At 32.8% G+C, this 140,013-nt stretch overlaps 2 protein-coding genes across 3 annotated transcripts; both read left to right on the top strand.

Moving 5' to 3' along the window:
- Positions 1-52,882: 52,882 nt before the first annotated feature.
- Positions 52,883-121,311, top strand: LOC131855614 (uncharacterized). Of its 2 annotated transcripts, none has more exons than XM_059206904.1 (15): positions 52,883-52,960; positions 54,578-54,686; positions 99,469-99,584; positions 103,049-103,189; positions 110,714-111,246; positions 111,682-111,913; positions 112,906-113,545; positions 114,653-114,829; positions 115,290-115,452; positions 116,338-116,453; positions 117,033-117,252; positions 117,766-117,886; positions 118,188-118,342; positions 118,653-118,797; positions 119,285-121,311. In XM_059206904.1, exons 1-15 carry the CDS (start codon positions 52,904-52,906, stop codon positions 119,474-119,476), a joined length of 3,117 nt encoding a protein of 1,038 aa, XP_059062887.1. In that variant the 5' UTR covers positions 52,883-52,903; the 3' UTR covers positions 119,477-121,311. The 2 variants fall into 2 exon arrangements, with proteins under 2 accessions (XP_059062887.1, XP_059062886.1); XM_059206903.1 differs by lacking the exons at positions 52,883-52,960; positions 54,578-54,686 and adding exons at positions 79,256-79,448; positions 89,451-90,304.
- Positions 121,312-122,735: 1,424 nt separating this feature from the next.
- Positions 122,736-138,003, top strand: LOC131855554 (uncharacterized). The gene is made up of 8 exons (XM_059206830.1): positions 122,736-122,898; positions 126,188-126,298; positions 127,007-127,173; positions 128,197-128,284; positions 131,186-131,287; positions 134,445-134,561; positions 136,832-137,001; positions 137,664-138,003. Exons 1-8 carry the CDS (start codon positions 122,811-122,813, stop codon positions 137,769-137,771), a joined length of 951 nt encoding a protein of 316 aa, XP_059062813.1. The 5' UTR covers positions 122,736-122,810; the 3' UTR covers positions 137,772-138,003.
- Positions 138,004-140,013: the final 2,010 nt, after the last annotated feature.

The following is a 140,013-nucleotide window of genomic DNA, read 5'->3' as shown; positions in this document are numbered from 1 at the left end:
AATCTACATCAGTACAGACCTTTTTAATAAAAGAAATATCCTTTTAAAAATTCAATACCGACATCAAATAATACAAACAGAAGTACAATATAATCAAGACGGTTACCTTTTTTGATGTCGGTTAATTAGTAAGAAAATTCCCTTTGTCTGCTCAAATTAGCACTTCCCGGAAAGAAGAAACAAGCTTGAAGGAATATAGCGAGCGAGCAAATTTAAATGGATTTGTAGCCTTTGAAAGCTTTGAATTTATTAGAAAAGCTCCGCAAGGGACCCGGAAGAGCGGGATATCTCTACAGCCAAGAATCGGTTCTTTTTTAAACTCAACCTTATCGGGAACACAATATTTCTCTTTAAATTACCTTTACAGGCTATAAGTGTTCTGAAGTTTAATAATATACCAAAAGATATATTGGAATTACTCTCAAATAAATTCAAAATATTATTATTATTATTATTAAATACTATTATTATTATTACTGAGCCTATTACTCACTAAACGATTACTTGGTTGACGAGCGTGCGTGGCAATAGTTGTTCATGCACGGGATTTTCATTTAATGTTAAACATAGACCTACATTCGTGTTTAATATATATTATTTAAATAAATTCAAGCAAAGTTCAGTAGCATCAATAGTCAATAAGTGTACGGATACCGTGAGTGCTGTGTGTCGCGAACTTTCGTTAAACAATCTAGTGACAGTAGATGAAGAAAAATCTGCTGTCACCTATCTACATTGACATCGCTGTTACTCCAGTCAGCTCGTGACCATGGCTAGTGCAACCTAGTCGAAACGTCGAGAGAGGTAAATTCCTTTATTTGCCGTAAAATTATTCGTGTTAAGACCCGGTTAATAATTTAAATAATATATAGAGACATCATTGCGACATATAAAGCCACCTCCATTTTTTTATTTGTAATATTTGTATTCCTGCATTTTTAATTTGTAAACTAAAATTTCTATTTATAAAATATATCTCAAGTATGCTATGTGTTTGTAATTGTTGAATAAAGCTATAATTGTTGAATAAAATCTATCTATCTACATACATAAGTATGTAGATAGATAGACCTGTACATTGTAAATAAATTGGCATTTAAACAATAATAATAAGTAATTCAATTAAGTTTCTAGCTAAACTGGACGGTACGGAAAATAATATAATATAAAGAATTTGACGTTCATAAGCGGCTAAAGGCCTTTGTTCAGCAGTGGACATCTTCCGGGCTGAGATGATGATGATGAAGCGGCTAAAATATCCTACATGAATAAATGAATTTGTAATTTAAATTTGAATTTTCTATGTGCTTAATTTATACGACGCCCTCGATGGTCTAGCGGTCTAGCACACCGCTTTACGTCCGATGGTCGCGGGTTCGATTCCTCGCACGGCACAAACATTTGTATTCACGAGTAATGATTGTTTGTATCGGTCTGGGTGTTTTCTATGTATAATATGTATGTATTAACGAAAAAAAAAATCTATGTATTTGTATCAGTTATCTAGTACCCATAACACAAGCTTTAGCTAGCTTAACTTGGGTCTAGATGGCGCTGTGTGAGTTGTCCTGAGATTATTATATTATTATTATTATACATGTAATAAAATTGTAACAACTCGTTGTGTTTGTAAATTGTAAATATTATAAAAACATGATGTAAAATCATGTTTATTTTTTAATTTGGGTTTGGCAACCATGTATTTATTATGAGTCTTATTAATATTATAAACGCGAAAGTTTGTGAGTATGGATGGATGGATGATTCTTTCACGCAAAAACTACTGAATGGATTTTAATGAAACTTTACAGTAATATACCTTGTACATCACAATAATACATGGTCATACATTTAACGAGGGTATAATCGCGGGCACAGCTAGTGATGTATAACTAGTTGACTTGCGCAACTTCGTTTGCATCACACTTACTTGACTTGATATTTTTGAGCTATATTTGTTCTCCTAATAATTTTTAATACTGACATTGTTTCGTTTCGTTTCGTTTAGTTTAGTTTAGTTTCGTTTCGTTTTGTTTCGTTTCTTTTCGTTTCGTTTCATTTCGATTCGTTTCGTTTCGTTTCGTTTTGTTTTGTTTCGTTTCGTTTCGTTTCGTTTCGTTTCGTTTCGTTTCGTTTCGTTTCATTTCATTTCATTTCATAATATACACGTTATATTACTTGTTAGGGTTCACATCGATATTGTCGAAAAATCTGATATTTTATATTAAAAGAAGGTAGTTTCATTATTACTCGGTATCGTTAAACTAGCTGCATATAACCCCCAATCATATCTTCTCTGTATAAAAGGGAGGGTTTTTGTAGGCCGCGGCATTCGGTCTTTGAGCACAGGATGTGCTGGTTGTATTTTAAATGCTAAAGTGAATTGTGTTAGAGACATAGTTAAATTAATGTTATATAGTTGTTATTTTATTATAATACATACTTTTACTAGTACATAGAGTTGATATATCTAACATACTGTACTGTATTTCTGTAAAAAAATGCGTGAAAGAGTAACAAACATCCTTCCATCCATCTATCCATCCACACTCATAAAATTTTGCGTTTATAATATTAGTAAGATTACAAAAAGGCGGATCTGAAGAATTCTTTTTACATTTGTAAATCTAGGTTCCGAGGAAGATTCTAGAATATTAAAAATCACGGTAGAGCTCAGTAGACGAGGTCTGGCTCTCGTGGGAAATCTTGTCCTATCATAATTCCTATTTATTATTTGGATTTGTAACTCTATTCATCATAATCTATCATTTTTAATTATTGTATGACTGTTGTAAAAGATTTCGGTGGATATTTTTATGGTTTAAATAATAGCAATCAAAAAAATTAAAAAAAAATATTAACTGCGGGAAGCCACAATGCATATTATTCGTGGAGCAATAAAGGCGAGGAAAAAAAATAAATAGAAAGAAATGATTAAAAAAAATTGCAACAAACGGCATGGACCTTCAGTCTATGGAAATAAGGGCGTTACTACGTAATAAAATAAAAATAAAATAATAACAATCAGGTCGAGTACTATTATTAAAACATAAAAATATCATAAATATTATCGTTCTTGATTTGTAAAATTAATTACAATAAAATATACATATATATCAAATAAGAGTCATTTTTGTTTGCAATTTGCAAACAAAATTTTGCAATTTAGGAGTATAGGGCTGATACCAATATTTAGATATCATTTTTTATATATACAGTATACACCGTGTTAGAAATCGAATCTGCGACTATGAAAAGTATAGCGGTGTGCTAAACCGCTAGGTCACCAAGGCCGTTAATATGTATATATATACATCAATCAATCACTATATGTCACTCAAATCAATGTGGCCTAAAACTCAGTGTAATGCTGGAAATACGAGTATTACCACAGATAATATAATCATTACATAGTATAAAACAAAGTCACTGTCGCTGTCTGTCTGTCACTAGGTATGTTTAAATCTTTAAAACTACGCAACAGATTTTGAAGCAGTTTTTTTCCATAGATAGAGTGATTCAAGAGGAAGGTTTATATGTATAATACATGTATACCCGTGTGAAGCCGGAATGGGTAGCTAGTGAAAAATAAATATAAATACAACTGTTAAAGAAACATTTTCCAATGAACCATAATCTTTCATACGATGATTTTGCCTGAATGTCTGCCATGAGAATGCAGATTCTGCACACCCGTGCGAATCCGGGGCGAGTAGCCAGGATTACATAAATGTTGATTTTTAGTTGTTGAGATTAGTCAATTGTATATTTTGCACAGATTATATACAAAACATTTGATTTCAATTATTTTTAATTGAATTAAAGCATTTGACTAAGCAGAGCCTCTTTGTTATCTAAATATAAAACGTCTAATTGACTTAATAGAAACCTAATGTCCCGCCCAGATTTTTCCTGAAAACGCCCGAGAAATAATTGAGTAGGGATTTATTTGGGCCAAGTAAAGCACTTAGCTTCCATTTATATTGAATATCAGGAACGTTTACACGTTTGTAGACCAACATAAGACATATTGTTAAAAATAACGCAGGATTTGTACGTACTATGTCATTATCTATTTTTTAAATAAAATTAAACCTTATTGGTTTGATAATGATGCACAAATTAATTATATCAAAGAATAGAATATCATTTATTCAAATAACCTTACATTGAACCACTTTTGAATAGTCATCACATTTTTTTTAATCTACCGCAATTTCGGAAAGCTGTCTCATCACAAGAAGAACTAGCAGGAAACTTGCGTGTTGCTCTTTTACTTTACATTTTTAAGTTGAAGTGTGTGAATATAAACTACCAATTAGCACTAATTATGATAAATTTGACATATCATAAGAGTCTGTAATAGACCTACATGAATAAAGATATTTTGAATTTGAATTTGAAATTCAATGAAATACTCAAATAGAGAAAATATTAAATATAATACAAAAAAATCATTTATTCAAAGGATATTTTAGCTAGGTACAAACATTATTATAATAAATACGATTGTTTGTATCGGTCAGGTTGTTTTCTATACATAATGTATTTATAAAAAAAATATCTATGTATATGTTTATATCAGTTGTCTAGTACCCATAACACAAGCTTTGCTTACTTTGGGACTAGATGGCGCTATGTGAATTGTTTAAGGATATTATTATTGCCATTAAGTGGAAAACCCACATCAATAATATATGTATAAAAATAAATAAATTTATATATGCTCTAAAATAAATAAGGAGTACTGTAAGTGAAGAGGCGGCTCCGACTGCTTACCATGGCTACGTGGGGTCAACTCTTAGATATAGGATCTTACTGTGGGGAAACTCGACATTGATAAACAAAGTCTTATTAACACAAAAAAAATGCATACGCGCTATATGTAGAGTAGGACCATTGCACGCATGTAGACCGTTATTAAAAAAAATGGGAGTGTTGATTGTTACTGCCATGTACATTTATGAAACAGGTATGTTTGTAAAAAAACATCCATATTTTTTATGACAAAATAAACGATAATAGCAAATAAACACAAAGAGACCCTACTAAACTAAAAATGGCACCGTGTAGAACTAACTTGCATAAAATTAACTCACACGTCAGCTCCATACAAATATATAATAAAATACCACAGGTAATTCTAGAGATGCCGTTAAATAGATTTAAAAAAGAATTACACCAATGGCTCGTTAAAAATGCTGTTACTCTTTGCGAGAATTGACCTGACATTTAATATTCTTATTTATAATGTAATTTAATTGTATAAGTAATTGTTATGAATTGTAATTTGCATGCCCCCTGAATATGAAGCGAACATTTGTGCTGTTGTTGTAAATGTTAAAACAAATAAATCTATCTATCTATATAAACCTGATGTTAATATAATTTACATTCTATTGCATTTTAAAGTATTTATTTCACAAGTACTAATATATATGATTTATCATATAATGATTTAATCCACACAATACATGTACTAAACAAAATCACTTGAAGAGTTTTATGTTTTTGATTCCTCATAGCAGAATCTTTAGAGCTCTCAGACAGATTATTCTCGTTAAAACATGAAAGGAAAGTAGGTACAATTTATTAAAATACAAATTGTATATATTTATTGTTTCTTACCTCTTAGCAATAATGGTCTGTTATTCACTAGCACTTAGTTCTGAGCTTCTAAAGATTTACAAATACTTTTCCCAATATTATAAATGTGAAAGTAACTCTGTCTGTCTGTCTCGCTTTCACGCCGAAAATACTGAACTGATTTATACGAAATTTAGTACACAGATTGTCTAGACCATGAGAAAGGACATAGGCTACTTTTGAGTGTCAAAAAAGGTTGTAAGGAGAGATGAAAGGTTATATGGAAATGTCATTATTTTTAAAGCTAAAAGCTTAAAACTTACTTTTCTGTTGATTAAATATTAATAAAGAAAAACAAATGTTGTAAGAGGTGAAAAAGGGAAATGACAGGTTGTACAGAAGTATCAGTATAACGCTAGAAGCTTGACTTATTTTTAGACGGTTGATCAAATATAAATATGACAAACTTTATAAAAATGATACCCTTAAGGCGTGAAATAAAATATTATCTATGCCAGAAGGAATATAAACAGTTTCAAAAGAGTTAGTGATTGCACTAATAAAAGCTTACGTAACAATAACAAACTGATTTTACCTAAATGTCGTTTACTAAAGTTAGCAATTCGTTTTATGGCAATTGCGTAAGGTTTTACAATAAATACCAGAGTATGTTATAAATCTGCCAGAAAAAAGATTTAAATGTCAAATAAAACAGTTCCTTTGCAAAAAAGCTTACTATAAAATTGAAGAATTCGTTAACGATAATAATGTTTTTATAGAAAAACTTTACAATATTATCTGATTTCATTAATAATGAGTGCGTAGCGACTTCTATGTTGATTATCGCATGTCTCTTACTTGTTATACTGTAATTATTTATATATAAAAAAAAAACATCTATTAAAAAGAGCAACACACAAGTTTATTGCTCATTCTTCTTGTGATGAATCTGCATTCCGAATGAGTGGTAGAATCAAAATATGACTATTTCTATAAAATAGGGGATGTAATTGAAAATTCGTCATTTTTAAAGCTAGAACGATGAAACTTTTTCTTTGGCTCGTTTGGGTCAATATTCCACACGAACGAAGTCGCGGGCACAGCTAGTTCCTTATAATGTTACCGAAGCAAACAGTGTACGCGAGTACATAAACAAAATGTATGTATCTTTGTACTTAATATTGATTGTGAAATATCTTTTGTGTGTAATACTATTGGGTAGTAGAAATATAAATAATCTTTATTCAATTCAACTTAATATAAGCATCACGTTATCAGCATCACGTTATCACGTCATCCCATGATCAAGTGTTACCATTCCAGTTGCTTTTCTGGTTTATAGGTCGGCTAGCAATGTCTTCATTACATAGTATAAAACAAAGTCGCTGTCGCTGTCTGTCTCTATGTATGCTTAAATCTTTAAAACTACGGAACGGATTTTGAAGCGTTTTTATTAATAGATAGAGTGATTCAAGAGGAAGGTTTATATATATAATACATGTATACCCGAGCGAAGCCGGGGCGAGTAGCTAGTACATAATAAAGTAGACATTTCATTAAAACCCAGTACTTGAAGGCTTCGTATTATTTTCTCTCATTATTATTATTATTATATCTCGGTGGTCTAGCGGTCTAGCACACCACTTTACGTCCGATGGTCCCGGATTCGATTGCTCGCACGGCGCAAACATTTGTACTCATGAGTATGATTGTTTATATCGGTCTAGGTGTTTTCTATGTATAATATATATGTATTTACGAAAAAACAATATCTATGTATTTGTATCAGTTATCGAGTACCCATAACACAAGCTTTAGCTAGCTTAACTTGGGTCTAGATGGCGCTGTGTGAATTGTCCTGAGATTATTATTATTATTAACTCTTTATTTTTTACCATATTTACATTTAAACATGTTCAAACAAGGACAAACATTAAATTTACATTTTAATTACTAAATATTATTATATTGTAATACTTAAGCCAAGTAATTTGGGGAATGTTCACCGAAGTCCAAATGTATTGCCATTGGTACACGGTAAAATAACACTTAGCGCTTACAGAATAAAGCGCAATTGTGTTGAACTCGATTAATATTTTCAGTCGTCGATTTCAGTGGAATTCATATCGGCCGTGACGTTACAATTTAACTTTTAATCCGTGTAAAGCTTCTTGTTATGGGATCATATTTCGAGCCCGCAGCAATATTAAATCGACAGTACTGTCTGTATGTTGTATGAACATGGTTTCGTGATTATCTTAGTAAATTATCTTGTAAAAAGCTTATCTATACATATTAATAAGTTTAATAAGTTTATTGTGCAAAAAAAAACAGTTACAAAAATGGACTTAGCTAAGGTTCTATATCTACTATATATACATATAACTTCACTTTTTATACTAATTTAAAATTTTTATGTAAACAAATCGATTGTATATTAAAAAGTATATATAAAAAAAAAGAAAGAATATAATTGGAGTGTCTGTGTGTAATATTGAAATAACCGTTTTTTACTACATTCATATGAATATAACTACGGTACATACACCAAAATAACATGTTTTACAATTTTTGTCTGTCTGTTTGTTCCGGCTAATCTCTGAAATGGATGGACCTATTTTGAGAGCGTATATTAAGGGTATTAGACAACTGATATAAATAATCTAAATTTCTCACCACACTCTCGTTTTTGGTTTCTATGGATATACCTGTCCACCTAACGTGACAATGTATACGTATATATAGACTGCGTTATATAAGTGAAGCCTACCCACTTAAAATATGTGTTTCTTTTATTCCAATAAGATACGAGTACAAACAAAAAGTTTAACAGGTACGAATTCGCAGAAAATTGTTTGATAAAATTAACAGAAACCTGCATAATAATTATAGGCTCTCGTACTATAAACACGTTTACGGAAACCGGGCCTAAAGTGACAATATTATTAAACTTAAGTGCCCAAATGGAAGTGCACATAACGCTGAACGCACACTGGACCCTGACAAACGCAATGCACCCGCAGCAATCTTCAATCCTTAGTTAGTGGCTCTTTCACCCTGTTACATATAGATTTATACATGTTTTTTATAACATTAAAATTAAATGTTTCATAAAGAATATTGATTTACATTTTAGTCATAACCATGAGTATTCCGTTATGAATATTATATTATTTTATGTAAAAAAATATATTATTATATAATCATTAATACAAAATGTTAAAGCCAACATTGTAGCCGTAGTTTCTGCTAATTGTGTTGAACAGGCGTTATAATTTTTATTATTTGTATACCTTCAAGTTAGTCGATATTATTATCTACTTTCACTACTGTTTCTAATTGTTCCACGGATAGTTAGTTGCTGTTCTTAATTTATTATTTGTTTAAAAGACAAAATTAAATGTACTGTTGAACTGTGCATCAGAGTTTGTTATTGACAAATTCCATTGTGTCCACTACGAGACACAAAATATTGACAATATCTTAGATTAATTATATGTAATATAAAATAATGTCATGAGTTCCTACTAAGACCTAAAAGTTGTACTAAGGATCGGAAACGAGAGGTAGACTATATAAAAATATCTGCGGTGGTACCTTGGTCTCACCTATCTCAGACTCCAGCTTTGTAATAGGTGTTTAGGTTATACAGTACAATGAAGTATAGTAGTAATCAGTTTAGTATCAGTGTAAACTTTACAGTAATATAGCTTAGACATCATAATAACATATAGGGTACAAATTTCATGCACAAATATAGCGTACAAATCGCAGATACAGCTAGTCAAGTATATTGATGATGACACACGCACTGGCCACTCTCAATAAAATAGCAGAAACAACGGATTTGTTTGTGTGTAGTCTGTGTGAATTCACAAAAACAACATTGTATGTTATATGTTATGTTAACGAATATGTATAATATAGAATTAGATATGTACACTATTGTATTGGGCTTAGGCCTGTAATAATAGTTGTGTAAGTAAATAAATAAATAAATAAATAAATAAATATTTGAAAGAAGATTATTTCTATTTCTGCAAAAGTTATGCGTTCCCATGGGTACTTTCACTGAATATGTAAGGTTAGCTGTAAGGCAACTAACCTTACAAATTCAGTTAATAGATATATTATAATATGTATAAAGAATAATACGACTCGTGAATAAATACGCGACGGCCCCTTTAATAACTTCGTGCGTTTTTAAAATTAATTTACCCATCCGCGTGTGATAGGGTTATGTGTGCGTGCACCCTAATAGTGAAACGCTTACAATTTCATTAAGGATCATTACCGTCCTCATTCCCAATGGACATTCAATGCCATTTGTATACTAACTGTAGCACAACCGGTTTGCTCGTATTTAAAACTAGCTGTACACCCGACTTCGTCCGCGAGGAGTTTACTTTATATTTCTAAATTAAAAGTAGCCTAAGTTACTCCTTGTCACATCAGTTACCTACCAATAAAAGTCCCGTCAAAATCGGTGCAGCCATTTCAGAGATTAGCCGCAACAGACAGACAGACAAAAATAGTAAAAAAAAATATTTTGGTGTATGTACCGTAAATATGCATGTAGTAAAAACGGTTATTTCAATATTACAAACAGACACTCCAATTTTATTTATATGTATAGATAATTACAAAATTAACTTCTAAATTATACCTACTTTTATAAAAATTAAAAAGGAAAGAGAATAATAATGACAGGACATCACCTTTTTGTATGATAATGCCGTGCTGCGACTTTGTCCGCCCCGATGGCATATATCAAAGGTTTGTTCTTAGTACATTTCTAGTAGGATAAAAATCTAGTCAAATTGACCAATGGATCTTCAATAGTCGCAGGTTCGAATATTTGTGAGGTACAAACATTAGTCATGAATACAAACATTTGTATTCATGAGTATGATTGTTTGTATCGATCTGGATGTTTTCTATGTATAATGTGTATTTACAAAAAATGTAATTATATCACTCATAACACAGGCTCTGCTTAGTTTGAGACTAGATGGCACTGTGTTATGTTTATTAGTGTTATTGTATTATATCATGCTCATGTTTGTACAAGAATCGAACTTGCGACTATTGGCAGTAAAACGGTGTACTAGACCACCGAGGCCGTTCTCCACCTTTTAATTTGATAACTTTTAATACTTAGAAATAATTATTACTTTAGTTCATGTAAAGAAAAATGACGATAAGCCGGTGATAATTGCTTTATATGTAGGTAAAGTGATACTGAATGATGATATGATAATGAGTAACTGTAAAGAAAATAAAAACTAAACTAAAAATATAATAATGAAAGAATTCGTCAAGATAAATCTTGATCCAGTAGAAAAAGCTTTAGGATTAAGAATAAAGAAAGTGAAAAGATTTTAGATAAATTTAATAATAATAATAACATAATAATTTAATAATAATTTCAAGACAATTCACACAGCGTTATCTAGACCCAAGTTAAGCTAGCTAAAGCTTGTATTATGGGTACTAGATAACTGATACATATATACATAGATATATTTTATGAATACAGATTTTTGTGCCGTGCGAGGAATCGAACCCGCGACCATCGGTCGTAAAGTCGTCTAATAACAATAATAATAATAGATGTATCAGTAACCTGAACTTGCCTCCTAATATATATTGCCAACTACAGAAGGCTGTAATCCTAAATACATGCCGCATAGTTAGAACATTTCTACAGACAGATTAGGCCGGTTTTATTGCATATTCACCTAAAATATAACTTTGTGCTGTACTTTGCTTAGGCCAGTACATACCAAAAATACCAGCGCAAGCCGAGGAAATAAATAATAAAAAAAATAATAATAATCTTAGAACAATTCACAAAGCCCCATCTAGATCCAAGTTAAGCTAGCTAAAGCTTCTGTTATGGGTACTAGACAACTGATGCAAATACATAGATTTTTTTTACTTAAATACATACATATTATACATAGAAAACACACAGATACAAACAATCATACTCATGAATATATAAATGCCGTGTGAGGAATCGAACCCGCGACCATCGGAAGTAAAGTGCTAAACCTCTACACCAAGACCGTCAGATATATACTTACTACATCTATGTACACTAACTCTTCGGTTCTACGATATCGATTTAACTAGTTCCAAAGACTTGTTCTAGTTGGCACCCGTTCCACCAATATCCCTAGTCTGCGAATCAAAACTTTACAACATCGTACGAGGGCCGACGAGAATCTTTCACAAAATTAAGGAGGTGCCATCTCTTTGTAGTTCTTTGTGCATACCCCCGCTCAGTGTTGCCAGTTCGCGAACTTACCACTTAATGTTGGTAAAGAGAACGTGCCCTGAAATTCGAAAGTAGGTTTTATCGCGAAGTTTTTTTTTTAATCTTACTACGTGTTCGTGTTATAGTGAGTTTTATAATACTATCTCTTTAATAGATATACCTAAAAGTATTCTATATTTAGAAACAGTTTTGACTTTAATCTTACATATGTATATTGATGACTGTTTTTTATGGATGACTAGCTGTGCTCGCGACTTCGTTCGCATGGAATTTAACGTTATCTATCTAAAATAAAAGTAGCGTAAGTTAATCTTTATTATATCAGCTACCTGCCAAAAAAAGTCTCGTCAAAATCGATTTAGCCATTTCAGAGATTAGCCGGATCAAACAAATAGACAGACAGACAGACAAATGTATGCATGTAGTAAAAAAACGGTTATTTCAATATTACAAACAGACACTTCAATCTTATTTATATGCATAGATAATGGAATGGTGGACCCGTCTGCGCTAACGGTTTACGCTGGCGGTGCACCAGTGGAGGATAAGATGAACATGAGGTCAGGTTCGTTAACCCATCGTGATAAATTCATCAAGAAATTATCACGATGGTTTTGACTACTTTACTAACAATCCCATTTCCCCCCATATTTGTGACTCTTAACACAAATAGGGCAGAACGCTGCATAAATTACTGTTAACATTATTATACTCTTGACTTGATTTTATTATTCTTATAAATGGCACAATGTGTACTTATCTGTATGTATATTAAATACACATAAGTACATAATCTTATCGAAATCAATGTAGCATTGATTAAATTCATATTTCTTCAAATTCAAGGAACCAGAGTACCATTCAGTCTAGATTAACAAGTGAACTAACTCGATTTATTAATTTATTTATTCTTTATTGCACTATTTTAAGGAAATGTACAATTAGTGAGCTTAATGCCATATGGCATTTCCTACCAGCTAACTATTAGCACAGATAAGATAATATTACATACTATTAGGTAAAAACAGAAGGCGGTTGAAGTGCAGTAATGGGAAAAGTACTTTTGGTATTTACCTAACTTAGGTAAATTTGTTAATATAACAATAATATTTATGTACTTTAATACTTACTAGGTAGAGACATACAAATATAATTGATTATAACTCAAAGAACTCTTTATTTAATATTATTTCCGTATTTACAATTATATAAGAAATTACGCGTTTCCATCTATTAACATTAAGAATTACAGTATTGGTGCCTTATTTTTTCAGAAATAGGTCAAAGGCATGATGCTCCTTATAATTTCTTCAATACAGTGATCTGGTGACCTACATTAATAAGTGATATTAATGACCTCTAATTTATTTATACGGATTGCTACAAACAGTAGGGGACTCAATAAACTCAGCAACCTGCCGTTGACGTGAATTATTTTTCAACAACACATTTTTTTTCCCAAAACACGGAGCCGTTCTTTCTTTACATTATTATATATTCCCTTTGGACTTATTTAAAAGAATTTGTAATCACCACGTTGATGTTTTCAAAATATTACATTTATAAGAAGACATTTTTTTCGTATCGAAATGCAATGAGCAAATTTATTTGAAGCCACTTTTGCTATTATTTTCCGCCAGGCGCTTAGATTATTGTCAATAATAAATTTAGAAACATCACTATTGATTAATACATATATCATTTATGTATATTTCATATTGTAATACGTATATATATATATTCTGCTACATCTATTATCACGACACGATATCACAAAAACTAATATATATCCCATCTGTTCCACGAACTTGTGTCTAATTGAATCCGTTGCGGCGAATAAAGCTCCCAGGAGTGGTTATAGATACGTATAATAAGTGCTAATACTACTGGGGTTGGTTGGCAAATATCGAGTTGTGTGTAATCGGATGTCACGTACACGCGTTATATGATGTTATAGTTTGGGTAAAGTACATACTATAGCATTTACTAAATAAGTAACACTAAATCTATACTCATAAACAGCTTGAACGCATTGTTCCCTGAAAAAATATATTTTTGTACATTTTATAACCCAATGCTTGAGGGTGAAGACGATTGTTAGTAATATGGATTAATAATACCATTACAAGCAATGTACCATATCGGGTTGACACGCGTTTTCTTTGGAAACTATCATGTTAACTTCTTGGTGAATTTGTCACGACAAGTTTACTGACCTGACCCCATGCTCATCTCATCCTCTATTGGTGCCCCGTCAGCGTATACCGTTAGCGCAGGCGGGTGTACCATTCTATTATCATCCATATTAAAAGAGAAGCCAGATGCTTGAGAATTGTTCCTGAAGCCATTTTGCTTTGATGATTTTATCGAAGTAAATTTAATAATAATAATAAACCCAGGACATTTCACACAACGCCATTAAGTCCCAAACTAAGCTGAGATAAGCTTAGATATAGGTAGACAAACATTTTTTTGATAAATACGTATATAATATACATAGAAAACAGCCAGATCAATACAAACAATCGTAATCATTAAAATACAATAAATTTTCATTTCATAATGCGTGGAATTGAACCCGCGAATAAAAATTAACATGAGGATAGATATCATAAAAAGCAGACAAAGTCGCAAGTAACAGCTAGTATGTTCTACAGTGAAATCCCAGCTGTGCCTTTTTATAAACTCTCCTCAATTCATAAAAGTATGTAATACTATAGAAATATCAGAGACGCGTTTTTATCTCCTGATATCGCAAATTTATAGTCACCGTTTGACGACCTCGTTCATAATGTCCATAGGGATATTTCCGAGGATGTTCGTTAGTGTGGTAACTTCATTACATGGTTTACTTATACTTATATAGTCTGTCTCTGGGTCACTTTACTTCAAACTTATCTACGAGTATATGTGGATGGCATAGCTGCGTTGAGGAATCGATGTTTTCATAATAAAACTAGCTAACTCTGCAAACGTTATTTTGACTTCTAAATTTAAATAGCTAATAAAAAATAATATGATAGATTGCTGATACAAGGTTGATAATTTAGGGTTGTATGTGTTCTTTAATACCTCATTATAAAAGAATAAAAAATAAATTCTGTCTAATAAAATTTAAAAAAAAATTAAGAGTAGACAAATCTTTTCACTTAGGAGTATGATAACTAGATAGTAGCCGTTTCTCAGACCTTCTGAACATACATATAAATTTCATAAAAATCAGCCGACCCGTTTCGGAAGAATTTGGATACTAACATGTGACACGAAAATTTTAGATATCAGATTTATACGATAAAATTAGTAAATCAGTTCGTGATTTTCGTGGAGCCAAATTGCCCAATAAAAACAAATAAATATTAACTATGTGGTTAATTTATAAGCGAAATGGGAGCGGAGGCGAAATCTCTGTACACCGTCGCGTCGAATCAAAGAATTCGGAGTTGAACAGTTTCCGTGACTTGTAACCCGGGTGTAGGTTTAAGTGACCGCTCGTTTTTCTCCCTGCACATCCAAATCTGGTAGCACCTGCTAGTGCAGCTTTAGATACACGTTCTAGTATAGAATGCACTGCAGTTCTAGACAGGCCGAGATCTTTTAGAGAGTCTCGTAGGGAGAGAGTTCTCTGGTATACCTTTCACTCCCACTTCGACTGCATATAAATTAACCAAAAAAACCATTTTTCATTCATCTATATATGTATATCAATTAACTCAAAGGTGACTGACGTAGTAATCTATCAACGCACAGCCCAAACCACTGGACGGATCGGGTTGAAATTTGCCGTGCAGGTAGATGTTATGACGTAGGCATCCGCTAAGAAAGTATTTTGATTAATTCTACCTCCAAGGGGATAAAATAGGGGATGAAAGTTTGTATGAAACTTTGTCAATTTTAAACCGATCGGGCTGAGACTTTGCATGCATAAAGCTACTATGACGTAGGCATCCCCTAAGAAAGGATCTTGATAAATTCCTGCCCTAAGAGGATAAATTAACGCGAGCGAAGCCGCGGGCAAAAGCTAGTTCGTTTATAAGTTCGTAATATTCATTTGTTTTTATTGCATTGTCTTTAGGTATATTTGTTTCCCATGGTACAATGAGCTCTACCAGTATTTTTTACCGGATGATAACGTAGTGGTGGTAAATTCACCAGGAATTTATCATGATGGTTACCAGGTGGAACCACCTGGAGGATAACCTGATATGGTACATTGCCAGCAATGGGGTCAACAGTCCACCATACTCATAACCCCCTTCCCCCCTCTATACCAGTATTAAACATTTAGTTTTTTAAAACATCTATCCAAAAGAGCAATTCACAAGTTCCTTGCTCATTCTTCTTGTGATGAATCTGCGTTTCGAATGAGTGGTAGAATAAAAAATATGACTTTTCAAAAGTACTTGTATTGAGTTCATTTTAAAAAAGATTATTTCTATTTCTATTTAGAATATGAGAATATGTGAGTGAGGAAATATTTTCCGTAAATTCCCACGGGAACGTGTAACTGGTATAGTATAACAGGTAACGAAATGAAATATTGGCCGGACGTCTCGTACCACTAACCGAAGGTTTGTTAATGGTTCTAGGTACTTACTTCAATCAGATTCATAAATAATGTTATATTTACATGCAACCGAAACAATGCGCGCCTGCGCTGTTTCCGGTGAAACCGGTCGATTTCCGTTCAATCTGATCTGTATATTATATTATTTTTATTAAAGGATACGAAATAGCTGCATAATTATAATTATTTATCATGACCTCGATGGTCTAGCGGTTCGGCACACCGCTTAACTTCTAATGGTCGTGGGTTAGATTCTTCGCACGATGCAAACATTTAATTTTGTATGATAGTTTGTATCAGTCTGAGTGTTTTCTATGTATATTTATAAATAATATATCTAATTATTTTTATCAGGCTCTGCGTAGTATGGGACTTAGATGGCGATGTTTGAAATAAAAAAAAATCATCAAAATATGTTTATTCATGTAGGTCTATTACAGACTTTTATGATATGTCAAGTCTACCGTCAGTTTGGAGTGCTTCCGAGCTAAGAAGAACTGACAAGAAAATCATCTCTTCTTTGTTTCAGATGAGCTGTGAGAATAGAGTGACCACCAGCATATACTATTGCAATTTTATCAAATTAATATATAATAATAATAATCTCAGGACAATTCACACAGCGCCATCGAGACCCAAGTTAAGCTAGCTAAAGCTTGTGTAAATACATACATATTATACATAGAAAATACCCAGACCGATACAAACAATTATACTCATGAATACAATTGTTTGTGCCGTGCTAGGAATCGAACCCGCGACCACCGCTAGACCACCGAGGTCGTCATATATAGGTATGTAATAGTAGGAAATAGTCTAATCAGTGTCCGTAACTTGAACAGACCAGTCCCCACTGTGTACAAGCTACACTCGGTTACGATTATTATTACTTACATTATTATCACCTACACTTGCTCTTACTAACCAAGTTCAACTAGCACCTGTTTCAAATTGTAGAATATTCTTTTTGAGACGTAACTTTCACCACTAACTTAAAACCCTCAATAAATTCCTCCCCTACCTGCCACCTCCTTCCATACTCCTAGAAACAAAAGCACAGTTGTATTCTGGCATAAAAACACACATTTAAAATATTCTCCATAAGTTGTCTCCATGCTGATTTTAGCTTACGCAACTTCATTTGTACTATAATTGAATACTAACATTCAAATTATTTCATTTCTGTTCGAGCTGTGACGTCATGAAATGGTAATTTTAAGTTTTAACACACATTCTCAAGTAACTGATCTAAGAAACAATTGTGGAATTCAAAAAGAAGGGTTTCATTATTTGAAGAGGAATATTTATAACGCATTTTCATAATAAACACAAACTAATTATAACAGTACACTAGCTGCGCTCGCGGTTTCACCTATGTGAAATGTATAACTTATATATTCTAATGTATAAGCTATATTACTGTAAAATTTCATCACAATGCATCAGCAACATCATTATCTGCTTCTACCTTATCCCATTCATTTGTGGTCGGTATAATATGTTTTTCTCTTCAATTTATCCCTATTATCACCTCGTTTTTACTCCCTTTCTTACGATATCACCTTTCACAAAGTTTCATTAAAATATGTTCAGTAGTTTTTGCGTGACAGAGTAAAAACATCCATCCAATCACCTATACATCAATAATAACGAACTTACGCGCTTATAATGTTAAGGTACATAACCTCTCTCAAGACCGATACTAACAATCATACTCCTGAATACAAAAATTTATACCCTACGAGGAATGGAATCCGCGACCGTAAGAAGTAAGGCAGTGTCTTAATCGCTAAATTTCATAAGAATCGTTCAAGCCGTATCGGAGGAGTTTTGTTACAAACACTGTGGCAGAATTATATATATTACTAACTGTTCCGGCAAACATTGTTTTGCCTTATAAATTAATAACGCTATAAAAAAATAGGGGTTGATGATAGAAGGGTGAAAATTTAGGATTGTATGTATTTTTGTATGTTGTATCATAAAAAAATAAAAAATAAAAATTTAGGGTTGGACTACCCCTAACATTTAGGGGGATGAAAAATAGATGTTGGCCGATTCTCAGACCTACTCAATACGCTCACAAAATTTCATTAGAATCGATCATGCCGTTTCGGAGGAGTATGGGAACGAAAACTGTGACACGAGAATTTTATATATAAGATTAACTGACCCAGCAAACGTTGTTTTGTCATATAAAATAATATCACTATTAATAAATAATTACGGTATCGCAAAAGGGTGTAAATTTGAAGTTGTATGTACTTTTCAAAGCTAAATCATAACTAAATAAAAAAAAATTGACAAAAGGAGACAAGAGGAGTATGAAAAATAAATATAGGTCGATTCTCAGACCTACTCGATATGCACAGTTTCATAAAAATCGGTAAAGCTGTGTCAGTTTTGGTACAAACACTGTGACACGAGAATTTTATATATTATCGTTTCAATTGAAACTGTTATTTGACGGTGGTGAGTGTTGAACTGTCCCGCCGTATGTTTTGATTAGAACTTTAAATTTATCAGTAAACAAACAAACCAACAAACAAACAAACTCTTCAGCTTTATATTATTAGTACAGTTTATATGATTTAAAACTGTTATTTGACGGTGGTGAGAGTTGAACTGTCCCGCCGCGCCGTATGATTTGATTAGAACCTTAAATTTATCAGTACCAAAAGTTTAATTCAACATCTTCGAAATTCTTATAACGACTGTTATCCAATAATGACCGGAACAAAAGTTTAATACCTTCCATAGTACAATCGTTTCGCCCACAACGGCTTTAACGATCTAAGTATTATGTTTATCTATACATATAAATAAAATTAGAGTGTCTGTTTGTAATATTGAAGTAACCGTTTTTTACTACATGCATATGAATATAAATACGGTACATACACCAAAATAACATTTTTTACAATTTTTGTCTGTCTGTCTGTCTTTTTCCGGCTAATCTCTGAAATGGCTGGACCGATTTTAATGGGACTTTTTTTGGCAGGTAGCTGATGTAATAAGGAGTAACTTAGGCTACTTTTATTTTAGAAAAATAAAGTTAAATTCCACGCGGACAAAGTCACAAGAACAGCTAGTATATAATAATATATTCAAATAACGTTATATTTTGACTCTAATATTCATTAACTGGCTACTACGTGAACTCCATTCCGCCTCAAAATCAAATATCTCAAAGGTTTTTTGAAGTTCAGGGCGAGTAGTTAGTCTTATATATAATTCTCGTGTCACAATGTTAGTTGCTCCTAACAAACTCCACCATACTCTACACCATGTATCTACTACTACCTCTATAACTACACCATACTCCTCCTTTTTTTCCGTTCCGTTCGACCATTTTTTATGAAATTTTATATGCATATTCAGTAGGTCTGAGAATCGGCTACTATCTATTTTTCAAACCCCTAAGTGATAAGGGATGTCCACACCTAATTTTGAATTTAGGACAACATTTTTATTTTTTATTCTTTTATAATACATTCTTCTACTATCAACCCTTATTTTTTACCAACGATTTTAATTTATATAGCGAAACAACTTTTGCGAGGTCAGCTAGTTGACTATAAATTTGACAGCTCAGTTTAGCACGCTTGCAATGGTCGTGGGTTCGATCCATCGCAGGGTATAAACATTTGTATCCATGAGTTGATTTTTGTATCGTTCAGGGCGAGTAGTTAGTATATATATAAAATTATTATATAACAATAATTAGTTGACAATCCTAACAAACTCCAGCGCCATCTACACCATGTATCTACTACTACCTCTATAACTAGACAACTGATACAAATACATAGTTTTTTTTTTAATACATATTATATTATACATAGAAAACACCTGTCACAAACAATCATACTATCTATTTTTCAAAACCCTAAGTGATAAGGGATGTCCACCCCTAATTTTGAATTTAGGACAACATTTTTATTTTTTATTCTTTTATAATATGACTTTAAAAATACATTCTTCTACTATCAACCCGTATTTTTGAATAGCGATTTTAATTTATATGGCGAAACAACGTTTGCTTAGCTTAGGACTAGATGACTATGTTTGACATGGTTTAGAGATGTTATGATTCGTATTCGATCCATAACAAAACTGGTATAAACATTTGATCCATGAGTATGATTGTTTTTAGTATCGGTCTTGCACACATTTTTTGCCAATACGAACATATAGTGATGTATATATTGTACAGTATTATTATAGAATGAAATAATAATCTCAAAATATACAGTATTGGAAAAATCTTCACTTAGACTAACTGCATCTTGAGGGTATATTGGAAACTCCAAAAAATGATTAAAATTTCATTAATAATATTTATTTTGACAACCTCGGTGGTCTAGCGGTCTAGCACACCGCTTTAAGACCGACGGTCGCGGGTTCGATTCCTCGCACGGCACAAACATTTGTATTCATGTGTTTGATTGTTTGTATCGGTCTGGGTGTTTTCTATGTACAATATGTATGTATTTAAAAAAAATCTATGTATTTGTATCAGTTATCTCGTACCCATAACACAAGCTAGCTTAACTTGGGTCTAGATGGCGCTGTGTGAATTGTCCTGAGATTATTATTATTATAGATTATTATTATTTTATAATTTTCATAAAGTGAACTTTGTATTTTCAAGAGTACGATTGTCTTTTGTTTTATCGTTTTTCTTTTTATTTTCTTTTGGCTCCGATTTTCTCTTCAATATTTATTACACCTCTGATTATATCGAAATTTTATTCTATAGATATAAATAACATTGGAGTGTCTGTTTGTAATATTGAAATAACTGTTGTTTACCACATGCATATGAATATAAATATGGTATATACACCAAAATAATATTTTTTACAATTTTTGTCTGTCTGTCTGACTGCTTTTTCCGGCTAATCTCTGAAATGCCTGGACCGATTTTGACGGGACTTTTATTGGCAGGTAGCTGATGTAATAAGAAGTAACTTAGGCTACTTTTATTTTAGAAAAATAAAGTTAAAATCCACGCGGACGAAGTCGCGGGTGAAGCTAGTAAAAATATTATTGGTGTTTTATAATTATTTTCAACGATTACATTCACGCACCTCCTTGAGAAACAAAAGTGAGCTAAGATGATCAGTTAGGTGATGATGTTTTATGTATCTAGAATTACAAAACAAACTAGGATTTCCTTTTTCATGTAACCGTTACCTATAAACATGAGAATAGTATCACGGCATCACGTTATCACCTGATGCCCGTTGTACTACGCATTTGTTGCCATTCTAAAGAACCGAGTAAATTAAAATACATTGGTAATCTATAATAACTGCCTTATTGAAATACAGCATAGAGTACAAATTGCTTTGTTGCTGAAATTAGTAAGAAAGAGAAACCCACGCAGGAGACTTTACACAAACTCTTTATTACTTTATGTATTTATATTATTTTGTTTAATTCCTCTAACATTAGCACGTATGAGACCACAAATATTCAGTGCAGAAACCTGACCATCGCTACTAGACCTAAGACGGGTCGGGCCTGGAAAGGATTGCCTCCGTTTAGAACCTGGAACCCGACCAGGAGGGGGTAAAAACAAGATAGCTCAGTTTTGAGATGAGGTTAAGTAGGGATACGTACCATGGCTAGCTTGCATAAGGTAGAAATAAGGAAAGACTCACAGTTGATGGCTGGGGCGATGTCTTGAAAGCTTGATTTCACTGGAACTGATGCAGAAGCTTGTCTTCCAAAGCTTGACCACACTTTTCACTGCCTAAGGGCTAGCCCAGCTCAAACTGTTATTAGATATTTAAATTAGTACACTGTTATTTAAATTGAAATACTGCCGCCATTACCGCATCTCGACGCAAAGAAGTTTTGTTGTGAATTAAAAGCGCCTGTGACGTATAGAGCCGCTATGAGTCGATGAGGGATAAAAGGTTTCTTGTATTGGCGCATAGATGGCACCGCTAGTTTAATATTCGGATACTTGGGAATAAGGAATGCAATCCACCATACCTACTCTAAATATCGACTTATTATTACATTGGTGATCAAATTCCGACAGTTATTGTGTGTACATTCATATTGCGACACGTGTTTCACCTCTAAACGAGGCATCATCGGACATTGAATAGAGCTCGGATATGGCTTGCAAGTCTAGTGTTGATCTATTGTTCAGCGACCAAACTGTTCCAGCGTTGATCAGGTCTGTACACTGAACATATATGGTCTTACATATGCTAATGGTAGCGGAATTCAACAAAATAATACAAATCCAGTAAGTAATGAAATGGACTTCCGCAAAATAACACCTTATTCAATAAAATATATACAAATCTAAATATATATAACTCAAAGGTGACTGACGTAGTGATCTGTGAACGCACAGCCCATACCACTAGATAGATCGGCCTGAAATTTGGCATGCAGGTAGATGTTATGACGTAGGCATGCGCTAAGAAAGGATGTTGAAAACTATTTTTATACCTTTTTTATTATCTATGTTTTTTTATAATATTATATTGTTTTTATATGAGATAAGTCAATTTAATACAAAAAATATTCTACAACTACAACGGTGCCGTTCTACTTTTTGCTCGTCATCTTGATCTCCATCCTTCACAAAGGATTTTGATTAATTCTACCCCAAGGGGATAAAATAGGGGATGAAAATTTGTATGAAACTTTGTCAATTGTAAACCGATCGGGCTGAGACTTTGCATGCATAAAGCTACTATCACGTAAGCATTCCCTAAGAAAGTATTTTGATAAATTCCACCCCTAAGGGGACAAATTAACGTGAGCGAAACCGCGGGCAAAAGCTAGTGTTATATAAAGATGATATAATATCACCTGATACTACTGAGTTTTTAAACATCAAAATTCGACATAGGTGCGCGCTATGTACTACATGTTTCATTTCATCGTAGGTGATTTAATATTAGGACTCCCATGGAATGTTAATGCACTATAGACACGTGTTCAACCGTTTTCAAACAGTCAATGGAGAAACGAAGCCACAATTTTGCGTTAGCTTTTCATTTCAAGTCAATGTACGTACAAAATTATGCGGCTGTAGACCACGAGGTATATCCGTGTACGAATTTTGGTAAAAACCCAAGCGTTATATAGACAATAGTATAATAATATTTATACGTGAAGCAAAACCTTTGTATTCTTTTTTATCATTAATTAATCATCTTAGAGGGGTGTTAATAATGGGGACTTTTAGGTTATTATTCTTGTGACGGATCGGATTAACATGTTACGCCGACTCCAAATTAAAGTGGATAAGGAAGAAGCAGGTGATGATTCTATCGGATTGTAACCGATCGCTGCACTATTTTGGTGTATATATGCTAAAAACACATAGATTTGAATAGTATAGACTTTAGTTGTGTAATGTAATTGTGGTATATCTAACATTTATTTTATTGATTTAATATTTTTTATACATAATTTAAAAAAGATAGCATTCTCTATATAAACTTGTATTAAAACAAACATTGCATCAATACGAGTAATTTTATTAATATCACATGCTTAGTTATGGACAAGTACTATAACTGTTATGTTATTACAAAAAGATAAATCTGGTTTAGCACTAGTAATAAACTATTGACTCTACCTACCTAGTATTCCTTATTACAAAACGAAGTTTATCTCTAATCCGTGATTCGTCTCTGGTTTATAGTTAGACCTGCGATGCCCCTAGTTTAACATTTATCACATCATATTGTATTGTAAGTTATTGGTTTTTAAAAAAAGCTTAACTAAATTATGTAATATATTAACTAAAAAATATTTAAGGCAATTTGTACAATTAGCTTTAAATATTTTTAGTTAATAATAATAAAAATATATAAAAGACGTCATTTGTTATTTTATTCACTCTTTTGACTTTGAAATACACCAAGTCACTATTTGAATCGATTCAATAAAAATATCTCGCCGTTCCTCCTCTCCGTAACTCCGTCCTTACTTGTAATTTAGAACTGATTTTTAGCCTAATAGTACGTTAATAAATATTACATATTAATGAAATAGTTATAATGAAGTCGTAGATAAATACAAATACAAATATTTTTTGTTTTTACTTTATACATTTATCTTTAAACTAATTTTATTTTTGTTCATTTCAGTTTTCTCGTAAAATGGTACGCAATTCTACGCTGACAGACATGAGTTACTGATTTCTGTATATTATCTATAGGGAATATATAATCCCATCAAAAACATAAATGTGAAATGATAGCCGAGTTTAATATTATGATATATACCTTGATTGTTGACTTCTACGACAAAAGAGATGAGATCTAAATGGGTGCCAAGTTCAATGGTCTGTCCTGAAATGTGTTTATAACAATATACAATATCATTTCTTCTTATAACTTAGGATAATATACTGTAGCCTAAGTTTAACTTAAACTAAACGTTCAAATCTCAGTTAATAACATAAAAAATACGAAATTAGACTATACTCCTAGTTATAAACACAGTATATTTTAGACAGAATCTAAATTATATAAACTATTGTTTACAGATAAATTCAATATTTGTGTATGCTAGTTATCGACACTGATGTGAAGGGGTCAACGTAAACACATGGTAATGATCGACGTTTTCATACAATATTACAAAACACTTTCCGTCCAGTACAAGATGAGATATTTCGCCAGGGATCAATGTCAATTGTTGGCTATCGACGTTTTCATAGAATTTTAGGTGTTCGTCCAGTATAAGTTGAAATAGAATCAATTAAAGTGAAAAATTGTAGTAAAATGATAACAATTTACCAGTTTCAGATTTTTTCCTTTATATTCACCTAATTACCTATCTGATTTTGAACTTCCTAGGTCATTTGGAAGTGGGTTATAATTTTGATCTATAGTTGATCAGTGATAAAAATGACGATTTTTGGACATTAATATCTAAATAACCGTTTGAGATATGTTTATGAAATTTGGAACACATATTTATCTCGCAAGTCTCAATATATATACCAAATTTGACAGGTTTGTGTGATCTAAGAGTTTTTGAGTTATGATTCAAAAGTGGCTCCAAATGGTTCGTGTAAAATTGACGGTTATGCTCGCCAAATTTAAAAACTTGATAAATCATCGGTTTTGACACGCTAATAAATGAACGACTTAACTGTAGTACTAAGTAGTCCTCTGTTAGATCTGGATTCAAATAATGTTAGGTTTATTCCAAATGTTAACATTAGGAATGGTTTAAACCTCGACCATTTAGACCATGTTTCGTACGAGTTTTAATAGATTTTTTGTAATAAGACCGCATGTGTTCAAAATTTCATATCCTTACCCGCGCAATTTTCGTAAAAAGGGCCTTCTGCCAGTTATTTAGTACCAGTACATGTTACGCTTAGTTTAATAAACTGATTTTACCTAATACCGTTTAACAATTTTTTTTTATACCACCTAGGTGGCAAACAAGCATACAGCCCATCTGATGGTAAACGGTTACCGTAGTCTATGAACGCCTGAAACACCAGGGGTGTCACATGCGCGTTGCCGACCCTTAAGAAACCTTAATATACCCTTCTTATATTCTATAGTAATTCGTTTATGGTAATTGCGTAAGGTTTTACAACAAACTCCAGAGACTGTTCTAAATTTGCCTGAAAAAATATTTAAATATTGTATAAAACACTTTGTCTCTAAAAACGCTTATTATTAAATTGAAGAGTTTGTAAATGATAATAATGTCTTTGTAGAAAAAATTAAAATTGATAGCACTGACAATATTATCTGATTGCAGTATAATGAGTGCGTAGCGGTTTCTATGTTGATTATCGATATGTAACGTTTACTCAAAAGAGCAACACACATTTCTTGCTCATTCTTCTTGTGTTGAATCTGAGTTTCGAATGAATAATAGAATAACAAAATAGAACTACTCAAAAGTGCTTGTATTGAGTTTATTTGAATAAACATTATTTCTATTGTATCCTTTGTGACTTAAGTGGCGCTGTACTGGTTATAATTAACATTAGCAGAATGACCATCCCTATAAGGTACAAAGTTTATCGTACAGCCGCAGTTAGGCTTAGAATTATATTCCGGTGCTGTCAGTCGTCTCGTGTATCAGACCTTGGTCAGATTTATGGCTCTCGAGCAAGTTTGGTAAACAAATGAGCCGTTTAATTATGACCTGTGGCATTCTGAACACGAAGTCACCACAACTATGTGCAGTGATTTATGTATGGCGAGCGTGGGTACGTTTGGGAGATAAGCTTATGAAGATTATTATATTCGATTACTGAAATTAGTAACGTACGTAATAATAATAATTCTATACAGTTCACGTCTTCTAGTCCCAAGCTGAGCAGAGTTAATGTTATGGGTACTAGACAATGGATATAAATAGGCAGATATTTGAATTTTAATTTGAATTCATCAAAATGCTTGTACCGTCCGAGGAATCGAACTCATGATCATCAGAAGTTAAAGCACTATGATAACTACTAGCCCACCTAGGGCCAGATATAGGAGAGTCTAGTTATCTCTCTCGATGACAGGTGTTCTAGTTGTTTAGCACTCGAACCCGCGATCATCAGATCGGTGTGCTAAACCGCTAGACCACAGAGGGCGAGATATAAGTGAGACTAGGCATCTCCCTTAATGATCTCTCGACGATGGATAGTCTAGCTGTTGGGAGAGTGCTAACTCTCCCATTTCGATGGTCATAGGTTAGATGCCGTTTAGTGCAAGTGTGTCCACCATACCTTCCTTCCTTGTAATCCTTATTTGCGATCTCGTTGGTCTAGCAGTTTCGCACATCGCGTTAATTATGTCGGTCACGGGTTCGTTTCTTGTACAATACAAATATTTATATTCAGATTTGTATTGGTTTCAGTGTAAACGTAGTTTTCGAGAATTATTTTATCTAATACTAGCTTCCGGCCCCGGCTTCGCACGGGTGTACATGTATTATATATATAAACCTTCCTCCAGAATAACTCTATTTATTAAAAAAACCGCTTCAAAATCCGTTGCGTAGTTTTAAAGATTTAAGCATACATAGGGACAGACAACGACAGCGACTTTATTTTATACTATGTAATGATGATTACTCCATAGCTATACTCCACGACATTGTAGATTCCATCTTACGCCATCCACCATCTTCTGTCTTTTCTCCTCTACCCAAGCGTCGTCTGGAAGAGATCGTTTAAGCGATAAGACCGCCTTTTGTACCTACATACTATGTATATTGTTTTGTTATGTTTTTTTTTTATATTTGTATTTTTTTTAAGGGTAAGTCAATAATTAACTATAAATAAAAAACAAAATTATATAGGAACACAACTACGTAATAAATATATGTATATACTTTCGAAGAATTTGTTTCAAATAATATTTAACATTAAGGCTTTAGTGAAGTAGGCGTATTTTGAAGATTACTTACATAAGCCGGCATTTCATAATCCTACTCCAAGTCGTTGAACCCGCCAGGTGTTTTCATGCTTGACCAACTGAGAGTGATTGATGAGATTGTAACTATTACAAGCTATTACAACAAGAAATGTATCCTTCCTATCAACTTGTATAATGGAACAGTCATAAACTTTAAAAATGAAAAGTATTTTTACATAAATGTAACAACATCGATCGACCCCAAATCAAAATTCAACGGGGATCGAAATTACGAGGGATGAGCCGAGGTTCGAACTCCTAGTGGTGCCTACTCAACTCGTATCCGTTAGGCAGGAGCTGGCCTTCAGCCGCTCCATAAGTCCTTCCGCGGGTTTGTAGTGCCATCTGCACTCGCCACCTAACGTTAGGTGAAACTGTAAAGGCCAGCTGCGGCTAACAGCATTAGAATAGTTAAAAAAAAATTGTTTATCTTCTATCTATATTTAAGTAAATTTGTGGTCTTTAAATTATATGTAATTTGTACATTTGTAAAGATTAGATCAGAGTTTGTACTCTGAGAGTAACATTAGATCAGATTGGAAACTCAAAGATAAGTTTCCAAATGTGATTACATATAATTTTATAACCAACTGTCATGAATGACAGTTCTTCTCAACTGGCATTCTGAACTCTGATGGTCTTGATTAAGTAGACTTCACTTTGATAGTGTCTGAGTGGTGCCCTTTTAAATAAATTATGGTTCACATGTTTTTGATTTTATGTGAATAAAACTACCTATAAACTACTAAACAGTGAAATCTCCACGATGGACAAACTAACGTGAATCCACGCTCATCATAACATTCTTCACTGATGGGACACCAACGGACAATATACCAGGATATACCGTTAGAGCTAATGATAGCATATTATCAGATCAATCACAAAAAAATAATGAACGCAAAATAACAAAATCAAGATGTACAATTACTTATTATTTATATGTTTTAATAAAATCGTAATTTTTATCAGACTGACTGAAGTATATGGGTTAGCTTGTTTAATGTTGATCTTAATATACAATTATAAAGGCGAAAGTTTGTGAGTATAGATGTTTGTTACTCTTTCAGCCAAAAACTACTGAACGTATTTTGATGGAAGTTTACAGTAATATAGCTTATGCATCAGAATAACATATAGGCTATATTTTTATTGAAATTTAACGCGAGTGAAACCGCGGGCTCAGCCAGTAACATGTATGTAAGAAAATAAATCAGTCAGTACGACTATTGTATCGTAACGCGAAAACTACAAATGTATCAAATATCAATACCACAATATTACCTATAAATATGGTAATTTATCACGTTATTGAAATCAACGACAAATCGAATCACCAAAACGCATCACGTACTGTACAGCAAACTGATAACTTAAAGTCATAGCTGAAGGTTGAGTTTTGCTTGTGAAATTGCTCATTCGAGGTGGTTGGGCCGTATCGTCATAGACGAGGATTCACGCTTCGCAATGCCGAAACATCCGCCGATCTAGGGTTGCCAATCAGGATTCTCATACGTGTACGAGATTTTAATCCTACAATACGAGACAACATCGCCCTCCTTACATGTGATAGGTTATTTCATAGTAAGTAGCCAGAGTCACTATATACAAGAACTGCGCTACTGGCAGCAAGTTTGGTAAACAAATGAGCCGTTTAATTATGACCTGTGGCATTCTGAACACGAAGTCACCACAGCTAGTGATTATGTAAATGTCCAGTGACGCCTGAAGAGGGTTATGTCTGGCCAAAATGTAAACACTCATTATATATAAAGGGATTCACGTTGATGGATATATCCCAAATATACTAAATTAAATATTAACAAATATGATTATAATAATGCTGATGACAGAGAGAAGAGAATGCGAATGTTGAGATGGATGTGTGGTGTAGGGTTCATTCCCGAATTCTCGGTTCGAGAATTCCCGGAAAATTCATGGGTTTTGTTCCCGGGAAATCAAGCTCGAGAAAAGTCGAGAACTCGAGAAATCATGTACCTATATAGAAATTAAATTGCCCTTTGTTTTCTTGCGTGGCGGCGCAATAATTTAAGATATTAACGTTTTTGTTTTCTTTCATGTTATTTTTTTATTTTGTAGAAACTATTTTTGTTTACATTGTTTTTTTTATCTAAATAAGCAGCCAAAAATGGTGCTATCATTATAAATATAAGTCTGAATAATTAGGTTCTAAAAAATTTAAATTGGCGTTTTGTAAGGGAACCTGAAGTATTTTTTTTTAAATATCTAATATATTTATATGTATTTTCAAAATATAATATACATATTTATTTAATCAAAGTATGTACCATTTCTATTTATGCACTTTTGCCTTTTGTTTTTGCACTTTGGACTGCCCCATCGGAGTTTAAATTTTTCCCTTGCAAGTAGTTACCGAATTTTGAAAAAAAATGGTAATCTGTTGGAGCAAGGTCCGAAGTACTGTCTGTTGTGCACTATGTGGTCAAGCGTTCTTGGCGATTGACCAGCTTCCATTGTTTAGCAGCTAGCTTCTCCATCATGTTGTAAATTGCTAACAATACACATCTGCCGTAATCGTCTAGCCAGATTTAAGAAAGCAAAAGTGAACAACACCGTAAATAGTCCACCAAACGTTCACAAAAAACATTTTTTTTTTTATACTACTATGGCCATATTTCGCTTGGGGCAGGATTTGGTTGGTTCGCCAGGGTTTAGCCATTGCAATGAGCGTTTCCGATTATCGTACAAGATCCACTTTCCACCACATATAGGAAATGATTTGATTTAAATATTCATTATTATGCCGGTTGATTAATGTAACGCAGCAGGCTACGCGCGTACGTCGATTTACTCCATTGAATTCATGAGGGACCCACTTTTCAAGCTTTTTTTTTTATAACACAGGTGACAAACGAGCATGCGGCTCACCTGATAATAAGTGATACCGCCCACGAGCACCCGCAACATCAGGGGAATTGCAAGTACGTTGTCGGCCTTTTAAAAAGGAATAAGCTCTTTTCTTGAAGGTTTCAATATCGTATCGGTTCGGAAATACCATTGCTGGAAGGTGATTCCACAATGTGGTTGTGCGAGGCAAAAAGTTTCTAGAAAACCGTACTGTGGAAGACCGCCATTCATCCAGATTATCAGGATGGTATTTCAGTTTCTGGCGGGTGGTACGGTGGTGAAACTCAGCAGCTGGTATTAATCCGAACAATTCCTCAGAACACTCCCCGTGATATATGCGGTAGAAAATGCACAGAGATGCAATATCTCGCCGCAAAGCCAATGGGTCGAGTCTGTCACATAGACGTTGATTACCAATGATTCTGGCTGCTCGGTTCTGAATGCGGTCAAATGGAAGTAGCTGGTAGTAGCTGGTGCCGGATCTGCGCCTTGTATAATTGCAAGCGATGGTCCGCCGTGAAATACCGTCTCACTCTACTAAGCACAAATTCTTTGAGGCTATTTTAGCCTTGTCCTCCAAATGACCGCAAAACTGAACGTCACTTGATATATCAACGCCAAGGACTCAATAATTTCGTCGGGACAGGATATTTGCGTCTCCGTAAGGAAGAGCAAAGCCGGCCTCGCCGACTCTAGATGGTGGTGAACGGCGTTGAGATTGGAATGAATTCCCCTAATGTTGCAAAAACTGACTATGAGCAAAGAAAACGCCGATGGAGATTTGCTCGGTTTCCTTCTGGCCAAATTGAGCGGAGAATTGCCCACCCCAGAATACGCAGGGCAGCCTGAGTGTGATATCTCATGTGGATTCTCCAGTAACATGGTTACTGGTACCACCCTGGGGTAAAAGCTTTTTCGTCTTCCCAATTTGCTAAAGGATTAAAACAGTTTTGTCACTAACACCGCAGCTTGCAGCTAACTCGGACGTGTTTGCGATGGATGGAGCCTTCAATTCTTCATTATTAACCTTGGCTTCCGGCCGCCCCCGGAGATTGCTTTGCAGGTCGAAATTTCCAGAACGAAAACGTTGTAACCAAAAATGCACGTGTTTTCTTTTGCGAGACCACTGCCATACACATCATTAATACTTCGAGCCGTTTAGCACCGTGTAGCACTGGTGCCACAGCGGAACTCGTACTCGTAAATAACGCGATATTAAGTTTTTTCATTTTGTATGCTGTGAGTGACCCAAAGTGAATAGCTGTATAAATTTGGAAATGAAATTCCTAACAAAGAGGAGATATTTGAGATCAAAGTGACCAGTACCACAAAACGCCAATTTCATATGTAAGGATCTAATATTATTTCTCTATTTAAAAAAATAATAATTTATACATATGTAATATTAATGTTTTTAAATATATACAAAAGTTTAATTTGATACTTTTATTTGAGAGGAAAACCACAGAATTTTTTGACGTTATTGGAACCAAATAATATGATATAAAACGTACGTAAATGTATATTTCTCGAATATACTAAATTAAATATTAACAAATATGATTATAATAATGCTGATGACAGAGAGAAGAGAATGCGAATGTTGATATGGATGTGTGGTGTAACAAGAATGGATAAGATAAAGAATGAATACATTATAGGAAGTATGAAAGTGGCGCCGGTGTCGGAGAGGTTGAAGAGTAATCGTCTGTCATGGTATGGGCATGTAATACGTAGGAATTAAGATAATATTTTAAGGAAGGTGTTACATATAATTGTCTTATAACAATTCATACGGGTAGAGAAAGACCGTAAAAGAGATGGATGGACTGTGTGAAAGATGATATGCTAAGAAAAGGTAGGGAGTAAATAACGAGATGATTGTGTCCTGGGATCAGTGGAAGACAAAAACATATTACGCCGACCCCAAAGTAATGGTAGGAATAAAATATATAAAAACATTTTTTCGAATTATCCTAATGCTGTTGGCCGCAACTGGTCTTTATAGCTTCGCCGAATGACGTGGTTGGGTACGAGTTGAGTAGATGTATATTAAATGATGAATTTTAGGTTGGCAACCCTGCGCCGCTCCATGGTGTTATTTTTTTCCTTTTTTTACCGTCCGGTATCTACTCTACATGTGTGCCTGCTATGCCGTGATTGCAGTAACAGTAAGCTAAGCTTTATGGTGAAGCGGGAGGGAATGGTCGATCCAGGATCGATGCCTATCGAGTGTAAAAAAAATTAAATTGTCATATAGGGACGCATATTCTGGATTTGGATTCTTAGATCTTGGATTGTGGATACCTTAAAGTATATATTTTATAATGTAACAGGTGGTAACTTCTATAAAACTAAAAAAACTAGATCATACTCATATTCATAGCGCGCTACTCATATCTAGCCACAAACTATGTACCAGTATCAGTGTCCAGTAATAGAGCTACATCAGAAAAATATATAGGCTAAATATTTCAAGCGGACAAAGCCGCGAGCAGCTAGTGATATTATAAACGCGAAAAATTGTGAATATGGATGCATGTTTGGTACTATTTCACGGAAAAACTGAACGGATTTTGATAAAACTTTACAGTATGGCTTATTAATCTGATTAACTCATAGGCTATAATTTAAAAAGGATATTATGTACATTGGGCGAAATATAACGATAAATGTCATGTAAGTCATGTAGACGATGTTGCGGAGGTCAACTAGTCAATCAATAAAAAGTGTTATATTAAATATTTACATCCCAATAGTAATAAAATGGAAAACATATATCAAATACGGAAAAAAAGTTATAACCTTCAAGGGCAAAATGGCGGACGTTACAATAGAGGCCTTAGATAATGTTTAGGGTAACTTAATTCCCTGGGGGACGCCCCTCACCTCAGTGATGAGGCTATATGATTACGCAAACTTTGGGCCGTTTCAGGGAAATTGTTCATGAACGCGAATCTAGAGTAGCTTTAGTGCAGGGATGCTAACAAACACAATCGTTGTATAACTATGAAATATTTATAATAGAATTAAATAATAGTATATTGTTATATGAGTGTGTAATGATGGTTATTAACGATAAGGAATTTCGGTCGTTCGTTATAGGGAGGAGTGTGTTAAATACGCACATATATCGTACTGTTAGTCACCTGAGTTCAGAGACCTTTTTAAAAATATTAATTTTTGACTAACGCTAAGATTACAATATTGAACTAATTGGATGCTTTAATTAAACACTAGTTAATAGGTCGGAATCCTGTATTGGACTGAATCATTGTAGTTATTACAATTATAAAAGTATAATGGTTATAAACAATCCTTTTGTCTGTTAGTATTATTATAGTACTGTGTTAACTGAAACCCTTTCTATACGGGGATATAAGTTTTTCAACACATTTGATTTTAAATAAACTCGACGACAAATCTGTGATGCACGCTGTTGCTTTCTCACCGTTTTACTTTTTTAAATCAGAGCGCTGCCTACTGGTACTGGTGGCCACGTGGCAGACAATGTGAAATTTAAAAAAAACTGCTGTTACAGAGTATTCATTCACTATTTGCGCTTATAACGCACAAGTGTTATATGACCTGCTTTATATATTAAAAACTGATGATATTAGATCCACTTTACGAGCAAGAGTGTTGTAAAATAATTTACCTGATCAACGTCGCAAACCAAATCAAAACAAAATATCTATGTATATGTAGGTCAATTACAGTTAAATCTGTAGCATAGTGTACCTCAGTAGTACCATACTAGCGTAGCTTGTTTCAGAAGGAAGAGATGAATTATGAATGACGCGTGCCATCTAGTCCCATCCGTAACAGAGATTGTGTGGGTACTAGACAAAAATATTAATACTTAGATTTTTTTGTAAATTCATGCGAGGAATCGAACTCGCGACCGTTCTGTGAATCGTCCAGGGATATTATTATTATTATTTATTCGTTCAGGGCTAAGAGATTTAAGGTTGGCAACCCTGCTTTAGTGTTTTGGCTAAAGCAATTATACCGGTAAACTTGGTCAGTTGAAGGACGACTTTGATAATTCGTTGAAGATAAACAGACAGCTGCTAACAGCTATTTATTCACTATTATTATGACAGCAAGTAGATTTATATTTTAGAAATTTCTTATCAAACTTAACAACGTATGTATAGTATTTTTTTATTGATGATAATTGAATGGTGGACCCGCCTGCGCTAACGGTTTTCGCTGTGTGGGGCACCAGTGGAGGATGATAAAATGAGCATCAAGTATCACTTAGCCCATATTGGCAAAAGGCAATTTATCACAATGGTTTCCAACACGAATTGTGTGTAAGTTAACCTGATATTGTACATTGATAGCAATATCGTACAAATTGTAGTAAACTCGTACCACTTAATCGAATATGTAACAGCTATAATAGTGGCTTTAATGTTATTGATTAATTCTCCTGTACCTCGTTGCGTAAAACTGGTACATCTCAAATTAATAACCAAACGAGAAGCACTGAATCACTGGCAAGAAATTCCAGGATTAACACATTCAAAAGCCCTGATATCAGGCTACTCGAACAAATACTCCAATAGACTACAACTATTGAGTAAAAACAACATATGCATAATGACTAGGGCTCTCACAGGACACTGCAAATTAAACAAGCATATGGAAAAACTAGGCCTATGCACGTCAAAAATCTGAAGATTCTGACGAACTGAAGAGGAAACGTCATCCTATGTGGTTGTAGCCCACTCATGCATAAACGAAATATCTTCTTTGGAAAGTTTACGCTCTTCCTCGAGGAGATAAAAACCATCGCTCCGGGGAATATCCTTCAATTCTTGTCCCTGACGGGTCTAGGTAGTTAACTTTGAAAAAGGGCGAGCACAATAGATCTATGTAGGTCGCAGTGCTACAGGTGCTACAAATATCTGAAAATACTCTGTCTTGTATGGATCAAAGGCTGGCCCGTTAAGGCGACGGATGAAAGACGACTGCATGCAACTGAAATGCGAATGTTGAGATGGATGTATGGTGTGATAAGAATGGATAAGATAAAGAATGAATACATTACAGGAAGTATGAAAGTGCGCCACTTTCATACTTCCTGTAATGTATTCATTCGGTGTCGGAGAGGCTGAAGAGTAATCGTCTATTGTGGTATGGACATGTAATGCGTAGGAATGAAGATAATATTTTAGGGAAGATGTTACATATGAATTTGGATGGTTCTAAGGGCAGAAGAAGGCCGAAAAAGAGATGGATGGACTGTGAGAAAGATGTTATGGTAAGAAAGGAAGTAAATAACGAGATGATTAATAAGGACGCCGACCACAAATAAATGGGATAAGGAAGAAGCAGATGATGATCTCCCGTAAACTCTCTGCTTTCAAAAAACAAATAACTAATAAACTGAGGCTAAATTATCACCTTTTGTAACTAACGTAATAATATTATAGTTATTATCTACAGTGAGTTCATCATAGAAAAAATATTTTTCCTTGTATTGTAAATTCAAAATAGTTTTAATAGAATTAGTAATGGTAGTTAATTAATAAGTAACGCATGATTTCTGTAACATACCTTAGTCAGCATAATATAATTATAGTGATCAGGGGTTAAAGTAGTGGGTGACACATTTGTTAAAAATTGTTAGAAAATAGCCTTAAACCACATGTACAATGTGTAACTGTTTGTTGACCTAAATGTAAAAAGAATGAGGTTAATTAGTCCACATTACTAATAACCTCTTATATATAGTACCCCCTATATATAGTATAAAAATGTAATAGTATTCTTACCCACAAAACAATCAGTAGAACTAGTAGTACAGAAATGAACAAAAAATTTTACGCCCGTGATGGTCTAGCGCTGAGGTTCCCAAAATTTTTTGTGTCGTAGCGTAGACCCCTTGCCATATTTTTCGGTTTTGGGTTCCCCCTATTCTTATCTGGTATTGATTTTTTGTAAATTTTTAATTGTAGTAAAGTTTAGTGTTAAAAACATAAAGTGAAAACAACAAGATGACCGCAGTCATAGACTCTTTGCAGTTTGTCATAGACCATTTGCAATTTGTCATAGACACTTTGGGAATCACTGGTCTAGCGGTTTAGCACACCGCCTAACTCTAATGGTAGCCGGTTCGATTTCTCATACGATACAAACATTTGTATTTATGAGTATGATTGTTCATGTTAATCAGAGTGTAATTCTGTGTATATCACATATTATTATGTATTTTTAAAAAGTATTTAAGTATTTATTTATTGTTTAGTACTCATAACACAAGCTTCGCTCAACATGGCACTAGATGTCGCTGTATGAATTGTCCAGGGCTATCATTATTATTATTACTAATAAAAATGTTGCAAAAACTGTAACAATTATTCTTTTTGAGGTCAGGCGTAATCGCGCAGGTCATTTTGTCACAAAATAATATACATAAAAGTATGTAACATTATGTTATCTGTGCTATAAGCAATAAACATCCTTATAAGTGTTTGGCATATGGCGCAGAATGGAGAGGGATGGCTTTTTTTGCGTCGGTCAATGTCCCGGTCATGCGGATGAAGCCGCGTGTAGAAGCCAATCTTACACACATGTTTTTACATTAACCGGCGGAAGTGTATCCGGAGAATGGAGTGACCTAAACTTTATATTCCCACCAACTTGTTGTCTTGTTGATACTTTCTTATAAGTAACATTGTTGCGTTTTTTGGATCTGTAACAAAAATTAAATTAAATATAACATCTATTTTGACTGCGTTGATGGTGTAGCGGTTACACACCGCCTTACTCGTGATATTATAAAAAAACTGTTATTTCAATATTACAAACAGACATCGCGTTTATAATATTAGCACAGATAACAAAATCTATACATATAAGTAAAATTAGTGTGTCTGTTTGTAATATTGAAAAAACAGTTTTTTACTACATTAACATTATAAACGCGAAAGTTTGTGAGTATGGATGAATGTATGTTGCTCTTTCATGCAAAAACTATTGAACGGACTTTGATGAAACTTTACAGTAATATAGCTTATACAACTGTAGTCTGCTTACCAAATCAGTCGTAGGAACATATAAAATATGACTATTGTAAACAAAAGTGCTTATATTAAGTTTATTTGAATAAAGATTAATGATTATTTCTATTTCTACCGTGTATCTAGAATATATGGATTAGATTACATATATTTGACCACAATCGTGGTTTTATTACATTAAAAAAAAGGTTATTTCATTACAAACAGATACTCCAATTTATTTATATGTATAGATAAAGATAGCTCAAAAACCTTACTAATTTCGACCTAATAGATTCGGTTGTTTATTATAGACCAAAAGAAACTTGCTTAACTTTATTACGTTCGTTGCTTATATTACATGTCTTGATTACGCATTTCTCTTGGTTATTTTTGCCGAGGAGCGTTCCTTCTACTTAGGATACTCTAACTTAATCCTCCAGGGAGTAGAATAACATTTCGTGCTTCACTAAGATCCCTTATATTGGTGAACCGAATGGTAACAGTCCAGCAATATACTGGTTAGTTAAGTGTCTTATAACTAGGGTTGCCATATCCGTATTATACGAATTACCATGTTTGAAATATATAATGATATTTGTAAAAAAATACGAAATAAAAATCCCGTAATCAGTTAAAAGTGTAATAGATGTATTGCGATGTAGTACATTTAACGATTGTTATTTTTTTGATAAACTAATATCTGAGTTTTTTGCTCTTAGTTTTCAAAATATCTTTATTCATGTATAAAATAATATTTATATAGAAAATCTAATAACAATGATATCGAGATGAGAAGAACTGACAAGAAACTGAACTCGTATTTTAATTAGTTTAATTTTATTTAGGTATATATAATATTTAAATTTGATATTGAGATTTTAATTTGATTTTGAAAAAAATTTGAATTTGAATTTGAAAATTTGAATTTGATCATACATCATCCGCCTAAAAACACTGACAGACAGAAAATTTATAGAGAATAATATCTCTCTAATAGTAGAGTGTTATGCTATATTATTATCTGTGGTTATGCTATGATGAAATTATTGACTTATTTTTGTCAATTTTACTATTTAGCGGTTTGTATTCACAAGAAATCTTACAAATGTATGCATAACATTTATTTAAAAGAGCTACTCGCAAGTGGTCTTGTGATGAGTCTACTTTCCGAATGAGTGGTACAAAAAAAACGTGGTAAAAAACGTACAAAAGTATTTATATTAAGTTTATTTGTATAATGATTATATATATTTCTTATTATAGAACCACGATTTCGTATCAACAATACATACATTCATACCTACGTAAAATTGTCTCATAACTAACATAAAAAATATAGTAAAGAAAATTTCCGTTTTTGAGGTCAAATAATAGTCTAATTATATAATTTTTAAACACAGAATAACGATTATATCTTCCTTTAAATAAACTAATCCGTATTTTTTTTAATTACATTACGAATTGGCAACCCTATTTCTACCATAGTGGGAGACTCCCATTTTTACTATCTTAACAATATTATGTACCACGCATTTAAAATAAGTAAGTAGATATTTATGTTTTTATCTGCATTTATCTGGCACTTAATTCTGTAATGCAAAAATTGTATCCTATTTTAAAGACATTGAATATTTATTTCAATATCTTTAACCTTTCATTTGCATTTGACTGATTTTGCAATCATAACAATCAATTTGGTGATTTCCTACATATATGTTGTATGACTATTCAAAAGATAAAGAATTTTCTATTCTATTTTACATTATTTACTACATGTACATATACATATAAAAATACTATATTCTTAGTTTGTATTTACATAACAAAAATAATGTGAAACTAATCTCAAGTATGCAATAATTCATAAATTTATATACATATAAAATACTATATTTTTAGTTTGTATTTATAAAAAAAAATTAATGTGAAACTAGTCACAAATATGCAATATTTCATAAATTTATATACTTATAAAATACTATATTCTTAGTTTGTATTTACAAAACAAAAATAATGTGAAACTAATCTCAAATATGAAATATTTTATAAATTTATATACATATAAAATACTGTATTCTTAGTTTGTATTTACAAAACAAAAATAATGTGAAACTAATCTCAAATATGCAATAATACATAAATTTATATACATATAAAAATACTATATTCTTAGTTTGTATTTACAAAAAAAAAAATTATGTGAAACTAATCTCAAATATGAAATATTTTATAAATTTATATACATATAAAATACTGTATTCTTAGTTTGTATTTACAAAACAAAAATAATGTGAAACTAATCTCAAGTATGCAATAATTCATAAATTTATATACATATACAAAATACTATATACTTAGATTTATATTTACAAAAAAAAATGAATGAGTAACTGAACTAAAATATGTAGTGTTTCATTGTTTAATCAATTTTCTGTGTTATTGAATGGATGTCTTACGACTATCTCAATTACCATTCAACGTGGTTGATGAAATGCTCGACTAATCGCTAGCTGTTTCCAATTCCAACCGTATCGAATTCGGGCAATTTACCGAAATGGATCGTAGGTGTTTAAACATAATTTATAGTCATTACGTGCAATGGTACTAAACTTTTAGTGAGGAATGTATTTATATCAATACCTTTTTAAATGTAGTACTCGTTGTCGGAGCACCAATGGAGGATGATAAGATCTGTCATTAATGTATTGTTTTTTAGCAAAGACAATGGTTGCCATTCGTATAAAAAAGTAAATTACGACCGACTGATATCATCATACAACCCCCCAATAAATAATCAAAAATAAGCAAAAAAACCACAAAACCTTACTTTAATACTTGAACGGCCCCTGAACCATTCTGATAGTAAGCAGTATAGGCTATTTATATAATATATTTAGGCTATACCAAAATACAGTAGCATACAAAATAACAGCGAGCTAGTTAGTTATTGGCACAGATAAAATAATATTTTATGGGGTTGGCAACCCTAATAACAAAACCCTTTAATTTGGATGAAGCTGATAATAAGCATAGTTTTTTTTAAATTTAGGATACGATGTAGGATTAGTTAGAATATATTATGTTATCTGTGGTTAGAACAACACTAATGAACCACAAAACCCTAGTTTGATCTGGATGAGACTGAAGTATCAGTAAAGTTCAAGTTTACGTAAGCAGTGTCAGTAAAGTTCCTTTAAAAATTTAGGATACCACATTACAGTAATTTGGGCCGGGTCATTGGGCTCCCTAAAATATGGTCGAGCGCAGTGATGGCTGGCTCATCCGTTATACTCGTGAACGGGTGCTGCTTGTAGGGACTGGTCTGCTCTAATCACTATGACTGATTTCCTCTTATTAATTGTTTAACCAGTTGGTTATATATTCAATATTTTTTCTATTTGAGTATTTAATTGAATTAGTGCTAATTGGTGGTTTGTATTCACACACTTAAACTTAAAAATGTAAAGTAATAATAAATTATTTAAAAGAGCAACACGCAAGTTTCTTGCTCGTTCTTCTTGTGATGAGACAGCTTTCCGAACGAGCGGTAGATTAAAAAAAATGTAATGACTATTCAAAAGTGCTTCAATGTAAGTTTATTTGAATAAATGATTTTCTATTCTATTCTATTCAAAATAATAATGTATACAAAATAACAATGACAGTGAACTAGTTAGTTTATTTATTTATTTAAAACTATTGATTTTGTACAATATTAATGCATTGTTCTCTACCAGCCAACCTTAGGGAGTGCAGAGATATTCGAAGGCGGTTTAGTTTTAATAAATTAAATAGATATAAGATCATACATATACGTGATAATATACTACATACAAACAAATTATGAGCATACATACATACATATTTATATATATATTATAAACAGACACATATAAATAAGATAATGATCATTTTTGCAGTTCTATGTTAGACTATTTAAAAGGTAAGCATTAACTCTTTTTTTAAAACAATTTTTTGTAGGAAGTGTACGAATGTCTTCAGGCAGTGAGTTCCAGAGACGCGAGCCTTGCAATAGGGTTGGCAACCCTAATAAACTACAAAATCCTTTAATCCGAATGAAGCTCGTAGTAAGCATAGTTTTTTTTTATTTCGGATACCAAAATACAGAAGCATACAAAATAACAGCGGACTAGTTAGTACATGACGCGCGCGCACCTACCACGGACGTTCTGCGAAGTGCGCACGCGCATCCGTGATCCGAAAATTGATTTGTGGCGTACGTGTTGTGCTGTGTGTGCCTGTGATTTGTGGTATTATTATTTGGGATTGTAGTTATAAATGTAAGTATATCTATATAAGAATAATAAAAGGTACAATTCACTATGTCATCCAGATCCAAGCTAAGCAGAGCTTGTGTTATGAGTACTAGACAACTGATATAACTAATTAGATTGTTTTAAATATACATTAAAAACTCTCACACCGATACAAACAATTTTAGTCATAAATATAAATGTTTTGAAAGTGCGAAGAATCAAATCAACACATAGATAACTCCAAACATTAATGATTAAATATTTTTTTGTTATGAATACTTTGTTTGGAGGATGCAAGAAATCGAACCCGCGACGCTAGACCACCGAGGTCGTCAATTGTATGTATGTAATCTAAACCAGCTATACTGACGCTGGATACGGGGTAGAAATAGAAATAATCTTTATTCAAATAAATTTAATGTAAGCAATTTTCAATAGCCATATTTTTTATTCGACCACTCATTCGGAAAGTACACTTTTACAAGAAGAATGAGTAAAAAACTTGCGTGTTACTTTTCTAAATAAATGTTGTTTATAAGATGAAACAGATTAACAATACATAATTGTACACTACATACATGCGAAAACTTTTTGTTATTAAATTTTATATTTAAATATTAAATCTGTTATATCTTATATATAAAATTCTCGTGTCACAGTTTTCGTTCCCATACTCCTCTGAAACGGCTTGACCGATTCTCATGAAATTTTGTGAGCATATTGAGTAGGTCTGAGAATCGGCCAACATCTATTTTTCATCCCCCTAAATGTTAGGGGTAGTCCACCCCTAAATTTTTATTTTTATTTTAAGGAAAAACAACGTCTGCTGGGACATCTAGTACTTTAATATAATATTTTATTTGTTATATATGTGTATATATAATATATACCCTATAGTGAAACTTCTATTAAAAACTTCCTCTGTATCAAATCGCAGCGGGAGCTTAAGAATTTATAAATCCAAATATATACGTTACGTATATAAAAAAAATAAACTGTGAAACAAATAAATGGATAATAAAATGTTATTCAGCTTTACATTTTTAAGATTTTGTATGTATAACGTGTAAGCAGAGCAAAACAAAAGCCATTGGCAATTGGCATAAATAGAAATTTGTACTGTGTTTTCTAGTCGCCTTTTCAATTAGCTAACTGAAATGAAAATTTCTATAAAGATATATCGCACGATATAGGTAGTTAAAAAAAATAGCATGGCTTGTTTTTGTAGTCGGTTACACTATTTGATACTTTTTTTGGTTACATTGGTGGCAATCAAGCATATGACCCAACTGACGGTAAACTATAGCCTACTAATATTAATCTTTTTGGGAATGGAATGGAATGGCAATCTATCTAATGGAAAGATCTCGTCAATAGTCTTGGACATCACGTTCCGCCTCGTGCATTGTACTTCTTGAGGATCAATATCACGCCGCCATACATTTATATTTTACTGCCATATCCCAACGGACTGTGTTCTGATGAATTGTTTGACATGATGACTACGGCTACCTTTTACCATCGCACCGCTCACCATCGACAGGGAATTCATTCTCAGACGCTGAAACCTAAGTGGTCTCGGACAGTGCGGTTTCAGAGGAGCTTCCTACCGCGTACATTTAGATTGTGGAATGAACTACCTGCCGAGGTTTTCTCGAGAGACTACAGCATGGGGTTTTTCAAGATGTGTATATTAAGGTTTCTTAAGAGTCCTCCCACCCCTGATGTTTCAGGCGCCCATAGGTTACGGTAACAGTTTACCATCAGATGGGCCGTATGCTATTTGCCACCTGCGTGGTATAAAAAAAAATATTTCATCCTTGAAAAACACAGTGATATAATAATATTTATACTATTACATTTACAATAATGTATAAATAAATATAATATATATACATATACATGTTATTCTTATGTATAAACTATATTACTGTAAAGTTTCATCAAAATCTGACTTGAAATTTGCGTGAAAGAGTAACAAACATCCATACTCATAAACTTTCGTTTCGTTTATAATATTAGTAATATTCTCTTATAATGTTCAACTGTAATACAATCCCATTGTATACAAAATTTCAATTTTATGGTAATTTTATTATGGTGTTGTATGATTTCTCACTTAAAAATATATTATCACGCCATGCCGATGGTGTGTGCGAGTTCTAATAGATTTTATGGCTGAACATCAGTATCATAATGGTCGTTGTATACTACACTATCTGTTTCCCGCAGTTTCACTCGTGGGAACACTTTGTGTTCAATTTCCGTGGAATTTTTAATGGAAAATCAATGTTATACCTACTTTTTATTGCTTGCTCTTATTTTTATGTATTTATTTATGGAAATTGTTAGTTACATTTTAAATAGTAGGTACAATCGTTATGCACCAGAATTCTATGTTTTTCCATGTCAGATGGCATGCATGCTAAAACTTTACCAAATAAATATTAAATAATTATAAAATATATAATAAACATGAATATAAATAGAAACTTATTTATTGAAGTGTTATTTGGAATCACAGATAACATATTTGGAATTAACAAATAAATTACATGTATGTCTAAGAGAGTTTACGAGTATTGTATATGTATATATAAAATAATATAATAATCCACGTCTATCTTCGACAAAATAAAAGAGAATTTGAAAATTCTTCTTGTAATTAAAAGATTAAAAAAAAAAGATTTTTCTCATAATACACTATATAGCTGTATTATATTATCTTGCTGAAAACTTAAAAAAACTTAAAATAGCTATTAAGTTATATTAAAATCAAAATCAAAAATCATTTATTCATATAGGTCATAGCCGATTATTAACGTCAATTTTCCCCACCATCCATTTCAATATACAGATTCAATTGAGAGAGAAGTACTGGCAAGAAACTCAAGTAAATTTATTTTTTTAAAGCCAATTTATTTTTTGTACTGTATATAGTACAGGTGTCTATGTCTTACATTAAACAAAAATCCCGTGCATGAACTATTGCCATTGCCATATTTTCAGTTCCAATTATTCCATTATGGTATATTACATTTTAGAATGTGATTTATTTAGAAAGAAACACTGTATTCTTCGGTTCGAACATCGAAGATAAAACCGGGTCGAATTTATCTCCAATGCAGCACGGGGAAGGAAGGATGTTGTTTAGACAATGATGATGGCTTTAATTGGCCCTTCGGCTATTACGGTAGGAGGGTAACCGGTTAAGTATGAAATAAAATTATACTTTGTTATTTTCTAATTTTTAACCGACTTCGAAGAGGCGGTTAGCCGTATAGGGATATTGGACGGACGGGGATTGTTATGTAATAGAAGAATTTCACCAACTTCACCTGCGAATTTTTAATGGAAAATCATATTTATCACACCAGCCGTTCCTGCGCTTGCTCGTATTTTAATGTATTTTTTAAAATAAAAGTAGCCTAGTTACATTTTAAATAGTATCTGTCAAAAAAAGTCGTTAAAATCGGTCCAGCCATTTCAGAGATTTTCCATGCAAACAGACAGATAGACAGACAGACAAAAATTGTAAAAAAAATATTAAATAATTATATATTCATATATATAAAAAACATGAATATAAAAGAGACACTTATTTTTATTTTTATGTATAGATTATTTTATCTGTGGTAATATGGATAATCTCTATTGTCTAAGAGAGTGTCACGAGTATTGCATACGTATATATAAAATAATATAAATTCCACGTCTAATTTACCTCGACAAAATAAAAGAGAATTTTAATATGTTTCTTGTCAATTAAATAGATTAAAAAAAAAAAGATTTTTCTCATAATACACTATATAGCGTGTATTATATTATGGACTTGGGTTCAAACTTAAAAAAAGCTTAAAATAGCTCATTCATTATATTCATCTGATAAATGAAAAATCATTTATTCATGTAGGTCATAAACGATTATTAACGTCAATTTTAACCAATCCATCCATTTCAATATACAAATTCAATTGAGAGAGAATCTGGAAAATAATACAGTTTTTATGTAAATTAATTTTTTTAAACCCATTTATTTTTTGTCTTATCCTGTATATATTCTACAGGTCCTACAAAATATGTCCTCTTCGTTGAGAAATCTGTGCATGAACTATTTTCAATAATACAGTTTTATTCCATTAATGGTATATTACATTTTAGGCATGTGATTTATTTAGAAAGAAACACTGTATTCCATTGTTCCGTATTCGAACATCGAAGATAAAACCGGCTTGCGGAGCAAAGGGCGCTTTATCTCCAATGCAGCACGTGGGAAGGAAATGTTGTTTAAAACAATGATGATAAGAACTTTAAAAGGACCTTCGGCTATTTTTATCTATATAAAACAAGATAATTAAGGATTTATTTAACCAATTAAATATTTTTGATAAAATTATACTTTGTTATTTTCTAAACAGTTTAACCGACGTTCGAAAAGGTCAGTAAGTTTGGTGTTACATTGCTTATAGGGATTGAACGGACGGGGATTGTTCTTCCATAGAAATCGTATTTTTACCTTCATTAATTATTTTCTGTCCACTCTCTCTTTTTATGTTAATTTATATTTAATCCAACAACCATGTTAGGTCGACCATCACGCTGTTCGCCGTGGCAATTTAATATCATTATTTTTGCAAAATAAAAGTCTTAGCCATCTTTTCATTCTCCACTGTTTCAGAATAGGTACTTATTAGATCAGGCTACCATTCCAAAAACATTTAAAAATCCCTTTTCACGTCAAAATCGGTCCATTGATTCGCATTTCAGAGGTTATATATATGATATAATAAAAAAAAATATTATGCACGTCTATATATCCGATGGATCGTAGAATTGCAATACTGAAGTGGTAATAACAGCATTCATAGCATTTGCATCATTATCGCCATCTGATAAAATTTATTCAATTAGTCGCAGCATGGGAAGGCCTCCAGCAAGGTGGGCCGACGATCTGGTCAAGATCGCTGGAAGGCATTGGATGCGAGCAGCGCAGGACCGATCGTCGTGGAGATCTTTGGGGACCATCTTATCCTGTGATTTATATTCTACGATCCTACAAAATATATGTTCCTCTTCGTTGAGAAATCTGTTGAAAATAATACAGTTTTTATGAAAGCTTGGTTTAATGGTTTACTACCCCATCTTATAGGCAGGGCGAAGGGATTATTAGGAATGGGGAACTGTAACCCCATTGGTAAATATTTACCATTGTTCCGTATTCCGAACCTCCTTAGTCTAAGCAGGTTGTATCACCGGCTTGCTTACTGGAGCAAAAGGTGCTCGGTAATACTGGCCACATATAAAAACATGTGGGCACTTAAATTTAAAAAAAAGAATAATAAAACAATTGAAAATAAGAACTGGAATTAAAAGGACGCTCCGTATTTTTATCTATATAAAACAAGATAATTAAGGATTTATTTAACACAATATAATTGTTTTTGATGAAAATATACACTGTAGAGTGCGTGGCCACTAAACAGTACTACACATCGGGACGTTCCTGAGCAAAGGTAAGTTTGGTGTTACATTGCTTACTTTGGGGTGTTCGGAGTGTGGAAGACGTTCTTCCAGGTCGAAATCGTATTTTTACTTCCTTTTCCATTAATTATTTTCTTTTCAATAAATACAGTCCACTCTCTCTTTTATATATTAATTTATAAGGATTCGTAATCCAACAACCATGTTAGGTCGACCATCACGCTGTTCGCCGCGGCAACTAAATATCATTATAAATTGCAAGTGAATTTGCAATGATCTTAAGCTCATCTTTTCATTCTCCACTGCTGCCCTGTCAGAATAGGTACTCCGTTAGCGCAGGCGGGTGCACCATTCCAGGATCAAACATTAAAAAAATTCCCTTTTCACGCAAAATCCTAAGTCTGATTTCGGAATGCCATTCATTCGGAACTTTGACTTAGAATTTATATATATGATATAATAAAAAAAAATATTATGTTAGTAATATATCCATATACCACTAATCGTAGAATTGCAATACTGAAGTGGTAATAGACAGGGCACATAGCTCGTAGGACAGATCGCCGTTGGGGCAGTAAAATCCTCGAGTGGCGACCACGGACCGGAAGACGCAGCGTGGGAAGGCTTCCAGCAAGGTGGACAGATGATCTGGTTAAAATCGCTGGAAGGCATTGGAGCGAGCAGCGCAGGACCGATCGTCGTGGATATCTTTGGGGGAGGCCTTTGTTCAGCAGTGGACGTCTTCCGGGCTGAGATGATGACTAATCCTAGTGACCTGTAATCTTTTTTCTTTTTCTTCAGGTAATTGCTAGCAATGCAATAATAATAGCATCAGGTTAAACATCTTGCAGTCCCACCTGAAAACTGTCGTGGTAATTTGACTGACTTTATGCTCATCTTTCACTGGTGCCCCGCCAGCACTGTCAGCATATACGGGTGCATCGTCATTATCACCCATTAAAAAAAGAGGTTTATCCCCACTAACACTACAAAGGTTGTCAGTTCGAACCCAGGTGACACCAAAAAATATTGTGTGTCAATTCATATTTCATATTTCTACTAACTCTCCAGTAGCGAAAAAATCGATTACAAAGAGTGATGTAAAAAAATCTAAATATGTATAACTCAAAGGTGACGGACATAGTGATCTATCAACGCACAGCCCAAACCACTGGACGGATCGGGGTGAAATTAGGCATGCAGGTAGATGTTATGACGTAGGCATCCGCTAAGAAAGGATTTTGATTAATTTTATCTCCAGGGAATAAAATAGGGGATGAAAGTTTCAATTTTAAACCGATCGGGCTGAGACTTTGCACGCATAAAGTTACTATGAAGTATACATCCCCTAAGAAAGGATTTTGATAAATTCCACCCCTAAGGGGATAAATAAACGCGAGCGAAGCCGCGGGCAAAAGTTAGTATAACTATAAATTCAATAGTTAGTATTTGAGTTTATTTGAATAGAATGCCTCTATTGACGCCCACTCGTTCACTTTCCATTCATTCGTTCCATTCCTTTCATTCCATCACATCCAGACATTCTACAACTGACTACACTCATCGCCAGTTGCTTTATTATGCAACGTTGTTGCTAACAATCTCGATATAGATATTAGATATCGTAATCGAAATTTGTGCGATTTTGTAGAACAGTTGATTGTTTCAGTTACAAACTAATATCAAGCAAGCAAGCAAACAAGCAAATGGCCTACAAATTATTTGTACATTATACTAATAATTTATATACTATACTAATACCAGCTGTACCCGCGACTGTATCCGCGTGAATTTTTTTATCTCTGCTTGTTAAATACCAGGAAATAATTTTATTTTTTTGTCTGTCTGTCCGAAAATGGCTAGACAGTTTTGACAGGACTTTCACTCGCAGATAGCCAATATTATAAGGAGTGACTTAGGCTAATTTTACTTAGTTTCATATAAACAAGTTAAATCCGAAATTCGCGTGCGCGAAGTCACGAGTAACAGCTAACTATTTGTAATGTAACTAAGATAGTATATATGAAACTCATAAAGTTATGAGCACCCAAGCGAAGCCGGAGCGAACCATTAATTGTTAATAATCGCAAAATTGTAGATTTTAATATTTTTTTATAAGAAATTCACATGGGAATTGATAGCAACTGCTTTACATAATTAAAGCCCAGTGTTGCATTGGAGACGACGTGATGTTATCAATAATCAAATCGGATCAAATCATTGATGTGTTTATAGTTTGTAACAATCTTGTATTATAAACGCGAAAGTTTTTAAGTAAGGATGGACGTTTGTTACTTTTTCCGCAAAGAACTAATCTATACATATATAAATAAAATTGGAGTGTCTGTTTGTAATATTGAAATAACCGTTTTTTACTATATGCATATGATTATAAATACATTTTTGGTACAATTTGGTACATATACCAAAATAACAATTTTTATAATTTTTGTCTGTCTGTCTGTTTGCTCCGGCTAATCTCTGAAATGGCTGGACCGATTTTGACGGGACTTTTATTGGCAGGTAGCTGATGTAATAAGGAGTAACTTAGGCTACTTTTATTTTAGAAAAATAAAGTTAAATTCCACGCGGACGAAGTCGGAGGAACAGCTAGTATTAAATATAATGTCAAATGTATTCAGTCCGCATGAAAATGCGATATGAAAGTGGCGCCGGTGTCGGAGAGGTTAAAGAGTAATCGTCTATCGTGGTATGGACATGTAATGCGTAGGAATGAAGATCATATCCTAAGGAAGGTGTTACATATGAATGTAGATGGTTATAAGGACAGAGGAAGACCGAAAAGGAGATGAATGGACTGTGTGAAAGTTGATATGGTAAGAAAGGGAGTAAATAACGAGATGTGTTTAAAAATAAATTGTTTTAAATGAAAAATCTTGATCTTGTTTTATCTAGGTGTATTGTTCAAAATCACACATAAATTAATTTGACAGATTAAATAAATTACTTTTCTTTTTTTTTTTACTTAATACGAGTACTGGCACATAACAATGACAAAAGAGGTTGTATACATATATTAATTAAACAAGATGACTGCGAACAGGGATGAATGGAAGAGAAAAACATATTGCGATGACCACAAATAAATGTGATAAGGAAGAAGCAGATGACGATTCAAGCATACAGACGTGCAATTATTTATACTATAGATTATCATTAATTGTGTTACCTAATTAGTTTTTAATAACGAAAATTAATTGTAATTTATATATAGTACGTAGCTCGTTGCCGGATATCCGGTTGATTAACTAAATTCTTGTTTGCATGCGCATGCAGTGCGTATTAAGATTTACACTTAATCGTGCTGATTTAAGCACCTGAATACAAATGATGTTAAATAGATAATTTAAGTGAATTAGGTAATTTATTGGAGTATATCTTGTGTATAATCATTAACATTATCATATCTAAACAAAGTGTTGCTGTCTGTCCCTTGTGTATATCTTAACTCATTAAAAAAACGGATTTTGAAGCGTCAGTTTTTAATATATAGACATTCAATAATTTTTTATACATGAATGTGGATATAAATACGGTACATTCAAAAATAACATTTTTTTGAAAGATTTATGAATAAAAGCATGTCTGTTTAGATATGACGACTCGATAGAGAGCATTTTGACAGAGAATTTTATTGGCAGACCACAAATAATGGGATAAAGGCAAGGCAAGGCAATGATTTTAGTTTCAAATATTATTTTATATATGATAAATTTCACGCGTTCGAAGTCGCGGGCGTGTGGCAAGTATAATATATATAAAGGTTGTTCCACATTCCACAAGCGCTTGGATGTTATCATGTTATCACAATATTAAATTCACAATTTTGATGCATTACCCTAATAATTATATAATAATAATAATCTCAGGACATTTCACACAGCGCTATGTAGACCCAAGTTAAGCTAGCTAAAGCTTGTGTTATGGGTACTAGATAACTGACACAAATACATAGATATATTTTTTTCGTAAACACATATAGAAAACACCCAGACCGATACAAACAATCATATACATGAATACAAATGTTTGCACAGTGCGAGGAATCGAACCCGCGACCATCGGAAGTAAAGCGGTGTGCTAAACCGCTAGACCACCAGGGCTGTCAAAAAACCCCTTCTATTCTAAATAACCCAACGCACAGGGACTTATCCCAGAACTGATTTTAGACAGTTTTTTGCATCCCACCGACATAGACTGATAGTTCAGGATCAATTTTGACTGGGATAGGATTTACGAGCGGCACGGGAAATTGTTTCAAGGATCCCACCGCACGGGTATGAATATTTTTACCGCACTTGGAAGCTCCGAGCAGATAAATCAATGCAAATCTCCGCAGCTGTGTTGGTACAGGCTAGAAAATAAACAATTTAGATAAAATTATATGACTAGAAAATTGCTGTGCGTCTACTCTGTTTACTATGACTAGTTTTTTTTGTTACTATGTTTGTATACTAGCTGCACCCGCGACTTCGTCCGCGTGGAATTTAACTATATTTTCCTAAAATAGAAGTAGTCTAAGTACTCCTTATTACATCAGCTACCTGCCAACAAAAGTCCGTAAAAATCGGTCCAGCAGAGACAGAGACAAAAATAGACAAACTGAGAGACAGACAAAAATTGTAAAAAATGTTATTTTGGGGTATGTACCGTATTTAATATTCACATGCATGTAGTAAAAAATTGTTATTTCAATATTACTATGTAATATTATATTATCTGTGATATTACAAACAGACACTCCAATTTTATTTATATGTATAGTCCTCGATACGGTAAATATTACAAACGGACAGACAGCTAGGCTAACTTTCGTCTGATTCTTTTTTTATTTTTGTTTGTTGTACATATATATTACTAAGTAAATAAACATATTTTTTTTCTTAAGAATTTAAAATATTCTTACCTATAGATTTGACTTAGGAATTTGTACTGTTTGTTTAAACTAGAAGAAAAATTTAAAAAAATAAGAATATGCAAGAACTTGTTTAAGTTCTTGCTTATTCTTCTTCGCTGAATCTATATTCCAAAAATACTTAAATTATATTGATATTTCTATATCCTTCTGTTTAAATACAACGAAGATAACTATTTATTTTTTAACTAACAAATTATTTTTAGGAGAACAATTTTTTTTATTATAATGTGCACAATAACGATTATAATCTAGCCAAATCTCGAAGGAGATGTTAATTTACCATCGTTCATCTTGTAATGAGACAGCTTTCTGATCTATCGCTAAAAAAAGCGTTACAGTAGGCCAAAAATATTCATCCATACTCACAACTTTCGTCTTTGTAATATTAGTAAGACAAAATAATTTGTTGCAGGTGGGGACAAAGGGACTGCAAAGGACAATGCAAACTAAAAATAGCAATCTGAGCCAAGATCAAAGGAATAAAGAGAGTAACGAAGTGAGTTTTTTTTATAATAATCCAGGGCAATTCACACAGCGCCATCTACTACCAAACAACGCAGAGTTTATGTTATAAGTAGGTACTAGACAACTGATAGAATATTTCAGCGCCATCTAGTCTCAAGCTAAACAGAGTTTGTCACTAGACTGACTGACTGATAGAATACTTAAATACTTTATTTGTGAATACATACATAATTTTTTTTAAATACATAAGTAATATACATTGAAAACATACAGAGCAAGTAATCATACACAATAATACAAATGTTTGTACTATGCGAGGAATCGAACTAGTGATTATTGGAAGTAAAGCTATGTACTAAACCGCTAGACCTAGCAGAGACATCTGTAGTGTACTACTAGTAACTCTAATCATTTTGTTTCAATTCAAGTACACAAAAATATCGATAGATGGCACTGTACGGCATTTATTTCTTGCAACAATTTTTTTGTAATAAGAAATGTAATGATGGAATGGTAGACTCAAGTAACAGTGAATGAAGGAATATTTTTTCTACTTCTCTTCTTCTTCTCTTACTACTCTAATGCTGTTAGCCGCAGCTAGCCTTTACATCTTCACCGGACGATAGAGGCTAAGTGCAAATGGGACTCTAAACCCGCGGAAGGACTTAAGGAGCGGCTGATTGCCTACTCCCGCCTGACGGATACGACTTTATTCTGAGGGCACCGCTATGGGTTCGAACCTCGGCTCAGTCCGTCGTAATTTCGATTCCCGTTTGAATTAGACGGGGGATTGATGGGAGGGCGCAGTGGAAGATGATAGGATGATGATATAGTCAGATAAGTTAGTATATTTATTTATTCTTTTCCATACAAAATTGTGTACAGGGCGGACTTATTGCCTGATAGCATTCTCTACCAGTCAACCGTCGCGCTGATCAGAGATAATAAGTACATCCTGGCGAATTTATAAGGACTTACCACGACGGTTTCTTGGGAGATCGCGTGGAGGTCGAGCTGACGTAGTACATTCTCGGTAATGAACACTATTTATCAATAATAACAATCCCTATTACAACTAGCTATATTTTGCCCAGATGCGAGTATAGCTAGTTATAATAATAATAATAACCGTGAATAATTCAGCGCCATCTAGTTCCAAGCTATGCAGAGCTTGTGTTGTGTACTAGACAGCTGATATAAATATATAGATAGCTTTTTCAGTGAATAGACACACACAGAGCTATACAAACATTCATAGTCATGAATACAAATGTATGCACTGTGCGAGGAATCGAACCTGCGACCAGATTTATTATACATCAGTGCGAAGTCGGACCTGGTCGATAGTTATATTGTAAATAAGCCTATTCTGATTTTTCTTGACAGTCTCGTTGGTCTAGCGGTTAAGCACACCACTTTATTCCCGTTCGTTGCGGGTTCGATTCCTCGCATGGTGGAAAACATTTGTATTCATGAGTATGATTGTTTTTGTGGGGTGTTTTCTATTTATATTACGTATGCTTTTACAAAATAATCTAAGTATTTATATCAGTTGTCTAGTACCCATAACACAAGTTCTGCTTACCGTGGGACTAGATGGCGCTGTGTTAATTTTCCAATGTTATTTATTTATTTATTTTTATTCCAGAAAATGGGCCGCCAAGATCCTCGGGGATTGTCAATAGGAGGGTCATTGTCTGAAGCGCCGTTTGCAACACAAGTCACGACGCGCGGCATCGTCGGTTCCACGTATTTCGGTCAGTATGCAATATGAACATTAAATTACATTCAAATAAAAGCATAACTTCACACGACGCGGTTCTGTGAAGTACCTATTGAGTTGTTTTCACACCTGATTGCTGTGCAGATAGCCTGCAGTCTCTTTGTCTGGATAGTGCAATGGTTATTCTTCAATATACCTATTGGTATCGTATTCATTCATTCATTCATAATTTAAGAGCTACGCTCTTGTCGGTGGAGCTCTTGCCACTTTCCGCGATCTTCCATCATGCTCTTTAATTCTTGATACGACACGACTCCCATTTTGTCCTCAGTTTGTTTGATGTAGCTATTCCTTGGTCTTCCCCTCCCCCTCTTTCCTTCTATTTTCCCCTCAATAATAATTTTCATGAAATCATCATGCCGTATCAAGTGTCCTAACATTTTTCCAGTCTATTTTCTATTGTGTTCAATATCTGCCTTCTATTGTGTTCAAATAATAATAATAATAATAATCATTTATTCAGCCTTTTATCGTCTTTTAAAAGGCCCTGTGTAGCGTGTCACTACAGCGCTGATTTTCAATTTCTTACTTTTCCTTCCAGCTAATTCTTTCCATCCTCCTCCAACACCACATTTCAAAAGCCTCCAGTTTGTCTCTTTCCTTTTGATTTAATGTCCACGTCCCACGCATACAAGGCTATACTCCAGACATAGGTTTTAATAAATTGTTTCCGTGAGGTCTTTGATATTTTAGCGCGTAAAAGGTATTTTTTGTTGTTAAATGCTTTTTTTGCCATGGCTATTCTTGTTATTGTTGGTATCGTATACTCCTTTGGAAAGTTTACACTCTATCCTGAAGAGATAAAAACCATCACTCCTAAGAATATCGTTCAATTCTTGTCCCTGACAGTTTTATGGATGGTAATGGAATGGCGCATCCACCTGCGATAACGGTTTACGCTGACGGGGCACCAGTGGAGGATGATAAGAGGAACATAAGGTTAAGTCAGTTAGTCCATCGTGGTAATTTTACCATGAATTTATTACGTTTCCAGGGGTTACCGTGTGGAGGTCAATCTGACATGGTACATTGTTAGCAATGAGGTTACTAGTCCACATTACTAACAATCCCCTTCCACTCGTTCCAGGCGGGTCTAGTCTAGATAGCGAACTCTGAAAAAGGGCGCGCACAATAGATCTATGTAGGTCGCAGCGCTACAGGTCCAAGCACCTGACAATAGCTAAAACTGTTGTAATATTTATGTGTGTAAATTATTTATCATTTACACTCCTCTTTCTCAAATTTGGAAGTGGTATATACATTGCCTTCCGGACCGATTAAGTTTATTAATAAACTAGCTTGTACATCAGATGATTCCTTATACACTCCAGATGATAATAATAATAATAATCTTTATTTGTCTCAAACAGAAACTTTTTACACAATACAACTATTGCCCATAGAATAATATAATTTAAAAACTAATTAAAGAGACAAAACGGTCTATAACTCAGTGAGGACAGTGAGTCCACCGTCTCTGCTATTAAAAAATTTGTAAAAATTGATAAATTGCTTGTGCCATATCCGCCACGAATCCGCGCGACACGCTGGTCCTCCTTCCAGGCATAATTCCGATGGCGGTCGAGCATGCTCCATATTTATTGTTGTTTGACATTATCTTTATAACAATATTACGCACTTATATTACAACAAAAACAACCCAATAAAAAATACAATACAATAAGAGGTATATTGGATAAACACATTACCTACATGTGTATGAATTAAACCCATCTATTCACTTTGCTTCTCCTATATAATTACAGTAGTAGATATTGCTGACTCGTGTTATTATATTATGGCAAGGTAATGTGGCTATTAATTTCATTAACTTGGTTTGTGCATAAAAATACACCATCCAGCACCCATCAATCATCCCCTAACCACAGACTCCGGTAATCTCCTATAATTTGAGCATCCCTACCTGACAAGAAACGATTGAGCGATAAAGACAGAGCATTCATAATTTATGCACGTATAAGGGAGATAGACACAAGGTTACGCTAACGTTTTTTAACTGACACCATTTTCGAAGCACACATGATATGACGATATGGTTAGTTAGAACACAAAAAGGCACAGTGTATTGTTGTGTGCTCAATGGAATAAAACGGCCAGTTACAGACAGTTGTATGCGTGATCGGAAAACCAAAGGCAGATTAATATCTGTGATTCAACAACGTTCATCGCCCAGAACAAAGGAACAAGAACGCGATATGTGAATGTATTTTTCTTTAATACTGTGCGTAACGTTAAAATGTATTTAAAACATTCCTACTGTCTTAGAAATAGAATATAAATTGACAAGTCCTAGTGAAAGTGTCGTTTCGTGTTTTCATTGGTTGGTGAGTTAATAATCAAGCTGGATCCACGGAGGAGAGGTATTGTGGGATCCCCTGAAGCCTACAGCTTGGCTGGTGAGTCAGATACTGTATAGATACAAATAATATAACTTAGTGTTTTTAACACTGCTTTATTCTACGTTGTACCTTAATGCTTTTAATCTAGCAATTACCCAAGTGTTGCATTGTCTATTTTATAGATGTCGCTGTAATGAATATATTATTTTGTTACATTTAAGAATTAATTTACAATCTGGTGTAGAACGATTATAAATTCGTTAGGATATGCACAATTGTTTTATATGTAACTTAATGTAATGGAATTCCAAATTGACGGTACATATGTGATCACCTGAAATGTCGCCTAAGTATGATGCCATAGATATGATAAAACTACATACTAGCCGTGCCTGCGGTTTGACCGTGTTAAATTTATATCCTGTGTTATTCTGATGTATAAGCTACATTGACAAGTCCCAGTGAAAGTGTATTGTAAAGCTACATTAAACTCCATTTAGTTTTTTTTGTGTAAAAGTGTAACTAAGACACATACATCCATGTATCCATCCATACACACAAACTTCCACGTTTATAATATTAGCAATAATAGTAAGATACTACATACAATTATGTAATATTATATTATCTGTGGTACAACATATAAAGGGCGTCTCTGGATCTTTGGTCTTTTGGTACGCGTCATTTTGCTATTCTTCATGACAAAAAAGACAATTGTCCTGCCTGCGACAGCGCGAGAAAGAAAGAAAGCGCGGGTAGATGTTAGTCTAACCACAGATAACATAATAAAGTGCGTATTACATTAACAGAAAAGTCTCGCAGATGATGTCAAGCTGCTATATACATCTATCATATCTAATCTAGATAGATAGATAGGTAAAGACAACGCAAATACGTAGTTTAGTTAGTTTTGATCTAGTAGTTTTTGTATTGGATGACTAGCTGTACCTGCAACTTCGTCCACGTGGAATTTAACTTTATTTTTCTAAAATAAAAGTATCTTAAGTCTTACATCAGCTACCTGCCAAATAAAGTCTCGGTCTAAACCATCCTTTCTATAATAATAGTGACTTCAATTTTCTCGTAAAGCAACTTAATTTATTTAATGTTTTTAGCTCTTTCGGTAATTTATTCTAAAGTAGGTACCGCTTTATTCCTTGGACAGTGTGCCACTACATTTAGTGTAGAAATTATTACTTTATGTAGATCCATTCTCCTTAGTTTCATACGTTGATATATATTTTTTAATTCACCTATAGTAAGCCATGTAGCCTGGGTTTTATATGTGAATGAATTAAAATTGTGATAATTTTAACACCAACTAACAAGGGCTATGTTTTATTAAAAAATAAAGAAATTCCCACAATAATAGCACCTGTGCAAAGCCGGGATTGGCTAGTAACAAGTAAATGTGAGATAAGTGACTGCACATATGAATTAACCCCGTAACTCGGTTACAAGGCTGCCACTGCAAGTGGGTGTCTGAATTGTTTCTCAGAAACAATTTACTGTGTTCATTTTGTATACCATTTATGTATAAATGGAAAACGAAAGGAACACGGATTGTGCGTGTGTGTAGGATGCCCATTTTGACATTGAACGTTAAAACTTAAGCATTAAACAAAAACGAAATAGCATATTAAATAGTAATAAACGAAATAGCTAAAATGTAGGTACTAGTGGCCGCCCAATGGTCCAAACTCGACCATAATTAATTTAAATTATAAGTTTGAACGTTATTAAGTTTCCATTGTTAAAGTCTAGACTAGACCTTATGTAAAGTGCCAATGCTGTAACTACCATATAGTAATTTTAAGTGTGGCGGCGTGGTGGGCCGGGTCCTTGGGCTCCCTAAAATATGGTCGAGCGCAGTGATGGCTGGTACATCCGTTATACTCGTGAACGAGTGCTGCTTGTAGGGACTGGTCTGCTCTTATCACTGCTACTGATTTAATCTCGTTGTGTATTTATATTTGACACAAATAAATTAGTGCTAGTTTGTATTCACACGGTTCGACTTGTAAATGTAAACTTACAAGGATTTTTTAAAAGAGCAACACACAAGTTTCTTGCTCGTTCTTTTTGTAATGAGACAGCTTTAGATTAAAAAAAATGTTAGGATTATTCAAAAGTGCTTAAATTAAGTTTATGATGAATAAAGGATTTTCTATTGTATTCTATTCTATTACCCTTCTATCTTCTTCTTATTTATGTGCCGTCTCCCACTGTAGGTTGGCGATCGTCATGACCATTTGTCATTTGTCCACCGCTGTTCTGAACAAGGATCTGGTGTTAATCCAAAATCCCAAACACCTTAAATTCTTTATCGCGGCGCCTGTTTGGTTTTTGGCGACCCCGGATTTTTCCTTCTATGCGTGTAGTAATGGTAGTGTGTGTAATATTTTTTTTTATTAAAATAATATTTATTATGCATAATTTAACAAAAATATTAGCATTCTGCACTCCTTCTAAAATATTTTTCTTTCTTCTCTATATAAAGTATAAGTGTTCGAAATTTCATACTCCTCCATCCACGCAATTTTCGTAAAGAGTGGTAAAAAGTTTTTGCTTCTCGTATTTATATAATGATACTATAATACATACATATGTTACAGTACATACATATACATATGGCAAACCTAGGCACAATAGATATCTGCAGATTTTCCAAACTGAACAGGAAACGCCACTACACATCCTATGTGGTTATAACCCTCTCATGTATAAACGTAATATCTCCCTTAGAAAGTTTACACTCAATCCTGCGGAGATAAAAAACATCGCTCCTATGAATATCCTTCAATTCTTGTCCCTGACAGGTCTAGGTAGCGAACTCTGAAAAAGGGCGGGCACAATAGATCTATGTAGGTCGCAGTGCTACAGGTCCAAGCAACTGAACAATAGCCCAAACAACCAAAAAAAAAAATACACTACATACCTAAGCAAATATAATCAGTGTAAAGAATAAGTATGCTTTGTGTGTACTGAATTTTTTTTAGTACTTTATAGTCATACAGCATAAATGCGAGATGATGACGAGATGACTGTGAACAGAGATGAATAGAAGAGAAAAACATTACGGCGACCACAAATGAATGGGGTAAGGAAGAAGCAGATGATGATAGTCATACAGCACATGCAACCCCGAACTAAATAAACAGTTAAATCTTCGTCCGCGTGGTGTTAAAATAAATAAAATTAGCGAAATTACTCCTTATAACATTAGCTATCTATGAGTGAAATTCAGTCAAAATCGACCCAACCGTTTCAAAGATTAGCCAGAAACAGATAGTCAGATAAAAACTATTAAATATTTTTTTGAAGCAAATACTATTTATATAAATTTAGTAAAAAACTGTTAATTTTAAATTACATTTTAATATCATTTATTTGTACAGATATATAGTCATTGTCATGCTGGAATAATGTGTAATTTGAAACAGAGAAGAAGAGGCCATCCTCTTTGTTAGCCAATGATCATACTATGTCAGGCTCACTTCCTCCCGGTCCGCCCTGAATACTGTTGTAGTTAATTTCTGGTGAATTCACCACGTCGGGCTACCTGTTCAATTTTATTTATTCACATAGATAAAAATATTTATTTGTATAGATAAAAAAACTACTCATAACCTTTCCGCATTATTAGTTCAAACGTGACAGGGCCAAGCGTCTATTTAAACCAATCACTTTATAATCTTTAATCGCTCATACACTCATCCGGCCCCAAAATATAACTTATAACTAGCTGTGACCCGCAGTTTCACCTGCCTTTTGTTTAATACCAGCTATGCCGGCGGTTTCATCCGCATTCAATTTATAGTCTATATGTTACTCTGATATATAAGATATATTACTGTAAAGTTTCATAAAAATCCGTTCAGTAGTTTTTGCGTGAAAGAGTAACAAACATCCATCCATACTCACAGACTTTCGCGTTTATAATATTAATAAGATTTGTTAGTATGTATTTAAATATCAGTTAATATTATTATTATTAAACAAATTGTTCTAATCCGATTGGTAGTTCCAGAGATTAGAGCGTCCAAACAAACAAACACACTACAAAACTCTATATTAGCACAGACAACTATGTGGGCGGACGTTTTATAACCGATTCGAATATATTATATCGATTAAAAACTATATCGACTTAACTTCCTGGTAGTAATCGCTTTTTTAGTAACGCCTACTACGCAATACCAAGACATAAAATTGTATTAATTATTATTATGTATTATATATATATACTGTAACATATTATATTACTTACTTATTTAATTGTATTAATTACTATTACGTATATGTATATTTACAGTAATACAATAATGCTGAAGAAAAGATATAAACACATGTATAACTATAATAAGGCGACTCAAAGGAATCTTTTCATGGTGACCTTAGGGAAACTTATTTAAATTTATATGTATAAAGGTTTAAAATTATATAAATAGATTAATATTTAAGTATTTAATCGCGCTTACGATATTTGTAACAATTTATATTATTATTTTTTTATTTATCTATTAGAAACCAACAGCGTTACAATTTCATTTACATTAACTTATGTTGTAAAATTAAAGCTACTATAGGTTTCACTTAATTAACACAAAGTATGTAGTATTGGCTTGCGCTAAAACAAAATAACAAAATAGGAAATCAAAGAAATAAACTGAACACATAAAAAAAAATGAATTAAATAAATGATTGAATGAATTTTGATAAAACTTTACAATAATATGGCTATAATTTAAAATGAGGTTAGTTGGCTGAAATATATAATGGGCTCAAAATCACCAAGGTGGAGAATTAGCTTTATCAGCAAATAAAAGTCTAAATTTGGTGTTTTTAAACAAATTGATATTGTAAATATTATTTATATATTAACTGTACCAATATTTTTTACTGAAAAAGTAAAGCATCTTATTAATATTTGAAGAAATAACTCAAAATCATTTCAGAATTTGTAAATCTTCAAAAACTAACGTTGAAAATATTAATAAAATAAAATAAGTCTTAAATGTTTTTCTTACTCAATGGCCTACAATTTTATCATAAATCAATTAATTATTGTTATTACTAAAGAAAGAAACGAAATTAAAGAAAATCAAGTCAATATATTGTGTCCCGCAGTGTAAGCATCATTTCAGTGAACGCAGATTCTCAAAAAAATTTTGGGTTTTATCGCAACCCTTAGTTTTCTATGGTAAGTGATGTGAACGATGTAAACAAACGGTTGTCGTCTTTCGTTTTTGCCAAAACAATTGAAAATAAGAGGTAAGCATCTTTCAATTCAATATTTATAGAGCGTACATCAATACGTCATCATACCGGGAATGCGTTTCTAAACTTGGGAAATTTATAAGTTTTGTAGTACTTTATAGCAAATAGAAAAATATTTTACAATAATAAAACCAAACATGATGTCAATATAGATTACTGCGATCTAAAAAAGGCACGCTTATTTAAAAAAGTCATTTCGAATAGAACGGTCATTTCGGGATCGTTTCCGAAGTACGAGGGTTCTAAATGATGATGACGTTCCCGAAATGTCTTTTTAAATAAACGCACCCTGTTATTATTACTAACGGTTAATCAATTCAGTGTATGTTGTGCTAACATATTGTTTAATATATGTTTAATGTTATTTAGCAATATGGAGTCTCATATGGCTGAAAAAAATAAAATACGTCCGAAATAGCAAGTTAATAAGAATAGTTCGGTTTACTTGCCAATGGGAGAATCCTATACCAGAAAAAATTTTTTAGATAAGATGATGGTGAAAGGAGAGAAATAAAAAAGGCTAAGGATAGAGCCTATTTTTAGAAAAAAAGCTGATACGATATTAAAAACATTGATGAAATCAATGAGAGAGTTTATTCCTTTAAAAAATTGGGAAAGGGGCATTAGAAAAATACAGGGAAGAAAGGAAGGCAATATCAGGTATAGTAAACAATACTTTGCCAGATTCGAATGATGAATTAAATGCAGAACGGTTTTTAGGGAGAAAAACAACGGAAAGAAAAATTGTTCGGAAGGATAGAGCCAAATCATAAAATAAAACAACTAGAGAAAACAATTCCTAACATAAAATGTAAATATAAAACTTTAAAGAAAAGACTAAGAAGAAAAGAAAAAAAAAAGAACAGGAAATAGTTCACACTACCAACAACGACTCCTAACAGCAAAGTTGACGCATTGATTTAAAATGTCATAGAACCACCTAAAGTGCGCAAAAATCTCTTATTCAACGAAGTACTGACAGCGCAATTAAAAGAAAAGGCCTGTATTTTATGAAAAAATTCCAAAGAGAGGGTCTTCCAAAAATGTGTTAGCGATAGCAAAGAAATATAAACTGATTCGTATGGCTAAGACTTTATATAGCCAAAGAATATAGAACCAATACATTTTTCTGAAGACCGATATCAAAATTCGTGTATATAATGACTAAAAAATAATAAGTATAATGTTTACATAGATGGATTGATTTATTTACATTGGAATAAAAGATTATTGCCATTGTAATAAAAGTTTAATATGATTATTAAAACTTTCTAATCAGCTGTGTACAGGTTATTAAAAGACTGTAATGTGTTTTAAGTTGCGGTTTTTGGTAATTAGGAACCTTATGCAAAAATGAATAAATAAGTACGATGTTCCAAAAACATTGCTCATGATTTTTAACCCTAAATTGTATCTATATCGTCATTTAAGGAACACACGCATCATTCCGTGAACACCTCATCCCTTCCGGGAACATCACCAAACTCGCAGATAATACATGATTATTTTAGATATTTTAAAAAAAGCTCTACAATATTAAAATATGAGGAACTTCTCATACCTAAGCATGTTAATTAATATACAAAACATCTATTTCTCATATTTAGATAATTTAGACTAAAAAATAGTCGTAATATCACCCATTTGCACAATATTTTGCTTTCTAACGTCTTTATTGGCAATTTCATTAGATTTCTTTAATTTCTATGTATAGGTAACATATATCCGCTATTGAATAAGGAAAAAAATAAATACTTATGTTATATTTTAATATTATTATAAACCTTACAAAAACGTTCCCGTAATGATTTTTTTCAGCGATAGGTCTCTTTAAAAATAAAATTACAAGAGTTGTAATCAATTCCATGCTCTGCCAACGTAAATATTGTTTAAACATAAGTTTATGGATCATTTAGGCTGATCATCAAAGTAATAGCTGCTAGGTAAATTCATCATAAAACAGAACTTGGAATTTGCCACCTTGGTGATTTTGAGCTAATGATAACGGTTAAGTAAGTGTGTCGCAGACGAAGTTGCACGGGTCAGCTAGTCAATCATTTATATATCAGTACCAGAGAATACTGAAAGAAACATCTACAAAAAGTAGTCTCAAAATACATTCAGAATTTGTGAAAATTTCACGTAACATACAAATAAATAAGGTCAAATTACGCACCATCTTCTTTGTAAGTGGGTTAAAATAAGAAAGAATGCACCATCTTATTATACTAAGCAGCAAAAATATCTCAAGCCCCCATATTATCTGCAATTACAAAGCAACTGGCGATTCGAAATAGACAAGAGATCAGCACATTTTAGCGAAAGGTCATTCGTAAGCAACCTATAATTTATAGTCTATGTATAAGAGAAAAATATTAATAGTAATAACACGTGTTGCAATGTAAACTGGACTAAAACGATACACTTTGGTGATACGTAATATGAATAGAAAATATGTATCATTACGAGTATAATACGTTGACTTTGCGGCGAGATATTGCATCTCTGTGCATTTTCTAATACATCAATGAATATATTATATTAATACCAGCTGCTGAGTTTCACCACATTTTACCCGGATATATGAAATACTATCCTGATCACATGAATGGCGGTCCTTAGTGCGGTTTTCTGGATTTATTTACAACCACATTTGGAATCACCTTCCAGCAATGGTATTTCCGGACCGATACGATATTGAAACCTTCAAGAAAAGATTTTGCCCGCGGCTTCATCTTATTCCTTTTTTAAGGCCGACAACGTACTTCATTCTAGTGTTGCGGGTGCATGCGGCGGTAATCACTTACCATCAGGTGACCCGCATGCTTGTTTTCCCCGTGTTATAAAAAAAAACGTGAAGGTAAACATTTATACCCCCTGTTTACGAAAATTGGGCGGACGGAGAAGTATGAAATTTTGCACACTTATCATTACATATTATAAAACAAAGTCACAGTCGCTGTCTGTCCGTCCCTATATGTGCTTAAATCTTTAAAACTACGCAACGGATTTTGATGCGGTTTTTTTAATAGATAGAGTAATAATTTAATAGCTAATCCGGGGCGAGTAGCTAGTTGTTTATATAGAGAATAGGAATATAGAATGCTAATACATTTTTAGAACTAATAAAAAATTCATTAAATCAATAATAAAAATAATCATACAATCTACCATGTATTCTACACATGCGCAATGAATTTATAGTATATATAGGAAATATTGAAAAGAAAGAAAGAAAGAAAGAAAGAAAATTGTTTAATTGGTACACGGAAAATAATTTTTTATATTGAGTTTACATTTTTTTTTAATAATTAGAGTACCAACTAGGTCTCCGCTCAGCATATGTCGTGACGGGGTGCCACGACATATGCTGAGCGTATTCTGCGGATACCTTCATACATTTAAAAAAATAATAATACACATACATACATATATCTAGGCGGATAACTCAGAGTAAACATTTACGACTTACTACCATATATAAATAAAAACCAAACATAAACTACACACTGAAAACATAAAATAAACATAAACATAAATTCTGGTGATACTAGTATTACCCTATTACCCCGCTTTGGAGTGCAGACACATCACGGCACAGTTTTCTGAGTGAGGAGGAGTATTTTTTTAAATTTATTTTTAAAAATCTGCACAGTTGATTTATAGTATTTTTTTAATAATTGTTCAAACTTATAATTTAAATTATTTATGGTCGAATTTCAACCATTGGGCTACCACTAGTCAATATAAATATGCATATGCATAAATATGCTTGCATAAGTCTGCATATGCATGTGTTTATTAGAGCATACTCAATATACCCCCACACACGTAAATCTTATGTCTATATAAAAATAAAATAAAAAATTATCATAGTAGTTGATGAACTTAAGAATTTAAATTATTAATAACTAGCTGACCCGCACGACTTCGTCTGTATCACAATTACTTGACATTTATCATTATATTTCGCCCAATTTACATAATATCTTTTTAAATTATAGCTTACTAGCTGTGCCCGCGTGGTATAGTGATGTTGACCCAATAAGACTCATATTTAAGTAGATTATAACCCAAATAAGTTACATTGTTCTACTTAAAAAATGACGATACTTTTACACAACCTTTCATCTCCGCTTTTAACCCTTACAACCCTTTTTTCGGACTAAAAAGTAGCCTATGTATTATTCTGAATACTATATACAATAGTACTGTAAAGTCGGACTACTTAAAATTCCTAAAATCATTTTTCTAAAAATAATAAACTATAATAAATAAACTGCAGAAGTGAATCGTTTTTAAAACATAATGATTATATTATATTAATAATGTATGTACACATTTTAGGCATATATGAAGCTGTCCATAACACACTTGACGATTTAGAGTGTTGGTGGATTTATTTATTTAATTAGCTACTAATGGCCTATATTATAAACTAACTTTTGCCCGCGGCTTCACTCGCTTTAATTTATCCCCTTAGGGGTGGAATTTATCAAAATCCTTTCTTAGCGGATGCCTACGTCATAACATCTACCTGCATGCCAAATTTCAGCCCGATACGTCCAGTGGTTTGGGCTGTACGTTGATAGATCACTATGTCAGTCACCTTTAGTTATATATATTTAGAAGATATGTTATAGTTTAAAATACATATGAAATATAAATTGTCTTCCACCACCCAACTCGGCCATTAGTCCTTCTTCATGAAGGTGGGCAGCATGTTGGTGGGGACCGGGTCACTAACACCTTGAATTTCGACTCGACTCCAGCTGCATCACCCTCAACGTCAGATTACTCCTGTCCGTATTATCGTCTGACGAGGAAGTATGAAATTTGCACACTTATAGTTTATATAGAGGAGTGCAGTATGCTATTTTTTTTAATTGTGCATTAGAAATACATTACACATACTACCATATATTTGACAGACACACGCACATGTACAGTTTTGTTTATTGTTAAAGTCTGTGGTCAAATTGAGAATACATAGATTAATGTTGCTTGTATTTAATATTATTTGTTTATAGTTTTACTGAACGTTAAATTTATTATTATCGAATTTTTACCACTGGGCGACTACTAAAATAAATATTAAATAACACTAACATACATATGTACATATTGTGTACGATGTACCTTTTTAGACTTATTTTATTTATTTATAAAAGTATATTTTAAAAAGTATTTCTCTGTTTTTTCGATTATAAGTCACTTTTAAAATATACAAGTCTTACCAACAGCGACCAGTTTCTCTTCATATAAAACTATAACCCAGTCATTAAAAATATAAAATGATACTAATATGAAAAAGAAAATTTTGTAAATATTATCATATTATGATCGTCAAGTTTATTATGGACAGCTTCATATATGCCTAAAATGTGTACATATGTTAATAATATATATTCATTATGTTTTAAAAACGATTCACGCCTGCAGTTTATTTAGTGTATTATATTTTGAGAAATGATTTTAGGAATTTTAAGTACGCCGACTGTACAGTAATAGTTTTTATACATACATCAGAATAATATATAAGCCATAATTAAATTAAATTTCGTACACATACAGTCTAGACTCTGAGAAAGAACATAGGTTACTTTTTAGTCCGTAACATTTATGGATTAAAAAGTCTTACTAATTATCCTTTACGCATTTAAGTATTTTATTGAACTGCACACCAAGTTTACAAGTTATCCCTTAAGTTATACTTAACCGTCACTCAGACATCTGCTTCTCAACATGTCGGGGTTGCAAATATCAACACAGCGGAAATTATGCACCTGTGTACACTCAGACGCACCATTTCGCTTTATAAAATATATTGTTACTGTAACTGGTGATATTTTTTTTAATAGTACCACAGATAATATAATATTACATAATAGTACTCATAAAGTGTATAACTATTTTAGTATTAAGCCATAACAACAGCGATTTCATTTCGCTTGTAGTAAAATATATTGTTACTGTAACTGGTGATATTTTTTTTAATAGTACCACAGATAACATAATATTACATAATAGTACTCATGAAGTGTATAACTATTTCAGTATTAAGCCATAAAAACAGCGATTTCATTTCGCTTGTAGTAAAATATATTGTTACTGTAACTGTTGATATTTTTTTAATAGTACCACAGATAACATAATATTACTCATGGCAATATTCATGAGTACAATTTTCAATAAAATTTTACTAAAATGATAACACTATACCTATTTCTATAAATTATGTTTTCATTGGGGTTGATTATGTTAATATCTGTATAACAAAAACACTAATAATTGAGTTTTTTTAACATCTACTGTATAAATATCATTTTATTTCATTTCATTTCATTTCATTAATATTTCTTACGTAGACTTCGTCTTTATTGAGGTATCTTGTAGGTGTTACTGAGTCTTCCGACCGGAAGAGAGCAACATATATTAATATCTAGTAGTGTGCACCTACTTTAAAATGAAAACACTACACTACAAAATTTTATGGTATTACACTCAATATACCATCTACTATAACTTAGGATAAACTATTTTTTTTTATGGATGATAATGGAATGGTGCACCCGCCTGCGCTAACGGTTTACGCTGGAGTTAGCCCATCGTGACAAATTCACCAAGAATTTATCGCGATGGTTTCCAGGGGGAACCGCGTAGAAATCTGACATGGTACATTGCTAGCAATAAGATCATCAGTTTACATTACTAACAATTCCCTTTCCCCAGGGATGAACTAGTAGGCTTGCCGTAGTATCCATGTCTGAGGATTAAGATGCATCTTGTTTCAATCTTGTGTACTAGAACACAGCATGGAATCAGACTACTGGTGAATATTTATTAGTATTTACCAAAAAATTGAAACATGTCTATCAGTTGTCTAGTACTAATAAAACAAATTCTTCTTAGCTTGGAACTAGATAGCGCTGCGCGAATTGTACTGAGATATTAGAATTATATTTAATATACAATTGTTAATTGATAGAATATGTACAATAATAATAAAAATATCTCTGCACAACCAACACAGCGCCATCTAATCTCAGACTAAGCTTGTGTTATGGATACTAGACAACTCATAGAATAGAATAGAAAATTATTTATTCATATAAACTTAATTTAAGCACTTTTGAATAGTCAACATTTTACTATTTTTCTGGTCGTAGAAATGTCTGAAAATGTAGAATTTTCTTCTAGAACACCTCTAGAAATCATTATATAATTACTGTCCTGTATGCTTACACAATCCTCTTCATGGCCACTTATTGAGAAAGTTAAATCGATCGACTGGTTACCTCGCGGCCATGTTTCTATAATACCATGGTCATCATAGTCTATGACCAGAGTGAAAACACTGTCCCACAAATGTAAGGTTTGAAAGCGGACGTTTGAAATATAATTTACTGGGAGAAGTAAGAAAATACCTATTAATTTATAACAGAGGTCTTTCATACTAGAGGTAGGTTAACAGATTTTTTGTTTTGTGTGTAAGTTAGTAAAATTATAGTAAGCTAGCTGTGCGCGCGGTTTCAACCGTAAAAATCTGTTTAGAAGTTTTTGCGTGAAAGAGTAACAAACATCCATATTAACAAAACTTTCGCGTTTAATACTATTAAGATTAAGATGAAGCCAAGACATCGTAGTGCACCGGAATGGCAACGCACAAATTATCTCATATATATTGTTATAGTTGCGGTGTAGAGACTCAATTTCTATTTTTGTAATTTTTGATACTCTCGTTGTATCCGATAGATTTCTTTATGATCATTATATATAATGATAATAGTAAATTTATTTGCTCAAAAATACAGATTTTTTTTCGGACTACTCTAATGCTGTTGGCCGCAGCTGGCCTTTACAGCTTCACCGGACATTAGGGGCCGAGTGCAGATGGCACTCCAAACCCGCGGAAGGACTTATGGAGCGGCTGAAGGCCAACTCCAGCCTGACAGATATGACTTTAGTCTGAGGGCACCACTAGGGGTTCGAACCTCGGCTCCTGAGCCATTCAACGATCGATATTATAACGCTCGATATAATATCGATCCCCGTTTGAATTGGACGTTTGAGGATCGATCGGAGTGGAGCGCCCGGGCGCGCGCGTGGAGCCCGGTTGATTGCGCCATATGGTGTGTTGGAGGTCGTCGTCTTTGCCGGCGAGGACGGTGTCGTGTGTGTTCAAAAATACAGTACAAAGATGATAATTAAGGTATAAGATCGTGTATTTATATATTTAATGTTCAAGTTTCAGAGGAGCTTCCTCCCGCGTACATTTAGATTGTGAAATGAACTCCCTGCCGAGGTTTCCTCGCGAGACTACAGCATTGGGTATATTAAGTTTTCTGAAGAGTCGGCAACGCGCACGTGGCACCCCTGGTGTCTCAGACGTTCATAGGCTACGGTAACCATTTACCATCAGAGACATAGAAAACACCCAGACGAATACACAATCATATTCATTAATGCAGTAGTTTGTACTGTGTGGAATTGAACGCGCGACCAACTATATTAAATTCGAACGCTCAAAATCATACCGCCACGAAACTGAATATAATAATAGGACGCCCCGCTGCTAGGTGGAGCGACGACATAAGTAGGGTAGCGGGTAACAACTAGAAGGGACAGACTGAAGATAGTGCCCAGTGACATACCTCGGGAGAGGCATATGTCCAGCAGTAGTCTGCAGTTGGCTTATGATGATGATTATGGTGATGGTGATGGTGACTATGGTAATGATGATTATGATGATGATGGTGATTATTGTGAAGATTATTAGGATGATGATAGTAATGGTGGTGGTGATGATGGTGATTAAGATGATGATAATGCTGATGATTACGACGGTGATTATGACGATGATGATGATGATGACACAAATATAATTATAAAGTGACAACCCTACGTAAAGGTTATTTTTAATAGAACGTATCACACGAAAGTTGTGCGGTCAAGTCATTATCTATTTTCAATAATTATAGTAATTGGATTATTATGGGTACGTAGTTAAAAATTTAACTCACGTTTTAAAAATGTATCTCATTACGCAAGTCAGTTACTGACATACAATATTTATATTTAAAAAGGTATTAGAGTAATGAAATGCATAACATTGACTATGTACCTACACAATAATTTAATTTATACTCATATTGACGGCCTCGGTTGTCTAGTGGTTTAGCACACCGCCGTAGTTTCGATGGACGCGGGTTCCATTCCTCACACAGTACAAAAATATACAGTAGTATATATATATATTATGTATTTACAAAAAAAGTGTATCTTTGTATTTATATCTTTGTATATTAGCTGGTATCCTTATAACAACCTCAACTTAGTTTCGAACTAGATGACGTTGTGTGAATTGTCCAGTATTATTTTTAGAGACCGGATTATATGCAACATAGCTCGTTATATGCATGCAAATATGCATGAAAAATGCTTGAAATATGCACGAAAATTGCCAGAATAATAACTTATTATTATTATTATAAAACGGTAGTTTGTGAGGTTGTGTTGATAATATCAGTATCACCTGAATCGATTTTGAAAATTCTTTCACCAAATGATAACCAAGTTATTTGTGAGTATCATAGACTTTATATTAACTCGAAAAATTAATTACTCTTCGTAATAGTACATAAGTATTTTTTAACAACATATTACGCCGACCCCAAACAAATGGGATAAGTAAGAAGCAGATGGTGATGATGATGATGATGATGTATTGTTTTTTTTTAATAATTACAATTATTTATTTTCATTCAATATTTATATTTTACATTGTTCCCTGTATCAGTTGTTTAGTACCTACCTACCCATAGCACAAGTTTATTTTTTTTTTTTATTAATAATGGGATTGCGCTTGGTCTTACCTCATCTGATGGTAAATGATGACAAGACCTAGGATATAGCGCGCTTACCCAGAAGCTATCTATTCACCATAGACTGTTAAGTTCTGCTAAACTAGGGACGTGCGCTGTGTGAATTGTCCTAAGATATTATTTAGTTTAATGAATAAAGCGTATATTGCAATGAATAGGTTAGTTAATGACCAGACACCGCCTCACTCGCATGTAACCATGTGGTTACTACATCGCAGGTTACACCACGTCACGCTCCGCCACGCGTGGCGCACCGCTTCTCATCACCATTGTGACCACACTGTCACCACATTATTACAGGATAACAAAATAGTAATAATAAATGAAAACAAGAAAATGCCTGTAGAGACGTTTCTTATAGCAGAGTGCAGTGACAGAAGCGATATAAAACAAATTGGATATAACAAAAAGGTTAGTCGACATCACAGAAGACCGAAGAGCTGGCAGCTACCTCGGACAAAGAATTAGTCTAGCCATTCAAAGGGGGATCGCTGCCAATATTATCGGAACCTTGCCTAAATGGACTCCTTTTAATAATATATTTCAGTTATTATATTATATTTTTAAGGTTTTTCATTTTAGTTTCTTTGTTGTATAATTATGTTATATACATTTATTTATTTATTTACTTACACAACTATTATTACAGGTCTAAGCCCAATACAATAGTGTATCTAATTCTATATTATACATGTTCGTTAATATAACATATAACATACAATGTTGTTTTTGTGAATTCACACAGACTACACACAAACAAATCCGTTTATTCTGCTATTTTATTGAGAGTGGCCAGTGCGAGTGTCATGGGCACCTTGTTTAATAAATTAGTTCTACCGCTAACAACTGGGGCCTTCGTCGCCGCCCCAGATGATTATCTGGTACCCTAAAACTTATCAAACCAACAACCAGAGAATTGGTGATTTGACCCCGAAACACTTTAAATATGTATGAGACAATAGCCAAATAATATATAGTAAAAACACTTAGATTTTCATACTAAATACATATATAAGATATATAAAACCCAGACCGATACAAACTATCATACTCATGGATACAAAAGTTTGCACCGTTGATATTTATCATAATGACCATGCCATTCATATGTATTACTAGCTTTTGCCCGCGGCTTCGCTCGCGTTAAGAAGTATTATTATTAATTACTTGTAGTACTATTGAAGAATTATTATTAGTACTTTCATACAAACTTTCATTCCCTCTTTTATCCCCTTAGGGGTGGAATTTATCAAAATACTTTCTTAGCGGATGCCTACGTCATAACATCTACCTGCATGCTAAATTTCAGCCCGATCCGTCCAGTGGTTTGGGCTGTGCGTTACCTTTGAGTTATAGATAGATATATATTTAGATTCTGATTTAATTGCTTTGCTTGAAATAAAAACTATAACTATAAATAATAACTTTTTATTTAGGAAGAAAAAATATTTATTCAGTGCTTTTCAGTTACAATATAAAAGATAAACATAGAAACAGAAGAAAAGAACACAGACAAACAAAAGATGAAATAAATTATAGTATATTTTAATGCATACTAACTACAATAAAAGTGAATATGGTGGACCAAATACTGAAATTTAAAAAATTAAAAACAACTTATTCTCCCATACCGCAACTACTATAGATATAACGGTAAACAGTCCGTCCACGATAATCACAGAATCATGGACACAACATGAATAATAAGTAGGTAAGAAATTATAATAGATATATGATCTGATTGTAAATCTGCCGAGAACAAAGATCTGGAACATGTGAGTTTTTGTAACCCAGTAAAAAAACTTTGATAGTTAATGGTAGATATATAAAGATGAGATTACCTATAGTCGTTTATATCATTTATACTTATATTTCATAAAACATCCTTTTTGTGTTTATGTAACCCAGTAAAAAACTTCGATAGATATGAAAATGAGATTTCCAGTAGTAATTTACATATTTCATGTTTATATTTGAAAGAAATACCCTTTTTGTGTTCAAAAAAATCTTCCTTAAGTAGATACATAAAAATGAAAAAACTTTAATAGTTAATATTAAATATATATATAAAGATGAGATTACCTGTAGACGTTCATATATTTCATATTTATATTTGACGAAATATTTTGTGTAATATATAACGTTTATATATGTTTAAACACTTATGCCAAAAACCTTTGCAGAATGGAAAATATGAATACGATGCGAGTAAGGGCTAGCGCGTACACCAGAAGAGACGCGCAGGGGCATCACCCGGCTCCTGTGAGAAATGGGTCAGGGTTGTCACATCATCCCGTATGGATCGACGTAAGAAGCGAAAGAAAAGATGGATTGTGTGAAAGATGATATGAATAAAAGAAGAGTATGTTCAGATATGACGACCGATAGAGAGCAGTGGAAGTGAATGACATACTGCGCCGACCCCAAATAATGGGATAAAGGCAAGGCAATGATGATGATGATGATAGAACATTTATATATAGGTACTAGCTTTTTTTATCCCTTATTAAATCAGGGACTTTTGTTCGTTTATGGTACGTAAGTCCCATCGTATCTTAATCTTCGATATAAACAAAAATCACGTTTTTAATTAACATAACAAAAGAAAAGGAAGTCCAGACCAAAAGCACTTGAAACCTACTTCTAATTAAATCACCCACCAACCTCGTTAGATACTAGCAATTACCCGCGATTTTGTTTACTTTCCAAGATTAACAAATAGTAATTAATGTAATTAAACTAATTTTTACACGAATAATTTTATGGTAAATAAAGGTATTTATCTCTTTCGATGTACCTTTATTTATCTTTTTACTTTTTCACTCAGTCAGGTCATGATGAAGACAAGTACAACCTAGTCTAAACATGGTGAGAGACCTTTATTAACCTTAAAATTATTTATGTTAAAATCTGTTTAATTATATTAATAATGAGTACTAAACTCGATAGTGTAAAATAAAGTAATAATAATAATAATCATTTATTCAGCATAAAAAAGAGTACAGAGTAAAAAAGGTTAAATTTAAAAATTAATAATCGTCTATGCTGAAAAGGCTTCCACTCAGCTGGTGCCGCAGCGTATCACTACAGCGCTGATTTTCAGTGGAGCCACCTGAAAAAAAGAAATAGCATTCGTGATGAATTTAAATATCTAAAATGAATTAGTTAAATGGATGAATTCTAAGTATGTGTGATAAATAGAAGAAAAATATATAAGGATAAAAAAGTATAGCTTAAGCCGCTTAGTCATAACAATGTAACAAATAGACAGACAAACAAACATATTTTAGCATTTATAATATTAGTATAGATGTGTCTTTTATATACATTTTTATTCCTCTCTCCTTAAAGGAGAGTCCATCAGAAATACAAATTGCCCCTCAATATTTTTAGTGTCACTCGGATTCGAACTGACTTACTCTGTGGTTTATAGTCTGACTAATAAAACCACTAAGCCAGGCTTTCGATTTAATTATAGGAAATTAATAATTATCTGTACGTATGTATATTATGGTACCAGTTACCTGACAGGTTGTGATATAATGGCAGAAATAAACCTCAGCCATCTGAAGCGTAACTAGTCAGTGAGCCAACTCAACTGCAACCATATTAAGACCCTTCCGGGAACACACGTTTACTTTGCTTTGAGTCTTAACACGAATAATTTTATGGCAAATAAAGGTATTTACCTCTCTCGACGTTTGAACTTTTTATTTTTATAAAAATTGTATATTAAACGCGAATGTTTAAAAGTAACTATTCAAACTCAAATTCAAAAATTATTAATTCATGTAGGACATTTTAGCCGCTTATGAACGTCGATTTTTTTATATTATAATTCTTTTCCCTACCGTCAAAGTAATCGTCTGTAGTGGTATGGGCATGTAATGTGTAGGAATGAAGATAATATTTTAAGAAAGGTGTTACATATGTACGTGGATTTTTATATTTTATGAAATGTCATATTTCAATATGTAATTAGAAAAAGGCAGTTAGTCTTTATTTTTGTGTAAAATGTGTCAATTCAATTCAATTCAATTCAAAATATCTTTATTCATGTAGGTCTATTACAGACTTTTATGATATGTCAAATCTACCGTCAGTTCGGAATGATATCGAGATGAGAAGAACTGACAAGAAACTCAGCTCGTATCTTTTTCAAATAATAGTGGAACATGTTTACAATAAATATAGTTTTTAAAATTCAAATTTGGGAGAATAGAGTGATCAGCAGCATATGCTATCGCGAATAACAAAAAATTTAATCAGTGTTCACAACCTGAACAGACCAGTCATTCACGAGTATGACGTATGAACCAGCCATCATTGTACTCAACCATATTAAAGGGAACACATCGACCCGCCCCACCACACCGCCACAAGTTTGAACTTTAAAAATTATTTATTATATTATTTACAGTAGGACATTTTAGTCATTACAAATTATAAAAAAATCATTTATAATAAGTTTCTTTAATGTTATTACATTATCCATGTCAATGGGAAAAATTATATGCCTCATAACAAAAGTTAAAATTATAATTGAGTCCACACATTGTAGTCATTTAAGTAGTCGTTTATTTTATAATAAGCTTTAGAGCAAAGTGTTTTTTTTACATGTATCTTAAATTTGCGTTTAAAACAATCTGGCAATTTATTATAAAAACGTCAATGTCCCATGAAAGATGTACTTACTTTTTTGAGACGATAACTGGCATATTTAATTTATTTTTATTCCTTGTATTATAAGTGTAAGGACTATTTTTTGAAATAAATTTAAGTTTTTGCGTACGTAATATATTTAAGATATATATATTGACAGTGAATACCTGTTTCTTTAAAGCGTTCTCTAAGAGATTCGCGACACAGTAAATTATATATTGAACGAATGGTAATATAAAAATTGATTCTATTTTACAATATGAAATGTCATAAAATACACTCGCTGTTGCAGTATCATGTAGTTTTTCTGATAAAAAGGTAGTTAGTGTTTATTTATATGTGTATCAACAAAGTCCAAAACATGATGATTCATACTAACAGTTGTCAGTAAAAAAAACTATCTAAGACACAATAACCCTGTATTTATTAATACGTAAACTTTATTAACTTTGTGTGTATGCGTTTTAAATAAACACCACACAATATTTCTGAGTAACCTATACAAATAAACAAATAATATTAATTTTCAATAGTATCACAACCCTATATAAAAATTACAAAACGCTAGCAATATAGATAATGTCAAAATTGACTCCTGGATTGATTGAAATAGACTATAGAAAATTGTCACTGATCATGAGATATACCCGTATTCAATTGCAAGCAATCCTTGTAAAATTGATAGAAACTCAATAGAATGTAGATAGCCAGAAAATACCATCAACTTTCATCATAATGTCACTAAATAATCATCTGCTTCTTCTGCTATCCCATTTATTTACTGTCGGCGTAATGTTTTTCTTTCATTCAACCCTGTTTGCAATCATCTTGCCATTGACTCCATTTCTCACCATATAATCTTTCACCTATCTCTTTTTCGGCTTTCCTCTGCCCTTATAACCATTCACATTCATATGTAACACCTTCCTTAAAATATTATCTTCATTCCTACCCATTACATGCCCATACCACAATAGACGATTACTCTTTAACCTCTCCGACACCGGCGCCACTTTTATGTTTCCTCTAACGTGTTTATTCTTTATCTTATCCATTCTTGTCACACCACACATCCATCTCAACATTCGCATTTCAGTTGCATGCAGTCGTCTTCATCCGTCGCCTATACGTGCCAGCAGGACGACAGAAGACAGCAGGCCGGATCATGTATTAAGTACGAGTATTAAGTTAAGCGGTTTTGCTGCAGACAAACTGCTGAGCAGTTTTGCGGCTTATTGTTTTTATATTACGTTGTATAAATTTGTGTGTAAATAAAAAAAAAAATGGTCTTGTACAAGAGGTTCGATAAAGAGATGAATCTCGTTTTCGGCCTTCCTCTGCCCTTTAAACATTACATTCATATGTAATGACTAAATAATAATAGGTGTTATATACAGCTTCCACGTAGCTGGTAAGTTCAACACACTACTTTATTCCCTGGTCTTCGAAGCATGGTGGGCAGCAGAGCTCGACCGTAGCACATTAGAGGGACCAGCCGGCTGTAACAGGCGGTACTGCACCACTGTATATAGACTTTTATATGTTTAGACTTGATAACTTTTTATTTATATTATCAGTTCGAAAAAGTATTTTGAATTTAGAATAGTTCCCCCAGTGTTACCCGATTTATTTTTGACACTTTGCTCCTAAGATTGGGCTCTATTAATGTAATAATTTGGAATTATTCAGTGATAGTGTAAAAAACAATGATCAAACAATGATCAAATCAGTGATCTACCGCTTTAATTCAGATGATGTCGATGCCCCAGGGTCGATTCCTCGCACTATAGAAACATTTGTATTCATAAGTATGATTGTTTGTATCGATCTGGGTGTTTTCTATATATTGTATGCATTTAGACTAGATGTCATTGTGTGAATTGTTCTAGACTATTGTTATTATTATCAAAAAGATAACGAGATACTATTTTTTCCTACAATACCATAGATAAGGTAAAGAAAAATTCAATAACTTTTTTAATCAAAACATTTTTGATAATGTTGGCCCATTACAAACACTTATATACGTCAAATCTACAATTTACAAATAATTTAAACAAAAAATATATAAAATCCATATTTTTATTTAAATTATTCGCATAAATGTAGTAGCCAGTATATAAGCAGTTTTTAAACAAGTAAGTAGGTATATTTTACCAAACATGTCACAGCAGCAATCACGGTAATAAAATGAAGTGGTAGTATTTACACTACCATAGGTTGTGCAAACAAGTCCGCCTCTGTTTTTTCTCAGGTCTACGTCACAATTCTGACTTGAGGCTACGAAAGCGAATCTCCGTGTCCCAATGTACGCACAGTTCAGTGTAATTCGTGCGCTCAAGCCTTTATGTGCTCTACCGTCTATTGTGTTCCTACTATGATACTCGACTTATTATAATTGGCAATATAAAAAAAAGTAATTGTGTTCTTAATTCAAAATAATGTAATCATAGATTACTTAACTTTTTAATTCGCGAGTGTCTGTGCTTACCGTGTTCTATATTTAAAATGCGTATGTAATCTGCAAGTGTATCACGTAATGTGGGTCAGGTGTGATCAGTCATAAATAAAAAATATTCTCTATTGTATTAATTAATCTACATTTTATCATATTTTTTTCAAATTTGGAATATTTGAGCATCATTTCGTGTGATGAATCGTGTACCGTTATATTGATGTACTTACATTGCGTGTCATTACATTTCACGAGGCCTGACTTTGTTTTTATGTCATTACTGCGTTCGACTTTATTTATTTTTTTGATTAGTTTTATAATATTTAAATATCATTATGGAGTAGAAAGAATAGAAAATCATTTATTCAAAACTAAACTTACATTGAAACACTTTTGAATAGTCATCACATTTTTTTCGCTCATCCGGAAAGCTGTCTTATCACGAGAAGAATGAGCAAGAAACTTGCGTGTTGTTCTTTTTAATAATTCTACTGTTAGGTTAGGTTTTGTTCCATTTTAAGTTAAAGTCTGTTTGTATTCGACAAACTACCAACTAGCACTAATTTAATTTCATACTCTAATAGAAAAAATCTTAAATATACAACCAACTGGTAGAGTAACTAAATAAGAGTAAATCAGTCATAGTGATTAGAGCAGACCAGTTCTTATAAGCAGCACTCGTTCACGAGTATGACGGATGAGCCAGCCATCACTGACCATATTGTGAACATTATTTGACTATACACAATATACACTCCACATGTAATTAACATGAACGTGTCTATTTTATAGAGGCATATAAAATAAATTACCTACTACCGTATAAAAAATATGTTTTTTGTTCACATTGCAATAACTAAATTTATACATTAGATATATAATAAACATACTGTTTATTATATATTAGGATCAATTTAACATTTCTTCGGTTGATATTAAATGTCAAATTAGTCATAGTTATAGAATAATTTTGAATAAATATAATCTTTATTCAAAACAACATACATATTGATAGTCATTATATTTCTCCCGCCATATTCACAATGTAGATTCAGAGATAGAAAACATCGTAGTCTATTATGATGTTAAGGATTATCTCTTTTTGCAATAAATCTGTCCAGTGGTTTGGGCTGTGCGTTGATAGATCACTATGTCAGTCACCTTTGAGTTATATATATTTAGATATATATGAGTTGTTATAATGAAAGAGATAGAATTCTTTTTTGACATACAGTTCCAACTAAGAAATTGAACAACCTGTATGTCCCAAAAAAAAAAGAATCTGTATCTCGCACCTGTATCAGCTCTGTTACGAGAGAACTAAGACCATACTCAAAACCAGCGACCCGTCCAGCCTTCGAACATGAAGCATGACAAATCTTTGAATTTCTCGACTTGTTCTATACTTTAACACACATGTATTATACATATAAACCTTCCTCTTGAATCACTCTATCTATTGCTGAAAACTGCATTAAATCCGTTGCATACTTTAAAAGATATAAGCGAACAGAAAGCGACGGCGAATTTGTTTTATACTAAAAACTAGCTACTCGCCCCGGCTCGCATGGATGTACATGTATTATATATATAAACCTTCCTCTTGAATCACTCTATCTATTAAAAAGATAATATATTATAGATTTTACATAGGGACGGGCAGGCAGCGACAGCGACTTTGTTTTATACTATGTAATGATAAAGAAAATGTTTCAATATAAATATTATTTATAATGTTTCAATAAATAATGTTCTCTATTGATTGTTTAAATATTTTTTTGCTTATATATATGAAATTTAATCATGAAGTAATATGAGTAAATATATGTATTCAGAAAATCCACTTTTTAAGTCGTTTACTAAATAATTTACGATTGTATTCTTTAAAATATAATTCAACAATTTAATTAACGGTTTAACAATGTTATATAACGTGGCCACGTTATTAAAGAAACGAATAAGTACCATATAAAAATAAACCCGAAACGTGTGAAAAAAATTCAATTCACTCGAACATCTTACCACATAATAATAATAGAGTATATAACTGTTTCTCGACCACAGACGACTACTACGTGATTTTATAAGCTATAACACTTTTCCCATGCTGGTAGAGAGAGTTGTAGCTATACTAGTTTAGGTACACGACTTTAACTGCGTGACCACAAATGTTCTAGAGCCAATATCCTTCTCTATTAGACAGTAGCGATAATAAATAATGAAAAAAAATTACGATCTTAAGCGGCTAAATGTCCTACTTGAATAAATATTTTTGATAGTTTTTATTTTGATTTGATTTTTTCTGCTAGATTTATTTGATGTATAAAGGCTATGTATGATTAGTATGATTTAGTTGTATACAATTCTGTATGAAACTTTTATTTTTTAAGCTAGAACGATGACACCTTTTTGCTGGGTTAGATTACTAAATATTTTTTCATTATTTGGTCAAGGTCACTATTTTACGCGGACGAAGTCGCGATTACAGCTAGTCTACTATAAATCTTTTTAAAAAGTTTAGGGTTCCTTAAGACGTGTCTTAACTTAATTGATCAGACAGTCCTCTTCATCGATATCATTCATTCATAAGGCTGAAAAAACAGCATCTGCCATGTCAAATCAAATCAAAACAAAATATCTTTATTCATGTAGATCTATTACAGACTCTAATGATAAATATGATAATATTCCTGGAGTGTGGCAGTGAGCTCCTGACATACCCAAATCCTTAGTGAGGTCTGCTTCGAGAAGCATGCGAAGATACAAGGTATCTGCTCTGAGATATTAGCTTCTTCACCTTCTGCGCTTCTAGAAGGTGCTTGGCCTATTGTTATGCTTATTAAACACCTCCGATCGATCTCCCGTCCAATTCAAAGGAGTACCAAAATTACGACTTGAGCCGAGATTTGAACCCTAGTGGTGCTCTCAGACTAAAGACGTATCCGTCAGGCAGGAGTTGGCCTTCAGCCGCTCCATAAGTCTTTCCGCGGGTTTGGAGTGCCAACTGCAGCCACCGTACACACATATTACTTTTACTAGGTAGTTTTAGATATTTTATCTTAGCAAATTGTCTGTACTTTTAGACTTAAAATTTTTACAAGATAATTCGTATTCTGGTTTCTACAGGACAGGCCCAGCCTAGTGGAGGATCAATGCTATTGTGATTATACGAAATAATTTTGGTAAATAAATAAATAATTATTATTTTTAAGTGTTGAGGGTCTTGTTTATCACATTAGAGGTGTTGTGTTTCCACCATTGTTTAATTAAACGGTTAATTATCTATTCTTGAGGCCATTGTCGGCGACCAACAGTCTGTGCTTCCGTTGCATTTCTACTAAACTCTGTGAAGGGCGTTGACTCTACAAATAAATCTCATTTTGTCGTCTCCGAACTATTGTGAAATGTGTATGGTACTATGTTCAAGTAAGAGGAGTTTTATGACAATATTATTAAAGTTCAATATTAAGAATTTTTTTTATTGATAGAGCTTTGCATTTCTACCTTTTCTTCTAGAATGAATGATATTCATAATTTAAGAGCGACGCTCTTGTCGGTGGAGCTTTTGCCACTTTCCATAATCTTCCATCATATTCTATAAACGTTGATATGATACAAGTTTTATTCTGTCTTTAATATGCTTTATGTAGCTGTCTCTTCCCCTCTCCCTCTTTCTTTCTATTTTTTCCTCAACAATATTTTTTTATTCCTGAATATGTATTTTTTTTTAAATATTGTTGTTCTACTCAGAGACTAGTGCTTGTTAAGTTCAGTTATTACATTCATAAAAATCAAAATTTTAGTTCTTATAATAGCTTAATATATTAACAAACCTTTCGTAAGAACTTTCATTTTTTTGTTCTACTATTACATTCGGAATGCAGAATTAGTCAACTAGAGTAGGCAAGAATTTTGGGGTAGCGCCGTTGTCAAACATTTTGCAATATTTGAAAAATATTTAAGATTTTTAAGTATAATTACGCATACTAATGGTATCTGGTAAGGTAGACAAGGCAAGGCACTTTTTAGGTTATTATTTTACTGATTTAGCGACTTTATTTTCAGATATAAAACCAGACTCTAAATGATGGATGTCGGTTTTGTATTTATAGATTTACAAAATAACAATAACAAAAACCTATATGGCTTTATTAGGTAATTTATTATATTAACTAAATAGGAAGTAGGCGTGTTCATTTGAATTGCAAACGGTTGTGACTCAGAACTGTGCACCAGACCTTCTTGGTAGAGTCATTGAAGATATATATATATATAATATGCAGATGCAATTTTTGTAAACAAAATACTTTTTATGAGGAGAGTGGCGTGAGTATGCAATGATGAAATGGTTAAAAACAAAACTTATTTTCTATAATGTTCTGTAATTAACAAAATGGCTCACAATGGTGCAAGTATTGTAGGGATCTTATATTTAATTGTATATGAATTGTAGCCCATGTTAGCAACTGATAATAGCATAGTAAATATATGTATAGATATGTAGAATGAACATTAGACATCTTTCTTCTTCTAAATATTAATTTCGATAAGATTAATTATAATAATCCAGGACAATTCACATAGCATCTTATAGTCCAAAACTAAGCAGAGTTTGTATTATGAGTAGTAAATACCTTAATATATTATTCAAAAATTTGAATGAAGATTATTTTTTTTTTCAAAAATGTCCAGACCGACACAAACGATCATATTCATGAAAATAAATGCACCGTGCTAAGAATCGAAACCACGATCTATCGGAAGTAAGGCGGTGGGCAAAACCACTAGATCACCGAGGCGGACGATCGATATATTAGTAAAATTATAAAATATTTTTTTAAAAGTAACAATGTTTTACCAGCCAGTCACTTGTTCATGTTTATTTTTATTTTTTATCTCAAAAAATAAAAATAAACATGAACAAGTTATCTAATTAAATATATCTTGTCAAGTAATTCAATTGAGTTTCTTGCCAGTTCTTCTCAATTGAATCTATATGAATGAACTGGACATTAGGGAAAAAATTTGACGTTCATAAGCGGCTAAAATGTCCTACATGAATAAATGATTTTTTAACTTGAATTTAATAAAAGCTGATGGAATGTAACTTATCACTACGACTATAATCTTATTGTGTATTTATATTTAACCCAAATAAATTAGTGCTGGTTGGTAGTTTGTATTTACACGTTTCGACTTGTAAATGTGAACTTACAAGGATTATTTAAAAGAGCAACACACAAGTTTCTTGATCGTTCTTCTTGTGATAATACAGCTTTCCAAAGGAGCTGTAAATAAAAAAAAATATAACAATTTTTTTTTCTAAATTATTTCTATTTAGAAAAATGTTATTCAAAAGTGCCAATTCAAAAGTGCTTAAATTAAGTTTATTTGAATAAATTATTTTCTATCCTATTCTATTCTTAGAACAGCGTTGCATTATAAATCCACCTACGCTTGACTGATTTTTTGTTTCTTTATTTGGACTGTTAACATTTATGTATAAAACTTTACTTGTAACTGTCGTATTAGGAATAATTAGGTCGGTATTAATTAGTGTTCGAAATGCACGAAACGTGGGCGCGGTTAGTAATATAAATTTTTAAACTTTCGCGTTTAGTACACATCTACACTAATATTATAAAACTGAAAAGTTTGTTTATTGGTTTGTTTGTTTACTGATCAATTTTTGGTTTGTTTGTTTTTTGATCAAACACCACCGTCAAGTAACATAAAGCTGAAGAGTTTGTTTATTAGTTTGCACTAATCTCAGGAACTACTGGTTCGAATTGAAAATTCTTTTTGTCTTTGATAGTCCATTTATCGAGGAAGGCTTTAAGCTATATAACATTACGGTACGTACAATAGAAGCGAAGCATCAGTGAAAAATGTAAGAACGGGGTCCATATTTGATGGCTTTCGTTACGCTGCGCGTATGAAGTCGCAGGCACAGCTAGTTATTAATATAGTTAAACGGGTTTTAACACGAGTAACTTTATGGTAAATACCTCTCGACGATCGAGCACTGAGAGGTAAATTATTTACCACGATATAATTAGTTTTAAAACTTATTTAATAATATTAATATTGGATTAGGGTTTTTTTAAATTCCAATCTGATTATTAATTTATGAGGTTCTGACCGCAACTTCTTCACCATAATTATGCCACGATAACAATAGTTATCTTGGCGTAATTATGGTGGTATCTGCATCCCAAATGTATTTGTTGACGGTCTCGGTGGTTTATCGGGTAAACACATCACTTTAATCATATCACTTTCCGATGGTCGCAAGTTCGATGGTGCAAATATTTATATTACAAGCTACCCTCCCCGGCTTCGCACGGGTGTACTTGTATTATACATATAAACCTTCCTCTGGAATCACTTCATCTATTAAAAATTAACCGCTTCAAAATCTGTTGCGTAGTTTTAAAGATTTAAGCATACATAGGGACCGACAACGACAGCGACTTTGTTTTATACTATGTAGTGATGACTATGATGGTTTGTATTGCTCTGGGTGTTTTCTTTGTGTATTATGTATATATTTACAAAAAGAAATGTATCTACATAAGCATTTCTATGAGTTATCTAACACTCATAACGGAAATATTAATTAAATTTAATATTAAAACAATTCTTCTTTATCTTCCTAAAAATATTTTTAAAAAGATATGAAAAACGAAACAAATATAAAGCGAAAGCATGTGAAAGGAGCACTGCATAGGAAACTTTTAATATATGACTTGCGGTGAGAATTCGAGTGAAGTCTTGAGAAATTACTAGTGAAAGTCATTCGAATTTATGAATAAACAGAATATTTACTAATACTATTATATTGTACATGATAACAGTTTTTAAAGGTGATAAGAATCAGATGGTAGTAAAATTATAGTGCACTATGATTTTATACCGGAGGGCATAAGGTTTTTAACTTTAGGTTTTTTTTATTTATTTATTACAATATTAATATATATACAATATGTGATAAGTATAAGTATTTTTAATGTGTTACCAATGGTAGCTGGTTCGATACCTCGCAAGGTACAAAATTACAAAACCTTTGAATTCATGAACGTAATGAATGCAAATAATTATAATATAACCTTAGTTAAAGCCATTTTGTATCTAGTTTTTTTAACAATAAACTTATTATTATTATTATTATATGTTTATTATGTATTTATATATCTAAAAATATATATTTAAGTATATCTCTTCCTTGTAGTATTATAGTTATAATTAGTAAAAATCACGGGATCTTACCACGTTTTATATATGATCGCGGATAAACCAGTTTATCAGCGTTCATGGTGGTTGAAACACTACCGAAATATCGGTAACTCAGTAAATAAATATAAAACGTGGTAAGATCCCGTGATTTTTACTAATTATACATATAAATAATGACCGCGTCAAGTTTAAAACAGTATATTATAGTTATAGTATAATAGTATCATGACACAAGCTCTGCTTAGCGTCGAACTAGATGGCTCTGTGTAAATTATTCTGTTTTATTATTATTTCAATATATCATAGTTAACGAAAAAACGAACTAATAATTTTATAGATTTTATAATTCCAGAATTATTATTCAAATGTAATCATTGAAAGCACAGTTGTTATTGAAAATCTCAACTACCTACTGTCATAAAACTCGATCGCTATGATTTTAAGTCGCCCTCGCTTGTCATTTTGAATTACAGACCTTAATTTATATTCTCATATTATCTCGGACATTAAACTTGATACGACTTACTAAATTTGGAAGTAATATATTATCATATTACATAATAATATATAATAGAAGTATAAAAATATATAGTTATGTCTGTATATTATATACTAGCTTACCAGCCCAACTTCGTCTTCGTCAAATATAATCCTCTATGATTTGGAGAGTTCCTTTTTAGAATTTCTTCAAATTTTCCCTCCTTTTGCAATATTTTTCATCAATGCTCCGGTCCTATTGATAATAGTCTCTTTATATAGCCTAAAGCATTCTATGATAAATGGGCTATCTAATACTTAAATATTTTTTCACTACGAAGCCATAGATAGTGAAATTACCGTGTTCCAACAAAACAAACAGACTCTTCAACATTATAATATTAGTACATATTTAAAAAAAAAATAGTATATACTGCGCTAATACTAACTTACATATAAATAATGTTTATTCAAATAAACTTAATATAAGCACTTTTGAATAGTCATATTTCTTTTATTCTACCGCTCACTCAGAAAGCAGACTCATCACAAGAAGAACGAGCAAGTACTTGCGTTTTGCTCTTTTAAACAAATGTTGTTCAGCATTACGTACTTAGAAGAAAGTAAAGGACACTTGCATGTTGCTCTCTTAAAGAAATGTTTAGCATTACATATTTAGAAGTTTTAGTGAAAACTAATTGACAAATAGCCAGAATGAAACAAAAGTAAAAAAAATATATTAATTAGAGTAAGTAATCTTTATTCTTATAATCAAACTCCCTTAGGTCGTCCTTTCGAAAGTTATAACTCGTAAACGTTTTCTCTTTTTTCATTTATTTTTTAAATACCTATACATACTTTACGTTTGATCTTTGAACGACCATAACAACCTACATACCTGCGCGGAATGGCGCTACAATAAAATAAAGTCTTACACATAACATTTACTGCAGTTACGCTCTCTTTATCTCCGATTACACATATAATAAGTTTGTACACGTTATAATCACGTAACTTTTGTTTGGAGAACGATTTAAATTACCGTATATTAACTTTAATCGAACTAGTGAAAGAGTTTTTATTACCGCTTGAATAACAATCATTTTCATTAATAGTGGATGTATTTAAAATATGGAATTGATCTCTCTTAAATGCCCAACACGTCTTCGCACGAGTGCAATTATTATTCTCAACTGTTCTCTCTTTTGTACATCTATATGTTATACATTTAATTCTTCTGGAATATTCTAAAACCGTATGAAAATAATTTGCATGATTTTAGAAGAAGAGAAGAATCAGATATCCGAAAAGCGACTTCACTTTGTACTATTTCAAGATCGGACAATTTCGTTTTAATGAAATAAATGTAATAAAAGTCATAATTAAACATAATTAACCGAGATAGAAAACTACTCTATACTCTTTTTATTTCTTCATCCTAAATGATACGTACGTATATGCCAAAGAAAATTATTGGTTGTAACATGAATACAATAAAGTGTAACAACCAACCAAACTCACTTTTATATTTGACTCATAATATTAGGATGTTATCGAATCGTTATGTAAAATCCAAAATACGGATGTCACAATTCTATTGCAATAACAGAAAAACATGTTTTGTATCAGATACAAATGTGAGAACCTGTATATACCCTCATTGAAAGTATAACAAAAGCTTGCGACACAAGGAAAAGTGTGTCAATTGTAATATTGTCAGAGAACATAATACCGTCCTGGTTCCATATTGGGTGGTGCCCACGCGGTGCAGTTTTGTTTCCAGAGAATAGTTTCATAGAAATACAATTTGCAATATTATAATAATAATAATAATAATAATAATAATAATCTCAGGACAATTCACACAGCGCCATCTAGCAGACAACTATACAAATACATAGATATTTTTTTTTTTTTTCCTAAATACATACATATTATACATTAGTTATTTTACTTTTGTGCCGTGCGAGGAATCGAACTATTATTACAATTGATTATATTTTACTTTTGTCTATTATTACAATTAATATTTGCTCTTCTGTGATCTACACACCACTTCCTGCTACACTGGAAGAGATAACATTTTAGATAAGTCACCCTTTGCTAAGAATATGTCTAATAGTTATTTCAGTTTTGTATTTATAAATGTAAATATTATATATATAAAGTAAATATTATGTTCTGTAATCTTCAATTGTCTTAGGTTTACCATTAAAATTCCCGTACATAATAATTTTATAATACATAAAAACATTATTCAGGCCTCAAAAACTGTAAATAGTTATTCCTTGTAATATAACAAAGTAATGAAATAACCCAATGTTTTTTATTTGTGATTGAAATTTTAAAAAGAGGACCCAAATGTGAATTTTTGATATTTACAGCAAAAGTAGTCAACAATAGGTGTTCTGCAAAAATGTAATGGCCAGCAGAACTGTGAGGAAAGTAAAACGAAACAAGGGCAAAGATTCCAATATTACTAACGTGTCTCTTGAAGATTCTCTGCTTCCTGCCGTAGAAGTCACTCCGCCAGACAAAGATATGAAAATTAAGATATTAAAAAAAATTGCCGAACAGAAAAATAACTCTAACATCAATGAAACTGAAACGAAAAGTTTTCCTCAAAATCTAACTACAAACTCGAAATCAGTGGACAAAATGGCTGACTTTAGTGTGAACCAACTCATAGCCGAATTATCAGAAAATTCAAGAGCATCGAAAGGCGAAATTGAAAACATACAAAGAAAGTTACTTCACCAAGCCAATGAGATATTAAAAGTAAACGCTTTTGCAAACTCGCAAACTTTAACTGAGCCTCGCATTATAGATACTATGCAAAAATATGAAAATAAACCAGTGTACGGCCGGATTCCAGTAGTTGTACCTAGAAATCCCAACGCAGCACCTCAAATGGTTGTCGTAACAAATCACCAAGAACGCAGGTTCGACGTTTCGCGCCAAAACCTGACTAGACCAAACATGGCGGTCATTCCGAAGGCCGACGACGCCCGTCGCGCGGACAATCAACTTAACGACACCCAACTAGTCCCAGAGAGGCTCCAAGAAGTTTCCGCGCAATTCCCCATGGATAATACGGGGGCAATGATAAATAGCGACCAGGGAAATATGCAAAGGGTCGCCTCGTCGTCGGTGGACGCGGGAAGAGGTGCTTTTTTCTACGAAACAGGTTCTGCTGCGAGTCGCCCGGCTGCCAGTGCGCGGGCCGCTCCGACAAGAGGTGAATGTCTCGTTCTGTTGTCCAATTCGAATTCTTTCTTTAATATGCCAATTTGTTCGTATTTATTAAGAATAAACTGTTTTAATTTTATTATCGCTTAGTACAAGTGGGTGTAATTTGATTCTGGATCTTGATGTCCAATGAGTTTTGATGTATAGTTCTTTATTTAAATCTGTTAATATACGTGTGTTGTGTGAATGGGCGAAAGTTGAAAGCTCGTGTATCTTGTGATGCCGATGACTTGATATTGAGTCTGTAACGGTTACTTCATCAATTGGTACAGCATTGTGCACTTCAACTATCTGGTATGTACGTCCTTGATCTGTTTCACTTTAAGTACACAACACAAGCACCTGCTTAGCGCTGAGCTTTTTTAACGGGAACTTACACATTAACTATACTATATATTATAATAAACAAGAATAACTAGTTTTTCGGTTATACTGTTCTAATTGCGTTACGTAACACGATTATCTCTTGAGATTTATTTATTCAGATAACTCTAAAATGTCACAATATTTGTAACGTTTTTGTTTCCGTTATATCCGTTTGCAGAATCTTTATAATATCTTGAAACGGATCTAAAAAACACTACTACTCTACCCAGAGAGTTTTTTTTTAAAAGGATGATAATGGAATGGTGCATCCTCCTGCGCTAACGGTTTACGCTGGCGAGGCACCAGTGGAGGATGACAGGATGTCATGAAGTCAGATCAGTTAGCCCAACGTGACAAATTCACCGGGAATGTATCACGATTGTTTCTAGGGGGAACCGCGTGGAGGTCGATCTAACATGGTACATTGCTAGCAATGGGATCATTAGTCCACATTACTAACAATACCCTTCCCCCCTACCAATCATTCAATAACAACATAATCTACTTACTTAGTAACTATTAGTTTTTGTAGCTTCTTGCCAATTGACGCCCTCCGTGGTCTAGCGGTTTAGCGGACCTCTTTACTTTCGATCGTCGCGGGTTCGATTCCTTGCATGGTACAAATATTTCTACTCATTTTTGTTTTCTTTGTATATTATGTTTGTATTATAAAAATAGCTGTATATGTATCATATATACTTTGATAAAATTTTATTTTTACCCATGTCGTACCCATAAATATGAATGCTGATATATTGTTGAATAATTGTTATTATTATTAACTTGGAACTATATCTCGCTATGTGAATTGTCCTGAAATATTATTATTACTAGCTGTACCCGTGATTTCATCCGCGTTAAATTGTGATATATAAATTTCAATATAAAATTTATATATCACAATTTAACGCAAATTATGTATTACTGTAAAGTTTCATCAAAATCAGTATAGTATGTGTGAAAGGGTAATAAACATCCATAGATACTCACACACTTTCGCCTTTATAATATTACTAGCTACTCGCCCCGGCTTCGCCCGGGTGTACATGTATTATACATATAAACCTTCCCCTTGAATCACTCTATCTATTAAAAAAATCGCGCTTCAAAATCCGTTGCGTAGTTTTAAAGATTTAAGCATACATAGGGATGGAAAGATAGCGACAGCGACTTTGTTTTATACTGTACAGAGATAATAAGAAAATTATAATCTTGATCATTACGTTTAAGATTATGAATTATATTCTTATTATCTTTTGTACAAATTTTTACTTCTAGCACAATTAACATAATCTTCTAATCGTTCTTCAAATTACGACGGCCGTGCTGTAGTTCGAACCCCTAGTGGTGCCCTCAGGCTAAAGTCATATCCGTCTGGCGAAAGTTGGTCTTCAGCTGCTCTATAAGTCCTTTTGCAAGTTTGGAGTGCCATCTGCACTCGCCACCTATCGTCCGGTGAAGCTATAAAGGCCAGCAATAGCATTAGAGTAGTCCAAAAAAAACCTCTTTCAAACGATGGTGTTATTATACAGCAATGTTAATCATAAGATCTACGATTTCCGTTTTCTCACGACATACAACAGTTATTATAAATTTAATTAGTACCTGCATTTGATGTTGATGAACGTAAACTCGTAATCACCTAATGAAAGTACAACCATTCAACTTAGAAGGTGTTGATAGATAGTTAAAGTTATCTAAACTTGCTTAAGATGGCTTACAACTTTCAAATTTAAAATAGTCATTCTACTCACTAACTTTTATTTTCAATCTAGATTTAATAATTAGTCATTGAATATCATTAAATTAATTAAATCTAGCTGATAACTATAAATTCTATTTATGTAATCACTTTTAAACGATTATTATATACGCTTAAATTATTATATTGAATATTGTAGAACTATTACTTAGTTATATGAATAATGCATAATGATATTAATAACATTTAGTATTTGTTAGTTTAGTTAATAATATAATTCTAAATAATATTTGGTAATTGTGTGCAATAAATATTTTCTTTCTTTTAACAAAAATAACTGAACCAATTTAAATGAAATTTGGCACACTCTACTCTAGATCCTAAGACTGACATAGTCTACTTTTTAATGCGAAAAATGTTGAAAGAGAAGATGAAAGGTTGTATGTAAGTGTCGTCATGTTTAAAGCACTAAAGTAATTTTTAGGCTGTTGTTTTATATAGAAATATATTTTGCTATTAGGAAGACCGAAAAAGAGATGGATGGACTGTGTGAAAGATGATATGGTGAGAAAGGAAGTAAATAACGGAATGACTGCGAACAGAGATGAATGGAAGAGAAAAACATATTACGCCGACCCCAAACAAATGGGATAAGGAAGAAGCAGATGATGATATATTTTGCTATTAAATAGAAATAAATATGTAAAGTTTGTAATGATTTTACCCTTAAGACAGTAAAATAAAATGTAACAGTTCAACATGACTAAGTAAATGTGTTACATATTAACCCAAATGATTCCAATTATTCGCAGCTTACCTACAATTCACAATTATGTAATATTTTATTAAAGCATTTGCTGTTACCCGACTTTTAATATGCATCTTTTTAATTTACTATTTATCTTCCTAAAAGTTATGTTGTAAACATCTATTTTATTATTTTTAATTATATATATAATAATATGCGCTAACGCCTAAATAATTCACACAGCGTTTTTAGTTCCAATAAAAGAATTATTATTATTATTATTATTATCTATTTTATAATTATAATATAATAATAAATAAAAATAAATAATTCACATAGCGTCATCTAGTCCCAAGCTAAGCAGAGCTTGTGTTATGAGTACCGACAACTGATGGAAATTTTGTAAATAAATACATACATAGTATACCTATAGAAAAACATCCAGATCAACACAAACTTTTCAGTTTTATGAATATTTGAATGAAATTATATATATATATATATATATATATATATATATATATATATATATATATATATATATATATATAAAGTTGAATGAATGAAATTATATATATAACTTCGCCGAGGTTTTCCCACGAGACTACAGCATGGGATTTTTCATTATTAAGGTTTCTTAAGTGTCGGCAACGCGCTAGTGATACCCCTGGTGTTTCAGGCGTTCATAGGCTACGGTAACCATTTACCATCAGATGGGCTAAACCTATATATAAAAATAAAAAATCATTACGGTCTAGGTGGTCTAACAATGAGGTTTAATACACCAACTTCCATTGAATGGCCACGTAGGATTCCTCGCAGGATACGAATATTTGTTTTAATTAACATAATTATATCAGTTGTCTAGTACTCATAACACAATCTCTGCTTGGGACTATATAGTGCTGTGTGAATTATGTTAAGTTATACTTGCTTTGCTTCCATCAATCACCTTTTGAACATATATTAATAAAATATAAATAAGAGGAGACACTTTAATATAGGCTGGACAGGAAAAATCACAGCAGTGTTGTCATAATACTCCATTATTTGTTAAGAATATATGCATATAGACTACATCAAAACCAATTGAGTCATGTTCACATAAGCCATGACTAAAACATTTGAGTTTGAAACAAAGCAGATGTATTATTCACATAAAAACAAGTTGAATGCACCTGTGGACTCGAGACCCTTCCGCCCACCCTTACAACTCGAAATTTAATCGAAAATCACCCTTAACTAAATTATAAATACAGTTGTAATTTACTCATCGAGTTCGGTTAGCTTTGCATTTGTTTTGTGGTGCAAAGGGAGCACTAGTTGTAAGGACAAAGAAATATAATATGTTCATATCAATATTTAGATAGGTAATATTGATATAATAGCTACAGTATATAGAGCTTCGTGGTTAGTGGTTTACAACCCCTTTTTACACCCAAATTGTCATGAGTTCAAATTTAAGCGACCAACAAAACTTTGTCTTTCAATTAATATTTGTGACAGCCGATCAATCCCTATTCAAACGGGGATCGAAATTACGACGGCCTAAAGTGAGATTCGAAACACCAGCGGTGCCCTCAGACTAAAGTCGTATCCGTCAGGTAGAACTTGGCCTTCAGCTTCATAAGTTCTTCCACGGGTTAGGAGTGCCATCTGCACTCGCCACCTACCGTTCGGTGAAGCTATTAGCCAACTGCAGTCAACAGTATTAGAATAGTTCTGAAGAAATGATTGTGTAATAAATATTGAGTACTAGCTAGGGGCCCCGGCTTCGATTGATGCACAAAAATTCAAAGTTTTTTAATATACATAAACATACATTTCAACTTTTTTTCACTTTATTTATCAAAATTCAGTTTATGTTTTTTAAAATATTAATTATATTAGATATAACGATATATTGATTTCAGAAAAAAAACAGTTTTGCATCATTCTGCCCCACAGCGACTTTGTTTTATACTTTGTAATGATTATGTATGAATTAAATAATAACACTAAAAATAATACATTTATTGTGAAATAATTAATCTTACAATCAGTTTTACATTTTAACAAAAAAAAAACACTTTTTCTTAACAAAACTAATACTTCAGAATATCACCATTATTCAAAACAGGATCGCTAAACAAAAAACAAATTATAATTGCTTTTTTTATATATAATAATCACATAAATTCAAAACTAAACTTTCAACACGATTTTGTAGAGTTCAGGATATTTGCAATTATGTATATATAACTTTAGATACGGCCCACTTGATCGAGTCTTCAAGTGTATGTTTTCAGGTTTATATGATTAAAATACAATGTATTAAAATCTAAATTTATCACACATACGATCTCTAATATTCAGAAAATAATTTTTAAAAAAGCATTTCACTAAAGATACTAAGTTAATTATTGTAAAACGAGTGTCAATATTTGATGCCCTAACTTACCTTTGGGATACATTGATCATCACAAGTGTGAAGATCGTAAAACACTTTTAAATCTCACGTATTTTTTTAGTTACCCGCGTCAACATTTTCTCTCCTGCTAAAAGCATGGTTGACTGGATAATCACAACGGTCGCGTTCAGAAGTTTAAAGACGTGTTAAATAATACATTTAATCGTTTACGAAATAATTTAGATTTTGTCCCATTCCCCAGACTATACAATTATACATATAAATTTTTATCACTCTATTTATTAAAAACAAACCGCTTCAAAATCCGTTGCGTAGTTTTAAAGATTTAAGCATAAGAAAGAACAGCGACTTTGAATACAATGTAATGATTATGATGATTAAGTTGTAAAAAGGAAAGATAGAAATATTTCTCTCATTTTAGATTTTCGCTATTCGTTTCTTGTCTACTGTGTAAGAAAATTGTAATTGCTTTTTTTATATCTTACTTCATCTTTCTTTCTTCACTCAGGATGCAATTATGTATATATGTAAAGTGTATGTTGGTATATGATTATAATGTATTATCTAAATTTATCACCATACGATCTCTAATATTCAGATACAAATTATTACACTCAAAACTAGGTCGAGTGTCAATCGAGAACGGCAATGTGTGAAAGGCAACACGTGTCAACATGTCATGTTGACGGATAACATTAAGTAAGGACCTTTAAATATTTAAGTAATTCTAGATTTTATTCCACAGACTATACAATTTCAATTACTTCAACAGTTTTGAGTAAAGAATAAGAGAACTGCTTGAATCAAAATCTGACTAAGAAGTCATTAAAATCGGTACTTAGATTTAAGTTTACTCGACTTCAGAAGTTTACTAAGAATTTAGAATTAAGTTTGTTACTCTTTCACGCAAAAACTACTGAAGGGACTTTAATGAAAGTTATAATAATATAGGTTATACATCATAATAATACAAACTCTATTTAGAATTCAGTTTGTTACTCTTTCACGCAAAATATACTGAAGGGATTTTAATGAAACGTTATAATAATATAGGTACATCATAATTATACAAACTCTATTTAGAATTTAGAATTCAGTTTGTTACTCTTTCACGCAAAAACTACTGAAGGGATTTTAACTTTACAATAATATACATCTGAATAACAGTATAAATTATACGCGTGTCAAACCGCGGGCGCAACTAATATGCGCGTTACGTAATTCCGAAGACAAATTGAGGAAATAATTTATAAAATCATTGAGAGCGGTTTTAAAAATCAAAAGTCACTGTAATAATCATTCATTTAGCCGATTGTGTCAGATAAGTTGCAACGTATTGCACAATTCCAGCGAAACAATAGTTTTCATGATATTTTTGAACAATGGGAATTTTTGTTATATTTCTTAATGTATTATTAACAAGGTTCCTTGATCGAGTTTCTAAGTAATGCAATAATTAATAGGTCGACAGGTTTTAAGATGTAACTTCAATTATATGAAACTGTGGCGCGGCGGTTATTACTTTTTTTTCGGACTACTCTAATACTGTTGGCTGCAGCTGGCCTTTACAGCTTCACCGGACGTTAGGGGGCGAGTGTAGATGGCACTCCAAACCCACGGAAGGACTTATGGACCGGCTGAAGACCAACTCCCGCCTGACAGATACGACTTTAGTCTGAAGGCACCGCTAGGGGTTCGAACCTCGGCTCCGGCCGTCGTAATATCGATTCCCATTTGAATCGGACGGGGGGGTTTGAGTAGTCCGAAAAAAAATTACTTGCTTTGTAAGATTGTTTTGGCCTTCACATAATAACATGATGTCTGTAGTGTTGTTCATGTATAGGCACTTAACATCAGACTGTCAGTTTGTGTGTCATTGCAACTAACTAATAACAAAAATTCCATATTACTTCTTAAACTAAATAACTCAAATGGTACAATTTAAACAACGGTTCCAGTCATTAATAAAAATGCCATGAAAATTTCTATAAAGTAACAACAAACTTCTGCGTATCAATATGAACCTTATTACAAAAGCTGTAAGGATGTATCGAGTTTAGTAATTTTTAAGTGCAATGTCACAGGAAATGAGCAAAATGCCTCCGCAGTATTACAGTACAAGTACTTACTTTAAAGTAAAGTAACTTTACTATAATTTTATGAATGAACTACTTAGTTTATAAACAATATTTCCGGCTATTTTGATAGTTATCTGCTGGAAATATTGATTTTTCTAAACTTACTAATATTATAAATGCGAATGTTTGTGAGTATGGATGGATGTTTGTTACTCTTTCACGCAAAAACTACTGAACGGATTTTGATGAAACTTCACAGTAATATAGCTTATATATTAAAATAACATATAGGCTATAATTTAAAAAGATATTGTGTAAATTGGGCGAAATTTAAAGTGGTGGTTGGGTTCTTTTGCGTTGAGATGATATACTATATATATGGTCAATAAATAAAACGTTCGTGTACAGAATAGAATTGTGTTGCTTTAATATTTTTTTACAATTATGCCCATCTGTATTTGACACTAAACCATATATTGGAAAAATAATCGATAAGGAGGTCGTATATACACCTAATACAGACATTAAACTTTAAAAACATAAAAACGGAAAAATACATTGTCGCATTTGAATTTTATTTACTTTCTGCAGATCTGTTTGCCAAACACCAAAGGTCTCCTCCAATCATTTCTATTCTCCTCTTTCTTGAGCCACTCTGTCCCACATTACTCCTGCCACTTCCCTGATATCATCATTCCATCTTGTTGAGGTCTGCCTGTTCTTCTTTTTGCTTCCCTAGGATACCATTTTGTCACTTCATCATATTCTCTTATTATGTGGCCTGCCCATCTCGATTGGAGTCTTTAATATTCAAATATATTATCTGTGGTTTTTGATTTGTTTCGGATAACGTAGTTTTTCAGTTTCATCTGATCTCTTAATATTCAGCATACTTCTTTCCATAGCGTATTGACAATTTGCGATTTCATGATGTTGTATTACGAATCCGTATAAAGAATAAATAAAAATAGAGAGAAGAAAGAAAAATAAATATTTCTTCAAAAATAATTATTGAAAACGAACGTCTTCCGAACAAAGTAAGCAATGTAACACCAAACTTACTCACTTTTACTCAGAAACGTCCCGATGTGTAGTACAGTTTAGTGGCCACGCACTCTAGAGTGTATATTTTAATAAAAACAATTATATTATAATTAAATCAATAATTTTCTTGTTTTAAAATAGTTAAAAATAGAACGTTCTTTTTCTTCCTGTTCTTATTTTCAATTACTTTATCCTTCTAAATTTTAATTTTAAGTGGCCACATGTTTTTATTGGTGGCCAGTATTATCAAGCGCCCTTTGCTCCAGTAAGCAAGCCGGTATACAACCTGCTTATACTAAGGATGTTCAGAATACGGAACACATCAGTTAACTGTAATACTCACGACGGGTAGAATGCAGGTGTTGAAATTGTTTAATTTTAATACTAATACTAGATGTTCCCGCGACTTCGTCCACGTGCAATTTTACTTTATTTATTATAAAATAAAAGTAGCCTACGTTACTCCTTATTACATTAGCTACCTGCCAATAAAAGTCCCGTCAAAATCGGTCCAGCCATTTCAGAGATTAGCCTGAACAAACAAACAGAGAGACAGACAGACAAAAATAGTAAAAAATGTTATTTTGGTGTATGTACCGTATTTATATTAGTAAAAATGGTTATTTCAATATTACAAACAGACACTCCAATTTTATTTATATGTATAGATGAAGGTTTTTATCTTCCATAACTCTCATACTCCAGTATTTACATATGTTTGCAATTCTTCTCTTTTCTTCTTTGTTCATCATTCAAATTGCATAAAAAACTCAGTATATTAATATGTTCTCTCATTACTCTGCAGGTACGGTCGAGGCTGTGCCTCCGTACAGGATGCCACCAGCCCCGGAGGCGGCTCTGCCGGGTGCTCCGGCGCCGTCCACACCTGCCGCACTTCACACGCACTCCGCAAAGTTTCCCGTGAGTATACTGTTGGATATTAAGAAACAAAATATGCTTTTTTAAATTATAGCTTACCAGTAGTCACCTGCATAATTTTTAAATACATACACAATATTTTTCTGACGACATCACAGCATGGGGTTCTTCAAGAAGGGTATATTAAGGTTCTTAAGGGTCGGAAACATCCCTGGTGGTCTCAGGCGTCCATAGGCTACGGTAACCATACCATCAGATGGCCGTATGCTTGTTTGTCACCATCGTAGTATAAAAAAATATACTTAGAGAACAACCAGATCAATACAAATATTCATACTCTTGAATACAAAAGCATGAACCGTGCCAGGAATCAAACTTGCGACCATCGAAGTAACACGGTGTGGTAAATCGCTAGACCAATGTAAGTCGTAAAATAAAAAGCTGGAAATATTGACTCACAATCTCTTTTACTCTCAGCCAGATTGGAACTTATGACTTTTAAAGACTATATCGCGGTAAACCATTAGGCTATGACGGTCTCATGTCACTGTGTCTCACGCACTCGGAGACAAACAGGCTTTACTACTGCAGGTTAATGACTTTGTCCCATGCTTCGATGCAGATATAATATATTGTAGCACGCAAGGCACGTCCCAATTGGACAATGTTATAATTTACTATTAAAATACACTTACAAAGAGCGTCATAGCCTAAAACTAAGATGTCCCGACTTACACCCAAAAGATTGTATGCTCAAATCTGACAAACACTAAAAAAACTTCAAAATTATTAATCCGAGATTATATTATACAAGCTGTGCTCGCCATTTCACCCGCGTGTAATTTATAACCTATATGTTATTCTGATGTATAAGCTATGCTATATTACTGTAAAGTTTTATCAAAATCCGTTCAGTAGTTTTTCCGTGAAAGAGTAACAAACATACATATTTACAAATTTTTGTGTTTATAATATTATTAAGATAAGATATATACTACAATTTAATGTATAATAAATATGAATTAACAGATTAGAAAAATCAATAAATCCGAAAAAATTAAAAAAAATTTCATTCGAGAGACGGCAGTAGTCTTCCTCAAACTTGCCGGCGACTGATAAAATTATTTCATCATGAAAATAATGAAAATTACATATTCTGGTGGTCAGTATAATATTCCTATTTGAATTTCAAATTAAATTGTAATTGTAGAAGCTCATTGTAAAGAATAAGAGCTGAGTTTCTTGTTTGTTCTTTGCACGAAAGCACTCCAAACTGAGAGATTTGACATATCATAAGAGTCTGTAATAGACTTACATGAATAAAGATATTTTTATTTCATTTTATTCAAGTGTAAGTACTATTGCTAATAATAATAATCTCAGGACAATTCACATAGCGCTATCCAGACCCAACTTAAACTAGCTACTAAATAACTTATAATACATAGATATATATTTTTTTCGTAACTACATAGGTACATATTATATATACAATAGTAAAGACCCAGACTGATACAAACAATCATACTTATGAATTCAAATGTTCGCGTCGTACAAGGAATGGAACCCGCAACCTTCGTAAGTGAGGCAGTGTTCTAAACCACTAGACCACCGAGGCCGTCAATACGTTGTTTACCCGTGATCATGGAGATTGTAACACTAAACATCGGGAACTCAACAAAAATAAAGAAAACGTGATATGATCCCGTGATTTTTCCTAAGATACATTTCCGAGGAATATTACAACAATACTTTTTCTCAGTTGGCTCACATCCGCGATTTCTAAATGAGCTCGTAACTCAAGTTTGTTTTATAGATGTTCCATCCCGCAATTATTTATTGATGTGAGATGTTGCAGTGAAAGTTTTCATTGTTGCAACATTTGCTAGACCGTGCACATGCCTTGGCTTGCGCCGTTCGATTATACATTTTATATAACTTTCAGATAATTTACTTTGTAATTATCTTATATTCTTTATTGCACTTTTAAATACAGTAGTAATCTTAAATATATACAGAGTGACCAAAGGTGGACTTATCGCTAAGAGAGATCTCTACCAGTCAACCCAACAGTGAGGCATAGCTATTAGTGCGTGGGTAACACAAACAAATGTGCAATTAATAAAATTTACAATAAACAAATTATTTGAAGTGTAAAGTGTTTGTGACGATATAAATTATGCTATTTGATATATTGATACTATTAAACGGAAAACATTTTGGAATTGAAAGGTAAAAAACCAGTATTATTGTTAGTTGGTATGTTATACTTTATTTTACGATCAATTTTGTATAAAAGTATGCAATGAACTTATTAATAAATGCGTATAATGGGGAACTTACCCCAAACTAGCTCCTCGGCCCGGCTTCGCCCGGGTGTAGATGTATTATATATATAAACCTTCCTCTTGAATCACTCTATCTATTAAAAAAACCGCTTGAAAATCCGTTGCGTAGTTTAAAGATTTAAGCATACGTAGGTACAGACAGCGTAATGAGAGGAGGGATCTTCCAGTCAACCTTTGAATTTAGGCCACAATACAAGCTCTGCTTAGTTTGGAACTAGATGGCGCTTTGTTACTTGTCCAGGAATATTATTATTATATAACTTTTAAACAATATTCTGCCAAAATAATTTGTATTCCATTCAACTCGGATTATTCTATTTATATTCGACGACCTCGGTGCTCTAGCGGTTTGTAACACCGCTTTACTTCCGATGGTCGCGGGTTCAATTCATCACACGGTGCAAACATTAGAATATGATTGTTTGTATCAGTCTGGATGTTTTCAATGTACCTTATGTATGTATATATGTATTTAAGTATCAATTGTTTAATACCCATGACACAAGCTCTCCTTGTTTTGCTTTTTGGCTCCAAGCTTGGAACTAGATAACCCTGTGTGAATCGTCCAGGGTACCTAATTATTTAAATTAGTAGTGTGTTTTTGTTCAGAATTATTTTTAAACATTCCAGTAGTTCTAGCATTTTATTTAAATCTTATACTCTCGCGAACTGTTCACACGAATGGCTAAAATTGACCTCTTTTTTACTGGTTTTCACTAATTGCTTTTTAGTTAAATACGTGTAATTCTAATATAAAATTAGTCGTTTTTTATAAAATACTAGCTGTTCCTGAGACTTCTACAGTGTGGAAATAAACCTTGCTTTTCTAAAATAAAAGTAGCCTAAGTCACTCTTTATTACATCAGCTACCTGCCAAAAAAAGTCCCGTCAAAATCGGTCCTGCCATTTCAGAGATTAGCCGGAATAAACGGACCGACAGACAGACAGATAAAATGTATAAAAAATGTTATTTTAGTATATGTACCGTATATATATACGTATTTATATGCATGTAGTAAAAAACGGTTATTTCAATATTACAAACACTCCAATTTTATTTATATGTATAGATTTAAAGCACATTTCATATAGAGCGCACTCCAAAGAATATCCTCTTAAAGATTATTACTATTAAATTTCATTCTATTCTCTCAACAGATAGAACGAGAAGTGATATTATCATCAGGTGACAAGAACTCCAAAGTTCCAATACTACAAGAAGCCAGGAAGAGGGGCAGACTAGGAGCCGTAGCACCTGATACTCCACCCAAAGCACTATCAGCCTGGACCCACGCAGAGGTAGACCATTCGATTTTTCTTTACCTTTTAAAAGCAATCTTTATGTTTAAATATCGCGCGTTTCGCCGTCAAAGTTAAAGAGTATTTATTCATAGGACTTTCATATTTCTCAATTATATAACGTCATATGCAAAAATATACATATACATAATATACATATTTTACTAGATATGGTTGTCATCCATGTATTATTATTATTTAATTTTTAAATAATCAGACATAATCACAGAAAAAACAATCATTGTAATCCAACGTGTCACATTGAGGTAGCGTCCCCAAGATACTGGCAGCGTGGCCTCTGAATAGCAATACTTAACTTCTGGGCAAAGTAGCTACCAGCTCTCAGTCATAAGTAACCTGGATGAACTATGAATTTGTGTTTCCTATAATAGACTTTTTCACACAAAAAATGTGTTACGCATTTCGAATATTTCCTTAGAAGCAGGTTGTATGGTGATACAACCTGCTTATACTAAGGAAATATTCGAAAGGCTTGCTTACTGTAGGATAGGGCGCTGGATAATACTGGGCACCAATAATATATGTGGCCACTTAAATTTCGAATTTAGAAGAAAAGAGCAATTAAAAATAAAAACTGGAAGAAAAAGAACGCTCCGTAATTTAACTATTTTCCAATAAGAAAATTCTTAATTCAATTGGTACAATATAATTGTTTTTAATAAAATATACACTCTATACGGCGTGGCCACTAAACTTTACTACACATCGGGACGTTCCTGAGCAAGTTTAATATAAGATTTGAATTGCCTCTCTGTCTTGTTTAGAGTAAATTCTGGCAGTTTATTATAAAGTCTTACGCAATTATCATAGAATGAGTTACTGATATTGAAAGGTTATTTCTCCTTTCGAAATGTCACTAACAAAACTTTCTCTCGTTGAATCCTGCATGAATAAACGTATAAATGTCAATTCACATTAGTTACGTTATTCAGTAATTTTAAACTATAAATAATAAATCATTTTGCCAGTCACAATGGTCCAGCGGTTTTGCACGCCGTTTTCCTTCCGCGGGTTCGATTCCTTGCACAGTACAAATATTTGTATTTTTGAGTATGACTGTTTTCTATGTATATTATATATGTTTTTAAAAAAAGAAATGTATGTATGTATTTATATCAGTTGTCTAATATATAAAACAAGCACTGCTTAACGTGAGACTAGATGGCACTGTATTATTTGTACTGAGATATTATTTTATACATTTTATTATATATTCTTGAAATTCTTCTGTATTATAAGTTAGAGTTAGTTAGTTAGACATTATTATTATAAATTATTATAGCAGATTTATATACTTTTAAGTATCGCTCAATGTACAAGTATTACACCACTAGTTATGATGACGACTTAGGCCCTGATGCCGGCCACCGATGATTCAGGGAGAGAACCCCAAGTAGTGCCCGTGACTTGTCACACGGGTGTAGGTTTAAAGGGCCCTTTTAGAATGCATTACCACACTCACCTTCACTACTTGTGGTATCCTCCCAGTACCAACTAATAAACCCCCCAATGCCTACAATATTCATAATTACATATCTCTTATTTGTTTGATGATAATAAACACTCCAAGCTTTCGCTCCAAAAGTCCCGCTACGTCAGTTCAATTCATCTATCAATCTGATTGTCAATGTCACAAAGATTATTTAGGCTGTGGCGTTCCATTTCAGATTACTCTGAATGCCTTAGATAAAGAAACATGATTATTGAAGCGGAGGTATCTAATATGTCTGATGAGTGAGAGATGCTGAGGGTTTTAATACGGAAAATGCGGAGATAAAATAAAATGCGACTAACATGACAGCGATATATAATAGAAAGTAACAATAAATAATATGTCAAAGAATCTAAATATATATATAACTCAAAGGTGACTGACTGACATAGTGATCTATCAACGCATAGCCCAAACCACTGGACGGATCGGACTGAAATTTGACATGCAGGTAGATGTTATGACGTAGGCATCCGCTAAGAAAGGATTTTAATTAATTCTACCCCCAAGGGGATAAAATAGGGGATGAAAGTTTGTATGAAACTTTGTCAATTTTAAACCGATCGGGGTGAGACTTCGCATGCATAAAGCTACTATGACGTAGGCATCCCCTAAGAAAGGATTTTGATAAATTCCACCCCTAAGGGGATATATTAACGCGAGCGAAGCCGCGGGTAAAAGCTAGTATTATTATAAAATTAAAAAATAGTATAAAAACGTATCAAGAGTTCGCTACAATTATTGAATTTACCATTTTTAACTAATGGTGCCTCACACGATAGTGAACACAAGCAAATAAAAAGAATAGATTTAAAATAATTTTGGCCAAGTTGTACACATTTTAGTGGCATGGGGTATGAGATGAGGTCCTAATCTGGTCACGCCATGTAGCTCAAATCGGATTTTATGTTTTTTTACGATGCTTGAAGGACAAAGACCCCATCCTTATACACGCTTCGTTTCATTATACGTACCACGTCACGCTAGAGATATCCTCAAGTACAAATGACCACAGATTTATCATATTTATAAATAAAAAATACTTTGTGCGATTTACTAATGCCAGAATGAAATCTATGTTTCTCTTTCTTTAATATAACTGCAATGGCAAAACAAGCTAAAGAGTATATGAGATAAAAAGATAAAATACCAACTGATGTTATTCTCGTGTTACCATACTCCTCCGAAACGGATTGACCGACTTGTATGAAATTTTATATGTATAAAAAGAATCCATTTTTCATACCCCTAAGTGATAAGGGTTGTCCACCTATAACTTTTTTTTTATTTATTGGACAACATTTTCTTTTTTATAATGTGGCATTAAATGTATATAAAACCCTATATTGTCATCCCTCTATCACCAACCCCCTTAAATTTAAATTTCATCCTCCTATTAGCAAGCTCATTAAAAAACATTTTAACCACCTCTAGCATTTTTTTTTATTTCTTTGACAAAATTTTCATATTTTTATAATTTAGCATTAATAAATACATACAACCCTAACTAGCATCAACCCTTATTTTTTAATAGCAATTTTAATTTATATAACAAAACAACATTTGCTGGGACAGCTATTATTCTATAAAAAGGTTGGCTATTCAATTATATACAACCCTCCATCGTCTTTATGGGATATTCTTGGGTTCTATGCATGCTAATCAATCGCCTACAGATCATTATATCCTTTCCACCTAAACCTGTATAAGCTGACTTAATAATATAATTATAGTGCTTATAATGAATGCAGGGTAATAGTATCCCATAAAATCCGATATAAATTCATGGTGCGACCTCTAAGACGTAGTTATTGCGGTACGTGGAAACCAACGGTGCTCGCGACACTGCTGTGCGGTCTTGCTATGACGAATTGTAGATTTTAACGAAAGAATAACTAGAAATACATGTTAATCCATTTTTTCTACATTTTCAATGACAATTATATATTATTTATATTAGGATGTAGCGACTTGTATACTAATAAATATTAAAATATACTTAATACTGATATTCTAAAGTGTCTGTTTGTAATTTCAAATTAACAACTTCTCACTAAACGCATATTACTACTGCACATTATACTGACCATTATTAGTTGTTAATTTACTGTCTTTTGTAAATACTAATGTATTTTCTTAATACTTTATGTTAGTAAAATATAATAGATTGTGTTCCTAAAAACTAACTTCTTCATAACCTATTGGTAATAGGTTATGAAGATGTTAAGTTTCGACCGTTTCGGTGATCTATCAGTCTGTGTGTTCTTGTTCTGAAACGGCTGGACTGATTTTAACGGGACTTTCACTCGCAGATAGATTTTTATTTGAATTCTCGCTGACGAAGTTGCCGGTAACAGCTAGTTGAAAATATACCAAAAAGAATTTAGTATTATAGAAGTTCTTTCTACGCTTAAGGCCTATAAAGAATATAAATAATATATAATTCGATTTTTGTTGGAATTGTAGTTAAAGAGTTATATATATAAATAAATAAACACAATAATACTTTTTTGCAATAAAAATTTTATGTGACTTCTATTTATATATAATCATTTAGAAACTTCAAAGTCACTCTTTTAAATACAATTAAAAAGGAAACGTAATCTTGTAATCTTGAAAGTATTGCGTAAAAAACAGGTTCTTTAATTGTTTCTTTGTCATGCAATAAAACAAAAGATCCATACATAATTTGATTGGTAACTTCAAAAAAACTCGTTTATCTGTACCTAAGGTTCAATTAATTATCTAATAGTGAACTATACAAAATAACCATGGAAAAATTGTACACGATTTGGCTGTTACATGCCAGCGAAAGTCAAACTGTTCAGTTTGATGAATCGAATCGAATTGTCGATGGTTAGCGGTAATCGAATATTTGGTAGGCGTACACAAGACTATATAACTAATTAAATACAATTTAAAACTCTCCCACTTATATTAGGAGTTAGTAAAATATGGTTGGGTTTAAACATAATATTATGTTTGTTGACCACTGACCGCAGTAAACTATTGTGTTATGTTTATAATTTTTAATTTATATTTATTAATAGCTGTACCCGCGATTTCGTCCGCATGGAATTTAGGTACATGTACTGTATTTATATTCATATTCATAGAGTAAAAAACGGTTATTTCAATATTACAAACAGACACTAATTTTATTTATATGTATAAACTAACTGTACCCGCGACTTCGTCCACGTGGAATTGATATTTATTTTTATAAATAAAGGTACCCTAAGTTACTCCTTACTACATTAGCTACCTTCCAAAAAAGTCCCGTCAAAATCAGTGCAGGCATTTCAGAGATTAGCTGGAACAAGCAGACAGACAGACAGTCAAAAATTGTAAAAAATGTTATTTTGGTGTATTTATATTCATATGCATGTAGTAAAAAACGGTTATTTCAATATTACAAACAGACACTCCAATTTTATTTATATGTATAGAGGTATAGTATAGCCATTCAAAGGGGGAACGCTGCCAGTATCTTCGGAACCTTACCTAAAGGGACTCCTTTCAAAAATATATTTTAGTTATTATATTATATTTTTTAAGGTTTTTAGTTTTAGGTTAATTGTTTTAATTTAATATGTCACTTCAGTTATATGTTATAGCCGCTAATTAGTTCCATTCTTATCATTTATATTCTTAAAACAAATCTCCTTATATATGTATGTTTTTGGTACATTTCAATTATTGCCTGTCTTTCCATAGTTCGCAGCTGTATATTATTATATTTTATGATTATAATCTACGTCTTTTCATCATTTAAACACGCATACAGTCCAACGGTCCGTCACTGTTGTAGTAATAAGAAAAAAGACTAGGTAAACGGAGAAAATATATTAATATAGACTACTGACAATTAGGAATAGAATGAAAAGAATTGAAGTATCAAAAACAAGAATGTAATATAAAAGAACTATAAATACAAATACAAATATATAAATAATAAAACGGGCTAATCAGATATGTATTTTATATTCTAAATATAAAATACATATCTGATTAGCCAGTTACAATGTTTTTTTGTTGTAGTGCATATTATGTTTTTAAATAAACAAAAAATTTGTTTTTTACATCATAGTCTATTTTTCATAATTTGCAATACTTTACACGTAATTAGTATTGGCAATGCTTTACGGTAGTAAAATTGATTGTCTGTGTTCCTAGAAACAGTTCATAATGTAATAGTATTTTGACCGAACGCAGTCTAGCACACCGTTTTATAGGGACCTCGCACGGTACAAACATTTATATTTATAAATATGATAGCTTGTATCGGTTTGGGTATTCTATGTATATTATGAATGTATTTACATAAAAATATCTAAGTATTTATATCAGTTGTCGAGTACCCATAACACACGCTCCTTGTGGTATGTCACGTATATTATACCCATACCTTAAAAGACATTTTCCTTATTAAAAAAATTGTAAATGATAATGTGTTTGTAGAAATAACTTAAAATTCATAGCATTGACAATATTATCTAATTTCACTAAGAATTAGTGTGTAGCAGTATCTATATTGATTATCGCATGCCTCTTTCTTGTTAGTGTGTATTTATTAATTTACAATACCATTTACTCAGAAGAGCAACACGCAAGTTGCTTACTCGTTCTTCTTCATGAGTCTGCGTTCCGAATGACTATTAGACTATTCAAAAGTTTGTTGAGTTTATTTGAATAAAGATTATTTCTATTTCTGTGAGGAAATTTGACGTAAAAAGCACGCACCTCAGCTAACAATCGTGCGCCGCTGGATCCCACATGCGCCGATGCGCGCGCGCATCCGGTCACAACGACCGCACTGCCTACCTCCCGTCCCGACTATAGTCTACTCGTATTCATAATAACCGGTGATATGGACGTGCTTAATGTTAACTTGGAAATTATGTGTCAGTGATTCTATGTTTGTGTACTGTGTAATTTATATGTACCATGGTTGAGTTCGCTTTAGAAAATGTTTGTATTTATTTTTTCTTGATATCATAAACTTTGTATAAATCATTCATATTTTTATTAAGTATATAAATATATCTATTGTTAATAATGGACATATATTAATTAAGATTTATACAAATTAATTAATTTCTTATATTTCTGTATTATTATTATATTAAAACACTTGGATATCTAATTAAAGTATACAAAAATTGTCACAAATCTATACTTATTAAATATGATATCGCTCCCGGTTCAGTTTACCATCTGACCGGATATCCGTGCTCATATACGATTTATTCAACCTCCTTACCGGTTTTGTCAGATTATTAGTACTTAATAGATTTATATTATTCTGTTTTGGGATTTTAAATATCTGAGATTTTTTTAGTTATATATATAAATTTTTAATGAATATTTTAATAATTTCACCAATCAAATCAATAATTATAATCATTTATTAATGTAGGACATTTTAGTCACTTATGAACGTCATGTTTTTTTTGTATGAATGTTTATTTTTTTTTAATTTTATTTTACATATAAATATGCATATACATAGCTATAACATACCTACATTTAACCGACAGAAAGTTATGCTCAATTCAATTGTTTTTTTATATAAGTATGCCATGTTATAATTATTCGTACTTAGACTAAAATTACTGTTAAATAATAATTAAACATTGACAAGCTACTTACGTCAATCAGGATTAAAGCTACTAGACTGAGATCAGTCTATCAAAAGTATTTAAATACTAGTATGTATTTATATGGAGCCATTTTAACATAATAACGAACTTTCACAGTAATATTAGTAGGGAATTCATTACAACATATAATATATGAATTTGGAAACTTTAAAGAACAGAAATAACAACATATAATTTTCCATTTTCCCCACAAACAATAAGCCTTTCACATACTGATTTATGTACTGCAATACTACTTACTGCTAAGCACAACTTGAAACTTGTCAGTATAAATTCCATTCCAATAGCCCATTGTTTATCTTATTCCCATAGCACAATGAAACTGTAATACCGTATGTTACTTTCCAGAACCAGCAAGCTGGGACATCTGGCGACAACTACAGACAATACCACGAGAATTATAACTACGCAATGCATCAAAACCAAAACCAAGGCGCCATATCTAGAAACGTTCAAGGCCAATACGACTCACCCAAGCCTCCGATTCCCGCAAAAAATTACGGTCAAAAACCTGACACTCCAAATAATTCACAACTAATAACGGTTACAGTCGAAACTGGTAAAGACAATACGAGAGATGCACCGAAAAGTAGCAAATCCGTAAGCAAAACGTACCACACTTTAAAAGATATGATATCGAGCAGATTCAAAAGTAAAGAAAGTAATGAGAGTGATAAAGGAAATGAACAAGAATCAGGATTGAATAACAGCGAAGAGAGAAAGAGGCCTGAACCTGAGCAGGTTACCCCAAGAGATAATAGTAACAGGAAGATGGAACAGGGAATCTATGGTAGACCCGTCCCTCATAATAGGCCAGATATGCAGTACAACCACGTAATACCTAACAACAATATGGCATACCCTAGTCCTTCTCCACACAGGTAAAAGATCCTAAAACTATTAGATCATTTAGAACAGTTTAAATCTCTTCATTGTTCTCTATAGACTTCCTATATCTCACAATAGAAATACGCTTCAAAATGATAGTACGATCGTAAATCATTTTACAACAATTACTGTAATCTCAGATTGATCGATTAAAAGATTATCTCTTTAAAGCTTTAGTTTTTATCGAATACCGTTAAGTCATCTTTTGTTTTGTTTCAAGCTTTACTTAGATTGTTATGTTCGTATCTTACACGGAACTTTTAAGAGTTTCCTACGTTAGAAATGAATGAAATTTGCTGCAGGTGTATTTTTATATAATAAAGTCATTATCAACTTAGTTGTTATCGAGTAGTGAGACGATATTTATGTGATTAATTTGGATTAAAAATTTCGATTCTCGAAGTATTAATTTTTTAAATCTTCCTCAGACAATTGATGCAGCAACAAATAGTCCAACAGCATATGCTTCTGAATCAGCAGGCCAGGTCGCAAGAAATGCTAGCCTCGACTCCACTTGCTCGTCAGTCCCAAGCTTTAGGAGCCGATGCCTTGTACCAGCACTATGGTCCGCCTGGTAGAAGAAGTGCAATGTACCAGAGAGACATCGATGTTAGATCTATGGCTAACTTCACATCCTTAAAGACTGGACCACAAACTCAGGTAATGCACCACTTGATATTAACTGTAAACAATAAATTAAATGATGTTTTTACCTTTAAGGAATAAGAATATAGTCCCTAGCAAATCATGTCGTCTATGAACGTACTTTAAAACTATATCAAATTTTAATGCAATGGTATTCTACAACGCCTTTCTTGCGACCTCTTATTTGGTTCTCAGTAGCAACCTCAGAAACAAAGCACTATTCTTCTAGACAATTAAGCAAGCGTTCCCACGGGGTATGCCGCAATTACAATAACAAGAAGCTTTGAGGCCGACGAAACACGATTTTTCATAGAATCATTTTTTTCGTTCATAATAAGAAACATACTTCACTGGATCATAATTTTTTATGTATCGTAAATCGATGGTGACGTTGTCTGTCTACAATTAATGTTTTGCAATATTCTTTTGTCTGGTTTCCTAAGGTTCTCATCTTTTATGTGAAACTTTCGCTGATTTACTAGTTGCATTGTAAGAAAATAGAAAAATTGATAATATTTTGAAGTAGTTCTACTTAAAGAAATGATTACGTCAATATTTTTTACTTACTTAGAACTTTTTCACTTGTTTGTTAAAGGTTATGGATTGTATTTCTTGGAGCGTTAAATGTAATGGTTTTCTTACTTCTAAAATAAAAAGTTACCTAAAGATTTAACTTACCTAGATTACTTATTCACTAATAACTTTATTTTAAAATATCTATAAAAATGGTGAATAAATTTAGAAGCAAATTCCGTAGGAAGTTATTTATTAGAGTTTTAATTTACTGCTACGTGTATCGACTAATTGACATCGAATATAAATTAATATTTCAACATTTTACAACGACGTGTTTATCTTTTTCGTTTATTTATATCATATTGAACTTCAAAACTTTATAATAAATAAAACTATATATTTTTACAATCTCATAATCATTACTACATCCTTCACAACTTCCGCGTCATGGAATTTAAAAAGAGCATTAAGTAATTTATTGTTTATTACAGTTTGATAATTCACATTCAAGACCAGACCTCAGAAGTCCACAACAGTTAGAAAGAGAAATAATAAGACAAAGAGGTTTAGTAGAAGGAAGACGGGCTGCGTCACATCCACACCTTTTAGATGATCCCCAACCAAGAGCGGAAGTGACAACACCACAAATACATGACCGATCTAGAAGAAACTCTCATGGGAATCTTCTCGAAGCATCATTAAATGATTCTGGTCCTCCAAAGAATATTTGTGATGAACGAGAGTCAGATGATGGAGGATTTAGATCAAGATTAGTTGCGCAAGGTAGATCTAGCTTCGAAGAGAGAATCCGCACTAGTGGAAGATCGATTGAATCGCACAGACAAGAAAGACTTCAAGAAAATGTGTATAGAAGAACGCCCGAAATACAAAAAGAGCGAAGAACACCGGACTCGTTGAGACCGAAACAAAAAGAAGAAACTATAGTATCAAGTCAAGTGGCAGAGAGGAATGATGAGAGTGCAAGTCAGAAGTCTGCTGATAGTGTATATAATTCTGCTACAAAAGCAGAAACTTATAATCCTCAGCCATCATCATCAAGACAGACTCCGAGTAGGATAGAAGATTTAAAAAGTCATGGAAAGAAAGGGGCAGGCTCTGGTGCTAGTTCAGGTTTGTATGTTAAAAATATTTTTATAGAAAAACCAATATTCCAGTTTAATTTTATTAGAGGGAAACTTTGTATAAAGTCATTTGCTGATTTTACACGTACCATCGCAATTTATCGCAGAAAAGGTTGTGAATGTAAATTTACTCAAAGAGAACAAGAAAGAGTGGGCGCGCCAGCTCGTGCATTCCGACCTTCTTCAAGCGTACGTGCTTTAGCGCCTTTTTATAATAATTTATTACTTATTACTTTGCCTTATCTTATTCTGCTCCCACAACCTGAAAAGCTAGCTACTGTAAAGTTTGAATAGTAAGATGGTGGTACTGTAAAATCACAGAGTGCAAAGTAAAAATAACTAGTCCTCAACTGTTACAATATATTTTGCAATGGCGGCAATATTTTTATGTAATATGCGAAGGTTAGCACCTTCCGTTAAGTTGACTGTGATCTTGTTTACCATTCCAGTTTCATAAAAAAATCATAAATATTATTACAGTTCTATGTCTAAATATTATACTTCAATTTAAATTAATAGTAATTAATCAGAATTTTGAAATTATCATTACCCAATCTGTAATTAAGATACTTTAGAGCATTTACATGTAAATCACTGCCAGCTAATTTATAGTAATAAATCTCGAACGTTGTTAATTATTTTTAATAGATTATATTTCATGATATCTTATTGAACGGACGTACCTTATAGTTAGATTATTATCGCTAAATTACACATTAATTCTTGAAAGATACCTATATATCATCTATGTATATCTAAGAAACAAAGATTGAATTTTATTAATTAAAAAAAGTAGAGCTTTTTGCCAGTACTCTGAATCAATAGACTGAACTGTACTGTAGGGTGTTCTTCTTATTTGATTTAATTTATTTTACAACAATATAACCTATATAAATTAGAAATGGTAATAATGATAAATAGTAATCTCCATTCATTTAAATAAATATCATAATTAAAATTTTAATAACAAAATCGTCTCAAAAATTGTTGCTTTTAAATAAAATATTTATTCCACATTTTTTCAATTGAAAATAAATTATGTATTTCATTTAAAGAAATAAAGAAACTGAATTATGCATTTTATGTTTATTTTCAGACTATGATAAAAACGGCGGTCAATCGTCTAATGTGGACTCTGGTCGAGGCAGTGTGGCTTATTCGAGTGGCAGAAGACCAGAAGCCAGTCTACATGACACATCAGCTGATTCTGATGCCATAGGCCCTTCGAGGACACAACCACAGCCTGGAACTAGTCAACAGCCTCCTGGACAAGGTACGATGTTTTTTAAGACTTATCTCAAGATCAACAAATAGTGATAATCTTTATTCAAACAAACTTAATATAAACACTTTTAAATTTAATCTGAATCGGTCCTTCGAAGAATAGCCTGTAGAAACAAGGTTTTTATCGTTTTTTACTATGTATGTATATAGAAAAAAATAGAATAGAATAGAAAAACCTTATCAGAGAGATGTTAGAAGTGAAATAGAACATATATAGATTATTTTTTCAAATTTATTGTCGAATATATTCGAAGGACCGATTTAAATAAGTAAACTAAATTTTAAGATTAAACATTCGACCTACAGTTTTATTGTATGTATAGGTAACGTACAAGTATAATTTTGTATACTTTCATTATAATTTTCTAAATACATATTATTAGTTGATAATAAATTTATATTTCTTTCTTTCATTCAGGTCTATAATAAATTGTATTCTTTTTTCACAGCTGGTGAAAACGAGTGGGCGGATTTAGTAGAATGTGAACTGCGGCAGATACTGGAACCGAAACTGGCCGGCATGAGGCTCGATTCTTCAGGAAGTTCTGATAGCTCTGTGACCCCACCACTGCCTCCATTGTCTCCATCCTCTGATATGCACAAACGAAATAGGTAATTTTTTTTAATGGAATAGTTACTTCAAATCTGGCGGTTTCAACTTAGAACCTTTTGGCATTAGAAGAAAGATAATCTGTATACGAATTACCGTAGTTAATTGTATTTTTTTATTTACTTAGTATACTCAGGTATAGGCGCTCATTTACTTACTTCGGTACTACTATACTTCTGTTAAATAATTTTGTTGATAATGAATTGTCATATATTACTACGGCATGTTAAATGATATCATATAATAGGTATTTTTAATATATAAATAAAAAAAGCACATTTAACCTGGAAAAATGAGCAAGTAACTTGGCTGTTGCTGTTTTACAATAATGTTTTTCACATTTTTAAGCTGTGATTTGCGTGAATACAGACTACTAATAGCGCATGCATATAGTTTGAATAACAAAACTACTAACAATGATGGATTTCAAGACAAAATTATAAATTCAGATTGGACATTTTTTACCACTAATGTATGTCATTTTTTATCACTATCCCTAAAATATCCATATCAATTTTTGATCGCTATTCTTAATAAAAAAACATGCATGTTCGGCATGTACTTTTCTATCACTGACCCCAACGTGCATATCATTTTTATCATTATCCCTAACATGTGCAGATTATTATTTATTACTATTCGTATATACGAATAATTATAATTATGGTTGGTTTACTGTAAGGATATTCTTACAGTAAATCAACCATATTTATAATTATTAGACCCATAATTATCTTTCTCATTAATCTGTTTAATGATATAACATAAAAAAAAAATTACGACTATCCCTAACGTATGCTTGTCATTTTGTAGTACTATCTCTACAGTAAATAAGTAATGACACAACTATCTAATATACAATATAATATTAAAAAAGTATGTTACAGTCTTCCAGGTCGTGCCTCTGAATATCCTGAGGAGAGGAGACGCGGACGTGACTCCCCGCGCTGGCACTCGCACAAGAAACACTCATCAAAACGTGACAACCATTATAAGAAGCATTGTTAGTATTATAACTGATTTTATTCTTACATTACATTTCAAAATCAAAATCTTTACAGACGTAAACAGACGTCTGTCTGTAGTAGAGTCTTCATATGATGTCTCAAATCCCCGTCAGTTCGGAGTGCTTTCAAGCTAAGAAGAACTGACAAGAAAATCAGCCCATTTTCTTTTCAAACGACATTTTTTAAATTTAGATTGACACTCACTTTCATTTAGATTGACAACACTGCTCACTTGTAGTCACTTGTACCAAAGGTAGACGGTAAAATGTCGTCTGCGTGTGTACCTTAATCTCACCTATTTCAGCTGCCAATTAGCTTGTTTTATAAGCTGTGTTTGTATGTAGTATGCGATTAAGCAGTGCCATTACTGGTTAAGAGGCATTTCTTAGCCATCGGAACAATGTGTGAGTGGTATCACGGGTATCACATGATAATGTGATGCCCATAAATCATGTATATCGGCGAAGATTAAAAAAAAATACTGTATGTTTTTCTGTACATGGAAGTTTCCAGAGTCATCCTGTCTTCATTAACATACTAAAAATGATAACAATGATCATGATAATCACTTTCAGTATTCGGATTGGACACAACGGACATGACATCAACAACTACACGCAGCCTGGATCTCTCTTCACTGCTAGATGGCAGGACAGACAGCGACGCGTCTACTGGAGACGCGAGGGCCATCAGGAGACAGCTTCGAGGACTGGAGAACATGTACGCTGAAGTGCTGCAACTACTGGGAGTAAGGAAGCCCGCCAGTCTCGCGAAACAACCCACTTGGGAGTCCAGGTGAGAATGCCTCAATAAACGTAGCTATATTCTATTTTTTTGACCCACGACGTAGAAAAAGAAGTGCTATAATTATAACGTGTCTAACTATATATCACTGGACATTGCAAATTCAATAAACATAAGGCAAACTTAGGCCTGTGCTGACCAAAATTTTACAGAATTTGCCAAGTTGGAAAGGAAACGCCACTATCACACATATCCTATGTGGTTGTAACTCACTCATGCAGAAAGAAACTATCACTCTGCATGAGTGAGTTACAACCACATAGGATACTATCACTATAGATAAATCACTCCACGAAATACCCTTCATGTCCCTGACAGTATGTAGGTTCCACTGATACAGCTCTAAAATATTTGGCAACAGCCCAAATCCCTCAATAAAAAAATCTGTGTATCTGAACGCATGTCTATGGCATTGTGGCTCTGGATGGACAGATGATTTGGCGTTTTTGGTTTGAGAACTCAGTTAGAAATGGTCTTTCATTTGTATGCTTTTCTTCCACTCAGATTATCATCTAAGCGTCGCTACGGGAGCATGTCATCTCTACCATCGAGTTCAGTGAGCAGCAGACCAGTCCGTGATAAAAGACGCAGCTCTAATGATCACAGAAAGAAACACGACCTCAAGGTAATCTTCTAATATAGAGTTTCTTTTTATGTATGGAATGGCAAACAAGCTGATGCACCTTTTCAAGTTCGCATTTTCATGTAAAGCTAGGAATAATATAGCCTTTAAATCTAGTAAAGTAATTAAATAAACTGATTTAAATAAAAAGTAAACTCTGTTTTCATGACAGATCTTCTCATCGAACATGCGACAATACGAAGTAAAGCCGTTGTCTAAACTGCTAGACCACCGTGGTTATAATTAAGAATCACCTTAAGTTCAAGTTTTAATGATGTTTACGTTGATGCATTTTTGTGTATAGGGCATTAACAAGCGGTTCCAGCGGCTTGAGTCCCACGTGGTGACCTTAGCCAGATCGGTGGCACATCTATCCAGTGAGATGAGGACGCAGCATCTCGTAATGCAGGAGATGGACAACATCCGCGCGGAGATCGCCGCGTTACGCCACATGTACAAGTCAGTATAAATAACGATGTCCAATCAATCACATGTTAAAATTGGTGATATGTAAAATTTTTCACTAGGACTTTAGATTTCCAGGTCGTACAACCCGTATGTGACTGGAGTGGGAAAAAAGCTAAAACATTTTCCGCGCGTGTTGTTTCAGCACAGAAACGAAAAATTAATGCACATGTTTAGGTCACAACAGAACAGAAATCAGTAAATTTATATACATATTTAGTTCACAACAGCACAAAATCCAATAATTAATGCACATGATTGGGTCACAACAGCACAAGAACTAATAAATAATATACATGTTTAGGTCACAACAGCACATCCGTTCAGGCCACCACAGACACTCCGACCCGTACTCATTCAGCAACCCTGACCGAGTGAAGCGACTCACCAAATTCTTCGGAGACGAACCACCACTCATGAGGCTGTTCTTGAAGAAACTCGGATACGAGGTAACCTATTATTATGTTAAACTTATGCATAATTGTCCACTATATTACTGTGTATCTACGAAAAATACTAACAATTCAGACAATATGATCTAACTTTGTTCGCAATATATTACGGAATTGGCAATTCACCCCACAGTTTAACTAATGATAAACGGACACTGTGGTTCATAAACACCCAAAAATTAAGAATGTAATTTGCCTCATGCTGACCCTAAAGCATAGCTATACATATATATAATTGCATATTTGTATAGTAGAATATGTCTATTTAATACAATATATAACCAATCATTGATATAAATGCCTCTTGCTTCTCGAATTCAAATAGGCTCCTAACATAATTATGAAACAAATTTTAAAATATGTTCCATATATAAATAGGAAAACAACCTGATTGTCATTGGTCATTTTAATTATGTCATTAAAGTTACTTTAAATATTAATTGAAATTATAATTTAATAATTAGATACATATTACTATTTTCAGAAATACGCAGCGCTTTTGGAAAAAGAGAAAGTTGGTGCAGCAGAGCTACCATATGTTGGTGAAGATAAACTACGTGCTTTGGGCGTGCCGCTAGGTCCCAGGATGAGGATACTGAAGGAAGCAGGCGTACACCAGGAATTACACAGACGGGATGACGCCCACAATACAACCACCACATTAGCTATTGTCTAATTAGCATATCATTCACAAATTAATTAATTAGTGATAATAAAATTTAATTATTTACAAATAATTAAACAGTTACCTATTATTTAATTGATTAATGAAATTTAATTAATTATTTAATGAACTTTAATTATTTTAATTAATTAATTTGTGATGATATCACATGCCTAGTTATCTAGCTGTATATATATTTGTATCACCAGTTGAGATCATTTTTTTATTTTTAATATGTATGTAGACGACTAGACATCATACAATTCTATTTATCATCAATAAGGAAGTAATTACTTTACAATTAATCAATTATACAAAAACTGTGATCAAAAATAAACGACTGATAAAATAAAGTTCAGAAAACTGTAATTTTTAGTAATCAATAATCGTCGTATATATAAATTAACTTAAGTACATGTGAGGCAACTGAAAATTAAATTTATATTTAAATTTAATTTTCAGTTTGAAATAATCACATGTATTTATGGAACATTATGTGTTAAGTATATCTATGTAAGTATAATGAAGTACATACTATTAAATATTTCAAATTCAATATATTATGGGATCGAATTTACTGTGGATATATTTAGGACCATTTTTATTTTTCAGTAATATCCCGCCAAAAACTTCTAGTGTTAATACTCAATTTGCATAAGTAGGTATTAGAGTTTAGATTAAAGGTAATCGATATAATGATAAATACCTAAATAATGCAGTGGTATTATAACAAATGATCGAATAATCGAAAGATGATACTCGTGAATACATGTTTAAAAGTATTAATACTCAAATAATTACGTAGATAAATATTTTAAGAACTGGTTAAAAAAATAAATAACACAAATAATTCGCGTTTCTTTATAGGAATATCCGAAAAAAATACTCGTATTTTTTTGTACATATTCGAATAAAAAATAAATATTATTTTTTTATCATAGTCATTCAATAATTCATATTCTCTGTGGTAAACTACAACGAAATATATTCTAATTATTAGCTTAAGTATTTTATATTCACTATGGTCTAAAGGTAATTAATTATGGAAATAAAAAATATTCCATTATTTATAAATATATTTCTAATAAAAACATTTTACATTCAATTCTCATTCATAAATTATTGTACAAACTAATTCATAAAAATTGGAGAATATTATCTTATTCTAATGTCATTAACAGTTTCCACTTATGTACCTAGATGGCGTTAGTGAACAATTTAAAAATTGATGTTAAATTTCATCATGTCACATTAAAATAGTAATAAATAAATAAATAAATAGAAGTAGCCAGAGACATTTGCAACTATTGAAACATTATGATCCTCTATCATAGGTTTCCAATTTAGACTGCCAATACTTTATGATTGTGTTCTTTATAATTAGGGTATTAAATAGGAATCTATAGTAATATTATAATAAGTATTTTAATTTGTAAAAAGAATTACAGGCAGTTTTCTTTTTTTTTGTAAGTCAGTTTAAACCAGTTGGACACTGATCACTCAACTGTTGCAAGAAAAACTAAATAGAAACTCAGATCAGTCTAAAAATATATTAATGTGTTTAATAAAATTTTGAACATTTTACTTATATTAAAATTTAAAAATTAAGTCTTCGACTACATTGTGTTATTGCATAATTCCAACATAAATGTCCAAACCATACTTAAAAAAAACTCTATAATTGTCTTTAGTCCATTGTCAGATGTCCGCCATTTTGCAATGATAATTTTATTTTAAAAAGCGCGGGCTGACTGCGAGCGCGGTCTTTCGCGTTCTCTTTGTCTACATTTCATGCTCACTCTTTCTTTCTTGGAAGAGTGTAGAGATAAAGGTAACTATTACCACAGATAATATTACTAAGAATACCCTTCTCTCTCTATATGTACATGTATAAAGTTAGTATTATAATTAGTTATATAGTTAGGACTGTAATTTTACGCACTCTGCAATGGTATGCCAAAGAGATTATTCGGCGTGTGTAAAATACTTAATTAATGTATTCAGTTGTCCTAATTATTGTATTTTATTTGTAAATATTTGACCTGTAAATGATTTTAAACGTACATCGAATTTCGTACAACGTTCTCGCGATTTATTGTCTACAATTATTTTTATATGCCCATCGTTAGGGCGTTTTATTGTATATCTAATAAATTTTTACATTTTTTATAATGTTTTAATTTATTTATATTTCTAATAATGTTTGTTTTGTTTGAGTTTGTTTTGTTCCGGACTACTCTAATGCTGGCCGCAGCTGATCATGATCATGAATGTCTACATTTTAAAACTACATTTATGCATGTAGATTTCAGAATGTAGACATTCTGAGGTCTAAGATTAACTTTCGTTGTTTATACTGCGATGGTATCAAACAAGCATACGGTCCATCTGATGGTAAATGGTCTCCGTAGCCTACGGACGCCTCAGACACCAGAGGTGTCACGTGCGCGTTACTGACCCATAAGAAACTTTATACCCTTCTTGAAAACCCACATGCTGTAGTCTCGAAAACGTCGGCAGGAAGTTCACTCCACATTTAAATGACTATTCAAAAGTGCTTAAATTAAGTTTATTTGAATAAATGATTTTCTATTCTATTCTATTCTATTCTAAATTGTACGCGGGAAACTCCTCTGAAACTGCACTATCCCGGCAGCGTAAATCATTACCGCAGACGGGCGCACAATTCCACTATCGTCTTATCATCCTCCACTGGTGCCCCACCAGTGTAAACCGTTAGCGCAGGGGGAAGGGGATTGCTAGTAATTTGGATTGATAACCCCATTGCTAGCAATGTACCATGTCAGGTCGACATCCACGCGGTTCCCCCTGGAAATCATCGTGTTAAACTCCTGGTGAATTTGTCACGATGGGCTAACTGTCCTGACCTCATGCTCATCTTATCATGCTCCACTGATGCCCCGCCAGCGTAAACCGTTAGCGCAGGCGGGTGCACCATTCCATTATAGTCCATTAAAAAAACAGGACAAGACTTTGTAGAGGCTCCCTTTACTTGTGAATATTTAAATTAAGTAATTACAGCATGTTGTGATCTCCACTCGTGCCACGCTAGCGTAAACTGTTAGTGCAGACGTGTGCACCATTCCGCAATCCTCCATTAGACTTTGTAGAGTCTCCCTTTACTTGCGAATATTTAAAAATATCTTAACTATGTATATAAACATTAGTTAAGTAACAAACATGATTAATTAAGTAATTACAGTATGTTATCAGTGAATACGGGGTAAATCCGGCTAGCTACGAGCTGGACCATATGTATGCAATCGAACATTCCTCGGAGACTACTAGCCACATATAGACGTGTCAAATTTGTATATATATAAAAATGTTGCGAGAAATTGGTGTGGTGTTGTCAATTGTTGCATTTGTTGTGGTGACTGCAGATATAGCTAATTTAAATAGTTGTGATATTGGTAAGTTATATACATAACATACAATATATTCACATATATACAAAGAAATAGATTTGAAAGTGATATTGAAAATTGGAAATTTCAGCTATTTACTAAATGTATATGAAAATATATACGGTACTAATATATGTATATATAATATTTTTTGTTTGTTGTTGTTCTTACTGTACTATGAAACAGCTCAACCAATTTTGACGGGACATTCTCTATATAATGTTGTAAGGAGAGACTTTTATTTTAGAAAATTAAATTTATGTAAAAAAAGTAAAATTCCACACAGAAGAAATTGTGGGTAACAGCTAGTGTCAATCATAATAATAATAATCAAATAATCAAACCAACGAAATCCACCACGCATCGAGATTTCTAAATTCACCCAAACAAGAATAATATAATAAAATCCGGACTCCCTTTATCACAATAATACATTTACCACTGCGTCATTGAGGTACTAGTACATTTACCATTGACATATAATTTAATCAACAGAAACATCTGATGTATACCTAAATGGTTGTCATAGCAACCATCTTAAGCGTAGGGTATTCAATATTAAAGACTATTGCATCAGGCTTTTTTATCTAAATGTAAAGAATTTAGTAGAAAAACAGCTCTTGCTTCAATAATAATAATAATAATAAGAAATAGAAATGGTAAACAATTTACTATTGTTTACCATTCCAGTGTCAAAAATAGAGATGATGATATATGGTGATGTAGCCGCAATTGGGCTGTAAATGCGCATTTTCGTATTGCGTATCCAATTTACCATTGTTTACCATTCCAATGACAAAACTAGTTTCTTTTTGGGCTAGTCTAATACTGTTGACCGCAGCTGGTCTTTACAGTTTCATAGGACGATAAGGGGCGAGTGCAGGTGGCACTCAAAACCCGCAGAAGGATTTATGGTGAGGCTGAAGGCCAACTCCTGCTTGACGGATACGACTTTAGTCGCACCGCTTGGGGTTCCGAACCTCGGCTCAGGCCGTCGTAATTTCGATCCCAGTTTGAATTAGATGGGGAATACATCGGAGGGGACACAAATAGTGTGAAGTGCGGTTATATAGCCGCAATTGGGCAGTAAATGCGCATTTTCTAGATACGTTCGTATATAATGCATCAATGACAGTGTATCCAATTTACTACAAAGTATACCGTGTGAATATCAATGTCCGGGCACTTATTGCTTATAAAGACCGTGTCCGCTACACAATGTAAGTTATGACGGCCTCAGTGGTCTAGCGGTTTAACACACCGCTTTACTTCCGATAGTCGCGGGTTCGAATCCTCGCACGGTACAAACATTTGTATTCATTAGTATGATTATTTGTATTGTCTGGGTGTTTTCTATATACCTATATATTATATATTTACAATAACATATAGTATTTATATGAGTTATCAAGTATACTTAACACACGCTCTGCTTACTTTAAGACTAGACGCTGTGTGATTTTCAGGGATATTATTATTATTACAAGAGTTACATAGTCTTGTAATAGGGTCATTGTAACTTCCACTTACGCACTCGTCTACAAGTAATCATTATGTTTCTGCAATATAATCGATAACCCCGAGAGTGTATCATACAAATATAGCAAACAATATCATTGTGCCCATACAAGATATATAATTATTGTATCTTAAAAAAAAATAAGTAAGACGTCACATGTTTTTAAATTTAGAATACTGAACTCAAAAATATTTGCTTTATTTTTTACGTCACGTTTTTTAATTTAGAATACCGAGATAAAAATATTTTCTTTAGAATACTGAACTAAAAAAAAGTTCTTTATTTTTGACGCCACATGTTTTTGAATATAGAATAGTATTTGGTATATATTTTTTACGTAATTCAAATTGTATGCTGTTAATCTACTTTATGGAAAGTAATATCTGTAGTCTTATACGTGAACAGGACAAGATAAGTGATCAAATATCATTCCTAAGCACTGTTGTATCATGGCCTGAGCCGAGGTCCGCACCGCTAGCGGTGCCCTCAAACTAAAGTCATATCCGTCAGGCGAGAGTTGGGCTTCAGCCACTCTATAAATCCTTCCGTGAGTTTGGAGTGTCATCTGCACTCGCCCCCTGTCGTCCAGTGAAGCTGTAAAGGCCAGCTACGGCCAACAGCATTAGTGTAGTCCGAAAAAATGTAAAGATACAACGATTGTTTAAAAGAGCAACACGCAAGTTTCTTTCTCATTCTTCTTGTGATGAGGCTAATGAGCGGTAGATTAAAAGTAGGATAACTATGACTATTCAAAACTGCTTAAATTAAATTAGGTGAATAAAGGATTTTCTATTCTATTCTATTCTAAAAAACGGTCCACCATACCACTACATGTCTCATAGATATATCAGCGTGCAATTAGCAGAAAAACACCATTACATTATCATGCACAGATAAAATGTCCTATTCGGTACATTGTGATAGTCAAAACACTTTACATAACAAAGTTTAGCAGTGCGTGCGCACCAAACATATCGGTAAAGGTTAAAATGTCAACTGTCATTATATTAAACCGGAACAAAAGATCACGACACGTTTTTAGTTTGTCTATGAATAGAATGTGCGCCCCGCCTTCGCTAACGGTATATGCTGGCGGGGAACCAGTGTAATATGGTAGGACTTTTTTGATGGATCATAATGGAATGGTGCACCCGCCTGCGCTAATGGTATACATTGGCGGGGCACCAGTAGAATATGGTAGGACTTTTTTGATGGTTGATAATGGATTAAGCACCCGCCTACGCTAACGGTATACGCTGGCGGGGCACCAGTGGGGGATAGTAAGATTGTTTTTTAAAGGATACAAATGGAATGATGCACCCGCTTGCGTTAACGGTTTACGCTGACGGGACACGAGTGTAGAATGATAAGATGGACATAGCATACTAGTGGGGCCCCGGGCCACGAACGCTTTGAAGCTGTGAAGTGACTCGACTCCAGCTGCGTCGACCTCAATGTCAGGTTACTTTTGGTCCGGATATATATATGCAAACAACCATTCCAATTATTAAAAATATTAGGCTCATCTTTTTTTTAACTAGATGGCATTGTATTCCTGGTTTGTTGGCTAGCTGTGCGCGCGGTTTTACCCGTGTGAAATTTAGAGCCTATATGTTATTCTGATGCATAAGCTATTAAGGTAATATATTACTGTAAAGTTTCAGTAAAATCCGTTCAGTAGATTTGCGTGAAAGAGTAACAATATATTATAAGTATATTTAAGTATATTATATTATTAAGATAAGATTTAAATTAAAGTTTGTTTTATAATTACAGTTGGCAATGTATGTACAGTAAATCAACTCCGCATAACACCCTGCAGATCGAGGAGAGCCTGCATTTTGAAGAAGGGAACCAACGTCTCCATGTCCTTTGACTACACTCCAAGTAAAGGCCTACATATTGTTTTTTTATAACTAGAAATAGAATAGAATAAATTTTTATTTCGAAAAATTTAAGTAAGATTTTATCTGTACCGTGGAAGTCGAAGCAAGTTTAACAGTCAAAATAACAATGGTACGGCGATCAGAGATTTACACCAGCTTAAACCGAACTTGAGAACTAAAAAAAATTGTGTTCAGATTTTTATTTCTGTATCTCTCTCTGATGATGTTTGGCTGTGTGTTGATTTGTACTATATTTATATTATATATGCACAGATGTAGTGTGTATAGTTACTGTTTTAATGTAAAACACACTATACTATACTATAATGCAGTAAAAATATTATATGTTAAATATTATTCCTCGATTATTATGCCATGTTTTAACCCCTAAAATCTCACTTTTACCATAACCATGTGTCGATTTCTAACATCTATCTGTAAACGAAAATTCATACCCAATTGTTATAGCTAGCTATATATATATATATATATATATATAAAATGGCAATTATACTAAAACTAGCTACCCCCCCTCCCCCCGGCTTCGCTTGAGTATACATATATTCTACGTATAAACCTTCCTCCTGAATAATTCTATCTCTTACTAAAAACTGCATGAAAATCAATTGTTTAGTTTAAAAGATCTAAGCGAACAGAAAGCAGAAGGGACTTCATTTTGTACTAAATCTAAAGATGGAAACTGTTTCAGATTTCTCCACAACAAAGCTGAAGACAGCCGTGTATTGGGCAGACACAGGTGCTATATTCCCTGACCTGGGCATCGCTGATGGATGCACCCTCACCACCTGTCCGGTGGTGTCCGGACAGGATGGTACCCTCAACTACCACCTAGTTATCGGGAAAAAACTACCCGTGGTAAGTAAACTTTTCTAAGAGTGAAGTATTTATGTTAGGGTTAGTTGAAGTATTTAGTTATTGGAAAAAAATAATAAAAGAGAAGAAGAATTTTAAAATATAAAAAAAGGTAGTTTCATTATTACTTAGTATCGTTAAACTAGTTACATATAACCCCACGCATCTCTATGTGGAAGGAGGGAATTTTTATAAGCTACGGCATTCGGTCGATTGTACTTTAAATACTAAAGTGAATTGTATGTAATGGCCTTTTAAACCTACACCCATGTCACAAGTCACGGGCGCTACATGGGGTTTCTCTCCCGGTCATCAGTAGCAGCATCAAAACCTAAGTCGTCATAACTAGTGATTCTAACACATACATTTATCAGTACAAGGAGTTGATATTCTTATATTTATTATAATGAAGATTTAGCCTAGTGATTTATTAAGCGATATTACGACCAAGATGACGTCAGATTAAATCTGACAGTCACCAAAAAAACACGCATCACCCCTCTAGATTAGTCTTTTGAAGATTTCCCTCACGATAAAAAAATGCCTCCACACTGAATGTCTTTGTTCTTACTATACGTATTTTGTTTAAGTCCACTATCGTTTGTATTTACAAACAGTAGTGGAATTAAACAAATTATAATTAATACAATGGAATTTCGCAAAATAACACCTAATTCTGTAAAATACTAAAAATGTCTCAGTTATTTATTTTGTTAAATTCCACTATCATTTGTATTTACAAGCTGTAGTGGAATTAAACAAAATAAACATAATAATTAAAGAGGAATTTCGCAAAATAACACCTAATTCTATAAAACATAAAACAATGTCTCGGATATTTATTTTGTTCAATTCCATTACCGTTTGTATTTACAAATAGTAATGGAAGTAAACAAAATAAACACAATAATTAAAGTGGAATTAAGCAAAATAACACCTAATTCAATCAACATAAAGAAATGTCTCGGACCTCCGCTGACAGATTTTATGAAAACATTTTACATTATTTTCTTTTTATCATTACAGGGCACTTATATATTCAAATGGATCTTATGGAATGAAGATAATGAGGAGCAACAGTGTTGTTTCAAAACCCCCGTCCAGATTAGGAAATGATCAGTAATATTAGTAATGAAATATTGTAAATAACTATATATACTGTGTAAACTTAATAAAACTCAATGTCTCAAACCATTCTCCTTGTATTTCTTATCATAATTGTTATCGCCGGGTTCAGAACCTAACCGTCTGAAAGATTAAAGTATTACGTATTAATGTATGTAAATACATGTAGATATAATTATATTGTAGACCAAGAAACAAATAAAGCAGGGTGGACTTTTGAACGCTGTTCAAGTCGTGTTACAGAAATATAAATAAACTAGGAGAGAAATGTAATGTGGACTAATGACCCCGTTGCTAGCAATGGACTATGTTATATCGACCCTGGAAATCATGGTTAATTCCTGGTGATTTATTCACGGATAAACTTACCTGACCTATTTATCCTATCATCCTCCACTGGTGCACCGCAAGCGTAAACCGTTATCGCAGGAGCACTAGTCCATTATCATCCAATAAAAAAGTATATATATATAAACCTACATTTTATTATAGGTACCTATGTAAGGTAAGGTACTTATAATATAAAAATGAGCGATCGCTGTCTTTTAACGACTGGATTTCTTAAGGACTGTTGTGTAAGAATATTTTTTTAAATCAAGACAAACTATGGGCGCTGTTGGTAAGACGTATATTTTAAAAGGTTATAAATAATGGATCATTAGAAAAATAGTTTTTAAAACATATATATAAATATTGCCACCGTCAACGTACCAAGTCTACTTGAGCCGACTGGTATTGCAAGAGACGATGGTAAGAGACCAGACGGTATGAGTTTGATTCCATGGAAGATGGGCCGGGTGCTGGTATGGGATGCAACCTGTGCAGACACGCTGGCCCCATCCCATCTACATGGAACCAACAACAGAGCTGGTGCGGCATGTGAAGCGGCTGAAAAAGCCAAAATATGTAAATACAGGGGTCTAGGCTCCGAATATGAATTTGTCCCATCCGGTGTCGAGACTCTTGGTCCGTGGGGTCCTAGCGCTATAAGACTTTTCAAAGAAATAACGAAAAGGTTAGTCGACATCACAGAAGACCAAAGAGCTGGCAGCTACCTTGGACAAAGAATTAGTCTAGCTATTCAAAGAGGGAACGCTGCCAGTATCTTCGGAACGTTGCCTAAAGGGACCCCTTTTAATAATATATTTTAGTCATCATATTATAGGTTCTTAGTTCTACAATTAGGTTATGTAAATACTAGTAATATAAAGGTATGTCGGGCACACTGTGTGTATATATTAAAGACAGTGTGCCCGACACATTACATATACGACGACATATATAAGATATATTCATAATCAATGAATATATATGAGAATACTATTATCAACATAATAGAATCAAGAGTAAGGATAGTTAGAATTTTTGTCTGTTTGTCAGTGCGATTTTGCGCGCTAACTCCAGCAACTGCTTAATTTTATTTTTTATTTTTATTTATTCGTGAAGCCTGTAAGGCCACCAGGAGGCTTCTGCTCTTCTTGGAGGAGCTTGGCTGAGTACTCTAGTAGTATCGGCTCCACACGCACAACGGCCCAGATGAGAGGGTACATGCGGAGAACATATTACATTACGTTACATCGTTTTATTTATTCTTAACAATTTACATTGTGTTAAATTGGTTTTTTTTCACTCAGTTTACAAACGATAATTACAATAATTTCTTCATTTTGCACAGATTTTTTTATTTTTTCAACAAGAAAAACCAGTAAGTTGGCAAGTAAAAACAAAAGAACTTACAAACAACCTGGGAGAGAAAATTATCTATATAAATACTTATTCGCAAAAAATACTTATTATTACAAAAATAATACCTTAAAAAAATATTGTTGTTACGGTAACCACGGCGTATACTCAGGTAGCATGCGCCATTGTACCCAAAAACTAGCTCATAGTTTACAATGCAAATATACGTAAATAACAATTATTATATGTCATCATAAATTTGATACTGATCCAGTTTGTATATGTATAATCTTCAGTATATTCCTTGCGTTCTTTCAGAGTACCTAGTATTTAAAATCTATAGTAATCACAAAAGAACAATTATAACTTATGTCTGTTGTGGGCAGTATGAATATTTGGCAAATCAATAATAGTCATCATAATTAGTTAGAGGGATGATAATAATAATAATCTTTTATACAAAATAAAAGATGTGAAAAAAAGAGAAAAAATAAATAATAATCTTAGACATTCCACACATCTAGTTCCATGTCAAGCAGAGCTTGTGTTATGGGTCCTAGACAACTAATATAAATATACATTTTTTGTAGATACATACATAATATATATAGAAAACATAGACAACACCAAAGTGATACAAACAATCATACTCATGAATACAAATGTTTGCACCGTGCGAGGAATCGACCCGGGAACATCAGGAGTAAGGCGGTTTGCAAAACCCCTAAATCACCGAGGCCGATATCTTAATAATATTATAAAATTATGTTTATATAGTTTGTGAATAATATTATAAAAGCCAAAAAGTTGTGAGTATGGATGTTTGTTTCTCTTTCACGCAAAAACTACTGAACGGATTTTGATGAAACTTTACAGTCATATAGCTTATACATCAGAATAACATAAGGTTAATATAATAACTAACATAATAACACATAGGCACATTTAGGTGGCAAGCGTGGATACAGCTAGTTATATTATATTTTTCTTACAAAGTAAGTTGCTCGACCACTGAAGTATGTGAGACTGAGGCATACAAGCAGACGTTTATGTTGTCTACAATGAAAAAACAAAATTAAATAAAACGACGAATGTATCCAAATGACAGAGCTTGGTACTTGTAAATATATATAAAGTAAACTGGGCCCTATTAATGCTTCATTATTATATTATGACAATTATTATCATAGCGGATGTTATCAGTAAGTTTCTGGAGCGAGCCCCAACATGTCGTATTATTTCCTTCTCTTTGTTTGTCTTTTTGTCACTATCAACTGTGAATATGTAACAAGGAAAATATGCAAAGAGGGTGAGTACATACTTCTAATATACATTTTTTTAAATATTACATGTATGTATATTTCGGTTGGCAAGCTATCAAATCTACTATTATTTTCTCATAAAAATAAACACCTATTCCCTTAGTACATACTTCGAGAATGGTATAATCTTTTGTTCATTGTTATCTAATGTTTTGATAACAATAAACAAAAGATTATACCATTCTCGTTTTAATATAAACTAAAATAAAAAATATTTCTCAGAAATTTGGATAAAATTACTTTATTCGTTTGATAGTTCGCGTATTTACTAAGACAGGAAAATGGCTATATTTCATTATCGGATCAAATAATACAGATTGTATTTATATATTCTATTTATTTCCTCTTAGAAGGCTTAACTATAAATAATAAATAACCCTATGATAATGAACACAACGCCATCTAGTTCCACGGTAAGCAGAGCTTTTATTATGGGTACAACTTATATATTACTTTTGTAAGACAAATATATGTAAATGTAAATATATATTTTTTTAATATTTATAAAAGGAATAATACAGACAAATTATATAAAGCAGTAGGTATATTACATTTTGCTTGAATTAAAAGTTCTTTTTGTTACTACAACGGTTGCAAACGAGCATACGTTTAAGTAGAGCTACTCCATCTTGATTTTGTTTATCACATTATTTGAGGTCAGTGCACTATTGTTAATATCTTTTCAACCGTCTATCACGAAGGAGGATGTTTTCCATTTCGATTTCAATAGATTTCAATGCGAACTAGTGACCCCATGGCTATCTCTATACGAAGTCGGTCGATCCCCAAGAAACCCCCGAAAACGTCGGGTCGTTATGAATTCTAGATAAATTGACCACGATCACAGTGTACGTTACCAAGAATAAGATCATTACAAATTGTGTTATTCTTTTTGTAGTAGAACTTCTATATAGACGGGGTGTATTAGGATTTTTTGGTCACGAAAAGGCGTTACCAAGGGTTAGTACAACAACAGCCGGCGCCAGGAAAGCGGGGAGTCGACTAGAGTCTCGGCGGCTACTCAGCCATTGTTCTTAGGAATGGCATGTATAAGGTTTAAGATTCGAAATAACGCCTGTAAAACATCCGACGTGCGCTCTGATGTGTAAGTATAGGTAGAATATAGTAGACTATGAATGCACTTGCCATAACACGGGAAACCATGTGAGTGCTGAAGTGCTTTCGGATGCGTACGTATATAATTCTGTTATTTTGTTTGAAGAAATAAAAATAACCTGGCTAACTAATCTTTCAGTATAGATGGCGCTTTAGTGTTAGAATGCGGAAGACACATTTCCTTTTTTTTTATGTAATTGCAATGTTTAATACAGATACGTCAAATCGGTGTTTCAATTAACAAGAAATTAGAAGTTAGCTTCCTAATTTCTTGTTAATTGAAATTCGAAGACTTGTCCGTTAGAAGACCCGACAGAAAACTTTAAGGGGGTCTTCCTATGTGATGGGTTGAAAAAATCGATTTTTTTTTTTCATAAATTGCTCCCTTAACATGTCTAGAATACGGTAGTAAAGCGATTTTAGAAAATTCGAAGTCGTTTTAAAGATACAGCAGGTAAAAGAAAGAGCGGTTCGGAGCGGTGAGTTGGCAGTTAGAGACCGGGCCTATTGTGTACCGTCGGCTTTATACCTGGCCTCCCTTTTATTAATATATTTGTTTATACAAGTTTAGACACGTTTCTACAGACTTCGGGCTGTTAAAAAGTATAAAACCAATAAAGGAATAGGAGGAAAAGGAGCAGGTAAACTTACTGATAAAGTTATCCAAGAAATTACAAAATTCTACGGATTAGCAATTCGACGCCATCCAGATTCGCTTGAAGATATGAGAAAGGAAGTTTGGGCAACGTACTATCACAAATGTTCTTCTGATGAAAACCCTCAGCATCAATTTTGTTCAGAAGGCGAAGACAGTTGGTGTAAATGGCGTAAGGCTGAAGCTAATAATGAACTGGACCAATTTCATCACGATAAACCACCTCTAATTCCGCAAGTCCAAGAAGCTATCAAACCGGTTTTCGAAGATTTATCGAAAGACGAATTATTAATTCGTTGTTTAGGAGCAGAGACACAAAACAATAACGAATCTTTGAATTCTTTGATTTGGACTTTCGCTCCTAAACATCTTCATTCTGGTCCCAAAGTTGTTGAAATTGCTAGCTACTTAGCAGTTATTATCTTTAATGAAGGTTTTCAAGGTATTTTAAAAGTTATGTCGATTATGGGATGCCCTGTTGGTCGTGAAGCCCAAGCGTATGTTGAGAAACGGGATGAAAAGCGAATCTTACGCTCTGAGCGGCGCGTAAGTGATGTCGTTAAACAAGCCAGGATTGACTCAAGAGCTGAACAATCTGCTTTAAAAGAGTTTCACGAGGAAGAGGAAGGAATACTCTATGGACCAGGCATCGCCGATTGAGAGTAAGTTGATATTTTAATAGTTTTTAACGGACTTGAAACTTTAAACGCGTTTTTCTCAAAACTGTGTTTTTCAAACTTTCATCCATTGTATCTCAGAAACGGCTGGACCGAATTACTTGAAATTTACAGGGCACACTCAATATATGTAAACGCATGGAATGAACTATTATCAATCGAAAATTTTCAAAATTTCGATTTTTTTATAGCAAAAAACAAAAAAAAAAAAAGCCTAATTTGCAACTTTTATTTCAAATGTCTATCAAAAATCCAATTTTTTTTATATTCATTTGATTATAGGTCATTCCGTGCTTTTAAGCCTACAAATTAAAACGCCGTTTTTTTTTTTTTTTTCAGATAAGCCGATCAGCCGGAATCGTGGAGGAAGTGGGAGCTCTTTTTTTCGAGGCGGGGGTGTTCAGAGCGCTGTAACTCTAGTTTGACTGAATATTTTTAGCTGAAATTTTATATTTATACTGTCCAAATATGTGTTAATAAATGATAAAAAACTTGAAGCTCTAAATATTTACTGGCCGTAGAAAAAAATCCTAAAATATCCCTAAAAAACAGGCCGTCACATAGGAAGACCCCCTTAAGCAAAAATCTTGTTGCCATTGCTTTTTCCACTTGTCTGTTGCCATACGTTTTTTTACTTGTCCGTAGAAGTTATTTAAATACATACCCACAAAAATAATCATTTATATTTTTTTGCAGTCGACAATAGTCAATGCAGAATCAACTACGTAACTGTGGATCCGTGTTTGCATGGGCCAAGATTTTGTAACATCAAGACGGACAAAATATACGATATCGATGTGAATTTTACACCATGTAAGTAGATACTTATATATATATATATATATATATCCTTACTAATATTATAAATGCGAAAGTAACTCTGTCTGTCTGTCTGTCTGTCTGTCTGTCTGTCTCGCTTTCACGCCAAAACTACTGAACTGATTTAAATGAAATTTGGTACCCATATAGCCTAGACGCCGAGGAAGGACATAGGCTACTTTTTAATGCGAAAAAAGGGTTGTAAGGGGTTGAAAATGGTAATGCAAGGTTATCTTTATGCGGTTGAATACACACTTATTATAATAATGGCTTAACTAAAAAATTTGATATTTTGGAAAGTCTACTTTATAATTGTGTTATTAAGTCTATTTTCAAAAATTTTTAATTTCTGTATTACACCAGTATTGTACTAGATATGCGACTTATTAACGCTCATATGTCATAAATAAACATACATGTCATTTGTATAAGCAGCGCGCGCAACTGATTATTGTCAATCCGTTGTCTCCTTATGAATTTAAATGAATAAACGTTTGCTCTGCAATTTTATTTTATAAATACATAAATATAATCCTGGTAGAGCCTATAACTGATGACCCTGCTCTTGGACAAGAGCGTAAGAACATATTATTAATATTTTTATTATTCAGGTTCGGAATACGCGTTTCTCCATTCTGGCCAGTAGAGTCAGAGATATGGTTCGCGCAAGTAGAGGGATAGTTTGCAATTTAGAATATCACATCTATTATTTTGATTTAACAAAATTTTATTATGTTATTGGCCAACTGGACCACCAATTTTCAAAAGAATTTAAAGATTAGTTTAAACTGTTTATTAAATATAAATAAATATGACATTTAAATTTGTAAATATCACATTGTCACCATTCAAGGGGTAAAATAAAATAGCAGATAAAACTTTTTATGGAAATTCGTCATATTTGAAGCTAGAACGATGAAGCTTTTTTCTTACGCTTTTTTGGGTCAGTTTATTGAATAAATACCTTACTAATATTATGAAAGTGAAAGTGACTCTGTCTGTCTGTCTTAAAAGCCAAAACTTCTGAACTGATTTAAATGAAATTTAAAGTCTAGATCTTGAGATAGGACATAGGTTACTTTTTAATGCTAAAAAGGGTTATAAGAGACTGAAAGAGGAATTTTTTAAAAGTTTAAGCTTCAATCTTATTTTTTTGCGTATTGATTAAATATAATTAACGAAAATGGGTTGTAAGGGTCAAAAGGGGAGTTAAAATGTTGTATGCATGTATGTCATTTTTTAAAGCTAGAAACTTGAAACCCATAGTTTAGGCTGTTGAGAAAATATCAGTACCTATCGCCACAGGACTCAGCCATAAATGGTTACAGTATAGCGACATCTTATCATTGGTACATGATGACACTAATATAAGTAGCATTAAAAAAAACAAGAAAAAGGGTTATAAGGGGTTGAAAGGGGAGATGTAATGTATGTATGGTATGTATGGAAGTATCTTCATTTTAAAGATAGTAGTTTGAAACTTAGTTTTTGGCTGTTGATTGAATTGTATGGAATTATGTATGGAAATTTCATTTTTGAAGCTAGAACGATGAAACTTTTTTATTGGGTTAGATTATTAATATATATTTTTTACTATTTGCTCAAGGTCACTATTTTACGCGGACGAAGTCGCGGGTACAGCTAGTATATATATATATATATATATATATTTAGGTGTTATTTTGGGAAAATAATAATTTAGTAATCATTACATATTATAAAAAAAGTCGCTGTCGCTGTCTGTCCATCCCTATGTATGCTTAAATCTTTAAAAATACGCAACGGATTTATCAAGAATTTTTTCAATTGATAGAGTGATTCAAGAGGAAGATTTATATATAATAATAATGTACGGAAACGCGCGCGAAGCTGGGGCGAGTAGCTAGTAAAAAATAAAATAAATATATAAGCCTTAATGTTATTAGCTGTCCCACTCAGTGTTTTAGAATGGGACAGACTACTTTACAGGCAATTGTCTGATAATAAATTAGTATTATTATGAAAAATGCAGTCGAAGTCGCGGGTACCGGCTAGTATATTATTGCTGTCACTAATACATTAGGTAATTGCAGATTTCAAAAAAAAATAAATAAATATAAAAGCCTTAATATTATTAGCTGTCCCACTCAGTGTTTTAGAATGGGACAGACTACTTTACAGGCAATTGTCTGATAATAAATTAGTATTATTATGAAAAATGCAGTCCAAGTCGCGGGTACCGGATAGTATATTATTGTTGTCACTAATACATTAGGTAATTGCAGATTTCACAGCAGAAAGTTTACGCTATGCCATCTATGGGGACGTCGGAAATATGTACACTTTTGACACTATAATAGACGAGCCGAGAAGTGCCTGCGACTCGGTCGACTGCCCCCTGAGGCGAGACACGCACACCGCTAACTTCAAACTCAAACTGGACAAGCGTGCTTCGGTAAGTCAAAGAAAATAAAAAAAAAATCTTATTTCTACAATAATAACATCTTTCAGAAAGGAAACATAATAATAATAATAGTAATAAAATCTCTGGACAATTCACACAACGGTATCTAGTCCTAAGCTAACCAGAGCTTGTGTTATGGGTCCTAGATATGTAATATAAATACATAGATATTTTTTTGTAGAACACCTAATATACATAGCCAACAACCAGAGCGATAAAAACAATCATACTCATGAATAAAAATGTTTGCACCATACGAGGAATCAAACCCCTGAACCACCACGTATAAGACAGTGTGCAAAACCGCTAGACCATCGAGGTTATAAAAGAAGAAATATATTTTTATTTTTTGCAAATAGAACAAACAAGAACATGTGTTATGGTTATTAAACGACTGATATAAATACACCCCGACCTCTCATGAATACAGATGTTTGTATCATGCGAGGAGACGAACCCACGACCATCGGATGCGAAGCGATGTGTTCAACAGTTAGACTCATCACTTAAACTGCAGGAAATATTTTACATCTATTCAATAAACATTCGCAAATTGATTGGTGAATCTTTTTGCAAAATGTTTGTTTGAGGTGGTCCTATATTTATTAAATATATAATAATATAGTATATAGTTTCTATTATTTATATTTCAGGGCAAGTTTCCCGTCAAGGTGAAGTTTTGGAACCAGGATGACGAGTCCCAAGTTTGTTGTTTCACCTTCAACGTTAAATCGAATAACTTAAAAGTAAATGAAATATAAACAAATGTAATTAATTGACATATAATTAAGAATATAATGTGTAGAGTAGTTGATTAAAATCTGTTGCCTAATTTGACTTAAAAATGGGATTATACACGTGGAATTGGTTAGAATAATAAGAGAAGTGAAACGATTTGTGAAAGGAAAAGAGGTGTATTTGAGAAATAGAATAAGCAAGAAAACAAAACTAGCAGTAGAAAAATTTATATTACAATAAAAAGTATATAATAAAGATGATCTTACAGAAATAAATAAAAACTAACGCATATATATCTGCAATGCATACTCTACCTTATTTATTCTTTGATTATGATTGATAATTTGAATATGAGGAACCTACACTTATAGCAAAGTGCAACAACTTAAGAGCTTTAAGGCAGTTAATGGCAAAAGAACATAAAAATAAATAATTAATAATATCGTGTACAGCGTGATTATTTTATAAAGTTACACTCTCAAAATTAAACATATATGAGCGAAATATATTATTTATACATCCCTGTTTAAAAAAAAATATATATGTGCTAACTTATTACTACTACAGATAGACAGACAATTATTATTTGTGTATAGTTTTACTTAATATTAAATTATAATTTCGCACTCTGGGTTAATTAATTACACTATATAATTTTAATAACACACCACTAGTTAATTTAAATGTGTAGTATAACAACTACAAACTTTAACCACAGATAAGATAATATTCCTTAATATAACCTTTGAGAATTTTCATTTTATTTTATAAGACTATTCAAAATAGTACGGTTCTGTATCATAGGTATCCTGGAGATATAAGACGAGACTATTATCGATGTTAATTTAATGATGGTCAAATTTTCAACACTAGTCAAAATAATTTCTCATAATATGATTTAATGAAAGTTGAGCGTTTCCTCTTCAGAGCTGGACAATTGACCATTCGCTTTCATTCCCAAATAAAGGTCACGGATTCTAACTGATGATAACGTCTCGTTACATGAGGTGAATGTACGAGTACAATCGAATTCATTTATATCAGGTCACCAACCAATGGTCGTTCTTTTTGGAATCAGTATACCATGAAATCAAATGGACCTTTTGAGCACCTATATCATAGAGCATTCAAGTTTGCTTCTAAAAACGAATTACTATTTAGGATTACGTAGATACCTAAAAAGATACAAACCACAGTCTATTTGCGATAAAATTGGTTAGTACAGTAATAAAAGATCATGCTGCAATGGTTACAATAAATCGTGTGCCGTTAAATCGAGCTTATATTTTCTTGATCCGAAATTGAATTGGAGTTTTTTAGATATTAAATTAGTGTAACTGATCGTAGACCTACTTAGTAAAATGAACAAGCAAAGAATAAAAATGTTTGCGGGTAGATCAAACGCAGCGTTGTAAAGTCAAGAGGAAAATTGCAAAAGATAAGTTTTGTCTGAAACAATGCAGTTTATAACAATTTCTTACAATTCAAACACAAATTTATGGAATACTAAATAAAACTCTGCATATTTTTTTAGTGGATGGATGTTAATGGAATGGTGGACTCGCCTGAGCTATATATATATACGTTTACGCTGGCGGGGTACCAGTGGAGGATAATAAGATGCTCATCTTATCATCATCATGGTGTACCCGCTTGCGCTAACGGTACATCACGCTGGCGGGGCATCTGTGGAGGCTGAGATGATGAGCACGAGGTCAGGTCAGTTAGCCCATCTTGACAAAAGAAATTTATCAAGATGGTTTCCAGGAGCAATCGCGTGTAGCTCAACGTAACATAATACATTGTTAGCAATGGAATCATCAGTCTACATTACTATGTAATATTATGTTATCTGTGACATTAATAAACTCCCCCCCCCCTCCTTAAGAAAATTCAATCTGTTAAGATTCGCAATTGTTTATTTTTCTTAAATTAAGCTTTGTAGCATGAAAAATCCTGAACGCTTGCGGGTCGATAGCCGAAAGACATTAAATTAAGTATTGTCTCTGGTGTTAGTGCATCTGTAGATACACGTTCTAGTATAGAACTTACTACAGTATATACAATTATCCGACCAATATTTTTAAAAGATTGTAGAAAGATATGATTGTAGATTGAGTTGCTGGTATAGCTATATCTACCTATACATATGCCCTTCAACCGCTTTCTGTTATCACCCAATAGTTACAGAATGTCATATAGTTTTAAGCTCGCCACTTGTACATCATTACATAGTATAAAACAAAGTCTCTGTCGCTGTCTTTC

Source organism: Achroia grisella, unplaced genomic scaffold (assembly GCF_030625045.1).
Source record: "Achroia grisella isolate CSIRO2021 unplaced genomic scaffold, CSIRO_AGI_Agris_v1 utg146, whole genome shotgun sequence".
NCBI lineage: Eukaryota > Metazoa > Arthropoda > Insecta > Lepidoptera > Pyralidae > Achroia > Achroia grisella.
Note: the sequence above shows the minus strand (reverse complement) of the source record. Positions and strands in the feature narration are given on the sequence as shown.

Excerpts from the sequence above, each read along its gene's own strand:
- LOC131855614 (XM_059206903.1), top strand. The coding sequence starts at position 89,488 with ATGGCCAGCAGAACTGTGAGGAAAGTAAAACGAAACAAGGGCAAAGAT. Across the intron at positions 103,190-110,713 it reads CAGCCTGGACCCACGCAGAG|AACCAGCAAGCTGGGACATC; the intron begins GTAGACCATTCG and ends GTTACTTTCCAG. Across the intron at positions 115,453-116,337 it reads GATATGCACAAACGAAATAG|TCTTCCAGGTCGTGCCTCTG; the intron begins GTAATTTTTTTT and ends AGTATGTTACAG.
- LOC131855554 (XM_059206830.1), top strand. The coding sequence starts at position 122,811 with ATGTTGCGAGAAATTGGTGTGGTGTTGTCAATTGTTGCATTTGTTGTG. Across the intron at positions 131,288-134,444 it reads AAGGAAAATATGCAAAGAGG|TCGACAATAGTCAATGCAGA; the intron begins GTGAGTACATAC and ends ATTTTTTTGCAG. Across the intron at positions 137,002-137,663 it reads AACTGGACAAGCGTGCTTCG|GGCAAGTTTCCCGTCAAGGT; the intron begins GTAAGTCAAAGA and ends TTTATATTTCAG.